This window comes from Dipodomys spectabilis, unplaced genomic scaffold (genome assembly GCF_019054845.1).
Source record: "Dipodomys spectabilis isolate Male_0828 unplaced genomic scaffold, ASM1905484v1 ptg000187l, whole genome shotgun sequence".
Taxonomy (NCBI): Eukaryota; Metazoa; Chordata; class Mammalia; order Rodentia; family Heteromyidae; genus Dipodomys; species Dipodomys spectabilis.
The window spans coordinates 2536753-2642910 of record NW_024870864.1 but is presented as its reverse complement, the minus strand read 5'-3'; the positions used below and the strand labels follow the sequence as shown (position 1 = coordinate 2642910).

The window sequence follows — 106158 nt, the reverse complement described above, 5'->3', positions numbered from 1 at the left end:
TGCCTTGTTGCTTAAGCTGAACGCGCAGTCCTAGTCCAGCCTCTCGCCCCAGCGGGCGGAGAAGACTTCTGCTTTCATCCAGTACGTTAAACCTACCGGTGCATCCTTCCCTCCAGAACGCAGCTTGGCCGATGAAGAGGAGAGAGCTCCAGGAGCCTTTGCTGCTAACTGGGACCTTCAACCTCCAGAGAGTCTGCTTCCTTATCTGATTTGGATGCCTAGCTCTCAGTCACCAACTTGATGTCTGTTACCTGGGTTTCGCATTTCTAAATATGGCAGTCTACATCGTATTGTATCCTGATTATTATCTAGCCTGTCGATCTGTCTCAGAGTTCTTAGATCCTTAAAGGAAAAGATGTACAGTAATTTAGTGAGGTATTTTGAGGTATTGGGGTTTGAATTTAGGGCCTTGCACTTGAATCACTTTGTAGGCGCTCGCTCTCGCTCTCGCTCTTGCTCTCCCGCTTTCGCTCTCACTCTCGCTCTTTTCAGATAGGGTCTTGCTTCCAGGACTGTGACCTGCCTGCTTTATGCTTCCTGCCAGTATTTGGGATGGTATGTAAGTACTACCTGGCACTTGGTGAGGAGTGTGGCATGTATGCTCAGGCTAGTCTTGATCTGCAATACTCCCAAGTAGGTAGGATTAGAAGTGTTAGTCATCGGCACACAAAATAAAAAGTCAACTTTTTATTTTGGTGCTTGTTCTGGGGCTTTAATTCAGGCCTGGCTCTTGGCCCTGAGCTTTTGTGCTCAAGGCTGGCACTCTACCACTTGAGCTACAGTTCCACTTCTGGCTTTTTTGGTAGTTAATTGTAGATAAGAGTCTTGCTGAGGGCTGGAAAGATGGCTCAGTGGTACAGTGCTTGCCTTGCATGCATGAGGCCCTGGGTTCAATTCCTCAACACCACATAAACAGAAAAAGCCGGAAGTGGCGCTGTGGCTCAAATGGTAGAGTGCTAGCTTTGAATTGAAGAGCTGAGGGACAGCGCCCAGGCCCAGAGTTCAAGCCCCACCACCGACAAAAAAAAAAAAAAAAAAAAGTCTTGCTGACTTTCTAGCCTGGGCTGGCTTTGAACTGTGATCCTCAATTCTCAGCCTCCTGAATAGCTAGAATTACAGACATGAGCCACCACCAGCACCCTGCAACTCAACAACATTCTAAAAACAAGTTTAGAAATCAAAATGACTCAAAAACCTGTTAACTAATAAATCTATATTTCACATTATGCACATTTAAATAGAAGTCCTCAGGATAGAGAAAAGGAAAAGTAACAAGGTGGGGATAAGAGACAAAAGAGGGGATGGGAAGGTGGCTCAGTGGTAGAGCGCTTGCCTTGCATGCATGAGGCCCTGGGTTCGATTCCTCAGTACCATATAAGCAAAAAGAATAAAAGCTGGAAGTGGTGCTGTGGCTCAAGTGGTAGAGCGCTAGCCTTGAGCTGAAGAGCTGAGGGACAGCACCCAGGCCCAGAGTTCAGGCCCCACAACAGGACCCAGAAAAAAAAAGAGAGAGAGAGAGAGAGACAAAAGAACAGAATCATAGGGCAGTATCTTTGGGTACCTATGAAGTTTTCACCTTATCCAGATGCTTTAGTGGTCCACCTCCCTAGGAACTAAAACTTCTGTTAGGATTTGCTTCTAATATAAATTTTAGAACTTTGCTGGGTGCTAGTGACTCACAACTGAAATCTTTGCTCACAGAAGCTGAGATCTGAGGATCACAGTTTGAAGCCAGCCCAGATAGAAAATTCCATAAAACACTTATCTCCAATTAACCAGCAAAAAGCTGGAAGTAAAGTTGTGACTCAAGTGCTAGTCTTGAGCACAAAGGCTCAGGCAAAGTGTCCAGGTCCTGAGTTCAAGTCCCAAGACCAGCACACACAAAAATTATCTTCAAATAGCTGTTCAAGGGAATTTCACTTTAACATGTCAATTTCTATGTATAATGTATCTGTGTGTGTGTGTGTGTGTGTGTGTGTGTGCTTGAACTCAGGGCCTGGCCACTGTCCCTGAGCTGCTTTGACTCAAGGCAAGCACTATAGCATTTGAGCCACAGCACCATTCCAGCCTTTTCTGTTTATGTGATACGGATTAACCCAGGGCTTCATGCATACTAGGCAAGCACTCTACCACTAAACTGCATTCCTAGCCCATGGAATAGAGGTTTTTGAGGATCATCTTTAGAAGGAGGCAGCATGGTTGAGCACCAGTGTCTAGCTACTCAGGAGGCTGATATATGAGGATTATGGTTCAGAGCCAACAAGGACAGTGGCTGGGTGCCAGTGGCTCACGCCTGTAATCCTAGCTGCTCAGGAGGCTGAGATCTGAGGATCATCGTTCAAAGCCAGCCCCGGCAGGAAAAGCTGTGAAACTCTTATCTCCAATAAAGCACCAGAAAACCAGAAGTGGCACTGTGGCTCAAGTGGTAGAGCACTAGCCTTGAGCTGAAGAACTGAGGGACAGTGCCCAGGCCCAGAGTTCAAGCCCTATGACCAACAAAAATTTTTTTTTAAAAAGGGAAGTGGGGTTGTGGCTCAAATGGCATTAACCTTGAACAAAAAAAGCTAATGGACAGAGTTAGACCTGAATTCAAGCCCCAGTACTAGCACCAAAATAGAGGCAGCATAATGTGCACCTAGACATGAATAAAGTCAACCGCCTTCATACAAAAAAGTGATCTACATATTTAATGCAAGAACATCAAAATCCGAATAATGTTCTTCACCAAGATAGAGAAAACAATCCAAAAATCCATATCAAGCACTAAAAGACCTCAAATAGTCAAAGTAATTTTAATCAAACAAAACAATGCTGCTGTCATCACAATTCCAGACCTGGATCTCTACTACAGAGCTATAATGAAAACAGGCTTATAAATCAGACACAAAAACAAGCCTGAAGATCAATGGAATGAACTAGAAGACCCAGAAATAAAACCATATGTTTACAGTTATCTGATATTTGACAAGGGAGCAAAAAATGTATGGTGGAAAAAATTGGCTCTTTAATAATTGGTATTGGAGAAACTGGAGATCCATATGTAGAAAACTAAAATTGGATCCTTTTTTTTGTCACCATGCACCAATATGTACTCAAAGTAGATAAAAGACCAATAGACCAATAGATCAATAGAACTGAAACTTTGAAACTTCTGCAAGTAGATCAATATCAGAACTGAAACTTTGAAACTACTGCAAGATGGAGCAGGAGAAACATTAAAACTTATAGGCATAGGCAAAAACTTTTTGAGAAGAGTCTCAGGGGTACAGCAAATTGGAGAAAGACTTGGCAAATGAGATTACATCAAAATAAAAAGTTTCTGCATGGCAAAGGACATAGTTACTAAACTAGAAATACAACCAACAAACTGGGAGAAAAATCTATGTGTAACACATCCAACAAAGGCCTAAAGTATATGATGATCTCAAAAACTTAACACTCCCCTAGAGCCAATAAATAGGCAAAGGAGCTAAAGACAGACTTCTTAGAAGAAGTAAGAATGGCAAATAAACACATAAAGAAATATAAATAATAAAGGAATTATAAATCAAAGCAACTTTAAGATTCCATCTCACCCAAGTTAAATTGTCCAACATCAAGAATTCAACAATAGCCGGGTGCTGGTGGGCTCACGCCTATAATCCTAGCTACTCAGGAGGCTGAGATCTGAGGATCACGGTTCAAAGCCAGGCCAGGCAGGAAAGTCCCTGAGACTCTTATCTCCAATAAACCACTAGAAAACCGGAAGTGGCGCTGGGGCTCAAGCGGTAGAGTGCTCGCCTTGAGCTGAAGAGCACAGGGACAGTGCTCAAGCCCCATGACTGATCCCTCCCCCCCAAAAAAAAATCAACAATAAATGCTAGTGGGAATGTGGGGGAGGAAAACCCTATTATACTCGGTGGGAATGTAAACTAGCACAACCATTCTGGAAGGCAGTTTGGAGGTTCCTCAAAAAAAACTAAACATAAAACTTCCCCATAGTCCAACCATTCCACTCTTAGAAATCTACCCAGAACATTACATGTCAGGATACAATAACACTTGCTTATCATGTTCATTGCTGCATTCGAATAGCCAAGGTATGGAAACAACCCAGATACCCTACAATTGATGAGTGGATAAAAACATGGTACATATATACAGTAAAATTTCACTCATCAATTAGAAAGAATAAGATGATGTCATTTGCAGAGAAATGGATGAACCTACAGCAAAGCTTTTGAGGTAAGCCAAACTCAGAGAAATGGCATGCTTTCTCTCATATGTGGATGCTAGTTCTAAAATACAACTGGACATAATAACTGATACAAGACTAGGCATTCCAACAGGAATATTAAAGAAGAATACTCTTAAGGAAGGAACATAAAGGTGTAACTCCTCTGAAGAGTTAAAATATTATTTATGCTTTTTCTAAATGAAATCTAGGAAATAGAAACATGAGTTTCATTGTTGTTGGTGGTGTTTTTTGCTTTGAGGTATTTGGTGAAAAGGGAGGTGCAGAAAGAGGGAGAGAACAAATGCAGTCATAGCATTCAGTATAGACTATATGGAAAATTTGCTATGCAACTTGTGAGCAGGGATGGGAGGGAGAAACTGAGGAAAACAAAGGAAGGGGTGACACTGTCCAAAAAAGAAATGTACTCATGACTCAACTTAGGAAATGGTAACCCCTCTGTACAACACCTTACTAATAATAAGCAAGGCACCAGTTGTGCATGAATTTCTTGCCTACTCTCCGTCTTGTGTGTTCCATATTTCATACTAAGAGACTGAGATCTGAAGATTGTGGTTCAAAGCCAGCCCAGGCAGGCTTTGTAACACTTGTATCTCCAATTAACTGCCAAAAAAGATGGATGTAGAGCTCTGACTTAAATGGTAGAGCCTTGAGTAAAAAAGCCACAGACAGTGCCCAGGCCTTGAGTTCAAGCCTAAAGACCAGTATATACACAAGTAATAACAAAATTATATTTAAAAAGTTAAAGGCCTTTTTTCTGAGTCCATTTTGGTACTCACTTCACCTCTTTGATTTGTGTTTATCCAGATGCCCCAAATCCCTTTTAAAACCTTATGTTTAAAAACTGTATTGGAGTTGGAGACATGGCTCCATTAGTGAAGCAGCAGCTAAAGAGTGAAAGCAAAAACAAAAATACTTTATTGATACAATTTATACACCATCAGATTCCTTTATTTAATACTGTATATCTTGATGGTTTGCATTTATAATCAGAATTGTGTGCCAATCAATTAGTTTTGGAACATTTTCATCTGTCTCAAAAGAGATGTTTCCATTCAGAGTTACTTCCTCTCTCTCCTTATCGAACACCTGGCGAACCTCTTACCTACTTTCTGTCTTGCCTGCTCCACATTTTATACATGTGGAATCATACCATTTGTGGTCCTTTTATATACTTTTTTTTTGAGATTCATCCATATTGTATGGTGTTTGTCAGTATTTTGTTGCTTTTTGTGGTGGAATAATACATTTATGGATAAATTACATTTTGTCAGTTGGTGGATGTTTGGGTTTCCACTTTTTCACTCTTGTGAAAAGTGCCACTGTGGGGGCTGGGAAGTTGGCTCAGTGGTAGAATGCTTGCCTTGCATGCCTGAGGCCCTGGGTTCGATTCCTCAACACCACATAAGCAAAAAGAAAAAAGCCGGAAGTGGCGCTGTGGCTCAAGTGGTAGAGCGCTAGCCTTGAGCTGAAGAGCTGAGGGACAGCGCTCAGGCCCAGAGTTCAGGCCCCACGACCGGACCCAAAAAAACAAAAAAAAGTGCCACTGTGGACATCTGTTTACAAATTTTTGTGTTCCTATATATTTTAGGTTCTCTTGGGAGCAGAATTACTGGGTCATATGGTACCTCTATGTTTTTTGTTTTGTTTTTGATTTTGATCCTGGGGCTTCAACTTAGGGCCTGGATGCTGGTCCTGAGATTTTTTGCTCAAGGCTAGCCTTCTACCACTTGAGCCACAGCTCCATTTCTGGCTTTTTTTGGTGCTTAATTGGAGATAAGTCTCATAGACTCTCCTGCCCAGCCTGGTTTCCAACCCAGATCTTCAGAACTCAGCCTCCTGAGTAGTAGGATTACAGGCATGGGCCACTGACACCCAGCAGTAACTCTATGTTTAACTTTTTAAGAACCTACCAGAGTTTGCCAATGTGGCTGTACCATTTTACATTCCCACCAGCAAAATATGAGGGAGGGTTGTCATTTCTCTTAATCCTCACCAGTGCTTATTACTGTTCACCTTTTTAATTCTAATGATCTAATGAAATGTGAAATCTGCTTTGCAGGTTCACCTTCAACTGTGAATAATGTTACTCCTACAGATATATGGAGCAGAATCTCTGAAATACCTTTCTGACTCATTTGTCAGAGTACAAGTCACCCTCAAGGATTCATCTCTTTCTCTTTCTCTGTGCATCTACTCACTCATACATTATAATGGTTCAAAGAGGGTAGCATTTCCACGCACACACACATACGTATCCCAATTAAACTCACAGACGACTTTTTCCCTCCTTAACAATTTTAATAGATTCCATTGTTCTATTTTTATATGAGCAAGTAAACATTTCCACCACATTCATCCTCATTCACCCTTTCTGTAAGTCTTCCCCCATCCTGCTGTTGCCCTACTAGTCCCACACAGCCTGTTTTACTTAAGGATTCAGCCTTAATTAATTTTCAATGAGCCCTCACCTTGAGTCAGGCACTTTGCTAAGTGCTTCCAAATACACTATCTCATTTAATTACAGTCTTATTGCTTCAATTTTGAAGAAATCCTCATCCAAAGACCTCAAAGACACATTGCCACAGCCACTGAGGAGAAAGAACCTATCTTTTGCCCACAGCTCGGTGGGCAAATTCCATGCCTACAGGGGCCAGGAAGGAATGGGATGACAAATCTGAGAAGGGCAAAGGGAGGACACTGTGTATCATTTAACCTTGGCAGTTGCTGATTTGAATTGCACAAATATACCATTTATAATTCTAGCTACTTGGGAGGCTGAAATCTGAGGATCATGGTTCAAAGCCAGCTTGGGCAGGAAAGTTTGTGAGACTCTTATCTCCAATTAATCACCAGAAAACTGGAAGTGGCACTGTGGCTCAAGTGGTAGAGAGCTAGCCTTGAGTTGGAACTGCTGAGGGACAGCACCCAGGCCCAGAGTTCAAGCCCCACGGTGACCAAAAAAAAAAAAAAAAAAAAGAATTGAGAACTTTGGTTCTCAATGGGTACTCTTGAGAACTTCCTCATTTCTCACCTTATGAAAAATATCCAGATTTGTGTGAATTATCACAATTTTAAAATAAGCATCCAATAGCGAGCCAAGGCAAAACAAAAACAAAAAAACTCCAAACCCATCAGAGGTTAGATTTGGATGAATAAACTTTCATTGTGATTGGCTCTATATATATCCAATTTATTTATTCACCTTTTCCAAAGCAAATATACAAAAGAGAAGCAAGCATTCAGCTGTAAAATGCCATCCTAGTGGAGAGAGGAGATAGGCTGGGTATGAGACAGCTTAGGGAGGTACTGGGCTTTGAATAACTTGTCAGTGTCCTCGCGGGCTGGATCTTGCAGGAGGGCACAGCCCTTCCACCATATTCTGTGGGTGAAGGACCAGCCATAGAACGTGACAGACAACTGGGAGCACAGCGGGCCCTCGCTCAAGTCCATTCTGCTGGCGTTTCCGGGCAGGCAAGCGGTGTCTCTCACTTGTCCAATACAGAAGAGAATCCCACACGCCGCTCATTTTACCGACGTCCGCGACTCCATTTCCCAGCATCTGGGAACCCATCACTCGCAAGCCCCGCCCACTGGCGGCTCCCGCTCACCGGAAACTCTCCCTTTTCAGTGCGACCCGGAAGCGGAAGGGGGAGTCCGTCCGGTGCGTCTCTCCTGCGTCGATCTAGCTTGGCGCGGGCCGTTCGCCGCTGCTGTTCACGGTGTGCTGACGGGAGAAGTGGAAGTCTGAAGGTGCCGGGCAGCCATGGCGGATGTGACTGCCCGCAGCTTGCAGTACGAGTACAAGGCGGTGCGTGTGGTCTTGAGGACGGAAGACTCCGGGCGCTGGGGCGCAGGGCGGGGTGGTGGGGGGAGGCTGTGGAACGGAGTTTCAGTCTGAAGGCCTCTAGGCGAGCCACGAAAGCCACGGAAAAATCGGATCCGGGTAAAGGTTGGGTTGCACCACAGAATAACCCCTGTTATTTGGGGTATGTGAGATAGGCTACGAGGGGTCCTTCCGGTTCTCCCAGGGCTGACCCCGCCCCTTCCACTTGTTACCCCCACCAGTTTAGCACTTGCCCCAAAGTGCGGTTTATTCCCAAAGTAGGAGCAAGGATTGTTCAATTGGTTAGACAGCTCTACTCTCATAGACATTGATTATATAATGTCATTTCTTCTTAAGGAAAATAACCTTTTAGTCCGATTAATGATATTAACCTTTGATTGCTACCATTCTTCCATCCCCTGGTGTCCCTGTGGTATAGGAATTGACCTTCCTTCTTTGGGAGCTTTTATAATGTACGATATTTTCTTCAGAACTCGAATCTTGTACTCCAAGCTGACCGCTCTCTCATTGACCGGACCCGGCGGGATGAACCAACAGGAGAGGTGTTGTCCCTGGTTGGGAAGTTGGAGGGCACCCGTATGGGAGATAAAGCTCAGCGTACCAAACCACAGATGCAGGAGGAAAGAAGAGCCAAGTAGGTACCAAGGGGATACTATTAAGTAGCTTACTGGTACTTCTTATTTTCTAACATGTGTGTTGTTTCTGATCTGTAGACAGATCTTAGTTTTCAAGATCCCTGTTTCCTCCCATTACTAATTTCCCAATAGTATTAGTGTGTGTGTGTGCATGTGTATGTGTGTGCACACATGCAGGCCACTGGTACTGGAGCTTCAGCCTAGGGTCTGGACACTGTGCCTTAGCTTTTTGCTTAAGGCTGGCACTCTTACACTTAAGTTATGACTCTACTTATGAGTTTTTTTTTTTTTTGGTGGTTAACTGGAGACCTGAGTCTCATGGACTTTTCTGCCTGGGCTGGCTTTGAATCCTGATCCTCAGATCTTAACATCATCTCATGCATTGCAGGAGTGAGATGAGCTATCGGTGCTCACTGGCATATATCATTATCATTACCTTGTGCGTGTGTGAGTGTCCTGGGGCTTGAACTCAGGGTCTAGGTGCTATTCCTGAGTTGTTGTTTTTTTCTTTTTGGAGAGGGGTCCAGTCGTAGGGCCTGAACTCTGGGCCTGGGCGCTGTCCCTCAGCTCTTCAGCTCAAGGCTAGCTCTCTACTCACTTGAGCCACAGCGCCACTTCCAGCTTTTTTCTTTTTTGCTTATGTGGTGCTGAGGAATCCAACCCAGGGCCTCATGCATGCAAGGCAAGTGCTCTACCACTGAGCCACCTTCCCAGCCCCTATTCCTGAGTTTTTATGCTCAAGGCTAGCGCTCTACCACTGGAACCACAGCTCCACTTCCAGCTTTATTGGTGGCTAATTGTAAATAAGACTCTCACTGATCTTCCTTCCCCAGCTGACTGAACCATGATGCTCAGATTTCAGCCTCTTGAGTAGCTAGGATTACAGATGAGCCATTGGTGCCGGCTAATCATTACTTTTTGATCCTGAATAGCTCTGTATTTTCTCTCATATGATAAAGGCTCAAAATTCCAAGGCCCAGTTTAGATTATGTAATTGTATTTGAAATTAGTTTATATGCTATTGGTCTTCCTATGTGGACTACTTATCTAGTTTTAAGTTGTCGGGGGTCAGTAGAAGTAGATTCTATCCAAACTTTAGTTTCTGTACCTAGAAAAAGATAATTTGTATGGAAAATTAGTCAAAATACTATTAAATAACACTAAATATATATATTATATATATAATATATATACAGAGAGCTCAAGGTGAGCTCTCTATTACTTGAGCCACAGCACCACTTCTGGCTTCTTTTGTAATTTACTGGAGATAAGAGTCTCACAGACTTTCCTGCCTAGGCTGGCTTTGAACTGTGATCCTCAGATCTCAGCCTCCTGAGTAGCTAGGATTTCAGGCATGAGCTGCTGGCGCCCAGCTACAATGCATATCTTTTCACACAAACTGTACTGATGTCATTTTTAAGCTAATGAGGAGAATGTCCTATAGCATTTAATACATCTAGTGAGACAATGATGGGACTTCCTGTCACCATCTCATAAATATGTGTTCCTATAAATGATTAAAGCCAAGTGGACATCATTTTCTGGGGTCCAAGTTACTTTCTTCAAATATTACATAAGTAAAAAGGAGAGTGGACTTGATCTAGTCTTGCCTTGAGGAAAAGTTCTGTCATTTAGCAGCATTTCATGTATCTATTAGGCGAAGAAAGCGTGATGAGGACAGACATGACATCAATAAGATGAAGGGTTATACTCTGCTGTCAGAAGGCATTGATGAGATGGTGGGCATCATCTATAAGCCTAAAACTAAGGAGACCCGGGAGACCTATGAGGTGCTGCTCAGCTTCATCCAGGCTGCTCTTGGAGATCAGGTGAGGCAACAGAGGGTGAGGCCAGGCTCTTAGAAAGTGAGATGGTTACAGCTGGGAGACTCTGGAAGAATTTTGTCCCTGGGATGAGCCCAAATTAGCTACTAATTGCTGGGTACTTTATGTCAAACACCAGGAGATTAACTCTAAATAGTGGGAATTAATACTCATTTTCTTTTTCTTTTTCTTTTTTTGGGTCCGGTCATAGGGCCTGAACTCTGGGCCTAGGCGCTGTCCCTCAGCTCTTCAGCTCAAGGCTAGCACTCTACCACTTGAACCACAGTGCCACTTCCGGCTTTTTTTTTTTTTTTTTTTTTTGCTTATGTGGTGCTGAGGAATCGAACCCAGGGCCTCAGGTATGCAAGGCAAGCGCTCTACCACTGAGCCACCTTCCCAGCCCCTTAATACTCATTTTCTATCTTATAGAAAAGAGACCCAAGACAGAATAGTAACTTTATCAAGTATTTGTAGTTGGCAGTCAAGTCAGGATGTGAGTTCAAGTAGTTTATATTTTGAACCTACTCATAATTATTAAATGTGTTAGACTAGATTGGAGGCCTTACGAGTGTTTTTTTTTTTTTTTTTTGGTCTGTTGTGGAGCTTGAACTCTGGGCCTGGGTGCTGTCCCTCAGCTCTTCAGCTCAAGGCGAGCTCTTTACCATTTGAGCCACAGTACCACTTCCAGTTTTCTGGTGGTTAATTGGAGATAAGAGTCTCACAGACTTTCCTGCCTAGGCTGGCTTTGAAATGAAATCCTCAGATCTCAGCCTCCTGAGTAGCTAGGATTACAGGCGTGAACAACCAGCACCTGGCCTCTTATAAGTATTTTTTCTGCATGCTTTGGGGCTTAAACTGTCCTTGTGCTTGCTATTTTTTCCTCATGGCTGAAGATCTGTCACTTGAATCACATGTCCAGTCCTGTATGAGTCTTTGAGAGGTTCTTGCAGGTAGATGCCCGAAGAAATAGGGACAGAGAATTACCAAAAGTGTGTCAGGATAGTAGAAGACTGCTAAGTGCCCCCTATTACCTAAGCACGTAAGAGAAATTATTGTGATATTTGTGTTCTGATTCTGAGGACCATCTACTTAATTTTTTCTCCCTCTTTAAATTAAAAAAAAACAATTTTTTTGTGTGGTTTTAGGGGTTGAACTCAGGGCTTCTCACATGCTGTATACTTGATCTATCATTGAGCTATATTCCCAATTCTATAGTAGTTGTTTAAAAAAATACCAAAACGGGCTGGGAAGGTGGCTCAGTGGTAGAGCGCTTGCCTTGCATGCTTGAGGCCCTGGGTTCGATTCTTCAGCACCACATAAGCAAAAAGAAAAAAGCTGGAAGTGGCACTGTGGCTCAAGTGGTAGAACGCTAGCCTTGAGCTGAAGAGCTGAGGGACAGCGCCCAGACCCAGAGTTCAGGCCCCACGATCGGACCCAAAAAAAAAAAAAAAAAACCAAAACAGTAGATCCTTTTGAAAAAGTAATCAACAAATTAACATTAATGAACATGATCAGAGCCTAGAATACTACAGGTTTTAAAGTGGCATTCTAAATGTTACCCTTTTAAATCCCCCCCCCCTTTTTCTTTTTCTTTTCTTTTTTGGCTACTAGCCACGTGATATCCTTTGTGGGGCAGCTGATGAAGTTCTAGCTGTCCTGAAGAATGAAAAACTTCGTGACAAGGAAAGAAGAAAGGAGATTGACCTGCTGCTGGGTCAGACAGATGATACCAGATACCATGTGCTAGTAAACTTGGGCAAAAAGATCACAGATTATGGAGGAGACAAAGAAATACAGAATATGGGTAATTGAACTCTTTGTGTCCTGAGTTTATAAACTGGTGTTGCTGGTCTTTTTAAATGTGTATCTTTTATGATCATTTGTTCAAAGGTATGATTATCTGGGGTTTGAACTCAGAGCTTTGTGCTTGCTTAGCTTGTTTGACTGTCACTGTACTGTTTGAGTCATACCTCAAACCTGGCATTTTGCTGGCTTTTTTTTTTTGTTGGCTTGAACTCAGGGCTTGGGCACTGTCCCTGAGCTGTTTTGCTCAAAGCTAGTACTCTATCTCTTTGAGTCACAGCTCCACTTCTGTTTTTGTTTTTTTTTTTTTTTGTCTGTCAGTCGTGGGGCTTGAACTCTGGGCTTGAGTACTATCCCTCAGCTCTTCAGCTCAAGGTGAGTGCTCTACCGCTTGAGCTACAGCGCCACTTCCGGTTTTCTAGAGGTTTATTGGAGATAAGAGTCTCACAGACTTTCCTGCCCGTGCTAGCTTTGAACTACGATTCTCAGATCTCAGCCTCCTGAGTAGTTATGATTACAGACGTGAGCCACGGGCGCCCAGCTTCTTCTGGTTTTTGAGTGGTTAATTGGAGATAAGAATCTCATAGGGACTTTTCTGCCTGCGCTGGCTTCAAACCATGATCCTCAGATCTCAGCCTCCTGAGTAGCTAGGATTATAGGCATGAGCCACTGATGCCTGGCTTTGCTGATTATTTCTGGAGATGGAGTCTAGCAGACTGGCTTCAAACCATAGTCTTCCTGATCTAAGCTTCTGAATAGCTAGGATAATAAATGTAAACTACTCTTGCCTGGCTAATTTTGAAGAATTAGGAGTGATGAACACTAGAATTTCTTGATTCAAGTAGCTGTTTCTTACTCTGGGGCCTTTTTATTGTGTAGCATGTAGAAGAGAACTTAGGTAGGCCCTGTGGATTAAGCAAGCATTGCAGGTCTGAATGTAGGTTGGCAGGTTGGAGATACCCTGGGTGTTAGTAGCATGTGTTGGTGTTTGATAACTTTCTTTTTTTTGGGGGGGGGGGGGTCCGGTCATGGGGCCTAAACTCTGGGCCTGGGCGCTGTCCCTCAGCTCTTCAGCTCAAGGCTAGCGCTCTACCACTTGAGCCACAGCGCCACTTCCGGCTTTTTTTCTTTTTGCTTATGTGGTACTGAAGAATTGAACCCAGGGCCTCAGGCATGCAAGGCAAGCGCTCTACCACTGAGCCACTTCCCAGCCCCTGATAACTTTCTATTTTATCATCTTAAGTTTTTCTGAATATCCTTAGAATTTCATTGGGCAATAGGAAGAAGCAAGTGATGCATTTGGGAAGGAATTGAGGCTAAACACATGTTTCATTAGCCTTTCATTCCATTTTTTTAATCTCTCATTTTCTAGATGACAACATTGATGAGACATATGGAGTAAATGTGCAGTTTGAGTCTGATGAAGAGGTGAGCAGTAAATGAAACACATGTTATATGTTTCAATTTTTGAAGTTAAGATATAGAAATCCTTTAGCTTTAAGTCATAAATTTTATGATATTTTGTGAGTGTCAAGTTTAGAAATTTAGTGTTATTTTGCTAAAACATTGTATGATTGACTTCAGGTTTTCTAAGCATATTTAAGTCAATATAAACCAATGCAATAAGTAGATCAAAGGAAAGATAAAACACAGTACATATGTCTAAGAATGCCTTCCAGTGTGGCTGACAGTATTTTAACCATATTTCAATAATTTCATTCTTTTTAAAGTATGAAATTAAACTTAAAGAAATTTAAGGAGCACATACACCCCAGGAGTATAGACCATACTTTATGCTTGGTTGTTGAAATAGCAAAAATTGTAGCAGTCATAGAGATAAATGTTTACTGTCTTAACAGACTTTGTACCATGTAACTGAAGAGGAATGAGTAGGACACTTGAAAAACAATGGTAAAGTTGAGCTGGAGGTGTACTCTTCAAGGCTAATATGAGCTGTATAATAAGACCTGTTTAAAAAAAAAAACTGTATACTTAGGGTTTTCAGTTGGGGTGAATTTGCCTACTAGAAAAGAAAATACCACTCTAAGATTTATATCAGGATAGAAAAAAGGGCATGGCATAAGATAGCAGAACACCTGAGAGCCAGGAATTCTGAATATCGTTCTTGTATCTTGGGCAATTCATTTTGCCTGTTTCTCTTTCTATAAAATGATGTGATTGATACAGGTGACTATAAAAGTAACCTTTTTGCAGTATAGTTAATTGGACTATAAGTAACAATAGTACTTTGCTCAATGTAATTCACTTAGTAACTACCATAAACTGTTCTAAATATATATATAAATCATGCTGTGTGAGTGAATGAGTGGAAAGAAAGCTACATTACTGCTCACAGTCTGCTTTCTCAGTCATTCTCTGTATACTTCTATTAGTCCGCAACTTTTTTTTTCAAATCCTGTGTATGGGGGCTGGGAAGGTGGCTCCAGTAGAGTGCTTGGCTTGCATGCATGAGGCCCTGGGTTCGATTCCTCAGCACCACATAAGCAAAAAGAAAAAAAGCCGGAAGTGGCACTGTGGCTCAAGTGGTAGAGTGCTAGCCTTGAGCTGAAGAGCTGAGGGACAGTGCCCAGGCCCAGAGTTCAGGCCCCACGACCGGACCCCAAAAAAAAAAAAAAAAATCCTGTGTATGTTTCAGAGAGAGTGTCATCCAAGTGGTTCCATTGTGGGAACTAAAGTGCATAGCAGAAAAGAGAGCAGGTACATTTAATGAGTCCATGTCAAGTGGGCCTTCCATTTAATTACTATGGAATAACATGGCAGATCTTGATTTCCAGTCAGCAGTTTGTTACTCCCAAAAGCCATTGCTCATGGCTCCATAGCCATGAAGCTCATTTAGAGTAATGTGGCAATACAAGGTCATTTCCACATTATAATTGAGGCTGGGGTACTTCCACAGGAAGGTGATGAAGATGTTTATGGGGAGGTTAGAGAAGAGGCATCTGATGATGACATGGAAGGGGATGAAGCTGTTGTACGCTGTACCCTCTCAGCTAACGTAAGTATAATATCTTTCCCTTTGCTCTAAGTCCAGGCTATTTTTATACTTACTTATTTTCTTCCTCATACCTACACCCTCAATTACCTATTCAGCAATGTATGTTTGTTAGTTTAATATTTGTTTTTTTGAGTCCTGAAACCAGGACTCAAACTCAATAACTGATGTTTAAGCTCATCGGCAAGTGTCCTATTACCTGAGCCATGTCTCTAACCACAGTTTATTGTCTTTAAGTAGTTCTACAACATTTTTTTTTTTTTTTAAAGGAGGTGATGCAGTCCTGGGCTTGGAAATCAGGGCCTGGGTGCTGTCCCTGAGCTTTTGTCTCAATGCTAGCGCTCTACCACTTGAGCCACAGTGCCACTTCCAGTTTTCTGGTGATTAATCGGAGATAAGAGTCTCACAGACTTTCCTTCTTGGGCTGGCTTAAACTGCAATTCTCAGATCTCAGTCTTCTGAATAGCTAGGATTATAGGCATGAGCCACCAGCATCTGGCTCAACGAATCATCTTAATCATTGTCAACCCTAAGCCATATTTTGATGAAATGACCCATGGTAGACATTTAGTATCCTGATTTTCTTCTGACTTTAGTCATCCTATTTCCTTATGGGCATGGGTTGATTAAATCTTAGTTTGGTGTGCTCTTAAATTCATTGTAGTAAAGCTGTTTCCCTCTGGAAAGCCCTCAAAAGAATGCGGGATATAATTTAATGAGTGACTTGTGAGGTGATGAGAAAGTAGTGGAGCAAAGCGGCACCAATAAGCCAAGTACCTGCTTATCTTTCTAGCTTGTAGCTTCAGGTGAGCTAATGAGTTCCAAGAAGAAGGATTTGCACCCTCGGGATATTGATGCATTTTGGCTACAGCGGCAGCTCAGCCGTTTCTATGATGATGCCATTGTGTCGCAGAAGAAGGCAGATGAAGTGTTGGAGATTTTAAAGGTGGGACTAAAATAATATTTCTGTGCGGTGCATCTTAGCAGATGGGGAATAACATATGGAGCAGTAGATGTCTGTACCCTTAATTGTGGCATTAATCTTCTTTCTTCAGACTGCAAGTGATGACCGGGAATGTGAAAATCAACTGGTTCTACTCCTTGGTTTTAACACTTTTGATTTTATTAAAGTGTTACGGCAGCACAGGATGATGAGTGAGTATACAGTGAGCTCTTCCTGCAGAGAAGTGATGTGTGTGTGTGTGTGTGTGTGTGTGTGTGTGTTGGCAGACAGGACATGCACATGCAAGTGTGGCAGGATTTATTGCATTCATGTTTTCATGCTGAAACCATGAAAATAAGTCTACATATTGTTTTGTGCCAATTCTGGGGCTTGAACTCAGGGTCTAGGCAGTGTTCTTAAGCTTTTTTTTTTTGGTTGTTGGTCATGGGGCTTGAACTCTGGGCTTGGGCGCTGTCCGTGCACTCTTCAACTCAAGGTGAGCACTCTAACACTTGAGCCATAGCACCACTTCCAGTTTTCTAGTGGCTTACTGGAGATAAGAGTCTCATGGAGTTTCCTGCCTGGGCTGGCTTTGAACCGTGATCCTTAGATCTCAGCCTCCTGAGTAGCTAGGATTATAGGTGTGAGCCACTGGTGCCCGGCTTCTTAAGCTTTTTATGCTCAGGGCTAGAGCTCTACCATATGAGCTTGGGCTCTACTTCTGGCCCCTTTTGGTATTTAATGGGAGATAAGAGTCTCACACACTTGCCTGCTTGGGCTGGTTTCAAACTGTGATCTTCAGATCTCAGCCTCCTTCGTAGCTAGGATTATAGGTGTATGCCATCTGCGTCCGGTGAAAATTTTTTATTACTATTTTTTCTACACCCAAGAATGAATGCTGATAGTTACCTCATTCCCTCATTCCCATCTTCCCTTTCTTCCTATTGTGGTTGGCAGTTTTATATTGTACTTTGCTGGCCAGTGCTCAGAGTGAAGCTGAAAAGGAGAGGATCATGGGCAAGATGGAAGCTGATCCAGAGCTATCCAAATTCCTCTACCAGCTCCATGAAACTGAGAAGGAGGATCTGATTCGAGTAAGGGCTAATTTGTCTTTTCTAACTTGTTTCTTAGGTAGTGGAGAATTTCTCTGAATTCTTAGAGTTTGTGAGTAGGTACAGATTAGAATGAACTCATTCACATTGGTATAGCTGATAGATTGTCTTCATCAGTACCATGGAGACTTTAATAGTACTTAATATAAGACTTAACAAGTGTCTGTTTGCTCACTGTACAACTCATACTTCTACACTTGAGGGACAGCTATTGATACTGAATTGTTATATGTCTACTTCTGATACCCTGTTTTGTGCATTGTTCTTTAATGGTAATTTTTTCCTGGGATCTGAATGTCAAGTGCCATCTTTAGTCAATCCCTGTCAGGCAAGCAGGCACTGGGAAGAACAAAAACCTAGAGTGGTGGCAACTCATTGTGCTTTGTGTCTTTTGCCACTATAGGAAGAAAGGTCCCGGAGAGAGCGAGTTCGTCAGTCCCGAATGGACACAGATTTGGAAACTATGGACCTGGACCAGGGTGGAGAAGTGAGTTCCAGGACATTTCCCATGCTGCAATGGATGAAAAACTCATTTGTACAGGTTGTGTATTTACTGTGTATTGTTGTTTTGTGTGTTACTAGGCACTGGCTCCACGGCAGGTTTTGGACTTAGAGGACCTAGTTTTTACCCAAGGGAGCCACTTCATGGCCAACAAACGTTGTCAGCTTCCTGATGGATCCTTCCGTCGCCAGCGGAAAGGGTATGAAGAGGTGCATGTTCCTGCTCTGAAGCCCAAGCCCTTTGGTTCAGAAGAAGTAAGTGAATTGTTTTTTTGTTTTTTTTCTATTTTCTACTCAGTTTACCTCTCTTTTCAGTTGGGATTTTAGCCATTACCCAAAAATATAGCTTGTCACATAAATAGTTTTAATAAGCAGAAGCTCCTTCAGAGTTTCTCCTTCTGATTTTGAGCAAAAGGAACAACATTGATCTCTGGACAGGCCTTTTAGAGTTAGGAGCTGGGACAGTGACAGCATAGGAAATCCTGTTCACCTCCCCCAAAATGGACAGTCTACTTGCACATGGTACAACATGATGTGTATGAGATTTCTTTCTTTAAGCAACTGCTTCCAGTGGAGAAGCTTCCAAAGTATGCCCAGGCTGGATTTGAGGGTTTCAAAACACTGAATCGGATCCAGAGTAAACTCTACCGTGCTGCTCTGGAGACAGATGAGAATCTGCTGTTGTGTGCTCCTACTGTAAGTTCTGCCCTGCCTGCTTTTTTTCTAGTACAATGTTTAGAGTTTTGGTGGAGATTCCTACCCTTAGTCTCCAATTCTTTATTCTTGGTTGGAAAACATAAATAACGGGATAAAATGCTTAGTTCTCTGTTTGGCACATAAGCCCATAGAAGTTAGGGGTGGTGAACATAGCCAGGTGAACAGTCTATCTCATCCTTGACCTTTTCTTAGGGTGCCGGGAAGACCAATGTGGCCCTGATGTGTATGCTCCGGGAAATAGGAAAACATATAAACATGGATGGCACTATCAATGTGGATGACTTCAAGATCATCTACATTGCTCCTATGCGGTCCTTGGTGCAGGAGATGGTGGGCAGTTTTGGAAAGGTAAGAGTTACAGCTTTGCTTCAGTAGATACTGGAGGAAAGATATTAGGTATTGGGAACAGAACCTATGCTTTACTGCTTCTTGTGTGAGGGCTTGTCCAAATACCTCTGTTGCTTTTTTTTTTTTTTTTTTCTTATTTCAAAGGTATAATTTTACTTGGGTACATTTCCATAACAAGGATATCCTGATCTATCTTTTTTTTTCTTTTTTTTTGTCGGTCATGGGGCTTGAACTCTGGGCTTGGGGGCTCTCCTTGCGCTCTTCAGCTCAAGGCAAGCGCTCTACCGCTTGAGCCACAGCGCCACTTCCGGTTTTCTAGTGGTTTATTGGAGATAAGAGTCTCATGGACTTTCCTCCTCGGGCTGGCTTTGAACCGTGATTCTCAAATCTCAGCCTCCTGAGTAGCTAGGATTACAGGTGTGAGCAACCAGCACCCGGCCTGATCTATCTTTTATAAAGGTTTTTACTAAGTTTCTTTCATCCTCTCCATAGTGATTTTCTGTATCATTGTCTTGAAGATGTTTTATTGTTTGTTTGGTGCTGGTACTGAGGCTTGAACTTGGGGTCTGGGTGCTGTCCCTGAGCTCTTTTTGTTCAAGGCTCGTGCTCTATCATTTGAGCCACACCTCCAGTGCAGGCTTTTGAGGTAGTTAATTAGAGATGGGAGTCTCATGGATGTTCTTCCTCAGGCTGCCTTTCAATCTGGATTCTCAGATCTTAGCCTCCAGAGTAGCTAAGATTACAGGTGTGAACAACTAGCTCTTTGATTTTTCATTTTGTTTTGAGACAGAAGTCTTGATAAGTAGCCCCTGCTAGCTTCAAACTTACTACATAACCCAGGATGGCTTCAAACTTATGATCAGCCTCCTGTTGAGATTATAGGCATGCACCAGCATGCCTAGCTATTTTGGAGTATTTATGATAGTAGACCTTGTGGTTTATTCCTATTAAATAATGTTTCCATTTCCATTCTTTTATTATGCAGAGCTCTCTCAGACATCCTCTAAGTGAAACATAATTTGTTTTAGGACTATATATTCATTTGGTATGAATCACCTGATACTTAACCTAATCCTAGTTCCCAACTCTGAGACTGTTTAGAATGAAAGGGTGCTGTTCAGACCCCTTCAAGCATTTTTTTTCTACCTCCCTTCTCCTCCCCACTTCCATTCATGGGCCTTGCACATACTATGTAATTACTCTACCACTGAGTGATATCCCCAGCTGTTTTCAAGCATTCTTTTTTGTTGTTGTTGGTCTTGAGTTTTGAACTCTAGGCTCTGTCCCTCAGCTTTTCAGCTCAAGGCTAGAGCTCTATCACTTGAGCTACAGTGCTACTTCTGGTTTTCTGAGTGGTTTATTGGAGATAAGTGTCTCAGGGCCTTCCCTGCCCTGCTGGGTCTGGCTTTGAACCAGTATCCTCAGATCTTAGCCTCCTGGGTAGCTAGGATTACAGGCGTGAGCTACCACACCTGGCACCTTTAAAGCATTCTTACCTGTTGTACCTTTTCTCCCTTAGCGCCTTGCCACATATGGCATCACTGTTGCTGAACTGACTGGGGACCACCAGCTGTGCAAGGAGGAGATCAGTGCCACACAGATCATTGTCTGCACCCCTGAGAAGTGGGACATCATCACCCGCAAGGGCGGTGAGCGTACCTACACTCAGCTGGTGCGACTCATTGTGCTGGTGAGTAGGGAGAGTTGATGACAGGAGGGAGAGACCTGTTTAAATGGGGAAGGTTTGCTTAGGTTTATTGTTTGTTTGTTTGTTTTTGGGTCCGGTCGTGGGACCTGAACTCTGGGCCTGGGCGCTGTCCCTCAGCTCTTCAGCTCAAGGCTAGTGCTCTACCACTTGAGCCACAGGACCACTTCCGGCTTGATTTGCTTAGGTTTTTGAACAGTATTCCTTCAGGCTTTTCTGTAGGCACTAGCCTCTAGTAACAGGTTTGCTGTTGTCTTTAGATGAGAATCTCATCATAATAGAACAACTTTCCAGTTCTTGCATATACTATTCTTCACATCTTTTTCTGTCTGAAATACTTTGAATTAATGTAAATAGACAAAAAAAAAAACAAAACATATCTTTCTGGAACATTGAAAAGCTTTACAAATAAATTGCGCTTTTTTAGAGACAGCAAGCCAGGAGTCAGGACATTGTGTTCCATATACACAGAAGCATCCAGCAGGCAAAGTCTTTGAATCCAATTATCCATCTTTTAGGAAGACTAGAAGGGGAGACTACATGCTGCAGCATTCTAGAGCAGGAATTGGCAGTTTATGACCACTGGGTTTTGTTCTATTATAATGCATCCTTGTCTATTTATATATTACAGCTGCTTTTGTACTGCAGTGGCAAAGTTGAGCATGTATAACGGACTATATGCACCACAGCCTAAAATATTATCTAACCCTTTGAGAAGAGTTTGCTAATTCTACTGTAGATCCTTGCTACTGAAATAACAGTAGCTGTACTGTAATAAGAGCTTCTAAGAGCCGGGCGCCAGTGGCTCATGCCTGTAATCCTAGCTACTCAGGAGGCTGAGATCTGAGGATCACGATTTAAAGCCAACCTGGGCAGAAAAGTCCATGAGACTCTTATCTCCAATAAAACCACTCAGAAGGGGCTAGGAAGATGGCTCAGTGGTAGAGTGCTTGCCTTGCATGCATGAGGCCCTCGGTTTGATTCCTTAGCACCACATAAGAAGTAAAAGCAGGGAGTGGGGCTGAGGTTCAAGTGGTAGAGCACTATCTACAGCTCAAGAGCTGAGGGACAGCGCCCAGGCCCAGAGTTCAGGCCCCACGACTGACCAAAAAAAAAAAAAAGAAAACCACCCAGAAAACTGGAAGTGGGGCTGTGGCTCAAGTGGGTAGAGCCGCTAGCCTTGAGCTGAAGAGCTGAGGGATAGCTCCCAGGCCCAGAGTTCAAGCCACACAACTGACCAAAAAAAAAAAAAAGAAAAGAAAATGAAAAAAGAGCTTGTAAGGACTGTTGAATTCATGGGTCCAGGCCTTATATTTGTTTGTTTTTATTGGTCATGGGGCTTGAATTCTGGGCCTGGGTCTGGGCCTGGAAGCTGTCCCTGAACTCTTCAGTTCAGGGCTAGTGCTCTACTACTTGAGCTACAGTGCCACTTTTAGTTTTCTGGTGGCTTATTGGAGATAAAAGTTTCATAGACTTTTCTGCCTGGGCTGGGTTTGAAATGCGATCCTCAGACCTCAGCCTCTTGAGTAGTTACGATTGCAGGCATGAGCCACTAGCGCCTGGCCCCAGTCCATATCTTTTATTTTTTTTTTGGGTCCGGTTGTGGGGCCTGAACTCTGGGCCTGGGTGCTGTCCCTCAGCTCTTCAGCTCAAGGCTAGCACTCTCCACTTGAGCCACAGTGCCACTTCCGGCTTTTTTCTTTTTGCTTATGTGGTGCTGAGGAATCGAACCCAGGGCCTCAGGCATGCAAGGCAAGTGCTCTACCACTGAGCCATCTTCCCAGTCCCCCAGTCCATATCTTTAAATGCAGTCTGCAGATTAACAAGATCTCATCTTTCTGTGCATGCTGACTTTGAGAAGTACTGCTGTAGGTCATGCGAACTCATCATAAGTGCTGCATGATAACCTTTGTTCTTAGTAAAGAGACTTGCCCGGGAGTATAGCTTTATTTAATACAAATGCAGTCTGATCAGAGACTTTATTTTTTTCTAAAATATTTACATTAAAGTTATAAATGTAATCAGATATTCTTGCTATATAAAGTAGTGAAGTAGCCTCAGTTTTTATGTTGTTCCCTGGGGATATTTTATGGTAAATATTATCTTTTGAGTTCTTTGATCTGAGATTTCCCTTTCTTATTTTTTATTAGGCATCGTAACTTAAATACCTATAAAATGAGACAAATCTCAGCAAACAGTGCCATATCTCTGGTAATTTTCTGCTCTTCTATTCCTTAGGATGAGATACATCTTCTACATGATGATAGAGGTCCTGTCTTAGAAGCTTTGGTGGCCAGGGCCATTCGAAACATTGAAATGACCCAAGAGGATGTCAGACTCATTGGTCTCAGTGCCACCCTTCCTAACTATGAAGATGTGGCCACCTTTCTACGTGTTGACCCTGCCAAGGGGCTCTTCTACTTTGACAACAGGTATAAGGAAGGACTAGAAGTGTAGCCAAGGTGATCTTATGGTTTTTTTTTTTTTTGGTCAGTCAGGGGCTTGAACTCTAGGCTTGGGCGCTCTTCAGCTCAAGGCTAGTGCATACTCTACCACTTAAGACACAGCACAGGCACTTTCGGTTTTCTGGTGGTTAATTGGAGATAAGAGTCTTATGGACTTTCCTGCTACTACTGGCTTTGAACTGTGATCCTTGTATCTCAGCCTCCTTAGTAGCTAGGATTATAAGTGTGAGCCCCCGCACCCGGCTAGTGATCTTGTTTTTGAGTTCTTTTTTTTTTGGCGGTATTGGGGTTTGAATTTATGGCCTGTGTTTCCTGGATAAGTATACCACTATATTCATGCCCTTTTGCTTTATTTTTCAGACAAGGTATTGTGCTTTTTACCCAGGCCTGGCCTTTGACCTTGATATTCCTACTTACACCTCTTACATAGCTGGGATTATACCACCATGCCCAACTTCTTTGTTGAGATAGGGTCTTGCTAATTGGTTGCCCCCCATTGACCTTAAACTGTCTGATTTTTACCTCTTGAGTAGTTGTTGGCTATAGGTGTGAACCATTATGCCTAACCAAGGGCCATGCCCTTGAGTTTCTGTGTGTGAATCAAAAAGAGGACTATTGCTTCCAGGGAAAAGTTCTGTTTTCCTGCAATATTCCCTGCTAAAAGCCTCATTGATCTAACTCGAATTTCTAGCTTCCGCCCAGTGCCTCTGGAACAGACTTATGTGGGTATCACCGAGAAAAAAGCTATCAAGCGTTTCCAGATCATGAATGAAATAGTCTATGAGAAAATCATGGAACATGCTGGAAAAAATCAGGTCTGTTCTCAAACTTATTATTTTCAGATTGACAAAAATAAGAGAAATATAGCACAAATATCATTAGCAGAACTGAAAATGGGTTGTTAGTATTGAATATACCAGGGGTTTGGGAATATAGTTGAGAGGGATATAGCTCAGTGGTAGAACATGTGCTTACCACTTATGGGCCCTGCATTTGATCCCCACTGAAAACAGATAAATAGAACAATAAGGTAATACTGTGCACAACTTTACACTCAAATTGGCCAACTAAATAGTTACTATACATATGTGAAAATGGAACTAGGAAACTAATGGATAGGGAAGGTATAGATGGATAGGAAACAAATGGATAGAATGATGGAAGGAGTGACTGTTCTAGCACTGTACACATAAATGGAAATGTTAAACTTAAAACCCTTTGTGTATAACTATTTAAAGAGGGAACATTAAAATAAATTGGCCAACTTAGAAATGGACCAGTTCCCTGATAACTATAGCAGCTTAGATGAAACAGATTGATTGGATAGTCCTAACCGTTGGTGATCTTGGTTTTTTTTTTTTTTTGTCAGTTGTGGGGCTTGAACTCTGGGCCTGAGCGCTGTCCCTCAGCTCTTCAGCTCAAGGCTAGCGCTCTACCACTTGAGCTACAGCGCCACTTTTGGTTTTCTGGTGGTTTATTGGAGATAAGAGTTTCACGGACTTTCCTGCCAAGGCTGGCTTTGAACTGTAATCTTCACATCTTAGCCTCCTGAGTAGCTAGGATTATAGGCGTGAGCTACCGGCGCCCAGCTATGATATTGTTTTTGTAATTAGAAAGCTCTCAAAAGAAAAATTGTCAGGACAGGCCCAGAAAATCAGTCTGTTTATAAGTTAGCAAAAGTAAGCATGAAAAGTAGAAAATAGTGGAAATCACATTTTACTAGAAAGATGGTATGAACATTTCTTTGTATTTTTTTGGTGATTTTTTGGTACTGGTCCTAGGGCTTGAACTCAGGGCCTGGATGCTGTCTCTGAATTTTTTTGGCCAAGGCTATTGTTCTACCACTTGAGCCATAGCTCCATGTACAACTTTTTACTGGTTAATTGGAGATAAGTCTCATAGATTTTCCTACCTGTATTGACTTTATATTGCAATCCTCTGATCTCAGCTTCCTGAGTTGCTAGGATTTTTTTTTTTGTCGGTTGTGGGGCTTGAACTCTGGGCCTGGGCGTTGTCCTTCAGCTCTTCAACTCAAGGTGAGCGCTCTACCACTTGAGCTACAGCGCCACTTTGAGTTGCTAGGATTTCCAACACCTCGCTTATTATGATTTTTAATTTAATAGTTCAATATTAAGACAAAGGAAAGTTACAGGTTATATGTTTCTTTTTGTCTGATAAAGGCATGTAAATTTATGTGAAGAAATAAGTCTATTTGATACCAGATCCTAGGAATGTCACATTCCTGTGATATGAGACTAGCTCAGATTTAGTTTCCAGTTTGTTTTTATAAATAATGTAATATTTTAGCTATTCTCTTAAAGATAGGTCTTCATGTATCTTAGACTTTTGTTAGGGGTCTGGTCATATACTTGAGGACCCTCAATCTGCATTTATGCCACCTCAAAGTGAGCTGCTAGCTTTAGTTTGGCTTCTCAGTTGCAGGACCGTGTCACTATCCGCAGTGGGTTCCTTCCCCTTAGGTTTTGCCAGTCCTCTGTAGACTTCTGAGCCAGCGTGCATTCTCAAATTGTCCCTTTTCCTTAACCATAGCGCCTTGAAATGGTGTGGCCTTCTGCTTCCTGCTGCTGCTATCCTGGTGTTATCAGAATGGCTGCTGGAGCTGAATCTCTTGACTGTAGAAAACTGGTTTCTCTGTAGGTGCTGGTGTTTGTCCACTCTCGTAAGGAGACTGGGAAGACAGCCAGGGCCATCCGGGACATGTGCCTGGAGAAAGACACTTTGGGTCTGTTTCTTCGAGAGGGCTCTGCCTCCACAGAGGTCCTTCGGACAGAAGCAGAACAGTGCAAGGTGAGGAGGGCCCACCCTGATTCTCATTCCTACCTGGTAACTGGGTCTATGTTACCAGGGGTCACAAACAGCTCCACTATTGTTTAGTGCTCTGGTTTGACATAGGTTCAGGGGGATGATGTATGGAGTCTTTTTTTTTTTTTTGGTCGGTAGTAGGGCTTGAACTCTGAGCCTGGGTGCTGTCCCTCAGCTCTTCAGCTCAAGGCTAGCGCTCTACCACTTGAGCCACAGCTCCACTTCCAGTTTTCTGGTGGTTTATTGGAGATAAAGAATCTCACGGGTGTTCCTGCCCAGGCTGGCTTTGAACCACAATCCTCAGATCTCAGCCTTCTGAGTAGCTAGGATTACAGGCGTGAGCCACAAGTGCCCATCTGATGTGGAGTCTTACAGGAAAACTTCTCTTATTCCCTTGGTTTTTCTCTGTTTGTAGAACCTGGAACTGAAGGATCTTCTACCTTATGGCTTTGCTATTCATCATGCAGGTATGACCAGGGTTGACCGAACACTTGTGGAGGATCTTTTTGCTGATAAGCATATCCAGGTGAGGCTAAGAAAAGTGCTTTTTGTTGTTGTTGTTGGTTGTGGGGCTTCAGCTCAGGGCCTGGGAGCTGTCCCTGAGCTCTTTTGCCCAAGGATAGCACTCTATCACTTAGAGCTACAGTGTCACTTCTGATTTTCTGGTGGTTAATTGGAGTTAAGAGTCTCTTGGACTTTCCTGCCTGGGCTGACTTTGAACTGTGATTCCCCAGATCTTAGCTTTCTGAGTAGCTAGGATTACAGCTATAGCTTAGGAAAAGCTTTTGATGGAGCAGATGATATGGCCTTTACAAGACCTGAAATGTCAATAGCTAACATTTGTGGGCTCCTGGTACTTTTTGGTTTCTAGTGTACCTTGTCCATATTGGAAGGTTGTGTGTACAGTGTAATTCCCACTCTTTAACATACTATCTTTTTTTTTTTTTTGGGTCCGGTCGTGGGGCATGAACTCTGGGCCTGGGCGCTGTCCCTCAGCTCAAGGCTAGTGCTCTACCACTTGAGCCACAGCGCCACTTCTGGCTTTTTTTTTTCTTTTTGCTTATGTGGTGCTGAGGAATCGAACCCAGGGCCTCATGCATGCAAGGCAAGCGCTCTACCACTGAGCCACCTTCCCAGCCCTCCACATAATTTCAGTTTCTTACAAGATGAGATCTTTGTTCCTTCCTTCATTAAGGTGGTCTGTTTTTGAATTTTCTTTATCTTTAATTAATATAGGTCTGTACTTCTGACTCTTGGGTTTCTCTGGAACTTTGAAATGTTAATTCTTTTTTTTTTTTTTTTTGGGTCCAGTTGTGGGGCCTGAACTCTGGGCCTGGGTGCTGTCCCTCAGCTCTTCAGCTCAAGGCTAGCACTCTACCTCTCTTGAGCCACAGCGCCACTTCCGGCTTTTTTCTTTTTGCTTATGTGGTGCTGAGGAATTGAACCCAGGGCCTCTGGCTTGCAAGGCAAGCGCTCTACCACTTAGCCACCTTCCCAGCCCCTTGAAATGTTAATTCTTGAAAAGATGAGGAACCCAAGGAACCCTTTCATCATTATTGCAGTTTTACATTGACAAATACTACCACATAGATGTTACTCCATGTATTAGTTATTTTCCTTGTCACCATGATCAAAGTCCTTACAGAAACAACTTGAGGGAGGAAGGATTTATTTTGACTTATAGTTTCCAGAGTCTCACAAAATAGAATCAACAGCTAGAAGTTAAGCATTGAGAACCTGAGTCTGTTGGGAATGTTTCATTACTCCCACACAGTTCCTTTAGAGGCTCTGAAGGCAGAGATGTCAGGTACTCTTAAAACTCCAATAGTGTCTATTGTCCCTATTGTCTTGCCTTGTGTCTACAGGTTTTAGTTTCCACAGCAACTCTGGCTTGGGGTGTGAACCTCCCTGCTCATACAGTCATCATCAAAGGTACCCAGGTGTATAGTCCAGAGAAGGGGCGTTGGACAGAGCTGGGCGCCCTGGATATTCTTCAGGTACAGAGCCTTTAAGTTTGTTCTCAATACACGTATATTGGAAAGATGGAAGATCAAAGACTAAGTTCTACAACGCAGAATCCCTGAGTCAAAATTCAAAGCTGTCCAGTTACAACATTCTTCCTTTGTACCTTAGATGCTGGGACGTGCTGGTCGGCCCCAATATGACACCAAGGGCGAAGGCATACTCATCACCTCTCACGGGGAGTTACAGTACTACTTGTCACTCCTCAATCAGCAGCTTCCTATTGAGAGCCAGATGGTATCAAAGCTGCCTGACATGCTTAATGCAGAAATCGTGCTGGGGAATGTCCAGAATGCAAAGGTAGGGAAGAGCTATGCTCTTAAGCCTTTAAGCCTTTTCTCTGGTACCTCAAGAGTCTGAGTTAAAAGGAGAGGATGATCCTTATTGTGTTGTACAGGGTTCCGCATCCTGCACCCATATAATCTTCAGTTTAAGTTGCTGGGATCTGTGGTAGGCACTTTCTCTTATTTCCAAGACCTTTGAAAGAACCGTTTCCTTTCATTGATGTAATACTATAAGCATTCAGAAGACAGTATAATGTTCATTGAACATCAGCAATTTTCCATGCGGGAACCGTGGCTCTGTTGTAGGATGCGGTGAACTGGCTTGGTTATGCCTACCTGTATATCCGAATGCTCCGGTCACCAACCCTTTATGGCATCTCTCATGATGACCTGAAAGGAGATCCCTTGCTGGATCAGCGCCGACTAGATTTGGTTCACACTGCTGCATTGATGCTTGACAAGAACAATCTGGTCAAGTATGACAAGAAGACAGGCAATTTCCAGGTAAGTGGCATGAGGGTTCTGAGGTGTAGGTTTCAGCAAAAGTTGTAGGCTCAGGTGAAATTGTTTTCTCCCTTGATTTGAATTTCCTGTGTATAATTGCCTCTTAGATAGAACAGAGATTAGACTGTACTGGTGAACTGAAATGGTACTTCTTTCTTTATTTGATTATTTATTTTTGAGTACTGATACTGTTTTTGTTTCTGTTTCTGGGTTGTGCTTTTGCTAGTACTGGGGCTTAAATTCAGGGCCTGGGTGCTGTCCCTCAGCTCTTCAGCTCAAGGCGAGCACTCTACCACTTGAGCTACAGCGCCACTTCCGGTTTTCTGGTGGTTTATTGGAGATAGGAGTCTCACAGTCTCTCCTGCCCGGGCTGGCTTTGAACCGCAATCCTCAGATCTCAGCCTCCTGAGTAGCTAGGATTACAGGCGTGAGCCACCAGCGCCCGGCTTTCCCTGAGCTTCTTTATGCTCAAGGCTAGTGCTCTCCACCTGAACCACAGCATCACTTCCTGATGGGGGGGTTTGCACTAAGGAACTCAAGCTCTTGCTCAGACTTTTTTTTTTTTTTGGCTGGTCATGGGACCTGATCTCTGGGCCTGGGGACTGTCCCTCAGCTCTTCAGCTCAAGGCTAGCACTCTACCACTTGAGCCACAGTGCCACTTCTGGCCTTTTCTGCTTTTATGGTGCTTAGGAATCAAACAGCACTTTCAGCTTTTTCCGAGTAGGTTTAGAGGTAAGATTCTCATGGACTTTCCTGCCCAGACTGGCTTCGAACCACAGTCCTCAGATCTCAGCTAGGATCTTTGAGTAGCTAGGATTATAGGCATGTGCCACCAGTGCTCAGCTTTTCTGGTTGGCTTTGAATCAGTCCTCAGATTTCAGCTCCTAAGCAGCTAGAATTACAGTTGTGAGCTACTGGCGCCTGGCCTTTTTTTTCCTCCCATAATTGGAGTTGCAGGCGCTCATTTAGCTGGTTTTTGTGTGGGCATCAATTTTCTATATGTCAGCTTATTTGACAACTTCCTCATGTGCCAGAGTCTTTTGTACTAGAATTTTGTACCAGAATTTTGTCCATTTGTCCTATTGGGTATTCAAGTTAGAGGTTGGGGTGGGGCTTAATAATAAATAGCATGCCTTGAGCCTTCATTCTCTCTAGGTGACTGAACTGGGCCGCATAGCTAGCCACTACTACATTACCAATGATACAGTACAGACCTACAACCAGCTGCTAAAGCCCACTCTGAGTGAGATTGAGCTTTTCCGTGTTTTCTCATTGTCCTCAGAGTTCAAGAACATTACTGTGAGAGAGGTGAGCCTATAGCATGCCAGGAAGGGGAGTTGGGACATACTACCAAGGTGCTAGATGGCCTCTTTTCTATTTTCCTTGGACTAATGTTGTTTTTTTGACCATTTCTTCTTGTGGCAGGAGGAGAAACTGGAGCTGCAGAAGTTGCTGGAGAGAGTGCCCATCCCTGTAAAGGAGAGCATTGAGGAACCCAGTGCAAAGGTGAGCCCATCTTTTCCTTTGCTTGGTAGTTTTTATAGTCTTCCAAAGATGAACCTTGAGTTTGGGTTCATGCATGGAAATCTCATACTTATTCATGGGGTATTAGAGATTGATCCTAGAGTCTTATGATTGCTTTAGTTTCTGTGGAAGATTTCTCTTGTGGGCACATGTACCCAGAATAGAAATGCAATTTGCTTTCTTGGGCTGATTAGTAATTGGCCTCTTACTGGCTGTTTTTGCTTTTTTCTAGATCAATGTGCTTCTCCAAGCCTTCATCTCTCAGCTGAAATTGGAGGGCTTTGCACTTATGGCTGATATGGTATATGTTACACAGGTGAGGACAAAGTTGTACTTGGGAAGTGAGTAGGGTACTATTAGGTCTAGTGCCTTGTATACTGTGTGTGTCTTAAAGGAAGCTTGAAATAGTGAGCTAGAAGCAGTGCTTATTGTGTCCTAACTGGCTTTAGTTAGTGCCTATGTGGTTCAGAATCTTTGCTGGATGGATCTTGAATATGGGAAAGGACAGGCTTTAAGAAAAACTGTGAAGGGGGCTGGGAAGGTGGCTCAGTGGTAGAGCGCTTGCCTTGCATGCCTGAGGCCCTGGGTTCGATTCCTCAGCACCACATAAGCAAAAAGAAAAAAGCCGGAAGTGGCGCTGTGGCTCAAGTGGTAGAGTGCTAGCCTTGAGCTGAAGAGCTGAGGGACAGCGCCCAGGCCCAGAGTTCAGGCCCACGACCGGACCCAAAAAAAAAAGAAAAACTGTGAAGAAATTGTCACCTCCATTTCCTAGGAAGCAGGAAATGTTTCTCTCCTTCTGTAGCTTCCTACTTTATCCCTGTTGTACTAAAATAAATCCTTGCTAAAACTTGAAGAAGAAAAAGGATTGCTGGTTGTCTCTGTAGGTCCTGACAAGGAGATCCACTGAACAAAGCCTGCTTCTCCTAATGACTTCCCATTGTGGGTGCAGGACTCATTTATAAATTCAGAAATGGCAAAGACAATGCTAATAAAATGTTAACTATTATTTGTCTGCCTGGAAGGGCAAAAGAAAGGAGTAATTACAAAGTGGACTTTGTGACTTGGTGTGAATGATTGCATTGGAGCCTAAGGTATTAACTGTAGGTAGTTAGGCCTAGGGATACTTGAGAGTCTACCATGGAAACACTTTTTTCCCTAGTCGGCTGGCCGGTTGATGCGAGCAATCTTTGAAATTGTCTTGAATCGAGGATGGGCACAGCTTACAGACAAGACTCTGAATCTCTGCAAGATGATCGACAAACGCATGTAAGAGTCCAGTGAACGGGTGGCAGGTCACCATGAGTTGGGGCCCAGACTGAGTGTGATGCAAAAGCCTCAGAGTGCCTTTGATCGTCAGTCCTGATGACTGAAGTATGACATGAAGCTAGGTGAAAGTTGAAAAGGGAACAGGGCCCTTTAGTGTTCTGGGGAGTTGAGGGACTGCCAGCCAATGTTGGCTCTGCTCACAGTTTGGAAGGTCTTTCTCTAATGATTGTATCTTAGTGGTTATGGGTAAACCCTTTGAAGCTGGGATGAAGGCAGTCCTGCAGAATGAACCAACTTTGTCTTCTTCCTGCATAGGTGGCAATCCATGTGTCCTCTGCGTCAGTTTCGTAAACTCCCAGAAGAGGTAGTAAAGAAGATAGAGAAGAAAAACTTCCCTTTTGAGCGTCTGTATGACCTGAATCATAATGAAATAGGTGTGTGAGAAGCTCTTGTCTTATCCTCTGGCCCATATGTCTTTCTCAGCTTCCATAGTTTCCAGTTTATAGTCCTTGTACACTAGTAGCCTGTGCTAACTTCTTATGTCCCCCTGATGTGCAGACTTACTTTTGTTCTCAACATTTTGAATGTTCTTGGGTCTAAAGGGAAAAATTAATTTCTTCATGTAGAATCTGCCTCTTTCCCATAGGGGCCACTAGGGCCCAATTTGCAGATATGCTACCCTGGCCAGGTTACAGCTCCAGTACTCTCTAATTTTCTCATAGGGGAGCTTATCCGCATGCCGAAGATGGGGAAGACCATCCATAAGTATGTACACCTGTTCCCCAAGTTGGAGTTGTCAGTGCATCTACAACCCATCACACGCTCTACCCTGAAAGTGGAGCTGACCATCACTCCAGATTTTCAGTGGGATGAAAAGGTTAGGCTTGCTGGGCAGAGGGTCCTGGGTCGGAAGTGTTGAGTCCCCATGGTGACTGACCTTGCTTTTACCTGTGCTTGTGATGGCAGGTCCATGGTTCATCAGAAGCATTCTGGATTCTAGTGGAAGATGTGGACAGTGAGGTGATTCTGCACCATGAGTATTTTCTACTCAAGGCCAAGTATGCCCAAGATGAGCACCTCATTACATTCTTCGTACCTGTCTTTGAACCATTGCCCCCTCAGTACTTCATCAGAGTAGTGTCTGACCGCTGGCTTTGTGAGTATCTTTTCTTTGAGTCCCCAAGGACAGTAGAAAGATTTCTCTCTCTCTCTTTCTCTCTCTCTCTTTCTCTCCTTCCTCTCTTTCTCTCTCTCTCTTTCTTTCTTTCATTGTAAAAATACCATACAGAGGGATTACAATTACATGGCAAGATAGTGAGTACATTTCTTATCAAGCATTGTTGCCTCCTCCTTTGTTTCCCCATACCATCCCTTCCCCTCTCCACCCTCACACCTCCCCACAGTAGAAAGATTTCTTGATCTTTGTCCTGGCCTTGGCATTGTTGGGGAAGAATAGTGTACACCTCCTAGGGTTCCTGGTACTCAGTTTGGCGGTACTTTGGAAGTCTGTTAGAGGATTGCTTCCTACACTTTCTGTTTTTTTTTTCCCCCCTTCTGGCAGCCTGTGAGACACAGCTGCCTGTCTCCTTCCGGCACCTGATCCTTCCAGAGAAGTACCCACCTCCAACGGAACTTTTGGACCTACAGCCCTTGCCTGTGTCTGCTTTGAGAAACAGTGCCTTTGAGAGCCTTTACCAGGACAAATTTCCTTTCTTCAATCCCATACAGACCCAAGGTGCGTATTTGAATCTCAGGTAGTTGGTTGGTTACCTTGGAGGCCTTTTATGGTCATGTAGAGATAGGTGTACTCTGTGGCAGGGGTCACTCAAGTGCATGGTAATCCTGGAGTTCCTAAATATGGCTGTTGGGGCCCACCAGGACATTTCCCTCTCACAGATGTACTTGTTTAGTGTTAGATTTGCTTTGCACAATAGCCTGGCTTCTTGTTTTGGTGTCCTTGGTATTCACAAGTGATCTGCCTCCCCGTCTCTGTCTTCTTTCCTGGTGCCAAACCTTTCCTCTTGGTTTCCAGTGTTTAACACCGTGTACTAGCCTTGAGTGAAGGAGCTCAGGGATAGTACCCAGGCCCTGAGTTCAAGGCCCCCTCATAAAAAAAAAAAAAAGCCGGGCACTGGTGGCTCACGCCTGTAATCCTAGCTACTCAGGAGGCTGAGATCTGAGGATCATGGTTCAAAGCCAGCCCGGGCAGGAGAGACCATGAGACTCCTATCTCCAATAAACCACCGGAAAACCGGAAGTGGCGCTGTAGCTCAAGTGGTAGAGCGCTCGCCTTGAGCTGAAGAGCTGAGGGACAGCGCCCAGGCCCAGAGTTCAAGCCCCACGACCGACCAAAAAAAAAAAAAAAGCTGGGTGCTGGTGACTCACACCTGCAATCCTAGCTACTCAGGAGGCTGAGATATAAGGATCGTGGTTCAAAGCCAGGATATCTTCCTAGGGAGACATGGTGCCTTACTGTGGTGTTATGTGGTCTTTTTTGTTTGTTTGTTTGTTTTGAGACAGTCTCACTATATTCCAGGTTGTCATTGAACTCAAATCTTTCTACTTCTACCTCATAAATGCTGGGATTACATACTGTGCCCCTGTGCCAGCATTATTGTCATTTCTTATGCTCAGGGTGTTGTTGCCTGCTTCTGAAGCTCCAATCTTGAGCCAGAGGGCCTCCCACTCCCATCATAAGTAGCAACTAATTCACAGAGCAGGAACTGGGCTCTAAGTATTATGTTGTGGAGGGAATCCAGCAATGATTTCCCTAATCTCCCATCAATCCTTTGAGAGGATTACTATTATTTAGTACCAAAGAACCTCATTTTATGGATAAGGTGCCCCAATTGAACTAGCTAGTAAACAGACTGGAATCTTAACTCAATTTTGATATTAGGGCTTGGACTTTCATGTTCTGTTAGACTATTTATAGAAAATGTAAGAATGCTGAAGGGGCAGAGGGAGGTGTCCTGATTTCTGAGAAGCAAAGAAGGATGCCTGGCCTCTTCCTATGTTGCCTTCCCACAACTCTCCTGGATACTGGAACTAGATTTGGTCTCTCCTCTAATCTATTTTGTGGGAGCAGAAGCTAGGTAGCATAGCAATCAAGGCCAGCTTCTGTGCCACTGCACCATTATATATTCTGCACAATAGCTTGGCTTCTTGTTTTGTGGTATCTTTGGTATTGACAAGTGATCTGCCACCCAGCATGTTTCTTCTTTCCTGGTGCTCAACCTTTTCTTTTGGTTTCCAGTGTTTAACACCGTGTACAACAGTGATGATAATGTGTTTGTGGGGGCCCCCACGGGCAGTGGGAAAACAATTTGTGCCGAGTTTGCCATCCTGCGGATGCTACTACAGAACTCAGAGGGACGTTGTGTCTACATTACCCCCATGGAGGCTCTGGCAGAGCAGGTATGTGATATGTTATGCCCCAGAAGCCATTTCAACTGTAATTTCAGATCAAGGTTTTCTAAGCTCTGCTCTCCTATCACCTAAAGGCTGGGGCAGGATTAGAAAGTAATAGTGTGAGGGGCTGGGAAGGTGGCTCAGGGGTAGAGCTCTTGCCTTGCATGCATGAGGCCCTGGATTCGATTCCTCAGCACCCCATAAGCAAAAAGAAAAAAGCCAAAGTGGCGCTGTGGCTCAAGTGGTAGAGTGCTAGCCTTGAGCTGAAGAGCTGAGGGATAGCGCCCAGGCCCAGAGTTCAGGCCCCACGACCGGACCCCCCCCCCCCCCAAAAAAAAAAAAGAAGAAGAAGAAAAAAAGAAAGTAATAGTGTGAGCCAGGCCAGTGGTGCACACCTGTAGTTTTAGCTGTTCAGGATGTTGAGGCAAAGGATCACTTTAGTTCCCAAGTGTGAGGCTGCCTCAAGCAACACAGCAAGACTTTATTTAAAAAAAAAAAAGAAAAGAAAAGAAACAGGGCACTGGTGGCTCACTCCTGTAATCCTTGCTACTCAGGAGGCTGAGATCTGAGGATCGTGGTTCCAAGCTAGCTAAGGCAAGAAAGGCTCTGAGACTTTTTATCACCAATTAACTACCAGAAAACCACAGGTGGTGCTATATGACTCAAAAGTGGTAGTGCAGCCGGGTGCTGGTGGCTCATGCCTATAATCCTAGCTACTTAGGAGGCTGAGATCTGAGGATCACAGTTCAAAGCCAGCCTGGGCAAAAAAGTCTGTGAGACTCTTTATCTCCAGAAAACCAGAAGTGGCACTGTGGCTCAAGTGGTAGAGCACTAGCTTTGAGCTGAAGAGCTGAGGGACAGCACCCAGGCCCGGAGTTCAAGCCCCACAACTGACCAAAAAAAAAAAAAAAAGTGGTAGTACACTAGCCTAGAGAGAAAGCTGAGGGACAGTACCCAGGCCCTGAGTTCAAGCCCCATGATCAAAAAAAATAGAAGCCTGGTGCTGGGTGATTCACACCTGTAATCACTAGCTACTCAGGAGGCTGAGATACAAGGATTATGGTTCAAAGGCAGCCTGGGCAGGAAAGTCTGTGAGACTCTTATCTCCAATTAATCACAAGAAAACTGGAAGTGGTGCTGTGGCTCAAAGTGGCAGAGCACTAGCCTTGAACAAAAGAGCTCAGGAACAACACGTAGGCCATGAGTTCAAGCCCCATGACTAACAACAACAACAAAAATAAATATGAAAGTAGTATGAGATCTGCATAGTAGCACTTAATTCTTTGACCTCTTGGTTTAATTCCTAATAAGTGAAAAATGCCCACTGTGGCTTGCTTATATATCTTCCTCCCTCTGACTGCCAGGTGTACATGGACTGGTATGAGAAATTCCAGGACAGACTCAACAAGAAGGTCGTGCTCCTGACAGGGGAGACAAGCACAGACCTGAAGCTTCTGGGAAAAGGCAACATCATCATCAGCACCCCTGAGAAATGGGACATACTTTCCCGGCGGTGGAAGCAACGCAAGAATGTCCAGAACATCAACCTGTTTGTGGTGGATGAAGTTCACCTCATCGGGGGCGAGAATGGGGTATGGCTTGACCTTGGAACTCACATAGGGACTGAGACTGGCTCGGTGACTTTGGGCCTGGGCCTTGTGTTTTGGCTCAGGTCTCCAAGGATTCTGCCCTCTTAGAAAAATGGTTTCTTGGTAGAGGTTGGTTGCGTTGGGGCAGGGGAACCAAAGACAGAAAAGCTCATGCTTGGAAGGAAGAATTATATTATTTCAAAGCTGTTTAATGGTCACAAAAGGGAAACTCAGGCAGAAGTTAGGGAGCCTGGGCCTTGAGTGACTTCTTCCTCTCTTTCTCAGCCTGTCTTGGAAGTGATCTGCTCTCGTATGCGCTACATCTCCTCCCAGATTGAGCGACCTATTCGCATTGTGGCTCTCAGCTCCTCACTCTCGAATGCCAAGGATGTGGCTCACTGGTTGGGCTGCAGTGCTACCTCCACCTTCAACTTCCACCCTAATGTGCGCCCCGTGCCCTTGGAATTGCACATCCAGGTAGGACCCACTCTCCTTGCCCTGGTGGCTTCAGAGATGCCCATTTAACCCGGCTTTGGTGACTTTGGGGTATCATTTCTTTTTTGGACTCCAGGGCTTCAACATCAGCCATACACAGACCCGCCTGCTGTCCATGGCCAAGCCGGTGTACCATGCTATCACGAAGCACTCACCTAAGAAGCCTGTCATTGTTTTTGTCCCATCTCGAAAGCAGACGCGCCTTACTGCCATTGACATCCTCACCACCTGTGCAGCAGACATTCAGCGGCAGAGGTGGGGTAGAGGTTACATTAAATGATGCCTGTCTCGCTGAAGAATATTCTGTTGAGGGTGGGGCTTTGGGTTTGGGGTTTTAAGTGATGGAGTCTGCTGGAGATGGGATCTTCTGAGCTGAGTTGAGTGTCCATGCCACCCAGGTTCTTGCACTGCACCGAGAAGGACCTGATTCCATACCTGGAGAAGCTAAGTGACAGTACACTCAAGGAAACACTGTTAAATGGAGTGGGCTACCTACATGAGGGGCTCAGCCCTATAGAACGACGTCTGGTGGAGCAGCTCTTCAGCTCAGGTAAGAATACCTGATATGTGATATGTCTCTGTGGTGGAATACTAGTAATTTTCACATTACTGTTAGGATTGTTTATCTCATTGATTCCCCCAGACACTTGTGATATAAGTGGGACAAATATCCCTTCTTGTTAGATGAGAAAACAGACAGGCACACAAACTTGTGCTGTTTCATAACCTGATTTTCTAGAGTCCAGGACCATTGGCTAATAGACCTGGTTCTGTGTTGGATGTCAGTCTTTAGGGTGGTTAGACCTTAGAGATGTAGCACATGGTAGAACATTGGCTGATGTTTCTTGTTGACCTGTGGCATTTCAAGTATCACCCATTCTGGCACTCTTTAATAGAGCCCCTGTGTAGATTCTCCTGGCAGAATCATCCTTGAATTTGCCTGATTTGGAGTTTTCCACTGTGCTGCAGTGGGTTAAGTAAGCCCCCAGTTGAGTTAGTTTTAGCTGTTTCCATTAGCAAGTTAGCCAGCATATAGTAGTAGCCCAAGTCTTGCTTTCCCTGGGCTTTGGGCTGTACTGTAGGATTGTATTGTTTCTTCTTAAATAGTCCCAGAACAAGACACCAACAATATGGAACAACTTCACACAATACTGCATTAGTTCTCTTTGGTCCTGTTAGACCTTGTTCCTAACCAGTCTTACTTTGAGTTTTGAAATGAAGCACATGATTAGCTACTACCTTGCCCATAAGACAATATACTATTTCTCCAGGGAGCCCTACTCTCTTGTCTTTTTTTCTCCTCTGCTGTTTAGGAGCCATTCAGGTGGTAGTGGCTTCTCGGAGTCTCTGCTGGGGCATGAGTGTGGCTGCCCACTTGGTGATCATCATGGACACCCAGTACTACAATGGCAAGATCCATGCGTGAGTATAATTGGTGCTTAGTATTAACAAAAACTTCTTTCCTATAATGAACATACATTGCAGACGAATCAGGAAAGAAACACATAGAAAAGGTTTACCATAGCTAGATAGGCTTTTGTTTTGGCAGTGCTGGAGATTAAACTCAGTTTCTCACAAATATAGGTAACTGTGGAGTTTTGTTTTTTTTATTGTAAAGATGCTGTACAGAGGAGTTACAGTTACATGATTAAGGTAATGAGCACATTTCTTGTCCAACATTGTTACCCTCTCCTTTGTTTTTCTCCTACTATTCCTTCCCTCCCCCACTCCTAACTGTGGGATTTTTGAAAGTGTTTTCAGTATTAGTTTCAGGATCTAGGCTAACATTTTCTTTTTTGCTGGTCTTGAGGCTTGAACTCAAGACCTGGGTACTGTCCCTGAGCTTTTTTATTTTTTGGTTGTAGAGCTTGAACTCTGGGCCTGGGCACTGTCCCTCAGCTCTTCAGCTCAAACTAGCCCGCTACCACTTGAGCCACAGTGCCATTTCTGATTTTCTGGTGGTTAATTGGAGATATGAGTCTCACAGCCTTTCCTGCTCAGGCTGGCTTTTTTTTTTTTTTTTTTTTTTAATTTTTATTTTTTCACTAATCTGTTGTGCTGTGTTGCTAAATTAGCCCAGCTCTCATCTGCTCCTTTGTTTTTTTTTTTCCTTTTTTTTTATTGTAAAGATACTATACAGAGGGTTACAGTTACATGAGTAAGGTAATGAGTATACTTCCTATTGAACATTGTTACCCCCTCCATTGTTTTCCCCCTACCATCCCTTCCCTCCCTACCTTCCCCGGGGTTCTTTTTTTTTTTTTTAATTGTGATTAAGTGATTACATAATTTCCCAAATTTCACAGTATTGTGGAATAATGATGCTCATTTAAAGTCACAAGCTCATTCTAACTTTCCTGGAGCAAATTGTCTATCACAGTCTATAACATATAACGGTGTACACATATACACCATACATGTGATCAGCAGCATGGGGATATTTAGTAGTGGTTCGACCAGATGAGTGGGAGTTCTTAGTTTCTTAAGTCCTGTTAGTTTTGTCGTATCACCTAACATTTTGGATTTAACATCCACTTATCAGGGAGACCATGTACCGTTTGTCTCTTTGCTCTTGGCTTACCTCGCTCAACATGATTCCTTCTAGCTCCATCCATTTCCCTGCAAATGCCATTATTTTGTCATTTCTAATGGCTGCATAATATTCCATTGTGTATAGATACCACAATTTTTGGATCCATTCATCTGTGGTGGGGCATCTGGGTTGTTTCCATATCCTAGCTATTGTGAACAGTGCTGCAATAAACATGGAGGTGCACGTGTCCTTGTATATTGGTTCCTGTTGTTCCGGGTAGATGCCCAGAAGTTGTATGACTGGGTTGTAAGGGAGGTCAATCTTTAGCTTTCTAAGGACCCTCCAGACTGCTTTCCAAAGTGGTTGTATAAGTGTACATTCCCACCAGCAGTGTAATAGGGTTCCTCTTTCTCTACATCCCCTCCAGCATTTGTTGTTGGCTGATTTGTGGATGTGGGACATTCTGACTGGGGTAAGGTGGTATCTCAGGGTTGTCTTTATTTGCATTTCTTTCACCACCAGGGATGATGAACATTTCCTCATGTGTTTCTTTGGCATTTTTATTTCTTCATCTGAGAAGTCCCTCTTTAGTTCCCTTGCCCATTTAGTAATTGATTTGTTGGGTTTGGGAGGGTCAGGCTGGCTTTGAACTGTGATCCTCAGATCTCAGCCTCCTGAGTAGCTAGGATTACCAGCTCCCTGAGTTTTTTTTGTTTTTTTGTTTTTGTTTTTTTTTTTGCTCAAGGGTAACACTCCACCACTTGAGCCACAGCCACTTCCAGCTATTTTGGTGTTTAATTGGAGATACTCACTTTCTTGCTTTGGCTGGCTCCAAACTGTAATCTTCAGATCTTAGCTTCCTGAGTAGCTAGGATTAAAGGTGTGAGCCACTGGCACTCTACCACATTTGCTTTTGTTTTTGTGCTGGAGTTTCATTTCAGGACCTATTACTCTTGTTCAGCTTGTGTGTGTGTGTGTGTGTGTGTGTGTGTGCTGTACGCATGTGTGCGTGCGTGTGTGTGCATGTGCACCTGTGTGCCTGTACACATGTGCACACTGGTCCTGGGATTTTTCACTCAGTACTTTAACTGTGCACTGTCACTGGGCCTCTTTTTGCTCAAGGCTAGTATTTTACATGGGAGCCATGGCTGACTTTTGTGGTAGTTTAGTGGAGAAAAGAGTTTCATGGATTTTCCTGTCTGGGCTGGCCTGTGATCCTCAGGTCTTAGTTTCCTGAGTCACTAGGATTACAGGTATGAGTCGTTAGCATCCAGCATTGCTCAACTATTTTGATCATGGTTGGTGCTTTCCACTTGAGCCACAGCTCTAATTCCAGCTTTTTTGCTGATTAATTGCAAATAAAAGAGTCTCAGATTTTTCTGATTAAGCTTACTTTGAACTTGGGTCCTCAGGCGTCAGTCTCCTGAGTGGCTAGGATTATAGCCATCAGCCACTGGCACCAGGTATATGTTCATTTTTAATGTCTGAACTGGCTTCTTGGTTTGGGTTAATTTAGATGACTTTGTAACTTGTGAAATAGCTCCTGTTTCGAAAACTTGACCCACACATTTAGCTTTTCAAGAGAAGTTATTTAGCTTTATCAGGTAAGTATGTAGCTTTGTGTCATGGACCTTAAACAGAAATTGTAGGACCTTTATATTTGAAAATAAATTGATGATGAACAAATGAAATAAATGTGGAAGGTAGTCAGGGCTCCTAAGTGTGGTCTCTCTGGTAATGTACCTTTGCTCTCTTTTGCTACCAGCTACGTGGATTACCCCATATACGATGTGCTTCAGATGGTAGGCCATGCCAACCGCCCTCTGCAGGATGATGAGGGGCGCTGTGTTATTATGTGTCAAGGCTCCAAAAAGGTCAGTCCTAGACTTATGATACCTTGAGATCCTAAGCCTTGGAACAGTCTTTAGCCTTCTTTTTGGTAGATGTCTTTATTTATTTTTCGGTTGGTCATAGGGCCTGGACACTGTTCCTGAGCTTTGGTGCTCAAATCTAGCACTTTACCACTTTAAACCATAGCACCACTTCTGGTTATCTGGTGGTTAATTAGAGATAAGAGTCTCATGAGTTTTTCTGCTTAGACTGGCTTTTTTCTTTCTTTCTTTCTTTTTTTTTGTCAGTTGTGGGGCCTGAACTCTGGGCCTGGGCACTGTCCCTCAGCTCTTCAGCTGAAGGCTAGCCCTGTGCCGCTTGAGCCACAGCGCCACTTCCAGCTTTTTCTGTGTATGTGGTGCTGAGGAATCGAACCCAGGGCCTCATGCATGTAAGGCACACACTTTACCACTGAGCCACCTTCCTAGCCTCTTGGGCTGGCTTTGAATTGTGATCTTCAGATCTCAAACTCCTGAGTAGCTAAGACAGGCGTGAGTCGCCAGCACCCAGCAGATGTCTTTAATGAACATTTTGTTTACTCTTTTCTGTCAGTTGCTTGTATAATAAGTCTTAGTCAAGCAGAATTTTGCTTTCTGTTTGTTTATTTATTTTTGAAGAGGACATCGTGTAATAAGTTTATTATATTTTGTCGTATTTTCTACTTTTCTCTTAATTCGAACTGTGCACTATATAACCAACTGCTATTCTGGAAATAAAACATCTTAAACATAAAAATATAAATTCTGATTTTTAAAAGTACATATAACTTTGAATAATACAAAATACAAATAAATACCAGAAGTTAATGACAAACCTCATGTGCATGGTGGAGAAGAATTGAAAATGGATGATATACTTAGTGTCCAGCCTCTAAGAAAAACATCTTGCCTTCCATCTTACTGTGCAACTAAAGAGGAAAATTGCCCAGAACTCATACTGCCTGTTTTATGGTTTTTCTTTTTATTGGTCATGGGGCTTGAACTCAGGGCCTGGGTGCTGTTGCTGAGTTCTTTTGCTAGTGCTCTACCACTTTTAGCCACAGTGCCACTTCCAGTTTTTGAGTAGTTAATTGGCGATAAAAGAGTCTTTTATGCCCAGGCTGGCTTCGAACCATGATCCTCAGATTTCAGCCTCCCGAGTAGCTAGGATTATAGGTGTGAGCCACCAGTGCCCTGATGCTGCATTATGTTTTGCTGCTACGGTTGACTCCATGTTATTACCCAAGTCTTTCTTCTCTGGTTAGTTTTACCTTTCATCATGCATTGCTTATTGCTGTGCCTCCTTGGCTTGGTGAATCCCTTTTCCCATGGTATATTGTAATACCACTTTTTTTTTTTTTTTGGAGGGGGGTCCAGTCGTGGGGCCTAAACTCTGGGCCTGGGTGCTGTCCCTCAGCTCTTCAGCTCAAAGCCAGCACTCTACCACTTGAGCCACAGCACCACTTCTAGCTTTTTTTTTTTTTCCTGCTTATGTGGTGCTGAGGAATTGAACCCAGGGCCTCATGCATGCAAGGCAAGTGCTCTACCACAGAGCTACCTTCCCAGCCCATATAACACCCTTTCTAAATACATGTTTTTTTCATTTAGGGCCACTCCCTATCCTTTGCATTTTGCGATCATGTTACACTTCTTTTTCTTTTTTCTTTTTTTTCCTTTTTTATTTATTAATTTTTATTTGTTGGTCGTGAGGCTTGAACTGTGGGCTTAGGCACTATCCCTCAGCTCTTCAGCTCAAGGTGAGCACTCTACCATTTGAGCCACAGCACCACTTCTGGTTTTCTAGTGATTTATTGGAGATAAGAGTCTAATGGACTTTCCTGCCTGGGCTGACTTTGAACTATGATCCTCAGATCTCAGTCTCCGGAGTAGCTAGGATTACAGGCATGAGCCATTGGTGCCCAGCCATGTTACACTTCTTTATTAGCACTTCCCTTCTTCCAATTTATAGGATTTCTTCAAGAAGTTTTTATATGAGCCTTTACCAGTAGAATCTCACTTGGACCATTGTATGCATGACCACTTCAATGCTGAAATTGTCACCAAAACAATTGAGAACAAGCAGGATGCTGTGGACTACCTCACATGGACCTTCCTGTATCGCCGAATGACACAGAACCCCAATTACTACAACCTGCAGGGTAAGTGGACCTGGAAGCACCTGCTATTCTTGGTGGATTTGTAGCCCTTGCTGGACATCTCCACGATAGTTCTACTTATGGCTCTTCTCCACAGGGATTTCTCATCGTCACTTGTCTGACCACTTGTCAGAGCTGGTTGAGCAGACCCTGAGTGACTTGGAGCAGTCCAAATGCATCAGCATTGAGGATGAGATGGATGTGGCGCCTCTGAACTTGGGCATGATAGCTGCTTACTATTACATCAACTACACCACTATTGGTGAGGACTTTCATAGCTTTGTGTAGAGCCTTCTCTTATGGGTCTCTGGAATCCACTAGGATGAGACCTGACATTGCTATAAGTGTTCCATGTTTGTCAGAGCAATGGTATCATGAGAGAACAGTGCAGCCCAAGCTGTTCTTGTTCGTCCCTATTTCTTTCCCAAACTGGCTCTTGGAGCTTCAAAATTTTTCTTTTCTTTCAGAGCTGTTCAGCATGTCCCTAAATGCCAAGACTAAAGTTCGAGGGCTTATCGAGATCATCTCCAATGCAGCAGAGTATGAAAACATTCCCATCCGCCACCATGAAGATAACCTCCTGCGGCAGGTGAGAGCACTGGCTTCAAAACATACTTTAGTTCTCTAGAGCACCTAGCATCCTGCCATCAGTAATCCCACACACCACTCAGCCTCATCCTTCCACCTCCATACATGCCCACAATTCTCCATCATTTCCATTCCTCCCCTATGGAGCCTGGGCTATGTGGTTGGTGCCTTTGGTCTGAGCTGTTCCAGGGAGGTCACAGGTTCATCATCAGCTCTTTCTCTTCCACATTCCAGTTGGCTCAGAAAGTCCCCCACAAGCTGAATAATCCCAAGTTCAATGATCCACATGTGAAGACCAACCTGCTCCTGCAGGCCCACTTGTCCCGCATGCAGCTAAGTGCTGAGCTGCAGTCTGACACGGAGGAAATTCTTAGTAAGGTAGGGTGTGAGTATGGTATGGTTTTTGGTGGTCTGGTCAATAGCCTTAGAAGGCTGGTTCCAAGTCTACCTGCTCTTGTACTCTCCCCTGCAGGCAATCCGGCTCATTCAGGCTTGTGTGGATGTGCTCTCTAGCAATGGGTGGCTCAGCCCTGCTCTGGCAGCCATGGAACTGGCTCAGATGGTCACTCAGGCCATGTGGTCCAAGGACTCATATCTGAAGCAGCTGCCACACTTCACCTCAGAGCATATCAAACGTTGCACAGACAAGGTGAGCTGGGTGGTCCTGGATTGTTGGGTTGGGGAGCCTGAGAACCAAGTATCCTGGGTGTGGGGGAGGGGGAGGGGAGAGTGGGTTGTGGAAGATGAGGCTTAGTATGAGACACTTCTAATTCCTTTGAAGGGATTCTTTCTGTGTTGAGCCAGTAGTGTTTTCTGGAGCTATCTTTAGGTAATCTGCCAGAGTGGAAAGTTAAGATTAGAAGCTCTTTGGAACCAGTGTCATTTGCTTGTGATTTATGTTCTCTCCTCACCTGACCTCTGTGTCCTCACTGCAGGGAGTGGAGAGTGTTTTTGACATCATGGAGATGGAAGATGAAGAACGAAATGCATTGCTTCAGCTGACTGACAGCCAGATTGCGGATGTGGCCCGCTTTTGTAACCGCTATCCTAATATTGAATTGTCTTATGAAGTGGTGGATAAAGACAGCATCCGTAGGTGAGCCAATAAGGGCCAGGTGTCATTCTCTGAGCCATTCTCTGGTGGTCATAGCATGGCCACGTTTGGGGAGGTCATGGCCATGTCACTCACATGCTGTCCTGCTTTCCCTGCAGTGGTGGACCAGTTGTGGTATTGGTGCAGCTAGAGCGAGAAGAAGAAGTCACAGGCCCTGTTATTGCTCCTCTCTTTCCACAGGTATGTCCTGGCAGCTGGTTTTTCCAATGTTGATTTAAAGCACTGAACAGTTTGCGTAGTCCTGGGTACAGGCTACATTTCCCACTTGGAAAGGGAAGTGTAGTATGGTAACAAACACACAAAGCCAGTGATTCCTAGGTACCAAGGAGGCTGAGATCTAGAGGATAGCAGTGCAAAAGCCAGCCAGGGCAGAAAAGTCTGCAAGATTCTCTCTGCAAAAATAACTAGTAAAAGCTGGGCAGGAGGTTGTACCTCAAGTGGTAGAGTACCAGCTGAACAAGCAAGCACAGGGTCCTGAGTTCAAATCCCAGTACTAGCCCACCCATCCCCAAAATTAACTTATAAGGCTGAGAGTAATTCTTGGGGCTATAGATTCTTTTCTTTCAAGTCTTTAAAAACTATCAGTTGGGCAGTATTGTCAATGATGATTAATATGCATTTATGAGCTGCACATGGTGGCACATGCCTCTTAGCCCATCTTCTCCAGAGACCAGAGGTAGGAGGATTGTGGTCTCAGACAAACTTAACTAGAGACTCTTACCTGAAAGGCAAAAGCAAAAGTATTGAGAGTGTAGTTCATATGTAACCTAAGTCTAATTCCCAATACTGGAGGGGGAAAAGGTCACTAAAAAAAATTGTAAAACACCACTCCTCCCCTCCTCACCTCAATGTCTTTAAATGGTATCAGGACAGTTGGACTTTGTAGTTGGTTTCTTACTCAGTTTTACTTCCCTTTGCCTCCAGTTATGTGGTTCGTTATGACTAGAAATAAAATTTAATCCTTGGCCTGGGAATTTACCTAGGTAGTAGAGCTCATGCCTGTGTATTCAAGCCCCTGGGTTTAATCCTAGTAATGCAAGGAAAAAGATCCGATCCTTCTATGGGAGAATAGTTGAAGATTGGCAGCAGGTACCAGATAAACTTAATGTTTAGTTCTAAAGACTAGTTGTTAACAGAGTCTGGGTGTTAAGTATGTTAAGTTGGGACACATGGGCTTTGTGACAGAGGAGTGGCCAGTAGAGAGGGCTTCTCAACAGAAGCAAGGCTTTAGAAGTGTATCTCCTCCCTCCAGTCCCCCAGGCCTGCTGTGGATCCTCTTTGCTGCTGGTTCATCTCCATGTTAAGCGTTTTTTGTTTTTTTTTTCATGTAGCGTGTAAGCCTTGTGCTTAATAAGGGTCTCTGAGGGACTCCAAGCAGCTAGTTCCCAAAGAGCAGAACTTTAATAATGTAGTCATAGACCCAATGGCAAGCACTACATGCAAAAATAAGTAAATGAGCCAGCATATCAACAGAAGAACTGATCTACCTATTTAAAGATTTGAGATATCTGTTGAGTTTATATCAGATTATGTTACAAGAAGGAACTCTAGCCCAGTGCCAGTGGCTCACGCTTGTAATCCTAGCTACTCAGGAGGCTGAGATCTGAGGATCCTGGTTCAAAGTCAGCCTGGGCAGGAAAGTCCATGAGACTCTTATCTCCAATTAACCACCAGAAAAAACCAGAAATAGTGCTGAGACTCAAGTGTTAGAGCGCTGACCTAGAGCTGAAGAGTCGAGGGACAGCGCCGGGGCCCAGAGTTCAAGCCTGTGACCAGCCAAAAAAAAAAAAAAAGGAATTCTAGAAAACTTACTAATTTTTATTATACTACTTTTGTAACCATTCTCACGGTTGGCTATGGCCATCAAGTTGTACATGCTGAAATTCTGGGGTTTTGGTCATTGCAGAAACGGGAAGAAGGCTGGTGGGTGGTGATTGGAGATGCCAAGTCCAATAGCCTCATCTCCATCAAGAGGTTGACCCTGCAGCAAAAGGCCAAGGTAAGTATGTGCGCTGGCCCAGCACTGCCCTGTGGTAGAACAGGTAAGATCTACGCCCTGAGTTTGTGCTGACCTGATTTCTGCCTGTTTTCTTTAGGTGAAGCTGGACTTTGTGGCCCCAGCCACAGGTGCCCACAACTACACTCTGTACTTCATGAGTGATGCTTATATGGGATGTGACCAGGAGTATAAATTCAGTGTGGATGTGAAAGAAGCTGAGACAGACAGTGATTCAGATTGAGATGAGGCTTTCACTGTTGCGTTGAGAAGAGCTGAGTATGTATCAGGAGAATGTAGAGTTGAGAGATGTAGGTTGCAGAGACCTGACTCCTGGCCACCCGTGGCTGATGCTGTCCTGGCCCACCTCCACTTACCTGTGTCCTTTATCCCCTTTGCAGTCTCACCTCTGAGTCTAGTGTCTGTAGTTGTCAAGTCATGTCAAATATAAACTATGTACAGAATTTTTAGCATATTCTTTGTAGTTCCTTTGAGTTAGATATTCCAATAAACAATTTAAGAGAAACTATGTTGTCTTGGTAGTGATTTCAAATTGAAATTTTCTTTTTCCAGCCTAAGGCCTACTTTGGTCATTAAACTTGGCTTATTGAGTACCTCTGGAGGGCATTCAGTAGAGAATGTTTGCTGGTAGCATTTTCTTTAATTGTGCTTCTCACCTCTTCCCCCTTCTTCAGTATCAGTATGTTAACCCACCCAGCAGCACTGCTGGAAGAGCTGACAGGTAAGGAGTTCTTGAGATCTGCATTGTGAAACTCTGCTATCTTCCCTCACAGGAGGCAGCAATAGAACTGGGTGCAACCAGTCTTGTTAAACTAAATTTGTAATGTAGGTTTTCCTATTTACCTCTTCTAGTTCTTGCCTTCTGTTGTTACTTTTTTTATTTTTTATTTTTTTTATTTTTTTTGGGGGGGGGGTGTCCGGTCATGGGGCCTGAACTCTGGGCCTGGGCACTGCCCCTCAGCTCTTCAGTTCAAGGCTAGCTCTCTACCACTTGAGCCACAGCGCCACTTCCGGCTTTTTTCTTTTTTTTTTTTTGCTTATGTGGTGCTGAGGAATCGAACCCAGGGCCTCATGCATGCAAGGCAAGCACTCTACCACTGAGCCACCTTCCCAGCCCCAAGATTACATTTCTTTATGGGCAATGTCACCTCTTCCTTTGTTCTGTTTTCCCCTCCTGTCCCTTCTGTTGAGAGCTTGTTTGGAGGTTCTAGCAGGAGAACACAGCTACTAATATACCCTTGACTAAAGACCAGTCCTCCTCGGTCAGATGCTGGGATGGTCGTCCTTAACCAAGCATGCAGCTTCAGGAGGGGCACACAGGTAAGGGAGGAAGGGGACACCTGCCTAGCAGGCCAGATAGCCAAATCAACCGTGGTGATCAATGAGGTGACAGATGTTGTAGCCAGATTGCCCTTACATCCCTTCTGTTGTTTTTTTTAGGGATGTACACAAAATGGAAAAATGTTCAGGTAATTTCTTCAAGGAAGTTTTTGTATGTTAGTAAATGATTTGGTCTTAGAACCCTTGCTACTACAGGAAACCAAGAGCCCTAAGAGCTATTATTCATTAGTGGAACAACTCTCCCCACCGCCACACACCCCAGTCCAGGGGTTTAACTTAGGGACTCAACTGGGTGCTATCCTTGAGCTTCTTTTGCTCAAGGATTGTGGTCTACCACTTGAGCCACAGCTCCAGATTTTGTATAGTTTATTGGAGGTAAGAGTCTCATGGACTTCCCCTGGCTTTAAACCATGATCCTCAGATTTCAGCTTCCTGAGTAGTGTGAACCACCAGTGCCCAGCTATAATACCTCATTATGTTAACTTTTTTTTTTTTTGGTCCGGTCATGGGGCCTGAACTCTGGGCCTGGGCACTGTCCCTCAGCTCTTCAGCTCAAGGCTAGCACTCTACCACTTGAGCCACAGCGCCACTTCCGGCTTTTTTCTTTTTGCTTATGTGGTGCTGAGGAATCGAACCCAGGGCCTCAAGGCATGCAAGGCAAGCGCTCTACCACTGAGCCACCTTCCCAGCCCCTCATTATGTTAACTTTTATGAAAAGAAAATCCAGGGAGAAGAGTAACAAGTTAGGGTTACAATCACTTTTAAGCAAAAATGGTATGCCATGAAGAACATTACTAATTGAGCTTGCAACCCAACTGTTCAACTGTATAATTAAGACAACTGTATTTCAGTGTGCAGAAGTTCTTTTTTTTTTTTTTTTTTTGGGTCCGGTCATGAGGCTTGAACTCTGGGCCTGGGCACTGTCCCTCAGCTCTTCAGCTCAAGGCTAGCGCTCTACCACTTGAGCCATAGCGCCACTTCCGGCTTTTTTCTTTTTGCTTATGTGGTGCTGAGGAATCGAACCCAGGGCCTCATGCATGCAAGGCAAGCACTCTACCACTGAGCCACCTTCCCAGCCCCCAGAAGTTCTTTTTTTTTAATTTTTATTTATTTATTTATTTATTTTTGGGTCCGGTCGTGGGGCCTGAACTCTGGGCCTGGGCACTGTCCCTCAGCTCTTCAGCTCAAGGCGAGCGCTCTACCACTTGAGCCACAGCGCTACTTCCGGCTTTTTTCTTTTTGCTTATGTGGTGCTGAGGAATCAAACCCAGGCAAGCGCTCTACCACTGAGCCATCTTCCCAGCCCAGTTCTTTATGTGTGTTTCCCATCTTGTCAGTGTATTAGAAGTGTTCTCAAGGCTCAGCATTTAATCATTTTTTAATTGCTTCTATTAAATACATGTCTAAGTGAAGTCAGTAGTATTTCTGTTACTGGTACAAGGTAATGACTACAACTACTGGTTAGTTGGGTGTCAAAGTTTCAATAATGCCATGTAATGCCATGTGCTTCCCCAAAATGGATCTGACTCCCAGGTATCTACCTTGAGAAGCACTGATTTACAGACTGTTCCAGGTGTCTTCCAATATCTAAGGTCACGATTTTCTTTTCTAGGTGCTAGGGCCTCATGCATGCTTTCACTTGGCATTTTCATTCAAGGATGGCACTGTGACACATGCGCCACTCCTCCACTTCTGTTGTTTTTTGCTAACAAGCAAAATTAATTAGAAATGACAGTATCATGGACTTTCTTATCCTGCAGGCTTTGAACTGTGATGATCACATCTCAGCCTCCTGAGTAGGATCACAGGTATGAACCAGTGACAGTTTTTTTTTTGTTGTTTCTTTTTTTGTTGGTCGTGGGGCTTGAACTCTGGGCCTGGGCGCTGTCCCTCAGCTCTTTAGCTCAAGGCTAGTGCCTTGAGCCACAGCGCCACTTTTTCAGTGACAGGTTTAAGGTCATGATTTCTGCAGTATAAAGATTAAATGGAAGAAATAGCTTGGGGACAACCCTCATATCGAAAAACCACTTCTCTCTCAAGAGACAAGTGGAGACTGAAGAAGTGACTACATTACAGAGGCAATCTCAACTTCTGTTTTTTTTTTTTCAGGTATCACAATGTTTATTGATAGATACAAGTATATAAAATCAGGGCATGAACATTACTTGATAAATTAAGTAGACTTAATTTCAATAATATAATGAGGGACCAATTCAAATTCTCACCATTTGTTTCACACTCACAAAAACCACCAAGGGCATTAACGATCTCTCAAAACTGATCAGCTTTGTGCAAGTCTTTTAAAAAGACTTGTGCATAAGTGGATGCTAAATCCAAAATGTTAGGTGATACGACAAAACTAACAGGACTTAAGAAACAAAGAACTCCTGCTCATCTGGTTGAACCACTACTAAATATCCCCATGCTGCTGATCACAAATATGGTATATAAACCCTCTGTATAGTAGCTTTACAATAAAATAAAATTAAAAAAAAAAAAAAAAGAAAACATCTAAAAAAAAAAAAAAAAAAAAGATAAGCACAGAGAAAACAGAGACAAGGGAGAAGAAAAACAAAAACAAAAGGCAAAATAACAAAAAATACTCCTGTTTCCATTCCTTGGAGTTCATTTCAATAAACATCATTTTATATGATCAAAAAAAAAAAACAAATATGGTATATAACATGTGAACACTGTTATATATTACAGACGGTGGTAGACAATTTGCTCCAGGGAAGTTAGAATGAACTTGTGACTTTGAAATTATGTAATCACTTAATCACAATCAAAAAAAAAAAAAAAAAAGAACCTCGGGGAAGGGAGGGAGGGAGGGGATGGTAGGGGGAAAACAATGGAGGGGGTAACAATGTTCAAGAGGAAGTGTACTCATTACCTCACTCATGTAACTGTAACCCTCTGTATAGTATCTTTACAATAAAAAAAAAAAAAAAGACTTGTGCACTTGCCCAGGCTCAAGGATACTTCTTAACTTCTTTCATTGCCATTCCAGTATGCCTAATAGACTTTCTCCTAATCATCTCACCTTGAAAACATTTTTTATTGCTTTATTGTTTTAGAGGTGATACACAGTGGGGTTACCTTATATTCCTTTTGCATAGTGTCATCTCTTCCCCTTACTCTCTCCCATTCCCTTCCTCCCATATCCATTTACAAGTTGGATGGTTCACGTTTATCTATGTTCAGTGCAGCCAGTGTGAGCTCTATTGCTGTACTTTTCACCTGTTTTCCTCAGACTCTGTGCCTCCCCCCACACCTTCCCTCAGATGTACACATGAATAAACCATATATGAGGAAAGAATAGTCATCAGAAAACAATTAAGAAAAAGGTCCTTTGTTTCCATATCTTTTAAGAAAAAGGTCCTTTTGTTTCTGAATCTTTGAAGTTTTAATATGTATTTTTTTATATATATCAATGAAGAGGCTCTTGGTTATTACAACTTTGGTCTACTGTATGTTAGTGTCTAGAATCCTACATAATTTGTCCCATTGCATTTTAAATCTTAACTTCCACATATCAGGGAGAACATGTACCGTTTGTCTGTTTTTTGTTTTTTGCCAGTCCTGGGGCTTGAACTCAGGGCCTGAGTACTGTCCCTGAGCTTCTTTTGCTCAAGGCTAGCACTCTACCACTTGAGCCACAGGGCCACTTCTGGCTTTTTCTGTTTATGTGGTACTGAGGAATCGAACCCTGGGCTTCATGCATGCAAGGCAAGCACGTTACCACTAAGCCACATCCCCAGCCCCCTTTTGTCTCTCTGATCTTGGCTTTCCTCATTCAACATGATTTTCATCCATTTCCCTGCAAATGACATTATTTTATCCTTTTTAATGGCTGTGTAAAACTCCATTGTATATATTTTTTAGATCCATTCATCTATTGTGGGGTGTCTGGGTTGTTTCCCTATCTTGGCTATTGTGAATAGTGCAGCAATGAACATGTGGTACAGGTGTCCTTGTCATATCCTGGTTCAGGGTAGATGCCTAGGAGTGGTATGGCTGGGTCATAGGGAAAGCCTATGTGTTTTTTTGTTTTGTTTTTCTAGTCAGTCATGGGGCTTGAACTCTGAGTCTGGGTACTGTCCCTGAGCCACAGCCCCATTTGCAGTTTTCTGGTGGTTAATTGGAGATAATAGTCTCACAGACTTTCCTGCCCAGGTTGGCTTGGAACTGCAACCCTCAGATCTCAGCTTCCTGAGTAGCTAGGATTACAAGCATGAGCCACTGGCACCTGGCTGTTACCATTTCTTTAATGGTTCTTTTGTCCTCCATCTCTTCACTTTCACTGGGGGCCTTCCCTGGATTGTTGGCTTTTGGATTTGGTTTGTTGTCTTCATTGTCCATAAATCTTGTATCTTTCATTGTGATTTTCACATTTGGGTTCCAGGATTGTCAGGGTCATGACTAGAGTTTGGCCTGTTTGCGCCCAACTGGTGGCAGCCCGTTTGGCCTGGGCTAGTTCACCCTGGGTAGGCTGGGTCCCTGGGCCAGCAAGCACCTGTATATGCACTCAGTCTCAGGTTAGCTGAAAGGAACTTGGTCTAGTCTTCAGTGGGCTGGGAAGGTTAGATTCGAGTCTCTGTATAGGTGTTTCTCAAGGGAAAGGGCCCCACCAGCAGGCATTTGCAAGCATTTTGTGGCTCCGGAGGCTTCCCACAGGGGAATGCTTTGTCAGCAGGCAGCGCACGCTCCCAATAGGGGGCGCTCCACCAGCAGCTAGCACACATACGAGGTGTGCTTCCTGGGTGGGACAGCCCTCCCTCAGTGGCCCAGTGCTTCCAACTTGCTCAGCTGCTCTCGGCCAGGGGAACACTGCCTGTAGCTGGTACATGTATTTCATGGTCCCAATGGGAAATCTCCAGTTTTGGAAGGGTTTGCCTTAAGCATTTAATACCACAGGGGCTGGGAATGTGGCTTAGTTGTAGAGTGCTTGCCTAGCATGCATGAAGCACAGGGTTTGATTCCTCAGTACCACATAAACAGAAAAAGCCAGAAGGGATGCTGTGGCTCAAGTGGTAGAGCACTAGCCTTGAGCAAAAGAAGCTCAGGGACAGAGCCCAGGCCCTGAGTTCAAGCCACAGGACTGGCAAAACAACCCACAAATAAAAAACCCACAAATTCATGTTGTACTTCATGCTGTGGTCCTATAGAGGAACAAAAACTTATTTTGTCAGTCATAGGGCCTTAACTCTGGGCCTGGGTGCTGTCCCTCAGCTCCTCAGCTCTAGTCTAGTGCTCTACCACTAGAGCCAGAGCGCCACTTCTGGCTTTTTCCAGGCCTCATGCATGTGAGGCAAGCTCTCTACCACTGAGCCACCTTCTCAGCCCCCACAAACTTTTGAAAACTTGTCTGCCCTCACCTTTAAAATACTTGGATGGTAACTAATAATAATCTCCCTTTTGACCTCTTTCCCCATTTAATTTTCATATTCCTAGTTGCCATCATAGCATAACACAGGTGTATGAGGGTATCTAGGAAAAAGCAGAGGACACCCTTTATTCTGATCCAGCCACCTATCTCCCCTGCCCCCCCGCCAAAAAAATCCTTCAATTTTGAATGTCTTAAATGCAAGGATTTATCTAGAAATTGAGAAAGCAGACCTATCTCAGACAATTCACATGGAATTCTAAAAAATGATGAATGTTATGAAATAGGACTTGGGACACAGATGCAATATAATCCATAAGTTTACAATTTTAGGTCTGAGACACACCCTTTCCTACATGTATATAGCAATTATAAATACTTATATTCACTGTGCTCTATAGGAAGTACAGTCTGTGGCATAATAATGTGCTAATGTTTTGTGGTTGTACTGAGGCCCTTATGTCAAGAAGGGAAAACTAAATGGTCCTGTGACTCCATATTTCTACCTAAATCGGAACAGATGAGCCAAGTTAAATCTTTAGTTCTTCCTTTGGACTGAGAGTGTCTTGGGATATCTTCTAGGGAAATACAACTCTTGTAAGTCAGAGGCCTTCAGGCCGATGATACTTCCAGAAGGCCACTTCTCCATCATCACTGCAGGAAGCCAGAAGCCCGGGTTCCTTGGGGTTCCAAGCCACACAGTTGACATCCTGGGAATGGGCCTGACTCAGATGGGCTGTCAGGGAGAAGGTAGGCTGCTGTGGATCTGAGCTGGGATCCTCCTCAAACACTCGGATGGCATCATCCCCACAAGCTGTAGCCAGAGCACCTGTCAGCTGACACCTGGGAAGAACACATGCATGAGTGGGTATGTAGGTTCCCTCTGCTTCCCCAACTAGACAACTTAAATAGGTAAATTTTCTCTAGTCCCTGGCCTTTCATGTTCCCAGATTTCAGCCCTCAGCTAAAAGTTTTCTGTTGAAGAGCTTTTTTCTCTTTTTTGTTTTGACAGTTGTGAGGCTTGCACTCTGGGCCTGGGCGCTGTCCCTGAGCTCTTCAGCTCAAGGTGAGTGTCCTACCATTTTGAGCCACAGCTCCACTTCTGGTTTTCCACTTTTCCAGTTAACCACTGGAGATAAGTCTCACAAATTTTCCTACCTGGGCTGTCTTTGAACTTCCGTTCCCCAGATCTCAGCTTCCTGGATAGCTAGGATTACAGGCATGAGCCACGGGTGCCTGCCTGAAGAGCTTAAGCGCCACAAACATCAGCCTCCTAAGTCTTCAGGTGCTTTTCCTAGCTCCCTACTCCCATAATCTAAACTACATAATTAACCTCATACAATTCTGACTTATACTTTTCTCACTTTGCGTAATACCCATGCCATGAAGTATTCTTAACCTTTTTTTTCTTTTTGCCAGTCCTGGGGTTTAAACTCAGTCGTTGAGCTTCTTTTGTTCAAGGTTAGCACTCTACCGCTTAACCCACAGGGCTACTTCTGGCTTTTTCTGTTTATGTGGTACTTGAGGAATTGAACCCAGGGATTCATGTATGCTAGGCAAGCACTTTATCACTAAGCCACATTCCCAGCCCTAACCTTTTTTTTTTTTTTAAAAAAGGATATAATAGACTTTAATTTTGTCATATTTTAAGCCCGTTTTTGTTAAATATGTTATTCCCAAATGTTTGCTAACATGATTTGATGCACAGGAACTTTTTTTTTTTTCATGGTTTGGGATTGTTTCCTAGATCCAACTTTCAGGGCCAGAACTGCCTGCTAATCTCCTCTCCTGTATGAATGGCTCAGCTTTTTTAGCCTCCTTAAGTGTGGTCAAGTTGCTATTACCAAGCCATTAAAGACCTCAATCACAATCTATAGATTCACTCATCTCAGGTCTATACCATACTGTGTGAACCCTAAAGCTAGTGCTACCTTCACAGTCTGAGATATGTGTGTGTGTGTGTGTGCAGGCACGTGCATGTACATGTGTATATATGCTGGTACTGGGGCTTGAGCAGAAAGCCTGGTTACTGTCTCTTAGCTATGTGCTCAAGTCTAAAGCTCTACTATTTAAGACACAACTTTACTTCTGGCTTTTTGATGATTAGAGGTAAAAGTCTCAAAGACTTTTACTGTCCCATCTGGCTTCAAACCACCATTTTCAGATCTCAGCCTCCTGAGTAGTTATGATTACAGGCATGAGCCACTGGCACCCAGCTCAGCTTGGGATCTTTTGTTTGTATTGCTTATGCCTAGTATCTTAACCCAGACCTGGGACTGAGTCTAAATCAGCTTCTATAAACCCGAGGCCAACTAGCTGTTAAGACAGACTTGATCTGAAGAAATGGAGGTAGTTTTTCTCAATTCCCATGTGATAATACAAAGGCCATTATATCTCTAAAATCTCTACTGTAAGGTGTGGGGAATGGAGGTCTTACCAAGCAACATCGTAAATGGTCCTGGAGTGGAAGCCAGACAAAGTGCAGATACATTTCCAACTGGGGTCAGTGCCGCTGGTTGCCACCCCTGCATGACAGACTTCTCTTAAGCCCAAGACATTGTCTATGTCCTGGGCACATAGTTTTGTAGCTACTCCCCTCCCTCAACCCATCTTCAAACAATCATGAGCCCTTATCTCCAACCCTGTCCCCATCCTCCTCCTCTTATGTCACACACTATGGCAGACAATTCAAAGAAGCCTCCCATTCTCCTGCAGGTTATTATCAAACGAGCTCTGTATTTTTTGTTTGTTTTTGGTCAGTTGTGGGGCTTGAACTCTGGGCCTGCATGCTGTCCCTCAGCTCTTCAGCTCAAGGCCAGCACTCTACCACTTGAGCCACAGTGCCACTTCTAGCTTTTTCTGCTTATGTGGTGCTGAGGAATCAAATCCAGGGCCTCATGCATGCAAGGCAAGCATTCTACCACTGAGCCACTTCCCAGCTCCTTTACTGGGAATCTTGTGTCAAACTTGTCTTGTTAAAATCCTACATACCCTCTAAAATTTGGAATGAAATGCTCTGTCTGAGTTCTTCCAGTACTCTTATCTGAAGCCCTCTTATGTCACATTTATTTATTATCAGTCATGGGGCTTGGACTTAGGGTCCTGGCACTGTCCCTGAGCTCTTTTGCTCAAAGCTAGCACTCTGCCACCCACCCAGCTCCACTTCTGATTTTCAAGTGGTTAATCGGAGATAAGAGTCTCTCAGCAACTTTTCTGTCCAGGCTGGCTTTGAATCTCGATCCTCAGATCTCAGCCTCTTTAGTAGTAGGATTACAGGTATGAGTCACCAGTGCCTGGTGACATGTTATTTTTAATTTGCTGTGACTAAAGAGTATATTTTAATGGGGGAATAGTGTCATTTAGCTCTACTATTGGACACTCACCTTGTTCGTTCCCTGGTAGATATTGGCGCCAAATGCGCACAGTACGGTCATCACTGCAAGATGCCAGGCGCTGGCCACTGGGGTCAAAGGCTAAGCTCCATACAGTAGATTCATGGCCCTCAAGGGTAGCACAGCAGACCCAGTCATCTTCTTCTTCCTGGTATAGCTTCACTGTGTCATCATAGCTGGCAGAGGCTAACAGCTGTTAAGAGGAGAGGAAAGAGACCCAGCACTTGTCTGTATAGCCTAGGAAGTAATTGTTTCCAATACAATTTTTTTTTTTTTTTTTTTTTTAGCTTATGTTATACAGAGAGGGATTTCACTGTTAAATGTCCACATTAGGGGACTTTTCAGTCATAGAGATAGAGTCCTTTAAAAACCAACTTCAGGCTTTAGAAGATGAGAAGTTAACACAAGCTTCTACAGCAGAGTTCCTGTCTATCAACAAATCTAATCTAACATTTTTGCATGTGCCACTACTAGAGCTTGAACCTGGGCCTTACACCCTTGCTCAGCTTTATTTTTGTTAGAGTTCTATATACCATTTGAGCCAGTTCTGGCTTTTTGCTCCAACTGGAGGTAAGAGTTTCATAGATTGATATGGCCAGGATGGCTTCTAACCTCTATCCTCAGATCTTAGCCTTCAGAATAGCTAGGATTATAGGCATAAGCCATAGGTGCTTGGCTTTGGCCTTTTTTTTTTTTTTTTGTCTGTTGTGGGGCTTGAACTCTGGGCCTGAGCACTGTCCCTCAGATCTTCAGCTCAAAGAGGAAGCTCTACCACTTAAGCCACAGCACCACTTCCAGTTTTCTGAGTGGCTTATTGGAGATAAGAGTCTCACGGACTTTTCCTGCCCAGGCTGGCTTTGAACCACGATCCTCAGATCTCAGCCTCCTGAGTAGCTAAGATTATAGGCATGAGCCACCGGTGCCAGGCCTTGGCCTCTCTTAACTTACCTCCTGGGTGGGATGCCAAACCACATGCTTGACATCCTGTGTATGGGAGTTGAGCACACTGACACATTCATATTCATCCTCTTCATCAACTGTAGGAGAATGTAAGAAAGGGACAGACTAGGTGACCTGTCAAGGACTTAGAGAGGGGTTTCTGTGAGCTGGTTATCAATACCATGAGGGACCTGGACTTACCTTCCCAGACCCACACACTCTTATCTCGGCTGCAAGTGGCCAAGAGGTTGCCAGATGGGGCCCAAGCCACTGACTTCACCTCATTTTCATGGCCCTCAAGAGTGGTTACACACTGAAAAAGAAAAGGGATAAGAATTAATGGCAGCTGAGACTCCTACAATTTACCCAGATCTAAGGTCATGAATTCCACAGTGCAAAAATTTAAGTGAAGGCTATATATAGTCTTCCCACAGGTATAGCTCAGCTGGCCCAGGTTGGCTCAAGTTCCTAAGCCAGCCCTGGGAAGCAACCACAATGACAAAGTCTCATCCAGCCTGGTTACCTCAAAATCATCCTGGCTCTTCTTCCAAATACAAGTGGTAGCATCAAAGCTGGCAGAGGCCAGGTAATTCCCACAGGGAGACCAAGCAACTTTCCGAACAGTACGCTGGTGGCCTTCAGAAAGAACAGACTTGCAGATCCAGCTGTCACCTACAGGCAGAGGACAAGCCAGGCTGTGGAGCTCGGTGCATGGGAAGGTGCTGAAGTACCATCAATGCCATTCAATCACGAGGGATAAAATTAGAGGCCAACATAGGGATCATGTTTCATTGGTGTATTCAGTAACATAGAATAATGTCACTGACTACTTCCTTTGGAGGCACCTTTCTAAAACAAATCAGAAAAATCACTCTCCTAATTTATTTTATTTTTATTTTTTTTTTGTCGGCCATGGGGCTTGAACTCTGGGCCTGGGCGCTGTCCCTCAGCTCTTCAGCTCAAGGCGAGCGCTCTACCACTTGAGCTACAGCTCCACTTCCGGTTTTCTGGTGGTTTATTGGAGATAGGAGTCTCACGGTCTCTCCTGCCCGGGCTGGCTTTGAACCGCGATCCTCAGATCTCAGCCTCCTGAGTAGCTAGGATTACAGGCGTGAGCCACCAGCGCCCGGCTCCTAATTTATTTTAAAAGAAAACTTTCAATGACTTCCAAAAGCCACCAATTTCTCTGTAGGCTGTTACCTTCCTGTTCCCGTTTCTCTGCCTCAGCAAGGATCCCAACTCCCGCAACGATCCCAGCCTATGTACTGCTGCCGTTTCCGGTACTTACAGACTGCATCCCTGACAAACCCTTCTCAAGGTGGCTCAGGTCCCGCCCTAAAGTCGCTTCTCCCACGTCACTCAACACGACGCGCGCGCGCGGAGACCTCGGCACCAGAGGATAAACTATACTCGACCTTACCCTCGGTACCCCAGATGCGGATTCTACGGTCGCCGCCACAGGAGGCCAGCAGGGTCCCCGTGGGGTTCCAGGCCAGGAACCAGCAGCGGGAGTCTGGGTGCGCTGGGACACGGCTCAGCAGCACCAGCGAGTCTTTCATGGTGGCCGGCACTGCGTGAGGAAGAGGTAGGCACGAGTCAGCGTACCGACGGCGGGTCCCACCAAACCTGTCGCCGCTGCGGCCACCGGAGTACCCAGCTTCCGCCCCGGATCGTCCTGGGAACTGAAGCGCCCGCTGCTGTGGCCGCGCAGCCTTCTGGGAGTTGTAGTCGCTACCCTCCGCCCTGTAGCTGGGAGCGCCTCAGGACCGCCTCGAACTACCAGTTCCGTAAGACCCGGAGAAGGGAGCCGGCGGCGCGCGCAATGTGTGACGTACGCGGGGAGGGGGACGGGGCGGGGAGCCGGAGGAGGCGGAGGCAGAGGAGGAGGAAGCCGGAAGTGCATCGGCCGGGGTCGGTCTGGGCGTTGCGGGATTGGGGCCTGGGATTGCTCGGCCCCGGGTAGCTGAGGAGCCCGTGACGGGGCGGAGCGGCGCCATCCCAGCTCTGAGGCCTGCTGACCGGTGAGGAGCGAGTGCCCGAGTGGAGAGGGTCTTTTCTTTACACAGGTCGCATCCCAAAGTACCGGTCCCGGGTCCCATATCCCTGCGGCCCAGCGGCGTCCTCCGTCCCTTGGCACCCTCGGGCCAAGAACCTGGGTCCAGGTGCCACCCCCCCCCCCCCCTTCCAGTAACCGATCCCTTGTATCCCCGCCATTCTGATCTGCCCAGACCCGACCTAGCCCTCAGCCCTCTGAGTCCTCCACCCTAATCTTGAGGCTTCCGTCCCCGCCCCCCAAGTCCCTGCAGTCCTCCGATCTGTTTAGCCCAGGCCAACCCCCCACCCTCGTGTCGGTCCTGACAGCCCCGGCTTTGGCCACCCAGTGCATTGCTCTCTCCGGGACAGGCAGGCTCTGCGCGCCCGGCGAAGGTCAGCGCCCATCAGCAGCGACCACAGAGCTACGGCGGGCGGCCCCGGGCATGTATGCCCCCGGAGGCTCTGGGCTGCCCGGCGGGCGCCGGCGGAGGAGCCCGGGGGGCAGCACTCTGCCCAAGCAGCCCGAGCGGAGCCTGGCTTCGGCCCTGCCTGGTGCCCTGTCCATCACAGCGCTATGCACTGCTCTCGCGGAGCCCGCCTGGTTGCACATCCATGGAGGCACCTGTTCCCGCCAGGAGTTGGGGGTCTCAGATGTGCTGGGCTACGTGCACCCGGACCTGCTAAAAGGTGAGGTTACTGCGCTCTTGCCCTCCAGGCCTGGGGGCATTGCAGACTGAGGGATTAATCGAAGCAGAGGTAGCCAAGGGTGAGGGGAAACATTTGATTCGGGAGGCGGGGAGCACTTGGTTTAGGGAAAGAGCCCTGGTGTTTATGCCCACCAGGTGGCTCTGTTAGGGGTCCAGCCCTTTCATTAATTCTGATGTTATTCACCGAGGCACCTACTCACAGTCATGCTAATCCGGACTGCTGCTATTTTAGGATTCTGCCAGAAGGGCGCTGTATATAGAGAAAAGATAAGGGTGCTATGTATCACACACAATTAGCTCTCCCCTTCTTAGGAACCTGTAGAATAAAGGAAAACTTGCTTTGAAGTAGCCTGATTAATGAGGAAAAAGGAATCTTTAATATTACTAGATTTTAAAAGATATTTTAGTATTCAAAGATAGTATTAGAGAAAAAGGTGAGAGGGTCTAAGGACATCAGAAGTCAGTAATATGGTCACATTCAGTAACTGAAATTTGGCTGTTAGAAGCCTTAATAAGTATGCCTGACTGAGGTAAGATTGCTTTGTTCTACATTATGCTTCCCAGCCAGGTAGGCAGAAGAAAGTCCTGTTCTGGCTTCTAAATGAAGAGGCAGTCCAGAGCCTAGAGCACCACCGTTCTAGGGATCCCCATAGCTCTCTTGGTCCCATCTTGTCTCTGGGAGTGAGGGTAAAGGCACAAAGATGTGAGAACAGCCTGCTCAATCTGGGTATTTTGGGTTTTTTTTTTTTTTTCTGTGTATGTGCCAGTCCTGGAGTTTGGACTCACAGCCTGGGCACTCTGTCCCATAGCTTCTTTTTTTTCGCCCCCCCCCCCCCCTCAGTCATGGGGCTTGAACTCTGGGCCTCAGCACTGTCCCTCAGCTCTTCAGCTCAAGGCGAGCACTCTACCACTTGAGCCACAGCACCACTTCCAGTTTTCTGAGTGGTTTATTGGAGATAAGTCTCAGGGAATTTCCTGCTTGGGCTGGCTTTGAACTGTGATCCTCAGATCTCAGCCTCCTGAGTAGCTAGGATTACAGGTGTGAGCATCAGGAGCCTGGGTGTCCCATAGCTTCTTCGCTCAAGGCTCTACCACTTGAGCCAGTGTTGGAGATAAGAGTCTCACAGACTTTCCTGCCTGAGTTGGTTTTGAACTGGGGTCCTCAGATCTTAGCCTCCTGAATAGCTAGCATTACAGGCATGAGTGAGTCATTGGTGCCTAGTTACAGTCTGGTTTTTAACCTAAAAATCATTAGTGGACCTCAAACAATCCTTAGTAACAGCATATTTCATCACCCTCAAAGGGCTTTTGAATCTTTCTTGGAGGTGTTTGTTTTTCCTTTGCCACTCTGGCTATGATGCATTCCAGATGTCTGCTGCCCTTTATATCAGAAACCTTTCATGTTAGATATTTGCATTCTTGTTTCTTGAAGAATTTGGGTCCTGGGATTTGGTGTAAACCCTTTGTGTATTGGGTCATATGCCAGTTCTGCAATTGTTGGCTGAAAAGCCCTAGCATGTGGTCTAGCATTCTCTTCCTGTTTTGCTTTTCTTTTGAGTTTTAGAGGCTTTAAGATGATTTTATAGGCAATAGGATAGGGGCTTCTGGTTTGTTTCCCAATTTCACCCTCATGATGTATTGGCCGAGTTGGCACTCTAAAACTGAAGTTATACATAAAACCTAAGGCTTGTGATATACAGCTTTTTTCTTGTCATGTAGCTGATATAGAAAGACCATCAAGTTTGAGTATCTGGATGGCTTATCTCTCAGCATATTACCCAATATTTGCCTTCTTGGAGGTGGACCTGTCATCTTTCTGCCACTTCATTTAGGCCTTTTGCATTTGATCCCATGTTGTTGCAGTGTTTCAAGAGTTTAGTGTCACACACAAACTGAGAGAGAATTCATGATGCTTCCTTTTTGCTAGTAATTCCTGGGGTAGAAGGGTTCATATAATTCACATGACAGAAGGAGAGGCATGCTTGCCTTGAGCTGAAGAGCTGAGTAACAGTGGAACAGCATCCAGGCCCAGAGTCCAAGCCCCATAACTGACCAAAAAAAAAAGTACATTTCTTAGCCAGGTGCTGGTGGCTCATGCCTATAATCCTAGCTACTTAGAAGGCTGATATCTCAGGGTCACGGTTCAAAGGCAGCCTGGGCAGGAAAGTCTGTGAGACTATTATTTCCAACAAACGAGCAGAAAACCAGAAGTGGTGCTGTGGCTCAAGTGGTAGAGCTGCTAGCCTTGAGCTGATGAACTGAGGGACAGTGCCTGGGCCCAAAGTTCAAGCCCCACGACTGACCAAAAAAAAAAAAAAGAAGAGGCAATCTGACTCTGCATCCTTACTTCAAAGATCCAGGAACTAGGAACCTGAAAAATGATTTTCAATAACAAGGCTTCCCAGCTGGTGGCATTGCTGAGGTTGCCTTCTATCTGTTGATGCCAGTATAAAATGGTATAGTCTCTGCATAGACTTTATCCTTTGTATTACATCACCTGTTGTAAAGAATAATCTCATAGGGTCTGGGAAGGTGGCTTAGTGGCAAAATGCTTGCCTAGCATGCATGAAGCTCTGGGTTCGATTCTTCAGTACCACATAAACAGAAAAAGCTTGAAGTGATACTGTGGCTCAAGTGTTAGTGCTAACCTTGAGCAAAAGAAGCTCAGGGACAGTGACCAGGACTGCCCCCCCCCCAAAAAAAAAGTAAATAAATAAAAAATAAATAAAAACTTAAAAAAAAGAATAGCCTCATAGCTTGGTGCTGGTGTCTCATTCCTATAATCCTAGAGACTTAGGTAGGCTGAGATCTAAGGATCCAGGTTCAAAGCCAGCCGAGGCAGTAGTCTTTGTTACCCATTTCTCCAGTTAGCCACCAAAAAACTGGAAGTGGAGCTGTGGCTCAAGTAGTAGAGCACTAACCTTGAGCAAAAGAACTCAGCACCCAGGCCCTGAGTTCAAGACCCAGTACCAGCAGAAAAAAAAGAAAAGAAAAAGAAAGATCCTTGTCCAAGCATGTTCAACTTAAGTTCTTACTGAACATTCTTTGCTCACATATATATTTATCCCTACAAATTTTTTCAAACCAGATTTTGTCTTTTTCTAAAGCATGTTATCTTAGCCTTTACATAGCATTTGCTTTGTTTTTAGAGATTTTAGCTCATACAGTTTTTTTGCCAGTCTTGGAGCTTGAACTGAGGGCCTGGGCTCTGTCCCTGAGCTTCTTTAGCTCCAGGCTAGCACTCTACCACTGAGCCACAGCATCCCTTCTGGCTTTTTCTGTTTATGTGGTACTGAGGAATTGAACTCAGGGTTTCATGCATGCTAGGCAAGCACTCCACCACTAAACCACCTTCCCAGCCCCCCATGTATAGTTTGTGATAGCATGGACCCATGGATATCACAAAGCCTAATAGGCCTTAGTTAACCATCACAGAGGTGTGGAATCAGGAGCTCCCTGATTGCTTCTTCTCTCCCTTTTTCCATCATTGGTTGGTTTTTTGGCACCCAGACATATGGTATCTTGTGAGGTTGTGCTGGTCATCAGGGCTAACAGATGTCCTCACCTGGAATCCTGGGATATTGCCCATTTCAGAAGGGAGTAGAGCTGTGTGGTACAGATGTGTATACAGATACTTCTAGAAGGAGAGCATATTCTGTCAAGTCTCTGCAGGTGACTAAGTAGGGTGGGCCAGAAGTCTCTGGAGCAGTCTTACCATTTCTTAGCACCTGCTTGTGTGTAAGGCATCGGAATTATGCTAAACACACTCAATACCTGATTTTAGGTTCTCCTGAAGAACACCTTCCCCACCCCCCAATCCTGGGGCTTAAACTCAGTGCCTGGGCTCTGTCCCCAAGCCTCTTTGTGCTCAGGAAGAGCTAGCACTCTACTACTTGAGCCACAGCACCACTTCAGCTTTTTCTGAGTGGTTTATGGGAGATAAGAGTGTCACGCAGTTTTTTGCCCTGGCTGGCTTTGAACCGTGATCCTCAGATCTCAGCTGCCTGCGTAGCTAGGATTACAGATGTGTACTTGGCATGTATAGTACTATTAGAAGTTATACTTTATAAAGCTCTCAGCATGAGAAATCAGGAAATTTGCTCAGGGATACACAACAATCCTAGTGACATTGATTCTGAAGTCCATGGCTCATAATAAGACCACTGTACCTTAGTGAATTCCAGGTTTCTTTTTCTTTCAATCACAGCTGTGCAAGATATCATAACCCTTGCTTTTTTTCTTTTTTTTTTTTGTTCTGGGACCCAGGACCAAGGCTTGAACTTAGGGCATCAGGTACTCACTCACCTGTTTTTTTTTTGCTTGAAGCTGGCACTTTGCCACTTGTTCCATACTTCAGTCTGTTTTAATTGGATATAGTCTCTTGGACTTTTCGACCTTCACTGGTTTTGAACTGCATTCCACATATCTCAGCTTCATGAGTAACTAGAACTACAGATGCAAACCAGTGGTGCCCAGCTTCTATTTACTTTTTATCCCACACTGTGTCAATTATTAGGCTCAAGTTGGTGATTCTGAGGGAAAGCCATTCATCCTTCTACCGCCAGGCATAGAGCCTCAGAAGCTTTAGCAAATACAGCCAGTTCAACAAGTTCTCAATTCTTCCACTTCCTCAGTGGCTGCCTGTTTTCTCTCACCTCTTCAACCTGAGCCAAGGTCCAGAGAAATCCTCAGGCCTTTTGTGGCCCTTGGAAAGGGATCTTCAAGACCTTCTACCATACCAATGTAGCCAGCAAAGGGAGCTCTGCCAACAGTCTCAGGAAGCATCTTTGGAGAATGAGGAAGTTTGGGGTTTGAAGTTGGGTAAATAATGATTAATAACAGTCACTGGAAGATCAAGGGCCTTCCAGAGAGGGCTTGTGACATAGGAAGTGTCACATGTATTCCAGATTATCCAGTCTTGAGAGGAGAGGGAGATTGTCCTCAGGCAGCTGGGTTAGCACCATTGATACCTATAGGATGACCCGTCTGGTACTACAGGGCCCTGTTGGTGGCTTATATTTAGAAGCTTGTCACTGGAGTTACAGTGAGCAAGCAAGTGGGAAGATTATGAGTGAGAGATTGCTGAGGTAGTGGGAAGTGCCTCTCTCTACCCTTTGATCTTCCAGTGGCTGTTGTCAATCACTTTCTAGAGTACAGAGGAGAGGAGGAGGAGGAGGAGGGGAGATGGGAGAGCAACACCGAGCTGGTCAGAAGCCACTTTAGCCTTCCTGCCTGCAGCTCTATGGGTTAGGAGGTGGTTGGAGCGATGAGCAGGTAGACAGGAAGAGCCAGGGCTTTCAAAACAAATCCAGTCCAGTGACTCACCAGTGACCTTGGGCAAAGTCAGTTCCTCGGAATCCTATTACACAGCAGCTGCCTTCTTCCTTGATGACTACAGGGGATAATCAAGCAATGTTGACCAAAATAAACAGGCCAGAGCACAACTGGAGGATAGGATGTGTTGTATGTCTTTCCAGAGGGTAGTACTCTGAATGACTAGCTTGAATTTAGTCAAGACCTTGCCCCTCATGCCCTTTCTCTCCCACAGTTAAATCTTTGTAATCTTGATGGGCTTTGTCCTCTCAAAGGAGATATTTGCTGCCCTCTGTGCTATACTGATTTCTCCGAAGTGAAGTAAAAGATGTTGTGATAGTGGTCTCTGGAGAGGCACTGAGCTGGGATAACTGCTTGTCCTGCCACATGATCTGTGACCCTCCTGGTGAAAGACCATCTGGGAAACAGGGCAGGCTCCTGGTTATCCATAGCAATACCCACATTCCCATTTGGCTTGATCTCTACACCCAGGGCTTACAGTCTGTGAATGGAGAAAGGCAATTGAAACAAAACCTGTGAGTTGAGCGTTAGAAGCCTCTTCTCTGTACCACATTGTCACACTGCTGGGGCAGACCCTGGCCTGGCTTTAATGGTTCCTCCTTTAGCCACTGGTCCAGGAAGTCAGTGTGAGAAGGAAAGGCACACAGGTGATATCACTGTGGACCAGTCAAAATAGCCCTTGGTTGGTAGATCAGTAATAGCATGGAATAGGCTGACTCTCTTAGAGCACCCTGCAGTGGGGTGAAGCAGGCATGGCTGCTTTTATTTGATTCATGAGGCAACGGTGGCTGTGGGCAATCAGTGACTGGGCTCAAGGTAACATGGAACCTGTGACAGGCCTAGGATTTGATAGCAAGTCCAGAACCTTTCTGGTGTCCCAGTATCCCAAAGCTAGACTCTGATGGCTACAGTGCTGCAGCATTTAAACACCACATTAAGCAGTTTTTGTCCAATTACACCCCTTGTGATCATTGCTTAATGATCAGAACTGAATTTCTTGCTTTTGTTTGTTTGTGATTCCACTCTTTAAGTTGCTTTTTTGATAAGATCAGCAGCTATTGACTCTGAGGATAGCTTGGACAAGGGATCATTTAGCTCCTTTCCTCCTCCCCTTCCCTCTTTCCCTCCCTCCCTCTCTTTTCTCTTTCTCTCTTTCTCTCTCTCTTTCTCTTTCTTTCTCTTTCTTTCTTTCTCTCTCTCTTTCTTTCTCTCTTTCTTTCTTCCTTTCTCTCTCTTTCTTTCTTTCTCTCTCTCTCTCTTTCTTTCTTTCTTTCTTTTTCTTTCCTCATGGTGCTGGAACCCAGGGCTTTGTGCATAATAAGCAAGGCCTCCCATATTGGCCTTGACCCTTCAAATACACCTGCTTAGGATGTGATTATCTCCATCAGACCAAAATAAAGCTGCTGACTGGTGCTTGGTGATTCCAAGCAGCACAAGTTCATGGTTTGAAATCGTTGTGTAACCTGGAGGAGGCTTGGATTCCTCATCTTAGCTGTACCATGATTCCCAGGGTGGCAGCAGTATCAACAAAGACAACACATGACCCATCTGTGTCTACAAGTTCCTCTCACAGACTGTGTAATGCACCTCCAACAATGTCTGCATTTGGGGAGGGACAGGTGAACATCTGGAAGGGAAGGGAAGGGATTTACTCTCTGAAGCTTTTTTTCATGTTGCATATCTCCCTTATTGTTGAAACAGATATATTAAGAAATATAAGGGCATCAAAATGAACTCCAGGAAATGGAAAGATTTTTTTTTCTTTGTTGCTGTTGTTATTATTTTCTTTTTGTCTGTTTGTTCATTTATCTGTCTTTGGGAGGGCAAGAGGGGAACACAGAAATGGAGGGAGGGACGAGCTGGGTGCTTGTGGCTCACACCTGTAATCTTAGCTACTTAGAACACTGAGATCTGAAGATTGGAATTCAAAGACAGCTTTTGTCCAATTAATTACCAGAAAACCAGACGTGGTGCTGTGGCTCAAAATGGTAGAGTACTAGCCTTGAGCAAAAGAGCTCAGGAACAGCTCCATGCCCTGAGTTCAAGCCCCATGACCAGCTGGAAAAACAAGAAAGAAAAAGAAATGGAGGGACAATGGGTGAACAAATGCAGCAAAAGTACTCACTAGATACTATGTTGAAAGTAAACAATACAACTTGGGGGGGGGGGGGGACAAGAAGAACTGTGAGAGAGTAGAGGGAGAAACAGAGAGAGCATGGAAAGGGGTGACATTGTCCAAAAAGAAATATACCCTTTATGTGACTTACGTAATTGCAACAATTCAAAAACAACAACAACAACAGCAACAACATGGGGCTGGGAAGGTGGCTCAGTGGTAGAGCGCTTGCCTTGCATGCATGAGGCCCTGGGTTCAATTCCTCAGCACCACATAAGCAGAAAAAAAAGCTGAAGTGGTGCTGTGGCTCAAGTGGTAGAGTGCTAGCCTTGAGCTGAAGAGCTGAGGGACAGCGCCCAGGCCCAGAGTTCAGGCCCCACAACCAGAACCCCCCCCCCCCCAAAAAAAAATTAACAACAAAGAAACATAAAGGAAGCCTGGTGCCTATGGCTCATGCCTGTAATCCTACCTACTGAGGAGGCTAAGATCTTAGAATTGTGGTTCAAAGCCAGCCTGGGCAGGAATGTCTGTGAGGCTCTTATCTCCAAAAGCCTGAAATGGAACTGTAGCTCAAGTGGTAGAGTGCCAACCTTGAATGTAGGGAAAAAAGCTAAGTGAGAGTTCAAGGTCCTTAGTTCAAGTCCCAGTACCAACACACAAAAAGAGAACAAGGCAGAGAGACAGAAAGAAAGAAAAGAGAAAAAGAAAAAGATAAGGCCCACATGAGTATATTAAATAGGTGTACACGGGCTGGGAAGTTGGCTCAGTGGTAGAGTGCTTGCCTTGCATGCATGAGGTCCTGGGTTCAATTCCTCAGCACCACATAAGCAGAAAAAAGCTGAAAGTGGTGCTGTGATTCAAGTGTTAGGGCCCTAGCCTTGAGCTGAAGAGCTGAGGGACAGTGTCCAAGCCCAGAGTTCAGCCCCCACTACCGAGAAAGAAAGAAAGAAAGAAAGAAGGAAAGAAAGAAAGAGGTGCACACTTTTAAGGAAAATAAATGGAATAGCCTGTGCCAGTCAACCAGTGGCGGAAAAATATATAGACTTTTTTTTTTCCCTGTTGTGAGGCTTGAACTCTGGGCCTGGGCACTGTCCCTGAGCTCTTATCAGCTCAGGGCAAACGCTCTACCACTTGAGCCACAGAGCCACTTCTGGTTTTCTGGTGTAGTTAATTGGAGATAAGAGTCTCAGGGGGGCTGGGAACGTGGCTTAGTGGTAGAGTGCTCACCTAGCATGCACGAAGTCCCTGGTTCGACTCCTCAGTTCCACATAAACAGAAAAGGCCAGAAGTGGAGCCATGACTCAAGTGTTAGAGCACTAGCCTTGAGCAAAAGAAGCTCAGGGACAGCACCTGGGCCCTGAGTTCAAGCCCCACAACTGGCAAATAAATAAATAAATAAAGCCAGGAGCTGGTGGCTCATGCCTGAAATCCTCGCTACTCAGGAGGCTGAGATTTGAGGATCATGGTTCAAAGCCAGCCCGGGCAGGAAAAGTCCATGAGACTCTTATCTCCAATAAACCACTCAGAAAGTCAGAAGTGGTGCTGTGGCTCAAGTGGTAGAGTGCTAGCTTTGAGCTGAAGAGCTCAGGGACAGCACCCAGGCCCAGAATTCAGGCCCCATGACCAACAAAAAAAAGTCTCAGGGACTTTCCTGCCCAAGCTGGCTTTGAACCAGTATACTCAGATCTCAGCCTCCTGAGTAGCTAGGATTACAGGTTTGAGCCACCAGTGCCTGGCTATATAGTGTCTTTGAAGCCTCTCTCTATATTCCTTTTTTCATCAGAGCCTCGGAGTATGTGGCTGCATTAATTAATTAGAGTGAATTATCCAGGCTCTGCTGCAGAGGGGTCATGATGTCAGCCCTTCTGCCTGCTCTGGCAGATTATTCTTGGAGGCACTTGAACACTTTAAGTGCTTCCCCATCCTTGCCATGTGCCACAAGGACCACAAGAACTGTCTCAGCTTTTAACAGTATTCATAATAGAGTCAGAGGACAGCTTCTGCATCTTGAAGCTTTTCTTTTTCATGACTTCACATGAGTTTCTAGACCCTTTCCGCCCTCTCCCCCACACTCTGAATCTATGAAGGGTCGGTGCTGGCTGCCAGCAGAGCTCATGCCCACCGGCAGTTTCCTGGCAGTAGGCAATCATCTAGGATGGATGCTTGAGAGGGTTTTTATTGCTTTTGGTGGGGCTTGAACTCTGGGCCTGGGCGCTGTCCCTTGGCTCTTCAGCTCAAGGCGAGCATGCTAGCACTTGAGCCACAGCGCCACTTCTGGCTTTCTGGTGGCTTATTGGAGTTAAGAGTCGCTTGGACTTTCCTGCCTGGGCTGGCATTGAACTGGGATCCTCAGATCTCAGCCTCCTGAGTAGGATTACGGATGTGAGCCACTGACACCTGGCTTGAGAGGGATTTTTAACCCAATGGTCAACAGATGAGATCTTGAAAAGAGGGCAGCTTGGTTGGTGATCCAAAGCCAGATGGATGCACATGAGATTTGTCTGGGCCTAACCAGCATCTGCCTGGAGAACTTAGAGCCTGAGGCAGGGTATGCATGTCAGTCATAAAGGCTTGTGGTGTCCCCTGTTCAAGACCTCATGACACCAGCCCTCTGCTGAGCTGAGTCTGCTTTGTTGGCATTGGGTTCCTTTCCCAGATATGTAGGCTTTTCCCAATCAGTCTATCTTTCTCTAGGATTTGGGGCTGCTGTTCTTGGAGAGTGAGGCTTGAGCTACTTGCTTGGTAAAATCCAGATTCCTAGGCCCTGTGTCAGACCTAAAACTCAGACCCTTTGGGTATCCTTAAACATGCTTACACCTTGGTAACTGAATTGTGCAGTGCACTGATGATCACCATCTGCAGATTCTTGGCTTGACATCTAGATCCTTTGTTTTGTTTTTGACCAGTCCTGGGGCTTGAACTCAGAGCCTGGGTGCTGTCTTTATCAAGACACAGAGCCACTTCTGGCCTTTTCTGTTTATGTGGTACTGAGGAATCAAATCCAGGGTTTCATGCATGCTAGGCAAGCACTCTACCACTAAACCACCTTACCAGCCTGACATGTAGACTCTTGACACTAAGATTTGGGAAAGGAGCCTAGAGCTTAAGTCTGGCCAGCCCTTCTCAGGTTTTCCTAAACTAGTTGGGGTCCCATTGCCTGAACTGAAAGAAGAAGAGCTTGCCAATATCTGAGAAAGAAGAAGAAGAGAGGGTTAAGTCCCATTTTGAGGGCTAACAGTTATTTTATTAAGACCTAAAATGCTTAATCATGGCTTGACCTTTTTTTTTTTTTGCTGGATGTGGGGCCTGAACTCTGGGCCTGGGTGCTGTCCCTCAGCTCTTCAGCTCAAGGCTAGTGCTCTATATCACTTGAGCCACAGTGCCACTTCTGGTTTTTGCATGGTTAATTAGAGATAAGAGTCTCATGGGGGGGAGGGCTGGGAAGGTGGCTCAGTGGTAGAGTGCTTGCCTTGCATGCCTGAGGCCCTGGGTTCCTGGGTTCAATTCCTCAGCACCACATAAGCAAAAAGAAAAAAGCTGGAAGTGGCGCTGTGGCTCAAGTGGTAGAGCGCTAGCCTTGAGCTGAAGAGCTGAGGGACAGTGCCCAGGCCCAGTGTTCAGGCCCCATGACCGGACCCAAAAGAAAACAAAACAAAAAACAAAAGAGTCTCACAGGGACTTTGCTGCCCAGGCTGGCTTGGAACTGGGATCCTCACATCTCAGCCTCTTGAGTAGATAGGATTACAGACATGAGCCACTTGTGCCTGGCTTTTATTTGTATTCTTAAAGCATGGAATTATAGTATCATTGGTGCACAATTGTCACCCTGTGCCTTCTCCATGACCCTAGGGCTTCTTGAATGTTGTCTGTCCCTGTGGTACATTGTATACTAACCTAAGTTGATGGTGTGCTTACTTTCATTTGCAGTTTTCTTGGTTTTGTTTCACTTTTTTGCTTTGTATGTGTGTGTATGGGGGTGGGGTTATGCTTTTAAAAAGAAGTCCTTTTATTTTGGTAGAGTTCTGAGAGGGAGCAAAATAAATGTGACAATGTAGTTACCAACTTCCCTAATTTATTTAAGACTTCCATGTACTTACACTTTTTTTCCCCTGGTCATGGGGCTTGAACTTAGGGCCTGGGTGCTGTCTCTGAGCCTCTTGGCACTGAAGGCCAGCCTTCTACCCCTTGAGCCACAGTTCCATGTCTGGCTTTTTCTGAGTAGTTTTTTGGAGGTAAGAGTCTCCTGGGGCTGGGAATGTGGCTTAGTGGTAGAGTGCTCACCTAGCATGCATGAAGCCCTAGGTTTGATTTCTCAGTACCACATAAAGAGAAAAAGCCAGATGTAGTGCTCTAGCTTACGTGGCAGAGTGCTAGCCTTGAGCAAAAGAAGCTCAAGGACAGTTCCCAAGCCCTGAATTCAAGTTCCAGGACTGGCAAAAAAAAAAGAGTTTCATGGACTTTTCTGCCCAGTCTGGCTTCAAACCACGATCTTCAGATCTCAGCTTCCTGAGTATCTAGGATTACAGGTATGAGCCCCAGCACTGACTTCCTTTTGGGTTTTTGATACAGGGTCTTATGATATAGCCCAGGCAGCCTCAGTCTTGCTATAGATGTGGGCCATCACATCACCTAACATTTCTCAGAACTCCTTTAACTTCATTTTCAGATTTATTTATTTATTTATTTATGCTAGTCCTGGGACTTGAGTTCATGGTCTGAGCATTGTCTGTGAGCCACTGCTGCCCAGATTTTAAAATTTTTCATGAAGTAAAATGTGCATAAGATTTGCCATTTTAACTTTTTTTTTTGTCGGTCATGGGGCTTGAACTCTGGGCTTGGGCACTGTCCCTGCGCTCTTCAGCTCAAGACCAACACTCTGCCACTTGAGCCACAGCGCCACTTCCGGTTTTCTGGTGGTTTATTGGAGATAAGAGTCACATGGACTTTCCTGCCCGGGCTGGCTTTGAACTGTGATCTTCAGATCTCAGCCTCCTGAGTAGCTAGGATTACAGACGTGAGCCACCGGTGCCCGACTCATATTTTTAAGTGTTAGTTTGGTGACATAAAAGTATGTTCTCATGCTGTGCAAGCTTTACTGCTATCTGTTTCCTGAAGGTTTTTTAAAATATCATTTGGAAATGAAACTCTGCGCATTAAGTAGCATTCTGTCCTTTCCTTATTTATTCCTTGACAGCCATCACTTCACTTTCTCTGTACATTTGACTATTTTAGTTACTTTTTTTTCTTGTGGGCTCCATTTGCTCTTTTTCTTTTCTATTATTTTAAATAATTGTACAAAGGAGCTGTCATTTAGCAAAGCAGTTTATTAATATATCTTTGATCAATGTCACTCCTTTCAACATTCTCACCCATATCCCTCCTACCCACCATTCCAACCCTTCTTCTTAATTTTGTAGGATATACATTGGATTCTGTTTGTATTTTCCCCCTCATTTCCTTTCATTTGTCTACCCTTTGCCCCTTGGCCCCACCTTACCCCTTTTGAGTACCATCTTCCTGGTATTTTATTTTGCTGAACTTTTGATTTTGTCTTTCTAAAGACTTACAGTATTTAAGATCTTTCTTGAATCTACTGTATTTCAGTCAATACATTAATATATACTTGCATACCAACTGTTATATTTACTTATGAGTTTGTAAGCTAAATCTGTCTTATATATAAGAAAACACATGGATTCTTTGTTTCTCTGGGCCTGACTTACTTCGCTTAACATAATTTTTTCCAAGTCTTTCCATTTCTTTTTTATTATTATTATGAAAATACCATACAGAGGAGTTACAATTACATGGCTAAGATAATGAGTACATTTCTTATCAAGCATTGTTGCCTCCTCCTTTGTTTCCATTTCTTTACAAATGGTACAATAGGGCTGGGAAGGTGGCTCAGTGGTGGAGCGCTTGCCTTGCATGCATGAGGCCCTGGGTTCCATTCCTCAGCACCACATAAACAAAAAGAAAAAAGCCGGAAGTGGCGCTGTGGCTCAAGTGGTAGAGCACTAGCCTTGAGCTGAAGAGCTGAGGGACAGTGCTCAGGCCCAGAGTTCAGGCCTCACGACTGGACCCCAAAAAAAAAAATAAATAAATGATACAATATTATTTTTTCTAATGGAGTAGTACAATCCCATTGTGTACATATACCCACATTTTCTTGATCCATTTGTCCATTGAGGGGCATCTGGGCTGATTCCATACGTTGGCTCTGATGAATAGTGCTGCAATAACACTGTGCTGCAATAACATGGTTGTGCTGGTGGCTTTACTGTATTTTGGTTTGTAATCTTTTGGGTAAATGCCTAGGAGTGGAAATACTGGATCATAGTGTAGTTAGTGTAGTTATACAATATTTGTCCTATGTTTGGTTCATCTACAAGTTCACTTTTTTTTTCTTTTCTGCTCATTCTGGAGCTTGAACTCAGGGCCTAGGCACTGGCTCTGAGTCTCTTTGTGCTCAAGGCTAGCACTCTACTGCTTGAGTCACAGTGTCAGTTCTGGCTTTTTCTAAGTAGTTTACTGGAGATACGAGTCTCACAGACTTTTCTTCCCAGGCTTCAAGCCATGATCCTCATATCTCATGTTCCTGAGTAGCTAGGATTGCAGGTGTGATCGACTAGTGCCTGGCTTTACCTTCTTTTTGAAACAAAAAGAGAATGAATGAATGAATGAAGAACAAGTACTAATTAGCCTCTGATCTTAGCATGTCTGGCTGTCTTAGCTCAGAAGTCCAATGCCAGCCTAATGTATCCTTTAGAAGAATAGGTTTACATTCCAGCTTAATTGTCAGGATCTTGAAAAATGAAGAGCATAGCACAGTGAATCGTGCACATATGCTAGTCTCTGTTGGAAAAAGAACTTAAGAGCTTTGGCAGTAGTGACCTGGAGGCCTGTCTGTTGGTAGGAGGCTATTCAGCCCTGCCCCCTTAGCAGACCAGATGGTCACAGTGGCTAACACAATACTCTGCAGTGTCCCAGACTTCCTGAGACTATGGTGGAGGGGGACAGAGCACCTTCCCAGGTAGGGCTTTCCCTTCCTCTGAGTATTACTTTGTGCCTGAAGTTTTGGTTCTCTCTCCTACAGATTTCTGCATGAACCCCCAGACAGTGCTGCTCCTGAGGGTCATTGCTGCCTTCTGCTTCCTGGGCATCCTGTGTAGTCTTTCTGCATTCCTTCTTGATGTCTTTGGGCCCAAGCATCCAGCCCTGAAGATCACTCGTCGCTATGCCTTTGCCCATATCCTCACTGGTAAGCTGAGGGCCTATTCCTATGTAGGAGGAGAGCTGCCAGAGGGCATAGTGGCGTGTGGAACTCATTTCTATTAGCAGACATGGTTCCAGGTGCTCCTATGACAAGCTTAGCTTTTCACAGAGCATTTGAGTCTGTTAGCAGTTTGCTTGAATGTGCTTGCCAAGATATCAAACCTACTCAGTCCATCTGTAGGGAGGGAATGTTGTTAGAATTCCATAAAGAACCTCACAGCTCTCTAAAAATGGCATTTGAAGTTCATTTGAGCTCAGAGCCTGTAGTAAGCAAGAAGGAGCCAGGCTGTCTATCCCAGACAGGTGTACAAGTATTCTACCTCTTTTTTTTTTTTTTGGTCAGTTGTGGGGCTTGAACTCTGGGCCTAGGCGCTTTCCCTCAGCTCTTCAACTCAAGGCTAGTGCTCTACAACTTGAGCCACAGTGCCACTTCCGGTTTTCTGGTAGTTTTTTGGAGATAAGAGTCTCATGGACTTTTTTGCCCGGGCTGGTTTTGAGCCATGATTCTCAAATCTCAGCCTCCTGAGTAGCTAGGATTACAGGCATGAGCTTCCGGCACCCAGCTGTACTCTACCCTTTGACTTCCCTGTAGACCAGCCCTCTTGGCTTGTACTGGTCTGGCTGATCTCCTCCCCTATAACTGAGCTAGTGTGTCAGTTTGGCTTGTGTTGGTACTTGTCAACTCCAGCTCACAAGTTTCACAGCTTGCTTATTTCTTTTAAGGACCTAACAACATATAATAGTGTCCTTAGTATGCCAATTGCAATTTTTTAAGCAGTACCAGGACTTGAGATGAGGGTTTTCATGTTTGCCAGACAGGTGCTCCACCACTGAGCCATGCTTTCATTTCCATTTTTCACTGATTATTTTTGAGATAGGGTCTAGTTTCTTGCCAGAGTATACTCCTTTACCATAATCTGCCTATTTTAAAAGGCTTCCCATCTTTGGGTTCACAAGCATGTACCAACACAACCACTTCCCTATGTGGAGATGGAGTCTCATAGACTTTTTTATCTAGATTGGAACTGTAATATAACCTCCCACATAGCTTAGAATAATGAGGTGGGAATGTGGCTTGCCTAGCATGCATAAATCTCTGGGTTCGATTCCTCAGTACCACATAAACAGAAAAAGCTGGAACTGGCGCTGCGGCTCAAGTGGCAGAGTGCTAGCCTTGAACAAATGAAGCTCAGAGACAGTGCCCCAGGTCCTGAGTTCAAGCCCCAAGACTGGCCAAAAAAAAAAAAGAGGGGGTAGGAAGGTGGCTTAGTGGAAGAGCGCTTGCCTTGCATGCATAAGGCCCTAGGTTCCATTCCTCAGCATCACATAAACAAAAAGGAAAAAGCCGGAAGTGGTGCTGTGGCTCAAGTGGTAGAGTGTTAGCCTTGAGCTGAAGAGCTGAGGGACAGTGCCCAGGCCCAGAGTTCAGGCCCCATGATTGGACCCCCTCCTCCCATAAAAAAGAAAAGAAAAGAAAAGTGTGCTTACCACTGCACCCAGCTATGGGTCAAGAAGGGGGTCTTGTGAACTTTTATGTCTGATCTGTTCTTGAACCACAATCCTCCCATTCTCATCCTCCCAAATAGCTAGTGTTAACAGGCATGAGCTACTAGCACCTGGCTCCAATTTCAGATTGTTAAGACAAAGATAATTTGTCTAGGATGAGGTCAGATAGCTGTCCCCAACCGCATGCCAAGAATCCCATGGCCAAGAGAGCTCCTCTTTTCAGGGCCTGGAGCCAGACAGATTCTCTGAAAGGCTATTCTCAAGCATCCTGGCAACAGAGGCCTCCTAATCCCCCTTCTGTGCTGTCCTTCTGTCCCCTAGTCCTGCAGTGTGCCACCGTCATTGGCTTTTCTTATTGGGCTTCTGAACTCATCCTGGCCCAGCAGCAGCAACATAAGAAGTACCACGGCTCGCAGGTCTACGTCACCTTTGCTGTTAGTTTCTATCTGGTGGCAGGAGCTGGTGGAGCCTCAATCCTGGCTACTGCGGCCAACCTCCTGCGTCACTACCCTACAGAAGAAGAAGAGCAAGCACTGGAACTGCTGTCTGAGATGGAGGAGAATGAGCCCTACCCAGCAGAGTATGAGGTCATCAATCAGTTCCAGCCACCCCCAGCCTATACACCCTAATGCCAGCCAGAACTTTCTTCCTTTCAGCAGCCCCTCCCCCAATGCTACAGCTCCACTTGCACCCAGAGGAGCTCCTTTCCCCAGCAGGCCTCACTAGTAGGACCCTGACCATCTTTACCAAACCTTCCCCAGGAGAGACTCTGCCTTTAGAGTTGTCCATGTGTCCCTGCTCCCAGAAGTTGGGATTCAGCGAATTTATGTAATGCACTTTCCCCTACTGCCACACTCTGCTCCCTTACCAGTCACCCATCACTTCCAACCAGGGGAGGGCCAGACAGGTTTCCTCCCTTCATGGGCCATATCTTTGGGACTGGGACTTTCTTGGGGTTGCTGCTGGTAGTGGACAATTCCAGAGAGAAGTGTCACCAGAGCACAAGGAAAAGGGGACTTGCCCTATAGGTTCCCTTCATGAGGCTCAACATTTGTTCCATACCTGTAGCTCTGGGCTGACTCCTTCCTTCCTTCTCAGTGCCCCAGGCCCAGGCTGCCCACCTGGTGGATTATCTGCACTTTAGTCTTTGGACTTCTCCTTACATGTGTTCTGGTTTTCTGGGAAGAAGAAATTACTGTTGGGGAGCAGAGCACTAGCTCTCTCTGCCCTGCTGTGGTTTCCTATGTCGAGCCAGGAAAGGAAGGCAGAAGCAAGCCAGAGCCCAAGGCCTCCTGTGCCTCCTCATAGGATCAGAGGGAAAGAGACTCAGTCTCTTGATCGTGTCATCTTTTAAAATGAATAGTTTTAAAAGAAAAAAAAAAACAGAAACAAGCAGCAGTAACTATATTGTCTTTTAAAAATAGGGACAAGGCTGTTGTCCTTTTTCAGAAATGGATCCCATCCCCTCTGGCTCTGCAATATTTGGATCATAGCTCAGTCTGAGCCTCTGGTCACTTCTCCCAGTATCTCTTCTAGCAGAATGCAGCCTTTCTGCCCTGGCTCCTTCCCCCCCAGCCACTGCGGTTCCCTGGGGCCTACCTGTGGAACCTGAGCCGCATGGCCCCCGAGGGGCTGAGGACTGTGGCCTGGCTGGCTGGCCAGCGTGGTGCTCCTCAGGACTGCGGCACTGAGATGTAACCTGGCCTCAGCTCAGGAACAGGGGCCAAGCAGGGCAGGACCCTCCACTCTACATAGGAACTCTAACCAGTGGCTCATTGGCTTAGTGTCAGGACCACCCTGACAGATTAGCAAATCTGGTTATAACCTTCAGACTCAGTGTGTCCCCTAGACTGTGACTTGGGGCTACAGCTTGCTGCATGCCCCTCTCCCCTTCTGGAATGTACTCTAGTCTTGCAGTGTGCTACTGGCTCTTTCTTGCCCAACCATCACTCTGGTTACCCCATTTTCTCTGGGTCTAGCTGACTGTTAGGCCCCAAGACCTGGGGCATAAAGTGGTTGAAACTTAAGAGGCCTTCTGTGTCCACATGGCCAATCAGTGTCCAGTGCTGATCTAAAATGGAGACACTCTAATCTCCTCCCACTCTTTAGGCAATAGACAGTTCAAACAAATGGAGAACAATGGATACAACCATTGAGCTGTGACTAGGAGACTGTCACATCCCCATTCTTCTTTGTCCAGATTGACTGGGAATGTCTGGATAGGTGCCTGTGTGGGTGAAGACTTATGTCTGCATACAAGTGATGTGATACCAATGTGTACCCCCAAGGTGACTCTCACACTCTTTCAAACCCTTCTCTAAGGCAAGAAAGGCTGACATGTTATATCTGAGCACAAAGCCAAGAAACTACATTAAGTCTGTCTTTCTATAAAAATCCTGAACTTGTCACCGGCAGGTGAAGTGTGCCCAGCTCTCCCTGACCATAGGTGTCTGAGAGGGCGGGCCAGAAGACCGGGCACCAAACACGCATGCCAAAGTGAACGGTCATCTCATGAGGATCTTGACACAATCCTGTGGACCGTTCCACGTGATTTGGAACCCACTTTTTATTAGCTTCCCATGCCTCTGTCCTTTCTCTCTCCCCTGCCATCCTGACACTGATAGTTTGTCATATAAATCTCCTGGTTGTTTTTCTTTTCTAGGAAAAAAAAATTAAAAGGCAAAACAAAACAAAAAGACAGTACAAACAAGAATGTAAATACCAATGATTTCTTGTCATTTTTTTCCAGAGCTTTCCCCGTATGGTTTTCTCCTTTCCTCTAACGTAGAAGGGATTTGTGTGCCTGCACCATGCATGACATTTTTGTTCCTAGGAGCTCCTAATTGTGACACCTTTCACGTAGAAGTTTCCTAGGCCCACAAGCTAAGAAGTTAACAGATGGCTGTGCCCAACATCATTAGTTCAAACCTTGACTTTGTCCTCCGGTTAGCTGCAGAAAGAACCACTTAGGAACTCCTGCCATCTGTGGGGAGTAGACTTTGGGTTGTGGCTTATAAAAGAAACCATCTTGCCAGTCACCAGTGGCTCACACCTGTAATCCTAGCTACTCAGAAGGCTGAGATTTAAGGATTGCAGTTTGAAGCCAACCTGGCAGGAAAGTCCATGAGACTTATCCCCAATAAACTACCAAAAAAGCCAGTCCTGGAGCTGTGGCTCAAGTGATAGAGTGCTAGCCTTGGCGGGGGGAGGCGGGGAAAGGGGTGGCAGCAGGCAGGATAGCACTAGTCCCTGAGTTCAAGCCCCAAGAATGGCCAAAAAAATAATAAACTGTCCTTTCTTTGAAATTTTAAGAAGTGATCATTGGAAAGGATTGGGGATAGAAATTGTTCCCAGGAATAACCTGTAGAAAAGCTCTTTTGGAAGTGCCATCTATCTATCTTTCCTGTGTGCTAAGATTATAGTGAAAAGGCCTAGGGCTTCCTTTGGGAAACAGTCCATTTAGGTAAATACAAATATTTCCTCTTTGGGAAAGTACCTATGTTCTTTCTGTGGAGCCGGGAGTATGTTCTCATTTCATGTGAATTCAGATGTTCATGTGAATTCAGATGTTCATGTGAAGGATTCCTTTTTTGGGATATACACGAGAGGTACCATGAAAGGAAATGATGACTATCAAGAGCTTGCCTCCCATGTTGTAATCCTTAGTTCAGAAGGACTTGGCCACAGGAAGGTAGAGTGAAGTGAGTGGTCTGGACACCTCACAACAGTTCTGGAGGGGAGAGTATCACTAAAGGCTTCCTGGAAGAGGCAGTTGGAGCCAGGATTGATGAGAGAATGGCACTGGTGGCAGGATAATGAGGGGTCAGGAAGTTAAAGACTCATCTGTGCTACAAAGCAGTGGGGAGCTTTGGTGTAGAGCATTGAGGACGGAGGGAGATGCTGCTTTATTGACTGTTGACAGTGTAAAAGAATGACTGCCTGGTGTTAATCAAAATGTCTGGGGGGCTGAAAGTGGAGGGCCTGAGACCTGAGGTGCTGTGGTAAAACCAGATGTCCCAGTCTCTGTCACCCCATGATAGAGGACACTGGAAGGTGAGATCAGCTGCACATTCCTAAGGACCTCACTCATGAAATGAAGGCAGAAAGGCGGCCTAGGGAGAGAGGAAATGGTTGTTGCACCCAAGGAAAAGGCAGTTCTCACCAGACCACCCCAGAATCTTCAGCTGGCATCTCATCTGCAGGTATCCACACCTACAGGGACACACAGGTTCTGAAGGGGAACAATCCTCTTCCTATGCATTTGTGTGTGTGTGTGTGTGAGTAGCACTTTAATGAGGTTTATACAGTGCATGGAGAGAAAAAGGCCCTTTTTGACGGGACCCCTAGAAGTAAAGCTGCTCTGTTAAGGGGAGTGGTTTGAGGAAAAAGAACTGGGGGAAAGGACAGTTTCCTCAAGAAGAATCTGTTGGTCCCAGAGCTGAAGAATTTATATCCATTTGGCTGATAGGTCATAAAAGGCTTTTTCCTAAGGTAGTGTACAGAGGAGGTAGAGACCCCTTAGTACAACTATGTGTCTAAGGAGATAGAGAATGATAATAGTAATTTAAAAACTTTCAAAGAGACAACAATGGAGAAATGCTAAGGGATTACGTGAGCCTCTGAGTGGGGCCTAAGAGCTGTATTGCTTATAGACAGCTCTATTTGGAAGGTTCCTGCTTGTCTCTAAAAAAGGGGAGGGAAAGCAACTGGCCCTATCAAGGGGTCAACTTTGTGGTGAAGTGGACCAGGTAGCCTGCATGCCCTACTTCTTTCCTCCTCCCTCTTAGGGGGTCTCTTCCCTAGATTTCCAATGCCACAACTGGTGGGAGGTTTCCTTGTGGAATAAGCTTAGAGTGGTGGATGGGATTTGTTCTAATAAGGGGGAGGGTGTCCCTTAGCCTTTACAACCTGTTTGCCTTCTATAATCTAACAGAAGGGCAAGGGAAGTGTATGTGTCCTGACAGTCAAGGAAGGCTTCCTGTGGGGTAAAACACTGCATCCTGGTTTTGAAGACCGGACAAGCTTTGGTAAGAGAATGGTGAGTCAGAGTGCACAAGCAGGAAAGGACATGGCTTTGGGGAAAACGGCTGGTGTATTGGGCAGTGGTGATACTGAGGAGGAGTATCAACCACGATAGACAATTAAGTGAATTGCTCTGGGGCTTAAAATACTAAGATTATTGTCATGACACTTAAAGCTGCAAGACACAGAACTCAAGAAATTTATTGATTTTCATGCTGAAAAGATGGTCATACAGGGACTCCATGATATGGAGATATGATTTCTCTCCATCTTTTTTGCTTCCTTTTGCTATTCAGGTCTCAAAAGTGGTAAAACATGGCTGCCAGTGGCCAAAAATTCATATTAACCTCCTTAGTTAAGGTACCAGAATGAATCTTCTTTGCCTAACTTAGATCATGGCCCTTTCTATGAACTGTGGCCAAGAACTTGAAATATCATCATGTGGCCCAGATAGAAGGTGAAGTTCTTGATTCAGAGATGGTGGGGGTATGTGAGCATAAGGATCAGACCTATACTAAACAGATGCTTTCTGGTATGCCTTTAAAACGGAGGTGAGGTGAGCAGCCTATGGTCTCTCCCTCTGCTTTCCTTTTTTAAAGTCAAATCATGGGGCTTGAACTCAGGGCCTGGGCACTGTCCCTGAGCTTTTGTGCTCAAGGCTATCACTATACCACTTCAATGCATAGCTCCATTCCCTGTCATCCTGTTATAAAGGCATGAAGTCCATTGATCAGCTATGTTTTCATGCAGTTCTATGAATCCTGTCTGTATCAATCAGTTGATTTATATTATCACAATTAACTGCAGATTGAACCTGTAGCCTTGCATTATTTAAGCACTCTGCCTCTGAGCTATACTCACAGTCTATGTGTATGCCACTTTTGACAGAGCTGGGTCTTGAAGCTTATCTACTCTGTGGGCAAAGTAAGCTTTGAGTACACACTGGTCCTGTCCCAGGATTTTCTTTCTTACCTTTGCCTCTTGTTCCAGCAGCCACCAGCTTCTGACTTTGCCTTTTATTTTTCCCCCATTCTGAGCTCAATGCTTTGTTTGAGTAGTGCTTGGGACTCTTGAAAAAGGTTTCACATGTTCTAGTCATTTGGGGTAATCATCCACTTATCCATCTCACCTGTATTTCCATCTGGAAGTCAGTCCAATAGGATAGGCAGGTAGTGAGCAGCAGCAGACACCAGAAGGTAGTAGGACTGATAATGTGCCACCATTCCAGTGTATTTTGCATCAGTTCTACAGAACTGTGTATGTGTGTGTTTTAATTACAGGCTTCTCCAGGAGAATTGAGTATATCTATCTATCTATCTATATCTATATCTATATATATACAGAGAGACTTAGTATAAGAAATTAGGGAAGTGGCGCAGTGGCTCAAGTGGTAGAGTGCTAGCCTTGAGCACAATGACCAAGGACAGGACCCAGGCCCTGAGTTCAAGCCCCACAACAAGCAAACAAAAAAATTAGCTCACATAATTTTGTAAGCTGATAATTTCCAGTATGTGCAGAGACAGGAAGCTGGAAAACAAGGAGTCAGTCTGCCAGTCTGAAGGCTGGTAGATTCAACATGTCAGAAGAGCTGATGTTTCAGTCCAAGTTCAAAGACAAGAAGGAAGCATATGTCCCAACTCAAAAAACAGGCAAGAGGAATTCTCTGTTCAGCCTTTTTGTTCTACTCAGGCCTTCTAGTGTGGAAGGTCCATCCAAATTTGGTAGGCATTCTATTTTATTCAGCCTAGCAATTAAAATATTAATCTGATCCCAAAACTCTCACAGGAATACCTAGAATAAAGTTTGACCATCTGGGTACCCTATGGCCCATTCAAGTTGGCATATAAAATTACTAACCATCATTACACATCTTTAACACATTTGATATCTGACAAACATCTCTGGTGAGTTTCCCCCTCAACCTTGGAGCTAGTTACTTCAGAAAGATGTTGAGAAATTGAGCCAGGTGCCGGTGGCTCGTGCCTGTAATCCTAGCTACTCAGAAGGCTGAAATCTGAGGATCACCATTCAAAACCAGCCCGGGCAGAAAGTCCGTGAGACTCTTATCTCCAATAAACCACTAGAAAACCAGAAGTGGTGCTGTGACTCAAGCGGTAGAGCGCTCGCCTTGAGCTGAAGAGCGCAGAGACAGTGCCCAAGCCCAGAGTTCAAGCCCCACGACTCAACAAAAAAAAAAGATATTGAGAAATTGGAGAAGCTCCAGCTGAGCAGTTGGAATGCATTAGTCAGTTTTCCATTATCATAACAAAATATCTGAAGCAAGGTACTTATACAGGGAAGGAAGAAGACTGATGGATGGGGTGAGTCTGCTCACAATTTATTGTATTAATAAATATGTCAAGATAACTCCCACCCTTGCATAACTAATATGCACTAAAGGAGGGGCATATTTAGCCCATGGTTTTGGAGGCTGAAAGTCCAAGATTGCACAGTTTTATTGATCCAGTCTCTAGTGAGGGTCAAGAATGCAGTCTCTCTGAAAGGCCTGAGCATCCCCTTTATTACTGGGTTGGAAGACTTTAAGTCTGTCAGATAAGTGTGCTGTTGATACAAATTCTATATCCATCCAATCATGACAGCACTAAACAAGAAAAGGACCCAATTCAGAGCAATGGGATTTAGTTCTTCTCAGGAGGGAAGAGGGGTACAGTTAGCCTATGCATGACCATTTAATTACAACAGTCAGTTTTTCCATCACCTGGAGCATGGTAAACCAAGGGAGGATCCAGGACAGGGCCTGATGGTGGAGTTCCTCAAACTTGGAAGAAGAGTTTCTCAAAGGCTTCTGGAGAAAGCATTTAAGATGAGCCTACCTGGGTCCTGAGCAGGAGGGAAGAGATTTCAGACCAAACTCTCACATGTAGACACCAACACTGTCAGAGTGGCTTTACCATGGTTCTGTGTAGTGCCTGGCCTGCCTGGGTTGCTGTGGTTCCCCTATACCTCTAGTACTTAAAGTCCAACTTTCTTATCCTTGGTTATACACCTCTGTATACTCTTCAGTTACAGCTTTCTTTGGTTCTGCACCTGCTACACTGCAATGAGCAAGTCTGTCTTCCAGCAGCCTCTGACACTAGGGTCTTTCCAATAGTGGTGAAGAAGGCCAGGTCAAAGATACAGTTTTTGTTTGTTTGTTTTGGTTGGTCATGGGCTTGAACTTCCAGTTTCTGGTGGTTTTATTGGAGATAAAGAGTCTCACGGATTTTCCTGCCCAGGCTGGCTTTGAAATGCGATTCACAGATCTCAGCCTCCTGAGTAACTAGGATTACAGGTGTGAGCCACCAGTACTCAGCTCAAATATATAGTATTAATCTAAGCCAAATCAGATATGTACCAACTGTAGGGAATGGAGAGTAAGGAATTATGTCCTCCAGGTTCTGTCTGGCCAGTTTGGAAAATGGAGCATCTCCTGCCTGAATGAGGCAGGGTTGAGTGGTGCTGGTACATGGACTGGTACTTCAGTCATCTCCATCCACTGATAAAAACACAAGCTTACATGAGTTGATTTTAGGTTGTGAATTAAGAGGAACAAGTTTGCTCTGAGGAAGGAGATTTCACAGCCTGAGGAACAAGGAGATGAATAATAGATGAATAGAGCTTTGCATACACATTTATAAGGAAAGAAAAAGCATTTTATTGTTGATTGTTTCCTGTGGCCTGATAGAGATCAGGGATTACATCAGACTCAGTTTTTAGCGGAAAGAAAACAAAGGATAGACATCAAAGACAGCAACTCATTTATAGCAGGTCCATTTAACCTCTGTGGAATATAGGTACTCAGATGTAAGGTTTGAAAAATGATTTCTAAAAATATAGGCATGGCTAGGAAGGCAGCTCAGTGGTAGAGTGCTTGCCTCCCATGCATGAGGCCCTAGGTTCGATTCCTCAGCACCACATGCATAGAAAAAGCTGGAAGTGGCACTGTGGCTCAAGTGGTAGAGCTGAAGAACTGAGGGACAGCATTCAGGCCCAGAGTTCAAGCCCCACGACTGCCCCCCCCCCCCCCAAAAAAAATCTAGGCATAGTGGCACACACTGCTTGGGAAAGTAGGGGTTCTTAGCCAGCCCAGGTAAGTTAGTAAGATCTTATCTCAAACACAAAATAATAGAATAGCTGGGGTTGTTTAAGTGGTAAAGCACTTGCCTATTGAACACAAAGCCCTGGATTTAATCTCCAGCACTGAAAATAGAATATATCTGTTGCTGCTAAGATAATAAAGAGGTCCTTCCTAACTCTGTGAGAACCTCAGACTGGGAAACATGGTCTCTAGCCTATGATGTGGGATCTGGGGCCATGAGGAAGGGCAGGAGATGGGTTTCTGCCAAGGGGCACCAGAGAAATAAAGCTGGGAGGAGTCGCAGAGCAGAGTCCCAGCATGGTCTAGAAAAAGCCCATAGCTGAGTCCACCATCAGGGCAGAGATGCTTCACTGAGCTTCATGACAGTCTGCTTCAAGTTGGCTTTCTTGAGGATGGAGAAAAACATGTAGGGGACTGGAAATGGAGAGGAGCATGGCAGGAAGGTAACTCCAGGTGCTTGCTGATTTGACACCTAGGGGAGAAAGGAAGCTGCCTTGGTCAGACAAGGTGAAGAGCTGCAAAGCAGTCTTGACAAGTACTTCACCTGACCCCACAGAGATGTGAAGCTGGGATCACATTTAGAATAGTCCTGAGCTGTGGGGCTGAGCCTTTATACTTCAGTCTCAGCTACTCGCTGGAGGCTTACTATCCCCAGAAAAAGGGGTATGACTCTGGGTAGGGAAGCTCTCTTCAGTTGGGAACAATTTCTTTAGAGAGCTGCTCTGCAGCCACCAGTACTCAAGCAGTTTGGAGGTAAATTCTGCACTGAAGTTGGATATGGGTTATAATGGCCAGTCTGATCCATTCTTCTGTGTAAGTTCTAGGAGTACCTCTTCTTAAGAGATCTGAGAAGTACATTCTCATAGTCACTATAGTTTCCAATGCCACTCAGGTCCTTGGTCTAGTACCTCATAAAGCTCAAGTGCCTTTCCTGCCCATGAATTTTGAGTGCCTTAAGACACCATATATCTTTCAGTATATTCCTTATTTATACTTAAACCGTTGGTATATTTCAAGTACTTAGAATAACAAAAACAGCAAGAAGACCTATGATTGACATAGTAACATGATAGCTGGGCTCCAGTTGCTCATATCTACAATTATATCTGTTTGTTCATGAGGCTGAGATCTGAGGATTGTGGTTTGAAGCCAGCCTGGAAAGGAAAGTCTGTGAGACTCTTATCTCCAATTAGTGATCAAAAAGCTGGAAATAAGATGGGCACTGGTAGCTCACACTACAATCCAAACTACTCAGGAGATGTGAGATCTGAGGATCTCAATTCAAAGCCAGCCCAACCAGTAAGTCTGTTGAGACTCCAACTATTCAAAGACAGAAGAACTGTGGAACAAGTGGTAAGTAGAATACTATCCTTGAGAAAAAGAAGCTCAGGAACAGCTCCAGGCCCTGAGTTCAAGCCCTAGTACTGACACCCATCCTACTCCCCCGAAATAGTAATCTTAACTTTTCTATGTAAAAAGAGATGGAGGTAATAATTATATTGTTTCTCTCATGCTCTGGGGTTCTAGAGATATGCTGTACTTTAACATAATCTCATTTGAGCTTTACATTGACCCATGAGCATAAGTAGGACTGGCATCACAATCTGTATTTTATGAAAGAACAATTTACTTTCAGAAACAACAAATTTATACTTGACTGGAAAAGAAAATATAAAATAGAGAATAGGAAAAGATCAACTAGCCAGGGGCCGATGGCTCATGCCTGTAATCCTAGCTACTGAGGAGGCTGAGATTTGAGGATCATGGTTCAAAGCCAGCCCGGGCAGAAATGTCTATGAGACTCTTACCTCCAATAAACCACTAGAAAACCGGAAGTGGTGCTGCAGCTCAAGCGGTAGAGCGCTCGCTTTGAGCTGAAGAACGCAGGGCTAGTGTCCAAGCCCAGAGTTCAAGCCCCACAACCGACAAAAAAAAGAAAAAGAAAAAGATCAACTATATAAACTCTTGCATCTAATAATAAAAATAAACCAAGTTGGGCACCAGTGACTAATGTCTGTAATTCTAGCTATTTAGGAGGCTAAGATCTAAGGGATCATAGTTTGAAGCCAGATCAGGCAGAAAAGTCTGGGGAAAAAAAGCTGGGCTGGCCGAGCACTGGTGGCTCATGCCTGTAATTTTAGCTCTTACAAGGCTGAGATCTAAAGATCACAGTTCGAAGCCTGCCTGGGTAAGAAAATCCGCTAGACTCTTATCTTCAATTAATCACAGAAAAAGCCAGAAGTGGCACTGTGGCTCAAGTGGCAGAGCACTAGCCTTGAGCAAAAAGGAACCCAGGACAGCACCTAGGCCCAGAGTTCAAACCCCATGACCAGAAAAAAAGCTGGGCTGGGGGAATGGTTCAAATGGTAGAGTGCTGAACAAGTATAATACTTGACTTCTAACTTCAGAACTGGCAAAAACAAACAGGGGCTGAGAATGTTGCTTAGTGGTAAATTGCTTGCCTAGCATGCATGAAGCCCTGGGTTTAATTCTTCAGTACCACATACACAGAAAAATCCAGAAGTGGAGTTGTGACTCAAGTGGTAGCGTGATATCCTTGAGCAAAAAAAAAAAAAAAAAAAAAGCAGCTCAAGGTCAGTGCCCAGGCCGAGTTCAAGGCCCAAGACTGGCAAAATAAAAACAACTCCCCCCCCCAAAAAAAACAACCAAAAACGATAAACCAAGAGTAATGATGTCTTCTTGGAGTGATTGCAATTTACTGCCACCATTAACCATGTGATTTCTACCATATGTCCAATCAATTTAGCTATTTGGCTTCTGCTGATCCCAGATGGATTGTAGAATGTGAAGTAGTTTATTATAAATGTAGTTTCATAGCTGGGACAAATCAATACTTCCTTTGGACCAATGTATAAAGTTATTGATCTGATGAGTAACTTCTAGTAAAGACCATTAAAAGAAATTTCTTTTTGGAGCTAGCAGAGCTAGCAGTAGTCATTCATTCACTTAGGACTCTATCAACTCTTTAGTCATCTGCCATAATCTCACCTTCAGAGGTCGTGTTCTCTATCCTATAGAAACCACATTGGGTTAGTATATTGGTATCATGCTAACTGGAAGTAGCACCATCTTGAAGACACATGTGTGCAGAAGGGTGAGATGTCTAGGAGCCTAATGGTATGAGGTAAGGTGAGCTATTCCTTTCAAGGTGAAGCATAAGTTGCTATATCTGGCTCCTCCTACTACTAAGAAAGGAATAAAGTGTCCACTGGGTTTTAGATTTTGGAGACAACATGTAGCTCATTGGATTCTTCTGACTCATTTTCTAGCCTAAAAGGCTGTCAGCTTTGAGTGGGGCCCAGATCAAAAGAGGTATTATTGGGCTAGGAATGTGGCTTAGTGGTAAAGTGCTTGCCTTGCATGCATGAAGCCATGGATTAAATTCCTCAGTACTACATAAACAGAAAAAGCCAGAAGTGGCTAGCCTTCAGCAAAAAGAAGCTCAGGGCCAGTGCCTAAGTCCTGAGTTCAAGCCCCCAGACTGGCAAAAAGGGGAAAAAAAGAGGTATTACCAGTAATCCTGCTGGCCTGGCTAGCTACTCTGCCACTTGGCCCATGACCCAGTAAAAATGGTGATGCTTGGAGTACCAGTGGTAGACAAGATGATGTGTGCACTGCAGTTGTATTTGTTGTGACTTTTATTTCAAGTGGCTTTGGCATCTGTTTGAGTATTAGACTCTCATACAAGAAGCTGAGTTTACATTTAATGCCTTTTAGTTTTCATCTCCTTCTGGTACTGCAACATAATCCATCTAGATGTCTGCCCTATGCAACCACCTCCTGGTGACCACTTCCCTATGGGTTAATTAGATGCTCCATTGACCCCTTTTCCCTGCATGGACTGTTCTGGATTTGTTGCAGTGACATCTCTTAGGGTGATTTCATGGAATTCACGTTTCTAAAATCCATTAATTAAAAATTTCATTGGGCTAGGTGCCAGTGATTCACACCTGTAATCCTAGCTTCTCAGGAAGCTGAGATCTGAGGATTGAGGTTCAAAGCCAGCCTGGGCAGGAAAGTCCATGAGACTATCTCCAATTAACCACCAGAAAACCAGACATGGTTCTGTGGCTTACAGTAGGATAGTACTAGCTTTGAGTGAAAAAGCTCAGGGAGGAGTGCCCAGGCCCTGAGTTCAAGCTCCACAACTGACAAAAAAAAGTTTCTCCCTTGGGAAACCTGCTTGAGACATGCCTTGGACCCCAAGAAAGGCCTCAGCCCACATCATTTACTTTCTCTGTTGTTCCCCACTGCCTGGTTAAACATACATATTTGAATATACATATCTAGGACTGATCTCTCTTCCCACTGGTCCTGCAAGACATTCTGCCCACTTTTCCCAGATTTCTCTGTATAATATATTCCCCCTACCCCTCTTTTTCTTTTCTAGTACCAGGACTTAAAACTCAGCTTTGCACTTGCTCAAGCTGGCTTGCTCTGTTGGTGCTCATTCACTTGAGCCACACCACTTGTCCTTTTCTTTCCCAGTTATTTGGAGATAGAATTTTGAGAACTTTCCTTCTTGGGCTGGCTTTAGTCCTTCAAAATCTCAGCCTTCTGAGGGCTGGGAAGGTGGCTCAGTGGTAGAGTGCTTGCCTTGCATGCATGAGGTCCTGGGTTTGATTCCTCAGTACCACATAAGCAGAAAAAGCTGGAAGTGGCACTGTGGCTCAAGTGATAGAGCTCTACCCTTGAGCTGAAGAGCTGAGGGACAGAGCCCAAGTCCAGAGTTCAGGCCCCAGGACCTACAACAACAACAACAAAAACCTCAGCCTTCTGAATAGCTAGGATTATAGGTGTGTAGATTATAGGTGTGAGCCACTGGCATCTTCTGCAGTGCTTCTCACTCTGTGTGTGTATCTGTGTGGGTTGCAGCCTGTGTCTCACTTGACTTACACCCAAAACCTAACTCTTCTTAAGCCATGAGTCTCCCTCCTAGTGTTGTTATCAGGGTAGGAATCTACTGAACATAGGGTATCTGCAGTATAAACAAACTTCATGTAGGAGGGATAGGCGGCACAGAGTTCAGGACCCATGACCAACAAGAAAGAAATATGGAAGCCCGAGGCCTGCCTGTGACATTGGAACTGTTCTCTGTAATGACATAAATGACTGCCTAAACCCTGAGATTCCCTTTGGAGTGTGCTGCCCTGTCTTCTCAGCTGACTTCGCCACTAACAGTGGTTGTGATTTATTTCTTGTTCAACATAAATTACTTGCAGTCACAGCAAATATCCTTACATGGATGATGGTCACTCCTGCAAAGCAGAGTGGCTGGTTATCCATGAGATTCCAGCAGCCAGGGCAGAAAGGAAAGGCTATTTCTCCTTTGCAGGTTAAAACTCATTGAGCCTGGGACACTGAAGGATGTTTGCATGCCCTCCATCTCAGGTCCTCAGCCTCTCCCACAAAACAAGTCCATCTGGCCAGACCTGACTGCAACTGGCCTTCAGTCCTGGCCATTCCTGGCACTTTACTTCCCAGAGCTAGGTTTTACCCCTTACCCTTAGCTACATCAGGGAACACTGCCTAACTGTACCTTTACAATCAGAAAACTCCACCCCAGCTGTGTGCCATCTTTATTGTTCAGCTGCGTTTGCATGCAGAAAACTTTCCTTACTTCCCACCCTTTGCCTCTGACTATAAATTTGGCCCTGAACAAAGGACAGGTGCCATTTTCTCCCTCACCCATGGGAGGGGTGGCCTTATCAGTCTCAGCTGGCAATAACTTGTTTCTCCTGTTTAAAAAAAAAAAAAAAGGAGGAGGAAGTGCCGCTGTGGCTCAAGTGGTAGAGCGCTTGCCTTGAACTGAAGAGCTGAGGGACAGCACTCAGGCCCAGAGTTCAAGCCTCACGACCAACAAAAAAAAAAAAGGAGGGCTGGGAAGGTGGCTCAGTGGTAGAGTGCTTGCCTCCCATGCATGAGGCCCTGGATTCGATTCCTCAGTACCACATACACAGAAAAAGCCGGAAGTGGCACTGTGGCTCAAGTGGTAGAGTGCTAGCTTTGAGCTGAAGAGCTGAGGGACAGCGCCCAGGCCTAGAAGTCAAACTGCGTGACCACCACCACCACCAACAACAAAAACGCGTACTGAGGACAATGCAACAACAACAACAACAAAAAAAAAACAACCCGCGTCCTGAGAACAATGCTAAAGGAAATCCTCCCAGTGGGCAGAACTTTCTACCACAAATCTGTATGTTCATTTGCCAAAGAGAGATAGCCAGAGCTGTAGATCACAAACGTAAAAAGGGTAAAGGATTCATTATTTTCAACTTAAAACTAGGAACAAGTAAGAGGGTCTGTTCTCATTATTGTCAGTCGAGGGGGCTGAACTCGGACTGGGCTGTCTCTCAGTTCTTTAGCTCAAGGCCAGTGCTCTACCACTTGAGCCACAGCACAACTTCCAGCTTTTTTTGCTTAGGTGGTGCTGAGGAATCAAATCCAAGGCCTCATGCAAGGCAAGCACTCTACTGCTGAGCCACCTTCCCAGCCCGTTCTCATCATTTCTATCCAACATTGTATTGGAGGTTCTAGTAAGCAAAATACAGTAAAGATAAGAAAGAAGTACAGTTTGGAAAAGAGGAAGTGAAACTGTATTTACACAAAACATAACTGGGTACATAACAAATTATAAAGAATATATGAAGCTGGGCACTGGTGGCTCACACATGTAATCCTCACTACTCAGGAGGCTGAGATCTGAGGATCATGGTTCAAAGCCAGCCCAGACAGGAAAGTCTGAAAATCTCATCTCCAGTTAACCTCCAGAAAACTGGAAATGGTGCTGTGGCTCAAAGTGGTAGAGTGCTCACCTTGAGCTGAAGAGCTGAGGGACAGCGCTCAGGCTCAAAGTTCAAGCCTCCCAACTGACAAAAGAAAAAAAAAAAAGAAAAAAGGAAGAATATATGAGTCAGGCACCAGTGGCTCATTTCTGTAATCCTAGCTACTAAGGAGGCTGAGATCTGAGGATCCCAGTTAGAAGCCAGCTTGGGCAGGAAAAGTTTGTGAGACTCTTATTATCTCCAATTAACCACCAGAAAACTGAAGTGGTGTCATGGCTCAAAGTGGTAGAGCACTAGTCTTGAGAAGAGAGCTCAGGGACAGTGCCCAGGCCCCACTAACTTCTACCCACCAAAAGAATATATAAAAATAATTATAGAGGGCTGGGAAGGTGGCTCAGTGGTAGAGCGCTTGCCTTGCATGCCTGAGGCCCTGGGTTCGATTCCTCAGCACCACATAAGCAAAAAGAAAAAAAAGCCAGAAGTGGTGCTGTGGCTCAAGTGGTAGAGCGCTAGCCTTGAGCTGAAGAGCTGAGGGATAGCGCCTAGGCCCAGAGTTCAGGCCCCACAACCGGACCCCCCCACCCAAAAATAATAATAACTATAGAACTAAGTGAATTTGGCAAGATCTCAAGATATATGTAACAACTGCTTCTCTACATACTAGCAATGGAGAATTGAAAGTTGAAATTAAAAGTTTCAATAACAATAAAAATTAGGAAAATATGAAGGAATAGATTTAACCAAATATAGTGGTTTATTTATTTTGTTGGGATTAAACTGAAGGCCTTATACATGCTAGGCAAGAGCCCTATAACATTCCCAGCCAGCTCTTAAACTTCATAAAATATGTGCATGACTTGTACACTGAAAGTTAAAAAAAACATTGCTAAGAGAAGTGCAGATATAAATAACCAAAACAAAGAGCTATAACATGTTTATTGGTTGGGATGACTGCATGTTATTAGGACATCAACTCTTCCTAAATTAATCTAAATATTCAATACAATCCCTAAGTCCCATTAGGCTTTTTTTTTTTTTTTTTAGAAAGTGACAAGTCTAAATTTTAGGTGGGAAACACAGAGCTGAGATAGTAAAAAAAAAAAAAAATTCTGTAAAATAGAAAGCAAGTTAAGGGACTTAAAATGACTGATTTCAATATTTTCTTTGTAGCTACACTAATCAATATAGACATGTAAATCAATGAAACAGAACTGAAAAGCTAGAACTAGGCAACTGAGTTACCATAAAGGTGCCAAGGTATCTAAGGATAAACTTTCAATAAACGGTGTGCAAAAACTAAGACTTATGTGGAGGAAAAATGAAACCTAATCTCTACCTGACATCAAACATATAAATCAAGTCAGGCATGGTGGTGTACACCTGGAATTCCAGTACTTGGGATGGGGTCAGGCGTGGTGATGTACACCTGGAATTCTAGCACTTGGGATGGAGAGGCAGGAACAGTGCCAGCTAAAGGCCACCCTAAACTGAGACCCTGTCTTAAACAATAACAACTGAAAATACAACGCTGATATAGTATAACTACTTTTAGCACAGGAAGAAAATAAAGCATTAAAAGAAAAAAATTGACATACTGGACTTCCCAAAAATCAACTGTATTTTCAAAAGACACAATTATGAAAAAAAAGACAATTATGTACTGGCTTCTCAGTACATAAAAAAGCTATGTGTATATTATACTGTCTACTAAATGATGCAATATCATTATATCAAAAAATCCTAGCTATTTGGAAGGTGGTGATTAGAGATCATGGTTCAAATCCAGCCTTACCATAAAAGTTCATAAGACTCAATCTCAACCAATGGCTAGTTGTGGTGGTGGATGTCTGATATCCCAGCTATGGGGAATACACAATGGCTAGGCCCAGTGGCATGGTATTCTTCAGTATAAGTAGAACTGTGGCCAGATCAGCCTGGACATAAAGCAAGACCTTGCCTTGAAAATAACCAATGTAAGCCTGTTATCTCGATGGCTCACTTTTATAATCTCATCTACTCAGGAGGCTGAGATCTGTAGATGATAGCTGAAGTTAGCCTGGGCAGAAAAATCTGGAAAAATCAGGGCTGGAGGCACCAGCCAAGCAAAAAAGCTGAGCCAACACAATGCCTCGAGTTCAAACTCCAGTTACTAGACAAAAAGAAAATAACCAATACAAAAAGGGCTAGAGGCTCAAGTGGTTCAGTGACTGTCTAAAAATTGTGAGACCCTGAGGTCAACTTCCATTACCAAATAAATAAGCAAACAAATCCTCCATCCCTAAAATACATTATGTATAGACCAAGAAAAAAGTAAACAAACCAAAAATATCCCCACTCCCTTAAAATTTATAAAACAAATTTAAAAATACTTTAGTGCTAAAAATACCAATAATAATCTAAGCCATTCGTAAATCGCCCTGATAAGACTTGTTCCAGATAAGCTTGTAGCAAACTTTCAAGCATAGTCAAATGCAACAAAATAAGGTATGCCTATATGGGAAAAGATACTGAAGAATCAGAGCTCATACACTGCTAATGGAACATTTACTTTGGAAAATGCATTCAATTTTTTTTACTTAGTTTGTTCGATGGTTTATTATTTATTCATGTACTTTTGGTGAGATAGGGGCTTGCCATGAAGCTCAAGCTAGTCTTAAACTTCATATCTTCAACCTAATCTCCTAAGCACTAAGATTAGGTGTGCACCACCCTTTCTGTCCTGGCAATTTCTTTAAATATTCAACAAATAGTTACCATACAACTGGGCAATTCCTCTTCTATGTGTTTACTCTCAAAGAACTACATGCAATTATTCACAGTAGCTCAAATAGGAAATAACCTAAATGTCCATCAAATGTATAAACAAAATTCAGTGTATCCATACAATGGATACTAAGCAACAAAAGAAACAAACTTCAGATTCAACAAGAGAAGTGAACCTCAAAAGCATTAGGCTAAGATTCAGGAGCTAGATAGAACATGCTTGCATGCTGTATCCTTTTTTTTTTTAATTCATGTGAAGTTCCAGAAAGGCAAAACTATAGTTCTTGAAAGCAGATAATAGCCACCAAAGAGTGGGGGGGGAGGGGGGGGGAGTGGTGGAGGGGGGCGGGACAGGGATTGGCTGCAAAAGAGCTCATAGAACTTTTCAGAATGATGGCAATAATACATTTTATGGAATAAATATGGTAGATTGTCCAAATTTACTTCCTGAAGTTTGCATTTTGCAAGGGAGGGAACTCAAGTGGAGCCTTGAGTTGAGCAGGTGGTTCACTGAGTTGAGAACAAGGAGTTGGAGAGATCGGAGAAGCTGTTGTTTCCATGAGTCTGAAACCTGGTGGTAGGTCCAGGGCCTTTGCTGGTCATTAGTGCTATCAGATAGTTTTGGAAGGTAGAACTTATCACTTACCTCTGCACTTACCTATTACCTTATCAGATTGCCAATAGTTTTAGAAATTATGGACCTACTTCACTTCTACCTCTCAAATCTGGTATAAGATTCTTTTTAAATCTAACTAGACTTATACTAGTACTGGGTAGTACTCAGTTGACCACAATATAACACAACATATACACACACAATTAAAAACATTCTTTCATTATTTACTACTTATTTATGTAAATATTTTCTTATGATAGTCTAATTAAAAAAGTTTTGGTTAGCCGGGCGCTGGTGGCTCATGCCTGTAATCCTAGCTACTCAGGAGGCTGAGATCTGAGGATCACAGTTCAAAGCCAGCCTGGGCAGGAAAGTCCATGAGACTCTGATCTCTGATAAACCACTAGAAAACTGGAAGTGGCGCTGTGGCTCAAGCATTAGAGCACTTGCCTTGAGCTGAAGAACGGAGGGATAGCGCACAAGCCCAGAGTTCAAGCCCCACGACCGACAAAAAAAAAAAGTTTCAGTGACTATATATATATATATATTTAATCTGGCTACCGTGATGTTTTTCAACCAATAATACTAATTTGAAAGAATTATTAGTTCTATTTCATTATGAAAAGTGTTCAATAAATTTTATGCTTGATAAGTACTTGAAACTGGGTGCCAGTGGCTTACATCTTTAATTCTAGCTACTTGGAGGCTGAAATTTGAGGATCTTAGTTCAAAGCTAGTTTAGGCAGACATCTCTAGTTAAGCAGCAAAGTGGCAGGCTGTAGACATGGCTCAAGTAGATGCTAGCTGTAAACAAGAAAGATGTATGAGAGCAAGATCAAGAAGACATGAATTCAAGCCCCAATACTGGTACAAAACACAAAATAATTATTCTTGGTCTTGGGAGAATAGCTCATAGTTAAGTATCTGCTTATCATGTAAGAAGCTCTGAGTTTAATTCTTCATAATTCTTCAGACCAGGCTCTTGCATGGATTTTTTTGTTCGCTGCTGGCACTCTACCACTTAAGCCAGAGCTCCACTTCTAGCTTTGTGCTGGTTAACCGGAGGTAAGAGTCTCCAGGATTTGTCTGACTGAGCTGGTTCCAAAACTTGACTCTCAAATCTCAGTCTCCTGAGTAGCTAGGATTATAGGTGTGAGCTACCAGCAACTGCTAACATTTTTTAAATGTAAATGTATCTCACTAGATTAAAATTCTGTGGGAAAAGTTGATAAAGGGAAAAAGCAACAAAGTAAAGCTTACAATTCTTGAAAAACTTTACAGTGTGTTAATGAGTGGTGCAGTCCTGTAATCCTAACAGTGCTGAAGCAAAAATAAGAAATTGAGGCTGTTAGCCCGATCTCCTCCATCTCAGGAGACACTCTGCTGTCTTAGGCCTTGAAGTAAAGCATGGTCCTTTCCCCAAATTAGCTGCCGTAGGGCCTTTCGAAGCAGGCAGCTGCAATCAATAACGGCAGCTCACCACTTTGAAGCAGTATTCTGTTTGGGCAGCTACAACTGTAAATGGTAACAGATCCCCCTGAAGTAATGTCCTGCTTGTGCAGCTGCAACCATAAATCTAGCCAGGCCACAATGGAGCCCCTCACTCTAATGTCTGTCTCACCCCAAACCCTATGTAACGGTGCTTGTAGTTTCCCCTAGCTGCTACTCTCAGCTAGAGAGGTAGCCTGTGAGGTTACTGACATTAAATTTCCTTTGTATGTGACCATGTCCAAGTGATTTTCTTAGGGAAGCTTTCCAGAGGTTAACCTGGGATACAAAGTGTGACCTGTCTCAGAAAAAAAAAAAAAAAGTCTGGGGTTTTAAAAAGAATAATGATCGGTACTAAACTATGATATACAGATCCCACTGGATGTTTGAAAGTGACCTAACAATTTTAGTTTAAAAATAATATATCACGCCTGTAGGAAACTGGCATGCAGTCTTCAGGCAGAAAAAGGTTTATTCTGAACTGCCAGGCCCACCACAAGTGGTGAAGGTGCACAGGGGAGGGGTCGACACCTGGTAGGATGAGGGCTAATGAAGGGAGAGGGTGGAGAAGATGTAGACAAGACCTCAGATTCTGGGAACTTTCCATGGTCTGAAGAAGGCCTGATTGGGTGGTCCAGGATGTGACCTAAGAGAAAGAGGAGGTAACTGCCCCCAATATGCTGGTCACCTGGGTAATGCAGGTGCGGAGATGGGGCTTCTAGGGAAGACACATGCCCTCTTGCCCTCCTGCATGGAAAACAAAGGGTAAAAGGAAGTCTATGTGCAGACTTGCAGGAAGAAAAACAACCCTTTTCCCTGTCATTTAGGAGGTTAAGATCTGAGGATCGCTGTTGGAAGCCAGCCTGGGCAAATATTCAGTTAAAACCACCAAGATATAAATTAAAAAAGTAGTTAAGCATCCCTCCCACCACATATACTTCTGGATGTTAAATTACAAGACTAGGAGTTGTAGGAAGAGCCCTACTCAGGCAGGCAAGCCCACCTAGTCGTCTGCAGTGACAGAGCCCACCGCAACAAAGTTGTTAATAAAAGCAACTTTATTGAGAAGGTTCCTACACTGACCAGCCAGGGCCCCAGCACAGGCTCGGGAGCTGATACTGCAACCCCGAGTGGCTCAAATGAAGGGGGGTTAAGTTGTTAAGGGGAGGGGGACCTAGAGGCATTCTTTCCATTCCAAGAACTGGGCTGGTTGGTGCCAAGGTTGGGTTAACCTTGTTTAGAGGGTTTTTTGTTAAAATCCCTAAAACAAAGACAAAGCCTGGAAAGAAGCTTCACTCCCACCTTTGACTTGTTCCTGAGTCAAACATTGACTCAGTTTTTCCATTGGGATGGAATCATATTGAGTTCTCATTGCCATTAATTTTACAGCTCCAATCCTCTTGTGTGAATAACATTAATGCATTAATTACACAAGGGCCAATTAATAGCATCAAGAGAATAAGAATCAAGGTGGGCAGCAATAGCTGAAATCAGGGTCATCATCCATGGAGATGAACAGTTAATGTCAGAAGCACGAGGAGAACTACACCAGCCAGGGCAGTTATTAGGGTTGTCTCCCATGGGGACCATGAGAAGAGAGGCTGATAACATGACTCAGTCCCTCAGATCTTCTAACTGAGGCCAAACGTTCCCTAATACAAAGGCTACCTTGCTTCATGAGAAGTCCAGTCCCCAGCGATTTCAGAGAACTACCTCTGCCAATGAGTCTACCTGGCGGCTCTAACTGAACCAGCATCTAGATTGCAGTAGGCATATAGAGAAGACAAAGACTATTCCACATCAGTACACCAATCCTGACTTTACGTATAGCACAAGCACAGGTAACTTATACCAGCTGTACTTGTAAGCTCCAATTTCAAGACATACTCATACCATTTGCTACAATACTTTCTGAGGTTTGTCTTCTTTCCTTTTTTCAAACATTTAAAGACAATCCTTACTTTTCAAATCCTTTCTTATCCAGAGGATACCAATTTTTCTCCAATTCCTTTCCCAAGGCTTTCTTTACCACCCTCCTCCTCTTTTCAGTGTCTTGAGCATCTTTGTGGCTAGAGTTTAAAACTGCTCAATTTGCCTTTGGCTTGCAGAACCTTTATCTTAGAACAGCCTTAAGGCACCACTGTGATGCAGAAGCTTGCTAGATTTTAAGGCTAAGAGTAGGGCTGGGTCTCATTTACTACCTCCATTGATAACACACTCAGGTTATTACCATACTAGAGCCAAACTAGGCTGTGACTATAGAGTGGATTTCCAGTCACTATGCACTGAAGTGCCTAAGGCAAGCAAGCCAGTGATATGCTTGTCCCCAATATCCACTGTGGGAATAGAGAGGTTTCTGGATATCACTCAAAAGAATGTCCCACAAGATCTTAGATTTAGCAGCTTTCAACCAGGAAGCAGACTCAGGTGATGGAATCAGGCAGGAGTTCCTCCAGGTGACTGTCAGGCCGTCGTCGAACTTTACCCATTAGGGTGTGCAGCAGCAGCAGCAGCAGCAGCAGCAGCAGGATCTCTCAGTGGCTCCAAGGGACTGTCACACCTTGTGCTGGGCTGCAAATTTCTATACAGACTGGTTAAGGATGCAAGTAATACATAGGCTTGGCAGGCTGTGGCCCCGTAGGTTTTTAAGAACATTTAGACAATAGCCCAGGATAATTTACCAAAATGACAACTTTTTTACTAACCAGATATTTTTGTAAATAGACACAGAAGGCTTAGTCTTGTAACCATCTCTGACAGATGCAGTCTCCACACTTGCACACCTACAACTGTTAACACTATTCTTTATGCCTTTTTCTCAAAAAATAATTATTTTATCTATTTTACCTCATTTTTTCAAAACTGACTCTGGACTCTTGATCTTAAAAGGGGATTGATGGGGCTGGGAAGGTGGCTCAGTGGTAGAGCGCTTGCCTTGCATGCTCGAGGCCCTGGGTTCGATTCCTCAGCACCACATAAGCAAAAAGAAAAAAGCCGGAAGTGGCGCTGTGGCTCAAGTGGTAGAGTGCTAGCCTTGAGCTGAAGAGCTGAGGGACAGCGCCCAGGCCCAGAGTTCAGGCCCCACGACCGGACCCCCCCCCCCAAAAAAAAGGGGATTGATGGGCGAAGGTCCATCTTCTGTAACTTCTTCAAGCTGACTTCAGGAGCGTTGATCCTATCTAGCCAGGAACTTATAACCTTAGCCTATTTTACAAAAAGGCTATCAAGGTTAGATGTCATTAAGAACAATATTTTGACAACTGCACAGACCTTTTCTCCAGCTACAGCAGCGTAGCTTGTTTAGCACTCCGGTTTGCAAAAGCATCTTTCTGGATGGCTTAGGAATGTGATCTCTAGTGACCCTAACAATGCCTAAATTACCTGTTAAGGCCTTCAGACAGATATCAATAGAAACACACTCTCAGGTTTACAAACTTTTTCCTAAGCAGATGAATTTCATGTTGCTGGTGTCAGCTCAAAAGTTACTGCCAATTAGGGCTTTTGGCACATAAAGGGGTTAAGATTTAAACTATCCCCCACATTTTATAACATTGGCTTTTTACTAGTACCACAGAGGATGGCAAGTTCCTGTCCCTTACAAGGTAGATAGTCATGGACATTAGGCATGCTTACAAACTTTCTTCCCATGACCTCCTGGCTCTGACCAATTTTTTTAGGGCCATGCACAAATGACTCTAGGATCTGACATTATTTCTGCCATCCAAGCAGTGGCCTACTGCCTCTGGATGCTCCTCCATTGCTTTTGTCTCCACACTGGAATAAATGCCTCATTGGCATTTCCCTTAGCTGGTCGCTGGACTTGAACTCGGGGCCTGAGTGTTGTCCCTCAGCTCTCCAGCTCAGGGCTAGCACTATGCCACTTTGAATCCTAAAGCAACTTTGCTTGCTCTTTCAGCACCCTGCTGGCTGAGTAGAGGTGACTGTCTCACAGGGACCTTTTTCTGCCCAGGCTGGCTTCGAACCAGTATCAGATCAATGAAGTCGTATAAAAGGCCACTTTACTCCAATTAAAAGCAACAAGGTGGTCAACATAGAAGTAGCTTTTAAGCATGCTCTTACCTGGGACTTAAGAGCCAAAGTTATATCTGACAAACTTGTAAGAATCCTCTGTGCTTTGCTCTGGGCTTTGCTGGAAACTTATAAAAACCTATAAGAGCAAACTAGAATAGCAATTATTTTGGTAATCCTAATTTTTCCTTTGTGTACTTTGAGGCAAATGTTAAGAACAATTTTACATTTAAACTTTATATCCAAAAATCCATTCCTATTTTTTAAAGCCTCTTATTAATCTTTAATATTTCATACTTTAGTTTTCATTTGCGTTTTAAAAAAAAATCTCTTAAAATCTTGAGGCCAAGTGTCACTCATTGTCTCTTGGCTGCTTGTTTTAAAAACATACACATTAAAAACCTTTAAACTCAAATGACAATTTTTCCTTAATGCAAAAATAACAATCACCATAACTGTACCAACAAGCTAGACTTAGCATCTTTATGACTTTTAAAAAAATCCTAATTGTAAATCATTAAAAGCAAGTCACATTATACAAATAAACTTTTTAACCCTCTTAAGGTCTTCTTAATTTTAATGTTAACCATCCAAGGGTAAGTTTTAGCAATACTAATCAGATCATCACATCACTCATTTTAACCATCATGTTTCCAGTGTCTATCTGCAGGAAAAAGAGAACAAAGATGGGCCATCGGCCCCTCCTATGGAATGGGCATGCACCCAATCTGACTCTTTAGGGTCAGATGAACTGCATTTGTGCCAGCTTGCCCTCTTTCACCATGCGTGGACTCCTCCTAGGGCCTGTCCCACCATGCATGACCAGCTGAACTGCACTTCTGCCTGTTTACCGCTCACCCCTAAAGATAGGTCTTCTGTTGGCTTCTAAGTTTTTCCCTTTTCTTTTCTCTTGGTTCTTGAATACACAGTTTTAAACAAACAAAACAGGTATTGTCTTTGACAGTGTTAAACTAACCTTTACATTTAAATTTCTAATATTTATCCCCAAATTTTAGCCTAGGGAACTCAATCCCAAACAGCCAATGCATTTTTGTTCAGCCAGATAACATGATTATGGTGTAAACAAAATACCCGATTTTCTAATTTTTCAAGTTAAAGAATCCTTAAAAAGCCATTTAAAACAATGTGAAGATTCTTTAAAATTTTTGGTAATGTCCAAACCTCATAACCTTTTGCATTTTAAACTTAAATTCACCCAATTGTTACAGCATGCTGACAATTTTTATCTTGATCACACTCATACAAAACACTCACACAGATCTTAAAAGTGCACAAAAATCAAAATCAGTTGTAAGTACATTTTTTAAACAAAAATTAAGACAATAAATTCAGCCTGAGGCTTGAAGGGGCCCAAACTAGTCCAGCAACCTTCTGTTCCTCACATGGAGGGGGCCATAGCAGGTCATGATCAAGCCTAGCTGGAGGCTGTAACATTTATTCCCCCAGATGTTCAAATAAATAACAAAACACAAATAAACACAAAAACAAAGGATCCACATTTAAAACTGGTACCAATTCTAAAACAGGACAAGACAAGAACCAAAGGCTGAGTTGGAGACTAATGGGACCCAGTTTATCCCTACCGGAACTCTGCTGCTCCCACTCAGCAAGCTGAATCCAGAGTCTGCTGAATGAGCCTGCCATGCTCACCCAGAACTTCCCTACCTCTGGAAACAAAGAACAGAAAACACACTAAACTAAACAAGACAGACAAGTGGCCACAAAGACAAAATCAGTTCTCAGTGAATGGGGCGACATCACCACCATTCACTTACCAGAGGACTCGAATGACCCCCCCCCCCCCCCCACTCACCTCCAGAGGATTTTTCTTTTAGATTCCTGCAAACGTTGACCTAGGGGCCTTCCAAGACAGAGGAGAATTCCCAGTCATCTTGGGGCAAGCGAAAAAAGTCCCTAGAGGCCGTCCCTTCAGATTGACAGGTTCTTCCCCATGCTCAGACCCCCTGAGCCAAGGCCTGAGGCTGAGATCTAACTGGGGCCACTTGCAGGTGGTCAGTGGCAGTTTATAAAAGCAGAACCAGCAGTTTTTGTTTTTGTTTTTAAATGAACTAGGACAAGGTCTAGGGGTGTCCCGGGAGTGGACTCACTTTGCCCCATATTTTTTCTGTAAACTAAATCCAATTACAAACATGGCAAGCAAAAGCAAAAGCACAATGAGACACGACAGACACGATTATACACAGAACGAGGAGGGATCCCTAAACCAAAGGTTACTTTTTTCTCAACCTATTTTCTCCACAAGCAAGCCCCCATCCAACTAGGACTGCTAGGACTGGTGGAATTGAGGGGTCCAGGCGTCCTTGGAGCTCCTCAGCCGTAGGGGACTCTGCTGTGTCCAGCTTCACCCTATTTTTGGCCTCACTCTGGCATCTTCTCTACCTAGTTCGACCGTGCTTACCTTGAGGCTTTTCTCGGAACTCCTCTCCAACAGCCAAGTGCCCACACACTGTCCTCTCAGCTGGGGATCCCAGTCCCCCTCAGGTTGGAGCGGCTAAGAGCTCTATCCCGGACGAGCCCCCATTAAATGTAGTAGGAAGACCCTTACTCAGGCAGGCAAGCCCACCTAGTCGTCTGGAGTGACAGAGCCCACCGCAACAAAGTTGTTAATAAAGAAGCAACTTTATTGAGAAGGTTCCTACACTGACCAGCCAGGGCCAAAGCACAGGCTTGGTAGCTGTGACCCCGAGTGGCCCACAAACTTAGGTTTTTAAAGGCAAAATTCACAAGGTCAAGCCTGGTCATACAAGTGACCAATGAGATTGTCACATACCCAAAAGATTGCACAGTCATACTAGACTACACACAGGTGGCCAATGAGGTTACACTTTGTCACATAATGGCTGTCTAAACCAGCCTATCACTTTTGATTTAAATGACTCACAAATTCAACGGTAAGGCGGAGCTTATGGTAAGCATACACAAAGGAGTTTAGTGGAATTTAACAGAAGCCTATGAAAAAGGCGGAGTTTATGGTAAGCTTGTGATGTTGCCAGTATGAGCCAGATTACTGGCTGTTTAATTGGTCAGTCCTTAACAGAACAATGAAGGTGGGTTAAGTTGTTAAGGGGAGGGGGACCTAGAGGCATTCTTTCCATTCCAAGAACTGGGCTGGTTGGTGCCAAGGTCGAATTAATCTGGTTTAGAGTTTTGTTTTTTTTTTGTTAAAATCCCTAAAACAAAGGCAAAGCCTGGAAAGAAGCTGTACCAGCTGGAGTCTCCTCTCAGGGCCTACTTCAGGAGTCATATCAAAATCTGCCTTCTTCTTTGAAATAATAAAAATCTGAGAACTTTTCAAGGATGAGTAAAAGCAGAAAGAAAAGAATATCTGTCAAAAGGCAATTCTAGATATTATCACTCATCTTACCCATGGAGTTGCCAGGTCATGGGAACTTGCCCAGCTCAAAAGGTACAAAGGTTACAGATAGGAGCTGCCATTTTGAGTCTTTAATTGCACAGGGAGCAGGAAATGTTTCTTTCTCCCTGCCCGTAACTCTGTTATACTAAAATAAATAAATAAATCCTTGCTAAAACTTTCTCCTCCTGAGACTCTCCTTTTGTAGACACTGAAATGTTTTTCATGAGTGGATCTCAAGGGCCTGTTGAAACACAGGGCCTGGGAGCTGTCCCTGAGCCACCAGAGCTTTATCATTTGTGCCACAGCTTCACTTCTGGCCATTTTGGGGGAGGATGGTAGTTTATTGGCAATAGTTTCATGGATTCCTGCCCCGGCTGGCTTTGAACCTTAATCCTCAGATCTCAGCCTCCTGAGCAGCTAGAATTACAGGCATGAGGTGCCCATGCCTGGACCTATCCGCCGTTTTTAAGTTGGTGCCATTAAAGACTGCTCTACAGAAGTGTGCCCAACTACACATGGGATGCTAAGTCTCTCCAATATGAATATGCATAAATCTCCCCCAATAAA

At 44.2% G+C, this 106158-nt stretch overlaps 3 protein-coding genes across 4 annotated transcripts; 2 read left to right on the top strand and 1 right to left on the bottom strand.

Annotated features, from left to right (window-relative positions):
- Window positions 1-7917: 7917 nt before the first annotated feature.
- On the top strand, window positions 7918-47846 carry Snrnp200 (small nuclear ribonucleoprotein U5 subunit 200). The gene is made up of 45 exons (XM_042695470.1): window positions 7918-8045; window positions 8552-8715; window positions 10374-10545; window positions 12151-12343; window positions 13715-13770; window positions 15260-15358; window positions 16149-16301; window positions 16411-16510; window positions 17256-17392; window positions 17814-17897; window positions 17993-18166; window positions 18470-18607; window positions 18821-18976; window positions 20496-20666; window positions 22920-23113; window positions 23838-23961; window positions 25805-25954; window positions 26385-26495; window positions 27835-27966; window positions 28103-28291; window positions 28582-28779; window positions 29936-30088; window positions 30206-30286; window positions 30537-30620; window positions 31464-31570; window positions 31886-32004; window positions 32293-32447; window positions 32537-32726; window positions 33132-33305; window positions 34827-34987; window positions 36346-36573; window positions 36856-37047; window positions 37142-37320; window positions 37464-37615; window positions 38379-38487; window positions 41364-41472; window positions 43436-43625; window positions 43720-43884; window positions 44090-44211; window positions 44445-44588; window positions 44683-44859; window positions 45146-45306; window positions 45423-45504; window positions 47231-47323; window positions 47421-47846. The coding sequence occupies exons 1-45, from the start codon at window positions 8001-8003 to the stop codon at window positions 47562-47564; spliced, it is 6411 nt and encodes a 2136-aa protein (XP_042551404.1). The 5' UTR covers window positions 7918-8000; the 3' UTR covers window positions 47565-47846.
- Window positions 47847-54260: 6414 nt separating this feature from the next.
- Window positions 54261-60124, bottom strand: Ciao1 (cytosolic iron-sulfur assembly component 1). Its single transcript, XM_042695474.1, has 7 exons — window positions 59820-60124; window positions 58923-59071; window positions 58601-58712; window positions 58409-58497; window positions 57452-57653; window positions 56506-56593; window positions 54261-54911 (listed from the first exon to the last, which is right to left on the bottom strand). Exons 1-7 carry the CDS (start codon window positions 59956-59958, stop codon window positions 54671-54673), a joined length of 1020 nt encoding a protein of 339 aa, XP_042551408.1. The 5' UTR covers window positions 59959-60124; the 3' UTR covers window positions 54261-54670.
- Window positions 60125-60268: 144 nt separating this feature from the next.
- Window positions 60269-78741, top strand: Tmem127 (transmembrane protein 127). 2 transcript variants are annotated; one of them, XM_042695481.1, is made up of 4 exons: window positions 60269-60420; window positions 60807-61120; window positions 75687-75851; window positions 77693-78741. In XM_042695481.1, exons 2-4 carry the CDS (start codon window positions 60877-60879, stop codon window positions 77998-78000), a joined length of 717 nt encoding a protein of 238 aa, XP_042551415.1. In that variant the 5' UTR covers window positions 60269-60420; window positions 60807-60876; the 3' UTR covers window positions 78001-78741. The 2 variants fall into 2 exon arrangements, with proteins under 2 accessions (XP_042551415.1, XP_042551414.1); XM_042695480.1 differs by having other exon boundaries at window positions 60803-61120.
- Window positions 78742-106158: the final 27417 nt, after the last annotated feature.

What these genes read in the sequence shown, in the direction of transcription:
- Snrnp200 (XM_042695470.1), top strand. Translation starts at nt 8,001, where the DNA reads ATGGCGGATGTGACTGCCCGCAGCTTGCAGTACGAGTACAAGGCG. An exon ending in TTGAGGAACCCAGTGCAAAG is followed by an intron (nt 30,287 to 30,536) that starts GTGAGCCCATCT and finishes GCTTTTTTCTAG; the next exon opens with ATCAATGTGCTTCTCCAAGC. An exon ending in TGGAGGCTCTGGCAGAGCAG is followed by an intron (nt 34,988 to 36,345) that starts GTATGTGATATG and finishes TCTGACTGCCAG; the next exon opens with GTGTACATGGACTGGTATGA.
- Tmem127 (XM_042695481.1), top strand. Translation starts at nt 60,877, where the DNA reads ATGTATGCCCCCGGAGGCTCTGGGCTGCCCGGCGGGCGCCGGCGGAGG. An exon ending in GCACCCGGACCTGCTAAAAG is followed by an intron (nt 61,121 to 75,686) that starts GTGAGGTTACTG and finishes TCTCTCCTACAG; the next exon opens with ATTTCTGCATGAACCCCCAG. An exon ending in CTTTGCCCATATCCTCACTG is followed by an intron (nt 75,852 to 77,692) that starts GTAAGCTGAGGG and finishes TCTGTCCCCTAG; the next exon opens with TCCTGCAGTGTGCCACCGTC.
- Ciao1 (XM_042695474.1), bottom strand. Translation starts at nt 59,958, where the DNA reads ATGAAAGACTCGCTGGTGCTGCTGAGCCGTGTCCCAGCGCACCCAGAC. An exon ending in TTTGGCATCCCACCCAGGAG is followed by an intron (nt 57,654 to 58,408) that starts GTAAGTTAAGAG and finishes TCCTCTTAACAG; the next exon opens with CTGTTAGCCTCTGCCAGCTA. An exon ending in ACCATTTACGATGTTGCTTG is followed by an intron (nt 54,912 to 56,505) that starts GTAAGACCTCCA and finishes TGTTCTTCCCAG; the next exon opens with GTGTCAGCTGACAGGTGCTC.